This window comes from Silurus meridionalis, chromosome 13, assembly GCF_014805685.1.
Source record: "Silurus meridionalis isolate SWU-2019-XX chromosome 13, ASM1480568v1, whole genome shotgun sequence".
Lineage (NCBI taxonomy): Eukaryota > Metazoa > Chordata > Actinopteri > Siluriformes > Siluridae > Silurus > Silurus meridionalis.
In genome coordinates, this window is record NC_060896.1 from 7,776,430 (window position 1) to 7,920,608 (window position 144,179).

Sequence of the window (144,179 nt, forward strand, 5' to 3'; positions counted from 1 at the left end):
ACATTAATATATACATAAATAGCCTTTTTTTATTTACCATCTCAGTCTGTGCCAGCCGGTAGGCCACTGGTGGAATGAAAATAAGAATGCTAAATAATCAGATAAGAACTGGTCTCACTGTGGCCTATTGCCTGGTGTGTGGTTTCATTCCCAGCTTTTCCCTATGCAATCTGTGGTGAAGGATTTTCAGTCCTTCTCAAGATTCCTCCATGACGAATTCCACACAATACAGACGACCTCCCAATAGAAAACCACACCTCGCCATCCCAAAGCCCTCAGACTTCATTATAGCACTATTACCACAAAGTGTTTCAATCACTGCATGGCGCTGAGGCAGTTTGCACTGAATTATATTCGTTTGTGTAGAGCATACAAACATTAACCAGGAGTGCTTTCAACATGGAGTCGATTCTTAAATACAGGTCATCGCAGCTGTGACTTCTTGTCTTGTGTCAACTACTGCTAATAAGCTGTCGAAAAAGAAAAAATTCCGCTGTGCCTAAATTCTTGCCAATAATCCTAATTTGTGCTTTCATGAAGGCCAGGTTCGTGAGCTGCATTATGGAAAAGTGTACACCTGAGATTTAGATCTAGCCTAAATTGGGTGACAAACTCATGCCCACGGGTTTTGCTCACAGCTGGCTGACTCTGTACTGTGTGTGGCCCTACACACTGCAGCAGTCCAGAGTGTATTTGTTCTTGGCCGACTCTATACGGACACACACACAGGCTTCTGAACACTGTTGGCCCTCTGGGAAGCATATCTCTAACGGCCCCATGTTTGTGTGATTAACTTTTGATGAGGCAGGACTAAGGACATCTGTGAAAGTTTTAGTCCACTCACATACACACACACACACACACACACACACACACACACACACACACACACACGCACGCACATACTACTCTCAGCATGATTAGGACTGATTCACTTTCATAATAGTTCTTTTCAAAACAAAGTTGGGGGTGACTTTTGTCCATGTGGGCCATCCCGAAACTCATAAAATTAACTTCAGACTAAATATCAACAGATGAATCATTAGTATATGCGATGGGCCATGTATATGTACAGTGTGTAGTTATTGTAGGGAGACCATTCACCTTCGGGTCAGATGTAGAAGTTATACATACAAAGCATTTAGAAAGTATTTATGTGCTTTTAATTTCTCCTATTATTTGTACAGACTTTTAATAGACAAATTCTTTATTCATTTAGTCATGCAAAAAAATAAAAAGACTCCTCCATAATGGTTTCTACCCTGTTTATTCAACATAAACTATCCAATTTATTATCCTGGGAGTTAGTTGTTCTAAAGTAGGCATTTTATTGTGTTGAAAATCCATTGTGCACTCCAATCCAATTGGATAAAGATCATTGTAGAATGGGGATTATTATGGATGATACCATGGACACTCCAAAAATTCCAAAGATGCTAAAATCAGGTTTACTCAAGTTTCTTTATTTAATGTGATACTCAACAATTATACAAGATAAATGATTTATCACACTATATCAATGAAGGATGGGTCCCCACACAGTCCGCTTCATCTTTTTTTCCCCCTTTTTCCCACCTCAGGGGTTTTTCTTTCCACTGTTGCCTCTGGCTTGCTCATTAGAGATACATTTTAATTTCAATTTATATCATTCAGGTTTGTGTAAAGCTGCTTTTTGACAATTTCTATTGTTAAATCCACAGCATGAATTGTATTGAATGTTTATTGTCGTGAGTATATTTCATCTTTTGTATTTATTTTCTTGAGTTTGTATTGCTTTTAGTAAGTTCCCAACCCATGCCTGAGTACTTATTTCCTATTTATTATTTTCTCAAATATTATTTGCCCTAGGTTTATATAGTTTAAAATATTTTTTGTTCAGAGCAATTCTACTCCAACGTATTTGTTGTCGTGAGTAAATCTTTTTTAATATTAATTAATCATTCTGTATAAATATATAAGTATTGTCTTGAGTATTAATTGTCCTCAATATTTATTGGACTCGCTTATTGTTTGTCCTCTATATTAACTGATATTCATATTCATGCTGTCTTTCATGTCTTATGTATTTATTGACTTGAACAATATGAATGAAAAGCATGAATGTGTTTTCACACATTTTTACAAAACATACACTTTGTAGACATAATTACCTTGACGTTTTTTACTTTGATTGAAGTACTCTTGTGGTAAATTCTGTTAATTCTACATGATATGAAAAGACAGGGGTCTCTCTATGTTAAAGCCCTGATAGTGCATGTCAGAGCAAAATGTAAGCAATGAGGTTCTTGATGAGATATTTTTAGCTTTAATGGCTTGCTCAAAACATAATTTTGAATGCAGCTATATTGGGAAAAAGAAAACAGTTCAGTCTAGCGCAGTATTATTATATAAATGTAATGGGTCGGTAATACTTTTTGAGGGCTCTGTAAAACCTAGAATTAGTTAATGGAAATTAAAAATAGATTTATTCTTTTAATAACACCTGGATTTATTAATAGAAACATCCTAAGTTCATGATGAACACAAGTGTGTTATGAGAAGAGCGTTGAAATTAATATGAAATTTAAATGACTTCAGTCCTGGTATCTAAAATATGCCAATGGTTTTCTTCTCTGGAAGGCTGAATTCCCAAAGCGGACTCTCATTTTTCAAGGCAGCCACAGGAGAACCAATAAAGGAGGAAATTTGTGGGAGGGGATTTGTAGTTTTCAAGCACAAACTCATTTTGGCATATTATAGACTTGGCAGAAGTGAGAGGGAGAGAGGGGAAGAGAGAGGGAGAAGGAGGGAGAGAGAACAGGGATCTAATTGCTAATGAGGTCTGAGTGGATGGTTTTGTGGTCATGTTTCTGGTTGGGGTAAAACCTCTGCACTAGATTGATTCTCCAGATGTGTACCTGCCCTGTTTAACCAGAAGTGAACTTTAGCTGTTACACCTACAGTTTTAAAGGAAAAAACAGACCACATTTTAGAGCTAGTTCAGATTGTTTAGTATACATGCATCTATATATGTATATTTGCCTGGTCAGAAAAGATTCATTTCTGTAGATTGGAAAATCCCAATAAGGTCATCGTGTCCTTCTTGCATATTGATAAGTAATTCTTATCGCATGCCTAATGAGAATAACAAGCTCCTTCTAATCGTCTATGACGACTTTTAGTCACGAGCACAGGCTCAGCATTCAGAGTTATATCAAGAACAGGTCAATAGGTGCTCATTAATGTTTCATTACACCATATTACATTTCAGCCTTTAGTTGCACATTATTCACGCCGGTGAGCTATGGACTTTCTAAGAAAAAAAAAAAAACATTCAGCACAAATCAAGTGCTGTGTCACAGAAACACCATAAGGAACACGTTAAAGGTAGACACTTTGCATTCTTTTTTACACAGTGTTGAATCACGTCTTAAATGTACATGATGCCAAATCCATGCTTTTATGCCAAGTTATACAAGTGTTGATTAAACATTGAAGAGTTGTTCATATTTGTGCCACTCAATTAGTCTGCATGTCTCTACTCTCGACCTTGGATTCTTCTCTTATAAATAAAGTGCGGAATTTTCTCTCAGACCCTTCACTTCTATGTACACTACTTACTTGCACAAGTGCAAAGTAGTACAAACTGAAGAAGGAATACATTCAAAGTTTCAGGAAAGCAAGGGGTTCGTGTGTAAGCAGATAATAAATGGTTTAAATACAGCTGCATCTGGAACAGACTTGTTTTTATTCAGTCCATGTGGAATTTGATTTTGTTGTCATTTCTGTAGTAACAGATCATTTACATGGACCTCCGTAATATAGTGGGATAATCAAGCTAATAATGAACAAATTATATGTACCCAGTATATATATATATATATATATATATAGTATTATATGTACACAGTACAGTATGTATAGTTCTGATGTCCTTTCCCTAGAATTTGGAGTTTGGTTGTGGAACTTTGTGCTTATTCAGCCACAAGGGCATTAGTAAAGTGCTGGTGTAGGGTAAAGATGCCTGGGGTGCAGTTAGTTGAGGTCCAGGGTCTATAGCAGGTCATTTATAAATAAATATAGTTGGGACACTGTAAAAAATGTAAATAATACAATGCAAATCTCAATGCAAAATTTGCAAATCTCACAAATCCATATTCTATTCACAATAAAACAAAAAACATATAAAATGTTTAAAATGAAAAGATATTCCATATCTATATTGTGAAGTGTATGGCTGCAACAGGCTTCAAAAAAGTTGGGATAGGGCCATGTTTATCCATTGTTGCATCATATCTGCTGTCTTTATACATCTGGGAACTGAGGAGACCAGTTGCTGAAGTTTTGTGAGAGGAATGTTATTGTCATATATGTGTCTGATACAGTATTCTAACTGCTCAACAGTCTTGGGTGTCCTTTATTGTATTTTTTTGTTTCATGATGTGCCAAATTGCTTCAAATTGTGAAAGGTCTAGACTGCAGGCAGGCCAGTTCAGCACCCGGACAAAGTCATGCTATTGTAGTAGATGTGGTATGTAGTAAGCATTTATTTCTCAAATATTCAAGACCTTCACTGGAAAAAAAGTTTTTGGGATTTTTGGCACTAAGTCACCCCCGTACCGTCAGCGATGCAGCTTTTTGAACTGAGCACTGATAAGAAGCCGAATAGTCCTTCTCTTCTTTAGTCCGGAGGATGCAGTTTCCGAAAAGAAATTACATTTTTGATTTGTCTTACCGCAGAACAGTTCTACATTGTTTTTTCTGGATCATGTTCATATATGACTTCTTTAATGCATTTAAACTTTATTTGTGGTTGACTTGGCAAACTGTGTTAAAAGACAATGATTTCCATGGTGTTAATAAGCCCATGCAGTGATTTCCATTACAGAATTATGACTGTTTTAAATGCAGTGCTGCCTGAGAGCCAGAAGATCACTGGCATCCATGATTTATTTCCTTATGGATTAATAATAATGTTGTAGATAATATGGATTTCTCCATATTATCTACAAGATTTGATAATATTATTTACTGTAAATGATATATTCAACGTTTTTGCAATTTTATGTTAAGGAACATTGTTCTGATTTGTTCCACAATTTGTAGACACAGTCTTTTACAGATTGTTGAAGCTCTAAACATATTTAATTCTGAAAGTCTCTGCCACTCTAAGATACACTATTTATACCCAATCATCTTACTGAACCTTTGTCAATTAACCTAATTAATTACAAAACGTTTCTTCACCCTTATTTAATTTAAATAACACTTACATTTCCCAAACGTTTGTTGCCCCATCCAAACTTTATTGAGACGTGTTTGAGCCAATAAATTCTTTACATGTTCTATTGTGAATAAAATCTTTGTTTGTTTTTATTGCAACATTATTGCATTGTGTTTTTATTTACACTTTACATATATACATTTTATTGTTCCCTGTAATAGGTTGTTACTTAACAAAGCAAAATGTATTATTGCTATAAAAAGAAATCGATTTAGCATTTTGTCTGAGGTCATTCCGTGTTACCCCTATTGGGAGTCATTAGGATTTTCCCAACTAGTGAGTCATTTAGCATTTGTTAGCATTACTTTTCTATAACAGTGTCTTTGACCCATTCCTTTGAAATGTAACCCCAAACTTAAACATAAACAGATTAACAATGCGATTTAACACAAAAAGTTATGGTGATGATTTCTGTTTGGACATGTTTATTTAACATTTATAAAAAAGGAGTGTCTAGTTTCAACGTTTTGCTGAGATTTTTTGCATTTTGTCAGTAGCATTGAGTTTTGCTTTTTGCTCATTAATTTAATAAAAGAAAAAAAAAGAAAGTTTATTGAAGGAATGGCTGTTTATTACTGTTATTACATAATAATTGGCACTAATTTGTTTTACTTCCTTTTTTTATCATTGGTGATAAATGAGGAATAAAACTGCCTTGGATCATGTTTCTTAGTTACTAGACTTTTGGATAAAGGTATAAACATGAATGTTTTAGTTTTGGCATTTAGAAGTAAAATGATTATGTTGCCTTTAGGAAATTTAATTTTATTTTCCATTCAAACTTGACACGGTCTAATGATTAGGAGATTATGGTTCAGATTAAGTCTAAATAGATTGTTAGATAAGTGTGACTGTGGTGTCCCATGGTGATATTCAATAACCTAACCTGTGTACACATCTAAGGAAAGAGCCCTAACATCTTCAGTTCTAGTCTTTGTGTAATGAATATTTTTGTTATTATTTAAACGTTAAGATCTGCCCCAGGCGATAGATGTCAGGAGGTCATTCATCTAAAAAGAGGAAAAAACAATAAAGTGTCTTCCCTCCACAGTATGTTTATTATTGTTGTGTTGCTGGCATGTGTTGACTTGGTTACTATATGTGAGGTCACAACCTTGGTGCCACCAGCTAAGCTATCTGATTACCAAGACCCCTCCACCCCATCCCCCATTTCACTCCAGATAACCATCTCTGACCTCTGACGCTATTCCTTAAAAGCATCCTTCCCATTAACACAAAACAAATAAAATCCCTTTTTCTTCCCACAAAAGTTGCTAGCGAAATAAGGTTACACTCCTAAAAGCTGAAATAAGACCCACCCACATCCATCTGGACCACCTCTACTCAATGGTCTGGAAAGAAAGAAGCAGTCCAAGCCTGTCGTCACAGATGTTTAAAAGCAATCCCAGACTTTTTAAAAGTAATCAAGAGGCCAGAAAATGTCTTTAACCAAGAACCACGCTCCATCACAGCCAATCAGAGGGTTTTTCATCAGCTGACGGGGCTGCATGGGTTGAACACTTTTCAAGCTAACACTGTTTCTGAGAAGGGTAAAGCGAACAGGAAATGGCTGTTTCATGGTTGTGCTAACCCTAAAGACCGTGGGCCAGGCTGGGCTCTGTGGTGGGCAAACTTTTCTGGAAGCATGAGAAAGAAACCCAAATAAGAAAGAGATAAAGAGAGAGAGAGAGACAGACATCTATTTAGACTGGCACCACAGTAGCCACTATATACAATTAAATTTGAATGCATTACATATACACAACATACTTCCATGATTATATTTCGGGATTTCCAGCAAAACAAAAACTTCATATACAGCTGTCAGGATGGGTGGTTTAGTTAAAGTTTCAAAGTTGGATGTAATAATAGTATCCAAAGGGATCCAGAATAGAAAATGAGGTTACATAAGTAGCCCCTCGTTGACACTGCATTCAACAAAACCTCATAACATAATTTTTAACCTCTGACTACGAAAAAAGCAAAGAAAGCACCCACTAATTTTTTAATTAATATTTCAAAATGCGGCATGGTCTTTTCATTGCCAAGTTCAACAATTGATGTGAAATTGACATGGCTGCTCCCTGCTTAAACAGTAAAAATTCACCCTTTCAAATGAAAATGAATGATACTACTCATTTTTCAATTAGTCAAGACAAGGACATATTAGCTTGTAAAATCTATAAGACTTGTAATACAGTATACTGTTTTGATAAAGTGAATGTCCAACACTCATTGCAGTTTGCTGGCTGTTTTGTTTTACATTCAAAAAATGTATTAAAAAAATGATGTAAATAAAGAGTTTTAATTTGATCCTACTGTTCTGGTATTTTCTAAATCTAGATCTAGTTCTAAATAAGAATAAATGTAGTAACGGTGGTAAACTTACAAATGCTTTGATATTCATTATTTTAATTTGCAGCTTGTCATGCCAAATGATTCCACAGACTGAAAGGCCACCGTGGTTTGATTTCCACTGGGAGGAAATAGCAGCCTGGCCCTGACTTGAACTTTCTGTTTAGTTAATTTTTTGTTTCCCGTTTGGTAGGTTTGATATCCAGGAAACATGGAAATATGACATGAAATCAGAAGTGCATGACATTCTTGTAAAAAAAAAAAAAGAAAAATAATGAATATGGCTGTCTATATGTTCTATAATGTCTCTCTGTGTATAATGGTTTGCCCCACATCATTCCTATTATGCTTATTGTCCCACTTTATATTGTGTGTCTTTAAGAACTGCACATAAACTATTAGTAGAAAGTGCTAAGACTGTCTAAACAAAATAGTATACGGTATAAATAAATATATTAAGTGTATAATGACATTTTGAAGGCTACAGTTTGTTTGTGCTAAAATTTTGTTATAAAATACTAATACAGCATCCATGCCAAATGAAATGGATTTACTACAATGGAAAAAAAAAACTTGAGCACATCCTCACAAAACAAGATTCAGTGGACTTTCCAAAGGGTTCAAGAAACTTAACACTTTTGAAAAAAACATGTATATTTGGGCTTTATCTTTATTTTTAAATCTTTATATTAACCTGTATAGTTAATTTCCAACAGTAAATATATAGTGGGACCAGAAATAAGCATCTAAAGACTTTACAATGGTTTTCAAGCAAACCCAAGAGAATTTAAACTCCTTTTCGGTACAAATCAAACAATACAACTCATAAAAAACAGAGTTTGAAGATTTGCTATAATTGCTTTCAGGGGGAAATTGTCTGTGCTCATAACGCATCTGATAAACCCATTTTTATCTGTTGTGTCACTCAACAATATAGGTCATGCTGATTTTGTTGGAATTTTATCTTCGTGAATGTTGTATAATTCTCTTTTCAAGATGTCGGACTTGGGCTAGAGTTACCAGCCATCTCTGTATGCTTTATTGTGTAACTAGATAATGCAACCATGATAAGACAATACTATGACATCATATATTACTGGGAAATCATTGATCATAATGTAAAGCAGTCCATGATGTCTTTAGAAGATCTGGAAACGTAAAAAACGAAAGAAGGAATGAACAGAATAAAGAAAAGTTTAATAACAATAGACCTTTTTATTGTGAATATATCTGCACAAGAATTGACACATTTGAATTCAATACAAACAATTTTTTTCCTCATTTGTCTTCTTCTTTAATAACATGGTACAAATGTATACAAAAAATGTTTTCAGGCTTCAAGTTCCACAAAAAAGAATAATAAAGAGAGAGAGAAGGATTTTGAGAGCACAACCTGAAAAGAGGCGGGGCTACAAATGCACAGGCCACACCCCCATCAGCAAACAAGAGCGACTTCAAAAACACTCTAGAAAGGAAAGCGGTATCTTCTCCTGGCACATCGAGCAATCAGCACCGGCAGTACGTTCATGAACACGGACACACAGCAGCCCAACAGGACGACACAGCAGCTGAGAGCAGCATTTGGAGAACACATACGTGCACACACACACACACACACACACCCATACACACACACATACATACATACATACATACAGGCACACACATACTAGACTCTTACTGCCCCTTCTTTACATAAGGAGGCTTGAATGCTTCTGTAAATGCCTATTTTAATGATACATGCAAGTTCTCAGTGTTACACAGTACCGCTGAAGTCAGGAGAGAGAAGAGAGAGAGAGTTTAATGTGGATGTACTCTATAACAGAGGGAACATGTCCGACAGTTCATTTATCAAATCCTCTTATGTAAAGTGGAAGTTTATTACTGAAAATTAAGTGTTGAAATACGAGATATTTGAAAGTAAATCTGCACTTTTAGAACATTGAAATATGCAGAATCTCAGGAATAAAACTACTGGAAAGTTCCAATCTTATACTATGCTTCCTCATCAGCATCCTTTTAATACTTTACTGTGCAATTTTGCTTTGCAGCTACTGTAATATACGTAAACTTATAAACACTGCCAAAAGAATGCAGTTTTAATTAATAGTGTCTATATTGTGGTTCCTGGATTTTGTATCTTTTTTAAACTTTTTTTTTTCCACTGCACACGGGAAAACAACGCAAACATACACAGTCCCCATATACATGTACACTTCATTAAGATTAGTCTATATACATACAGTTGGACGTATCTCACCATCTTTATCGCAGGTCCAAGGTGACAAATCCAGAAATAAAGATCTTTCAGAGGTTCATAAAACGACTGCATTTGTAAATAACTTTATGGAATACAGTCGACACTCATGAAAATGATCCTGCTTCCACTTGGCTACAAAAAATATATAGTCCAATATGCTGTATTTCACGTGCGTTTGGCAACCGAGCTGACACATGAACTTTTCACCTGAAACACTCAGCATTGTTTGACTTGATTAGTGTGACAAAACCACAGTTTTCACCACAGCCTCAACAAACGTGTCTAATCCAAATAAACGGGGTTAAAAACAGCCATTAGAGAATCTCACTAAAGTCATGTGCTTGTATTTGTGGATACAATAGGAAAGGTTATAAAAGACTCAGCGTATGCTGATGCTGGCAGTCTTATTTCCTCTATTCAGGACTGGCAGAGCTTCAACAGTCAATCATTAAGCTTTCTTTTAAATAAGAAGTGATATTTAATGGTAGCTGTAGTATTTAGGTAAGGCCAGGGAAAGATAAGAAAACAAATACATGCCTAAAGGTTTCTTCACTGATCATTTCTTCAGGAGAAAAAAAAGAAATGTCTCTTATGGATAAGTAGTAACGAATAAAGAACGTTTGTAATTTGGCATGTGCTCCGTTTAACATAAATAAAGCATTTCATGCGGTGTCTCAGTGATAGACATCTGTGTGATATCATGGCATAGAACTCAAACTGGAAGAAATTCTAGTAGATCAAGTATCTGTATGGCGGATAATAAAAAACAGAAAGGTCAGCAGGCCAAACGCAGAATACAGTATTTGAGTTAGGGCCCGGTGGGGCGAGATCACCGACTTCTTCCATAATAAACCCCTTTCTAATGATTCTTTGAATGGCATTCAAATAATTACTTCATCCTCACCATTCGTTTGATGTGAGAGCGAATTACATAAAAACAACCCTAGACACATGACGTCGCACCTCGCAATTCTTAAATCATGTTTATGTGCTCAAATCAACACTCGGTTAATGGTGATCCAATCTTCTTCAAGCCTCAAATAAGTGCAGCAGTAACAGGCGAAAAAATGAAAAATAAATTAAACCCCCCCCAACAACAAAAAAAAAGAACTAAAAAGACTGCTACATTTGCTGGGAGACCATCTTTCCCTATTTAAGCATTAGAGTCCCAACGCTGATTCCTCATTAGCTCTGAAAAAAAGAAAAACTAAAAAGCTAAAGTGAAATGTAGCTCTTTGAAAAAAAGAAGTCTTTTATCTTTTCTTCTGAAAAAAACCGGGAGTGGACATGTGGAACACAGTCATGTCTTACACTGCACAGTGTGTGTAAGAATGTGTGTAAAAAGCTCTGTGATTTTGTATCAGGAATGTATTCTCATGAACATGACCAAGACTGAGTCAGCAGAGATTTCCGTGAGATGTGGTGGTTGTTTGTGTTTCTGGTCCATGCGTGAATGGTGGTTAGGAAGTGAAATATGTGTCGGTTAATTGCGTAATGAACAGTCTGTGATTAAGTGGTGGGCAGTCAGCGGCTGTGTGCTTGTCAAGAGCAGCAGCCGGTTCCAGTGAGAAGCCAGAGGAGCAGCAGCTGAAGAACTAGCACTGGCCAGAGAGAAGGAATCAAGCTACATCCACCGCCACAGTCAGACGCGTCTTCCTAAAGGCAATACAAAAAATGTTAGTAAGACTTTTGTAGAATTACAAATCCTTTAGGGATAAAAAATCTTTCACATTTGTCATTTCGTTTCAGTAGTAGATTTGGCTACACGTAAAAAAACATATATAGTAGACATGGTTTATCTCAAATTAGGATTACATTTTTCCGTTCTTTCCGTCCTTTTTATTATTAAGATTAACCCCATTTTTTGGAACCATAAATATTCAAAAAAGTTCCAGAACTTTACACAGCAGAAAATGTCCAATCATTAGCATGTTGTGGGATTTTCTGGGATCCCCTACGTATCGATTTGTATTAATACATTGGATTAGATTCTACTGAACAACAAATACCTTGCAGCACTGATTTTAATACTGACGTGTGAGCATGTTTGTGTGTGTTGGCATGAGGAAAGGCTCAACTTCAAAAGGGAGGAAACGCATGTTTATTTCCCCAAAACTCTCTCAGGGACAAGCCAGACACTCCCTATTGCCACAGCACAGAGAAAGTTGTGGCGCCTCAATTCTCTGTGTGTTTATACTGACAGTGCAGCTAGAGATGGCAATCTAATCATGGGCATTTACATTTTGATCTAAAATGATAAAACCTAAAATTGCTTTTTAAGTTATTTTTGGAGCTTCAGGAAGCCTTCTATCATGTCACCGTTTGATGCATGGTTTCGTAAGGACATTTCTATTAAGCTACAAAAAAAAAAAAAAAAAGAACGCAAAACTAACCATCAAACACAAAAGAGAAACATCAGTATAAGGATGGAAGAAGATGAAGCCAAGGTAGAAGAAGCACTGATGGGGCACAAAGGTTTTTCCTGAGAAGGACACACATAAAAGTGAGGGTGTGATGAAAGAGAAAGCGGAAATAAAAAGAAATGAGATGAAAGTAGAACCAAATATGAAATAGCAGAAAATAAGATATTTACTGGAATAAAATAAAAAGTATCAACCACATTAAAAAATATATATAAACGAACTTGTAACATAAGTTAAAAATGAAGGCAGGTTTAAACACATCAACCAAAATCAGACTTGAATTGCACAAATAAAATTTCTGTAAATATCTTGTAGCTCAGCATGCGAGTGTCAAACTTACATTAATGTTGTTATCAAAGCAGACATCGGGGCCTTTCCTGTAGCGTGGGTTATGGGCCAGTATACATGGGTCCGGACCAGTGGCTGATTCAAAAGCATCAGGAAAAAACACCCATCGTCTGTTACACATCTCACAGCGTAGCCCCCCAGGTAGTTTGACAGCAGTGTATTAAGTAACATTAGCATGTTGTATATAGCACAGTGTTCATCAATCCTGAGGTCTTTTCCTGCTCCAATTCATCTCCATCGAGCCGTGCTTTCATTAACAATGCATCAATTGATCAGGTGTAATTAGAAACCCTGCAGAACTGAGAGTGAGGACTGCTATACAGTAAATGTAACAGTAATTGCTAAGCTAGCATAGTCTCAAAAAGCATGAGACCCAAAACAGAATCCTTTCACAAATCCTGATATGTTTTCAAGTAAGAACAAAGTCAAGGGACTTAAATTTAAGATGTCCCCAGATAAAGCTATCATTTACTCAATATCCTTATATGATGATATAATATTTTAGATTTTCTCTGTGGGATTCTTAATTAGCATAAATGAAAGTCAGTCAGAGGTAAAGCTATAAGCTTTCTGACAGGAAAAGTCCCTTGAACAGTGAGCATTGTAAGCCAGTTATTTGCAGCTTGTCCTGTAGTGTTTTCTTTCTAACCCTAACCCTAACCAGAATATTACCTAGAAATATTCAAATATGTTTATTTGCATATTAATCTGTTTGTTCAAAGTTAGTATAGTGATACTCATAGTTTTAAGAGGGACATTTTGGCAAATCCAACTTTTCTTCCATTTATTGATTCAAATGCAGTTCTAGGCAACTCCCTTAGACGTCTAGAGCTTAATGAAGATTACTGCAGTAATCCGTCTGTCAGGATTCAGCATTCAGAGTTTAAGAGAAGGATACAAGGCTGCTCAGCCTGTCTCACTGGCTTGGTGTCACAGGAGAGGCAGGTGCTCTTGGCATCAGTAATCAGAAACACCAGGTTAGTGCTTGGCAGCTTCTCAGCTCGATACATTCTGGAAAACCATACAGATCAATGGCATGTATTGCAAACACTTTCTTTTTAGTTTGAATAATTTAGACTGAGGAGCAGTGTTCGGTTACTTTTACATATAAAGCATATAGTGCATTTGAATTAAACCCTGATTTTTCCACTTCTTGTAGATCGTTAATGCAGATGAGAACACAGCAGTTCATGCCGGAGTGTAAACCAAAACAGCTAATTTGAGACCGTAAGAGTGAGATGGGTTTTGTTCCTGATCCAACCACATTCTATTGTGGTTTGACTGCCAGAAACTTTTTTAAGATGACACATTTTGTTTTTTTTAACCTGAGCTGCTAAACTGAGCAAAAGCACAGAGCTGTAGAACCACAGAAATGCCACGTGTTCATGAAAGTCTGATGGGCAAAAAATAGAAAATCAACCCTGAATGGTATACGCAATGTGTTATGAACTAGTCATTTCTATCATTTTGAAGGGGACGGTAATTTATCGAGGGCCAGCTCTGTGTTCTCTGTGCTTGAATGATTTTTACCATTTCTGTGCACACTTGTTTTTTCCATCGCCATATTGCTGAGCATCGCATGAAAGAGTTTTACGATGATGTTTTCATTCCTACATGTCCCTCGGCCAGCGCTTTTGTTTTTTAGTCAGTTTAATGATTTGCATTGTGAAAGGAAAGCAAACCACATAGGCAACAAACCAAAAAGTATCGATTTGTTTCTGATCTGATCTGGTCTCTAATATGTGTGTTTCAGGATACAAAAAATGTTTGCAGAGTGCTAGTATTGCCGCATCATTAAAGCACATTCGGGACCATTTTTGTACCCTTAATTGTATGTTGACATTGTTAAAATAGAGAAGAATAAATGCAGTAACAGCGGAGGTTCAGATGGATCCAACATTCAGCGTGTGTAAATGTTTTTAGCTCATGCAAATCCAATTATTTAACTTTAGGGATTATTCGATATATACAACGATTTAGAGCGTGTAGCTCTTTGTTTTACAGCCATCGCTAGTCATGCAGCCTTGCTTCATTTTAACACAATAGACATGTGCTAAAGTCTTTAGTGACTGTAATCTTAGATCAGCATGTCCCGTTAGAGAGCAGGTTTGCGGCTTGTTACATGCTGTCAACGCTGAATGGGGTTTTGGGCAGGCATCAGTTTTTCTTTACAACATCCCTCTCTGCTTTCCCTCAGCTCCCCTCTTTGGAGCAGCCTGACTCATGGCTTTGTAGTGTAGTGTAGAGCAGTGGGGTGAATGTAACTCAGAGTGAGTGTGTGTATATGCGTGAAAGCGCTCCATTACATGTCACCTGCACCCTCCAGAATCACTTACTGTTTACTGCAGCTGGGCACGCTCAGTTGAGCACAACAGACCTCTGATCTCAGTAGTCATCAGGTCATACACACACTTATACACGCACACAGAACTGGAACACACTTATACAACCACCTGCAGCACAACCCCCTACACACATGCACTCAATGATCAGAGAAAAAAGAGAATGCTACATATCCTGCCACCTAAATAAGCTCACTCGCACTCTCCCACCTGGCTACTGAAGAATGCTTTATTCCTGAGCAACGCACTGGAGAGCGTGATTCATCCACACTTAGATAACCTGCACATCAAAGCCCAGACTTCAGCTTGTTTCAGTGACCATAAACTCAAAAAGTAATTTTTTTGAATGCTCTTTGATAGCTGATTCGAATTTTAGAGTTGTGTTTGGGTAAAACTTGCTAACAAAGTGCTAATAAAGCGACATTTTTCTGAATGTCTGAAAAACTTTCATTTTAGAAGCTCAATAACGCAAGAAAATAAGGTCCATGACAGAGATTAGAGGATCAAGTTGATTAGAGCCTCAACCGCTAAATAAAGCAAAATAAAAAGCTAGCTACCTAAAGTAGTTAATGTAGCTATTATGTTTAATTATGCTTTTTTATTGTTGTATTTTTTATTATTATTTTAATATTATATTACAATAAATCCCATTTGTGTCAGAAACAGAAACCGTTTACTAGCTAAATGCAAGCCAGTTTACTGGCAAGCAGCTAGCTGGATAGTTAACCATCTCGGACAAGATAAAATCATGGTGGCTTTAATATATTTTGAGGTCTACAGATTCCCATTGGATTTATTAACTACTGAGAATATTCAACCCTAATTTCAAAAAAGTTGGGACACTGTGCAAAATGTTAATAAAAATGAATGTAATAATTTGTTAATCCATATTCTATTCACAACCGCCCCATAAGCCGTAAAACAGGTCTCAAATAAGTTGGGACAGAGCGATGTTTAGCATCACATCTTCTGTAAGTAATAGATCTGAGAACTAAGGAGACCAGTTGCTGAAGTTTTGGGAGAGGAATGTTGTCTCATATGTGATTGATAAAGGATTTTATCTGCTCAACAGTTCTGGGTGTCCTTTGTTGTGTTTTTCATTTCATGGTGCACCAAATGTTATCAAATTATCTAACCATCCTGTAAAATAAGATAAGAAAATTCATGGAGGTTACAGTATGATATACTGTAATTTTGAAAAGAGTCTGTAACTATTCTTACCAGTGTTAACCAGTGTTTACCAGTGTTAAATGCAAGCTAGTTTAACAGCAGATACCTAAATGTGTAGCTAACCATCTTGTGAAATGTTATAGGTCAGGAAAATCATTGTGGTTTGGATCTTATTTGACTAGCTAGCTATTTTAGGTGGTTACATTAGTACAACTCCTTTACAGTTTAGCAGTCTTAGTCTTGGTTTACAAGCACTTAGTTATTGTGATCCCTAACCATCTTAGCAAATACATAATGTTATTGATAAACAAGCTAGTGGTTATAATGACATGTTTAAACAAGGATACACTTACGTATTAAAACACTTTTTTATTTTCACAAGCCGTGACATTTAAATAAGAAGTAACCCGTTGCACTACACATGAGCTTTTAACTACAACCTTTATATATAACAATAAAGCTGTATAGAGTTTTACTGTATGCACTATACATACAGAACCGCATCTTGTGAGAACTGCGAAGAAGATGATTCACAGTAGTTATAACTTTGAAATGCATCTCTATATTTAATTTGAAATTCAGATTTTAAAATCTGGTTTGCTCCAGATCTCTGAGTATTACATTCTCCAGGCCTGAACAGGGGGCATGAACGTGTGAGGGGGAGATTAAGTTACACTCTCTGAAAGGAGCGGCTCGCCGTCCCGAGATTTTTGCAAATGGATTTCTTTTTTATGGCTCTCGTTAAACTTTACATGTCTAAAGTAGTTAACGTGGAAGAAAAACCATCGTATGCAGAGTCGCACGTGGGGCTCGTAAAGGCCGGCGGTTGCGGCGAGCCGAAACTCCAGACACCTCTCACTTTACCCCTAGTTCCAGGGGAGAGAACGACATCGGGATTTATGGCCCGCAGGATCTCGGACACATCAAGGGGAATGTGGGATTGGGTTGAAAGCGTGAAGAGGTTTGGAGGTTTGGAAACCTGTCCTGCTCACACCATCTACTTATTACGATGAACAACGACCCCAAAAAAGAAGTTGGCCTGGCTAATGAATTCATCTTATAAGCATACACATGCCAGAAAAAAAAGCATACACAGAAAGAACAAAGACTTAAAGGAAAAGTATACATGTCCTTTAAGTCTCTGTTGCCAAGTCTGTCAAATCCTCACCTAGAACAGTTTCCACAGTCGAGAACACCTTGGAAAGACCTGTTATCGTTCTCAAAAAAATACTGAGTCTGCTCCGTTATACAGCTCTCTTTTGAGTAAGCGTCTGAAACATCCTCTTCTGAAAAGGAAAAACACACACACACACACACACACACACACACACACACACACACACACACACACGTCATTTGCTGAAACACTGCTTTTGATATGCAAATTCAGAGCGAAATAGAGTGGAGCAAAATGTCATATTGTTTAGAAAAGCTACCTGCGTGGAGAAAACTCGGAAAAGTGAGACTGAGGAGAAAGTGCTGAAGCATTGACCTGGGAAAAAAGAGAACAACCTACTGCATCCTTCACATCCCGCAATAGGATTAAACAGATTGAATAACACTGGGACAACCACTCAAATCCTCTTACCATGCAGCAGTGGAGGCCCACCAGCCCAGACTTAACATGTCAGCTACGGTAGGCTGAGAGCAACACACACACACACACACACACACACACACACACACACACACACACACACACACAAAAGACGAAACTATCATTAATATGCACAAGGGTCTGAGCCTCGACAAAAGGACCTCAATGCTTCTGTTCAAATAAATACACAAATTCAAATGTTAACTTGCAAGCACACACTCCACCACATATGCACATGCTCTCAATTGTTTATTACCAAAACACACACACACACACACACACACACACACACACACACACACACACACACTCTCCCTTACCACATAGGCAGATCGTGGCCCAGCAGCAGCTTTTGGTTCTTTCTCAGGGTCACACACTGACTGAAAGTCGTAGGTTTTATTAAACGCGTAGAGTGATGTATTCAACAGACTGGCCATCAGAATGGGGTCCACTTCACCAAAAAACTGCCCTATCTAAACCCTCCCTCCCACACACACACACACACACACACACACACACATACACACAAGTAGGTGAGTGACAGATTAAAAATAATAATAATATTATTAATAATAATAAATAAAACTAATTTTAATATTGAAAACACAAGGACCGCTTTTTAACTGCATTCCAAAAATACAATTAGAATTAAAATAAATGCTTTGATTAGCTTGTATCCTTTCATTGATTAACTTGTTTCCTTTTGCTATGTGGTAAATAAGCTCATATCTGCTGCAATGAAATCCCACTTGAAAAGGCTCATTGATAACAGGTTTTAAATTCTGTCAATAAAAATGAAGTCAAGACAAAAAACAAATCACATCATGAGAAAATGCATTTTGCAAACTTTCCTGACAACATGATAAGACCTTGATATAACAGAATACTGAAGTTACCATCAGCACATTACTGACAGTTCAAACGCGAGCAGGACAAGAAAACTAAAATATTTATGTCCATATTGCTTTGAAATGTTTGCACTGAGTATGCATGTAGATGAACATGAATTCATTATTCATTGGACATCTGGTTGAGGCTGCTGGTTGAGATTTGTTCCTTGGATTGAGATGCCACAGGAAACAACAAAAAATGTCACATGAGCAACAATTTTTTTTATTTTCACTTGGCATATGTGATCAGTCAGATTTGAAGCCCACAGGACGAACAAACACTATGTTTATTAACAAGACTGTTTGGTGCTGAGTCTTGCTTTTACAGCATACTTGTTTACTGATGGCCAGGGCCAGTATAAAGTATAAATCCGGCCTTGTTGTAGAAAATCTTCCTGATTACATTTATTATAAAAATTATAGCTGGGTAGCTATTAAAACAAAAATAAAAAATGTCCTGCCCACATCTATTACTAAGACCAATAATGAAATTGAGTAATAGAGGCAAGGTTGAGAAACTGATGTTATGTGATTGTGCAACAGGTTGAGACAAATAAATGAGCAAAAGACAATACTCATAAGTAATAAAGGTTGGTATTTAGGGGTGTAACAGTACACAAAAGTCACAGTTCAGTACGTACCTCTCATTTTTTAAGTCACAGGTTCAATTTTGTTACAGTTAGGGTCAATTCTTTAAAAAATTTCTTTATTCCATTCTTTATTCATTTACTTTCTAGAAATGTGGAATTGTCAGGTTTTCTCCTTTTAAGAGAAATTTTTGAGGTGGACATAAAACGTAAAACAAATCCATATCGTTAGACTGTTTAGCATGTGCAAAACAAAATTTTGAGTCTGGTGTTAGTAGCCACAGTGACACTGCGGTAACTCTAGTTATTTTTTGATATTCATGGGGTTGTTGTGTATGTTTTAAAGTTAATTATTAATAATAATAATAATAATAAAAAAGTGACACTGCGCTAAAAATGCAAGGCGGCAACTAAGCAAACTTGCGGCCTGCCACTTGTTCTGCATGTTCCGCATGTAAAAATCATTTAATGCAGTACAAATGCATTCAGTAACCTGTACTGAAATGGTTTGTTACTAATATGTGAACCATTACACCCCAAGTTGGTGTCAATTTGAAGGAGTTTAAAAACTGTATGTCAGAAATGCAGAGAATGTTCAGAACATGCTAAGCATTGGATTTATCATATTAGCTGATTATTCTATTGGACTTTTCATTTCCATTGCACGTGAAAAACAAGAATGGTTCCAGTTTTCTGTACTTAAAGGTTTCATTCAAAGTGCCTTTGGTACAAAAAATAACCTGTTTGCTTGTATAATACTACTACACACTATAATTTTTCCCCAATGTTAAATGCTTGGTTGCAGCAAAGCCATCCATCTAAACAAAATGAGCAGTTATACTGTACAGACTCATCATTTAATTCTTTCTAATCCTTGCAGGTGTAAATAATATCTAACCTGGAAATGATGATCACTGTATTTAATGTTAAACATTAAAATGCACCTGCATATTCCTAAGATACTGCTATAAGGAGTGGGACTCTGACCTGTGTGATGTATTCTTCCTGATTGGACATGAGCAGGAAGCCTCCATCATCCAGGATTACACAGTCCACGTGCTGATCAAAACAGAGAGAATGTGACTGATACAGCAATTTGAAAAAGATCCCGACCACATCAGACAATCCAGGAACTGTGATACAGCACACCACAAAACACGTGCAGTACCTTATCATTCCTGAGGCAGCCACAGATCTCGTCCTTACACTGCAGAGAGAAAGTCGTGAGAGGCGAAAGCTGAGAATTGACCTAAACAAGGCTTTGCATCATTTATTAGTGTGAGTCAGGCCTTCTCTGCTTCCAGACTGCAATATTAGCCTGTCTACAGTCAGTATCTAAATGCTTTCCACATGTTCAGATAAGGGGCGTTGTTTCACTTACATTTATCTTCATGGTGGCGTTCATGAAGCTGTTCATCCAGGCAGATACATTAAGTTTGACTCCCACCACTGCAAGTGAACACATTACACATCATAAATGTAGCGGCCACACTATCAATGTACTCCTCGTATGGGGATATGAGAACCGACAGCGCTGTTCTGAACGCGCTCTCTGTGTTTTCTGAGAAGAGTTTTCTGTCTCTCCTTATGTAGGCTAAAGGCTGGGAGCATTAACAGAAGGCTGTGACACAAAGCAGTGAGTTCAGAGTACCGTGAATACATAATTTGCAAACCCATGTCAGGTATCGTATTGGGAAAATCAAATTTACACTATTTCCCATATAAATGCCAAGACATGTTTGGTGCTTTAGTGCAATAATGGAAGTCTCTCATTAAATCCCACATTTATTTCCATTAATCACTTTATCTGAGTCCTATCCTTAAACACACCCTGGATGGGACAACTAACCATCGCAGTGTGGCCTTATACAAATACACATTCATAGCATAGCCAGTTCATACACTAGTTTGCTTCTGTAAAGCTGGAACAAGGTGTAATATATTTACATTTAATCGTTACAACAGTGTAGCTGCACTCTGTACCGTATAGGGGATAGTTTCATGTAGAGAGGGCAGAATTATACCCAAGAATTTCGGCTGTAATCACAAGGACAAAGAATCTGTTGTCACACAGATGAAAATGGCTTGCTTTCTGTGTCTGGTTCCTCTCCATTATTTCAGCATTTGTCACTTCTGGCTCAATTATTATGTTTTTAAACCTATATCTAAATTATTTTAAAACTGCCAGAACCTACTGTTACAAACCTTGAAATTAATAAATAAATCCACCTAAAATTTTGAAAATTATAATACAGTTTTATATATATATCAAATCAAATAAAATGAAATCAAATTTTATTTGTCACATACATGTACATACAGAGTACGACATGCAGTGAAATGCTTTTATATATATATATATATATATATATAAACTGTCTATACCTGCAATTTAAATAAAGAAAAAAGAACAGTGATGATGAATTGGGTGAGATTTTCATTACGTGTTAGCCATATTGGTCTTTAAAGCACCAGTAAAACACTAAAGGAGCAAATGTGGAGGGGAAAAAAACAACCAAATGTCTTTGCTCATTGACTACATTTGTTTAAAGTGGAAATAAGTATAAAATTGTGTACATTTGATTTATGGCTGAACTACTTCTCTAAGTCCTCATCAATTGAAAAGTGATCAGTAATTCTTTTGTGTGCTCACCAGCTGGTTTGAGTTTGACTCCATTGAAGTCCAGTTCTACAGCTTTACTGACCAGAATGCCAGATTCATAGCTGGACTCCCTGCTCTCTGTTTAATGAGGGGAGAAAGAGACAGAAACACACACACACACACACACACACACACACACACACACACACACACACGTCTGTCTTTCCATACAAGGACCATACAGCAAGTATTTTCTATATAAAATGAAATAAAATGTCTCATGGGGACTAGCTAAAAGTCCCCACAAGGTCATAACTGTCAGATTTTCATAACCTTCTAGAGACCTACCATGATATAAAACATACCCACACACCTTCTAAGGGTCAAGAGATGTACAATAAAGCTGAAGCCCCTGAACTGCAAGCCACCATTCTGATAATAGCATCAGAATTCAAAACTTGAAAGCAACGTTCACAAATAACCGGGGTCTCTGCTCTTCAAATTACTATCAAACCTCGAGAAACACAGCATGTTTCTAGGTAGGGTCTATTAAGGCATGTAGTGTTTTGTATGTGGGATTGTGGTCTGTTTGTGTCTGGGTGTGTATGTGTGGGTGTGTGTGTGCCCATGTGTATATGTGAGATTGATCCAGACCACACTTGTGTGCAGGTGGGGATTATTCATACGATGACATTCTTTAAGTAACACAGGCTTAGTGCATCTTGGAAGGAGATAAAGCGTGTGTGCATGCATGCAAGCATCAAATAGAAGAACAGCTGTGATCAGAAGCATGCCAATGAGAAGAAAAGCCTACTCATGAAGTGGTCTAATGTGGACAAACACACACACACACACACACACAATCCCACCCACCCTCAGCTCTCTCTCTCTCTCTCTCTCTCTCTCTCTCTCTCTCTCTCACATATACTCACACATGTGCTCTCTCAAACACCTGCAAGATGCCTACAATGTGTGTGTGGCCTGGTGACTGCTTACTGTTGACATAAGGGGCAGTGAAGATGTAAATGTCATTGTCTAAACTCCGTTTGTAGAAACTGGAATCAAAGGTCTCTGTATTCTCGGTCCAATCCTCTCCAGCACTGAAACAGATATTACATGCTAATGAGATGAGGGATCAAATGTAATCCCAGGTTTTCAATATATATATATATATATATATATATATATATATATATATATATATATATATATATATGTGTATATTATATATATATATATATATATATATATATATATATATATATATATATATATATATATATATATATATATATATATACTGTGTATATTATATATATAATATATATATAAATAATCACACTTGGATATATTTTAGAATAATCAATGAGCAGATTGTATAGCAGTACAGATCTAAGATGCAACATTGCTACCAACATAGCTTAAGTGGTTGCATAAGCAGAAGGTCCGCTTGTCAGTGGTCATTATCAGGAGTGGAAGAGGATCCCAGCAACAACCTGTGCAGCTCCGGTAAATTCCATGCCCAGAAGGATTAACACAGTGCTAGATGACAATAGTGCTCACACAAAATATTGACACTGGACATAGTTTTGGCATGTTCAATTAGTGTGTACTTACTTTTGTTGCCAGTTATTTTGTTTTGACAATAATGGCTGTATGTTGAGCTATTTTTTTGGGAACATTTGTAGTATTGTCCTTTGAGAACATCTTAAAATTGTGATTTATTCCTTTTATTCCTTTTCTTATTCCTTATATATATATATATATATATATATATATATATATATATATATATATATATATATATATATATATATATATATATATAATTTTATAATATTATAATTATATAATATATTATATATAATATATAATATAATATTATATATAAATTAAATAGAATTGACAATAGAAACTCATTCAGAAAGTTTCATAATGTCAAAATTAGATGTTTTCTCATAAATAACAGCGCTTTAATAATGTGTTTATTCTTATCCTTATCTTACGTGAGGCATATTAATGTATTATTACGCTATAAACACCTCTATATCAAAACAAACACATTATATATAAACATACAGTATGTGAATTGGAGTACAGTTGAAATGACTGTACATGTTGAGCTGTGATAGAAAATGATTCACCATCTTCTAACCAATGAGAATTGCAAATTTGATAGCTGTGTGAAATAAGAATAATTAAATACATAAAGTACATAAATACTTTTTACTTCATTTCGCTGTTTGTGACTATTTATGCCTGACCCTCTGAACAATTTGCACACAGACTATCCTGCTGTTTCAAACTAGAATAAAACTGCTTTATGAACTCATGAGTCTCAGTCTCACACTTTTATAGAGTACAGTTAATGACAGAAAGAAAGAGAAAGAAAGGGGGAAAGAGAGGACAAAGTGAGTCTGAGTACATAAACTACTTTCTGTGATTTAAAACAGCAGGACAGGCCCATCACAAGTCTTCAGTGTTCCCGCTGAGAATCACATGCTTCCAGAAATTCTCTCCCACATCCTGCGTCTTTTGTAAAAAGCACCTAATACCTCTCACATATGGATGAGAAATGTACGATCAGAACACAGACACATTTTCAACATACTCGACTACGATGAAATAAAATGCTGTTTCTTACCTTTTAGGGTAAACCCGTGTAATGCCCCCATCTGTAGCCACAAACCTGGCTAACACACCTTCTCTGTAACACAACAAATAATAATTATAACATGTTTAATTTAACAATTAAGTTGCAAGTCACAATTGAACCACACATGATGTCTGATGGTCTGTTTTGAGTCAGTTTAAAAGGGTTTAACAAGCACTGAGCAACTCAGTGTAAATGAACAACAAAATAAATGAAATGACAAGCAACAAGACCCAATGCTCACATTGACACATACTGCTCTATCAACTTATTTATTTCATTTTGCTTAAGAAGGATCCAGTATATTTTCACAGCCTGGAATTAACTCTGATTTTCATCATTTAATTAGGACATTAACATTTGTTAGTTGCATAAGTTTTCACCTCTTGGTCAACGCTTTTTAGAAATGTTTGGCTGAATCTTAATTTGAAAATCTTTTGAGAATTTTTCTATCAGCTTTATGTATCTGGATCCTGATATCTTTCCACATTTCTCTTGGCATTATTGCTTGATTTATGTCAGATTATATGAATAATATCAAACAGCACGCATTTTTGGGATTTTGCTCTGGGCTTTCACTGTGCCAATTTAATGCCGTTGCAGGGTTCTTGTTTTTAAACCACCCCAGTGTAGATTTTGCAGTATACTTAGGGTCACTGTCTTATTGACAGCTGAACCCCAGCTCTATTCTGCAACCCTTCCAATTTAACTGCTGAGAAACAGCAACATGCCTGTATATCCAAAACATAATGCTACTACCACCATGCTTTACAGTGTTCTCAGGTTGATCATCTGTGTTGGGTTTCTCTTAAAAAAAAAAACATTTTCAATTTTGGTGTCATCCTTATAAAGAATTTCTATGCCTCCAATTGAGATTTTATGTATTTATATTTTCCAGTAATGGCTTGATTTCCCTACATCTCCATAATACACAGCTTTTTCAAATGTCAAGGACAGGACTGTCCTGTTTACAGCATTTCCCACTAAAGTTACAGCTGGCCCCTTGGTTGCCTCTCTGACTAATGCCTTCTTTACATGGTGAACTGCATCCTGCCTTTTATCACAGTGGATTTGAAAGATGTTCAGAGTTTGAGAAGTTTGTTATAACCAAAGCCTGCTTTTTCAGAACGTTGTCCCGAACTCCTTGACAACACCTGTTTTATTAAGTGAGGTGAATGTATTGTAACCAATAACATGACTGCATCAGAACTGTTCAAGAGCTTGACAGCAACAGAGCTAAATTTCTTTTTTTTTTTATCTGAAAAAATAATTTAGCAATTTTATAAACTACTGTATTTCAATTACATTCTCACCCCATCATAACTTCAATATAATAGGCTACTTTAAGTAAAGTTTGCTATAAAATAGGACTATTCAACACACTGATTCAAATTTACTTAAGTTCCAAATGTCTTCAAATGTAAATTTATGACAGTTATACAACTCCATTTGTCTAAACTTAAAAGTCTGGAGTGAATTTAAGGTTAAAGTTCACCATAATATTTTTTTTTTATAATGACATATATTATGTAGACTTACACACTCTGTTTTTTCCAGAGATTGACCAGTTCAGCTGTGAGACCAGCGTCCAGTAACAACCTGTTCAGCAAAGTCACATTACCTGAAAAATAGAAAAGCATTATGTACCGTATGTATCATTAATGTATCTATATTAACTTCTTTCTGCTGGTCAGGGTTGCCATGAATCTGCATTGTTTTCTGGGTGCAGTGCAGGAATAGAGCATGTATGGTCAGACACACACACACACACACATATACACAGACACACTCTCCTACTTCAAGAACATTTTATGCAACCAATCCACCTACTGGCATGTTTTAGGAAATGGGGAATAAGGTGACAATATGCCTGCTGTGCCAATATTCTCTCAAAGAACATGCAATTGTATATTTTCTATTCTTAAAGAATTTGATTATGTTCTGATTTACATTTACAGAATAAAAAAGCAAAGCAGATTTTTGGGATACAGACTAATATCATGCACATGCAATGTGTGAAAAAGTAGATGATGTGTGCAGAACAAATGTTGAACACTTCGTAACTTTATGAAAGCAAATAATGAATAGTCGAACGTGGCATGGCAATGATTGGAGCCGATTTGTTCTGGACAATGATCAATAATTGTCAAAGCACTCTACTGCTATGAAAATACTCAGCATGATGTTTATATTAAAATAAAATAAAAAAAAAAAAATTATATTTTTCGAAAAAAAAAAAAAACCTTAAAAGCTTTAAAAGCTAGTGTGTGTGTGTGAGTGTGTTAGTGTATGTATGAGATAGGATGAGATAAGCAGTGAATCATTAGAATCTGAGCAAGAGGGTAACAGAGACAGTAATGATGTTCCAGAACAGACTAATCAATCACAAAGGCTACTTTAAATCAAGTGCACTCCAGAGTCACCTTCACAGTGAGTGAATAAGACACAAAATGACATCACATGAGTGGGAAAGCACCTGAGCAAGCAAGTATAAGAAAAAGGACACTCGTCTCCAACAGCATGAGATCATTCATCGATTTACTTCCTTCAGGGTTGTAAATGTATCAGAGCTTTGATAATGATTTCAGAGAGAGCTCATGTAAAGGAAGACGTGATCTAAACACCAAGGTGAGTTTTGTTACATGGTTCAATTTCATCACTGTAATCCTTCATTACTTTTATGTAAATTATTTGTGTTTACAGTATGTCCCTGGAACACTTTAATTAATTATCTGGATTTGAAAAGCAAATCTGCTGCTGAAAAGCAAATCCTCCAACATGCTACTAACACCACCATGTTTCATTGTGTTGGGTTGAAATGATACTGATCTCAGGGTGACAAAGTTCGATTCGTTTCTATCATACAAATGTTTGTCAGGTGTCAAATGTGCACTTACACATTGGATCATTGGGTGTTCTCTTGTCGATGTATTGGTTGACATCCATGAGGAATTGAATGTTGTTCGTGGAGGGTTTCAGGTCCTGGCAATATTCTCTACAGAAAGTCATTGCAAGTTTATCCAACACAAAAGCAAAAAAAGTAATGCAATTAAAAAAATAGACGCTCACTGCCTAGATTAATCAGATATACAATATATGGACAAAAGTATTGGGTCACCTGACCTTTTCTGCTATATGTGGTTCTTTTTTAAACTGTCACCACTACTATAATAAACATTTTAGTTTATTTGAAAGCCCAAATCTGTTCCAGTATGGCAATGCACCTGTGCACAAAGTGAGCTCCTTAAAGCTATGGTTTGCATGGTTTGGAGAGAAAGATCTTGAGTAGCCTGCTATAAAGCAATGATCTCAACCCTACTGAACACCTTTTGGATGTATTATCAAAATGACTGCACCCCAGGCCTCTTCACCCTACATCCGTAACTGATATTACTTACACCCTTGTGGCTAATGAACACAAATCTCTACAAGCACAATCCAAAATCTAGTTGAACATCTTCCCAGAAGAGTGGAGGAACTTATAAGAGAAAATTGGAACTAAATGTGGAATGCGATGCTGAAAAAGCACATACAATACTTATAACTAGGTGTCCGCAAACTTTTGGCAATATAGTGTATATTGTTTGGTGCGGCTATATTAAATCTGGGCTGTGTGCTTAGAGGTAAAACCTAGGATAAACCCAACATTACATAAGCTTTGGGAGGTCTAAACTTGCAGTCAAGTCTCTGTGTTTTTGTGTATGAGAGAATGAGGATGGAGCAGAGACCTACCTGGGTGCTATAAACGTGTAGCCATAATCCTCAAACTTCTCCACCTGCATAGTATCTGAGACTGCAGAAAAAAAGGGATGGCAAGTCACAACCTCAAACCTCACTGCACTAATACACATCAACCGTCACACGCAAAAGCAATATCCACAAGATACATGCAGATAAACAGTAAAAAGTAACAAACTGGAATCCATCATTACAAGCCATTCATTTTCATTCAACATTATTAGTACTATCATTCGTAGTACTATAAAGACATAGAACGCTCTCACACATGCACATTCCTTATCATGCCATAAGGTGTATGTAATGAATAAGTGAGTCATGCAAACATGTGGAAAGATAAAAAGAAAAACTGAAACCAAAGAAGAGACAGACAAGAGGTAAGCGCTATACTTGCCCTTGTGCCCTACAGTGTAAATCCCACAGGTTACCCAGGAAAGAGAAAGATAGAGTTATGAACCAACCAGTACTGTGAACACAATATTTCAACAAGTCATTGCATATAAAACGTGCAGACTTGACACAGTTCCTCTAAAGCCAAACAACTGGCTTTCAAATAGAGACAGTGTAGAGTTCCAGCTGGAGGGTGATGAGCAAGTGTGTAATTCCTTCTTTCAACACGAATAGCAACAGAGACAATATGGCATAAAGACAACAACCAGAAATCTCCAGACAGCAAGAATGAGGAAATAAAAAATACCCTCATCCTGCACCAAAAAACTTCCCCTTATCCTGCACCATATCAAGGTTACGTTGAAGATAATAGATTACTCCAGAGGGTTTGCCACATCTGTAACGTGATTACAACTGGCAACATTTTATAAGAAAAATTAATTTTATTAAAATTCGTTGACTGATTATGGCTCACCAGTTACTAGGCACTTGGTTATTGAGAGAGGAATGGGGTTGCCAAGTCCCAGAGTTTTCAGCACTGACTGCTTTTCAATTGAGTTAGATTCTACAAAAATGTTTTGCGCTACTAAAAATTGACATTGTCCCAAAGCAGCTTTGTAAAAAAGTCTGAATGCAGAGCTGTCTTTAATGAAAAACTATATGAGAAGAAAAAACAACTTCAGAGAAACCAGGCGCAAATATATAAAATTTGCCAGAAAAATAAATAGTAAAGTAAAATACTGATACCAGAAATCTACTTAAGTACAGTAACAAAATAGTTGCACTTCGTTACTGCCCATCTCTGGGATTATTGTTAAAACAGCTTTGGTAAAACATTTTCTCAAGCCTGGTTAAAACTAAAAGTTAACTGTTAGGATGCAATGGCTGATACTGTTTCTTTCTTTTCTATAGCCACACATTTAAATTATTTGATAATGGAATTTAATGCCCATTTTTTTATTATAATCCTTTATAAGATTTTTGTAAATTAATGTTTTAACGGTAGTCTGTCAGAATCTGGAAATGTTTTTCATAGAGAGTCTGCCTCTAACTCTCTTTAAAGACCATTTGTTCGTGACCATATATCCTACTCTTTCATCACTGTACTATGCTTAATGGACCCAGGATTTAAAGAGACTTATGATCAGACGAGACATAATGACAAGACGCTGCACTCACTGCTTAATATTACAGGATTTACCTGAACCCGCATGCAATTAGACATGTTAATAGGACTTTTCTCAGCAGGGATATGTACTGTATGTGTATGTCTGTTTATGAACTCCTGCAGTGTGCAGTATGATATATAGAAACTACTATAGTGGCATTAGTTTTGCTACACTGTGTTTTCACTTCTTTTTTCTTTCTGCATTTGCCTACAAATAAAGCGACTAAGCAAACTTCACAGTAATACTAGAATACTACTGGGCATTACAATAGTAAGAGGAACAAAGCGACAATGCTCATGAGGAACAATGTTTGTGTTTCCAATGATTTCTGTTCACATGCTCTTCTCATCACTCTGCACAACTCTCCGGAGCCAAACATCTCTTGGCGGGCATGCCTAGGCTTCACTTTTTAACTTTCAACTCGGCTAAACGAGCCCCCTGGAGCTCACTGAGCATTCATTCAGGCTTTTAAACCATCCAGGAGATCTGTGGAGAACCACAAACGCTGAGAGGAAACACACAGAGACATGACCCCGTTCTACACCCTCTGAGCCATCTTCACCTGGGCCTTTACAACATCATAAATATGCGCTTGACTGACTTACAGCAAAGGATAGAAGGAAAGACAGGCAGAGTGACAGAGACACAAAGAGACAGACCTCATCCATGCACATCTGCAACACACTCTCGGATCATCAATCACATACAAAAACTTGCTGCCGAATGGCATGAGAAGTTTACATTTAAATCCAACTTGTACATGTTCAAAAGGTAAAGGCTGATCTATATCAGGTTTGTGCAAGAGACAAAAAAATTATGGCTCATTGGGGAACCTTCAGTGGTTCAGTCTCTGCTTAGACAAGGAGCTCTTCATAACTTAATTTGTAATAGATAGAAAGTTCTGAGGTCTGATGTCTAACTGCCTTTTGAACATTGAAATTAGGAGTGGAAACCAAACCCCTGCTGGCAATGAGCACACTTTATGACCAGTGTTCATTGAAGAAACAAATAATCAAGAGAAATGCAAAAATGCACATTGTACATAAAGTCAAATTGCCCATTTATCTTGTCCCTAAAAGTTGCCAGACTACACCACAAACAATCACATTTGGCAATGAGCTGATTTGGGATAGTCGAAGAGATCCACATGTGAGTTGCCAAATTTTTCCCAGATCTTAAATTAAATTTCTGTGTACGGATGTCATGTTTCCAGTATGTACATGCAGTCTGTACAGCATCCTCTGCATTCCTATGCAGATCTGGTGATTTGCTATTATTAAACTTTATAAATAACCTAAGTAGCTTCTAAGAGCATGGAAAGAGCCATAACACCTTTTGCCACGTGTCTAATCTGAATTTGTCAAATCCAAAAGTTTGGTATTTCAGCACCAGGTCGGACTGAGCATTTTCTCAGTAGAGCCACAAAGTCCATGTGCTCATGTATAATGCTGCTTTTCAGCAAGTACAGGAAGTATCTGTGGTGACTCTCTTTCTGATGGAGTTCTGCTCTCAAGCAGAGCAGTCGGCAAAAACAGCTTGTACCATCAGACAGCTGTTTCCCTCAACCTGAACTGAAGACAATGTCTCTGTTTTGCAAGAGTTCTTTTAGTCTGGTGAAACTACAGCCCCCATCAACAATCCTAGCATACTTAACAGGAGCCAGTACCACACATAATAATCTGTCTAAACCTGACAGGAAAGCAAAAAGAAGTGCAGACGTGGCAGCATTTTGTTGCTTCTTTCCAAAAGAAGGCCAAAGAGATATCATTTTGACTTGGAGAGTCAATTTTTAAAAAAGTATATATGTTCCGGATGAGGGGAAACTTCTGCATTATATCAGGAATTACATTTAATAACCTCAGCATAGATAAAGGAGGGCCTTGAGTGATCTCAAATTTGATATGTAATTAAACTTTAATGTCTCTTCTACATACAAGTCTAATTCCAAAATAAATACATTATTTATACCCAAGAGGTACTACTGACTTGTTGTCAGTTAACCTAAATGTTTCTCCAACAGACTTTTGTTGGCCCTTCACAACTTTTTTCAGACATGTTGCAGCTATAAAATTCAAAATGACCTTTTTTTTTTTTCTTAAAATTGTACATTTTAAAAGAAATTTTTTGTTTTGTTTTTTGCTTTATTGTGAATAGAATACGGATTTAAGATTTGCAAATATTAGCATTTTGTTTTTATTTACATTTTAGAACAGTGTCCCAGTTTTTAGAAACTGGGGTTGTACTGTGTCAAAAAAAAAAATGTCTTCTGTACTATACCTTTTCAGTCATAAATGGAGAGTTTAATCCCGATACATTTTAATTGAAAGTATCAAGTTGTTTCTTACCCAACCTTTTTCTAAAGTATCATTTAAATGCTATTATCTTTGAATGGAACTTTAAACGTCTATGAATACCTTCAAACATCACAAACTGTACGTTTAGTGACTTATGGCATTAACAAAATACTTTGAAAGCTTTAATCATACAGAGACAACATGAAAAGGTCTGGAGTGCATTTCTAATGCAAAAAAAGAACAATCACAGCTGAGATTGCCCATTTTATTATAATGCACAGCAGAGGAGTGACAGTCAAAAAACACTCCAAATTAGTACTGATACTCACACATGGCTTGCTCTATGTCCCCTAGGTTTGCTTGGATGTAGTGCATGTTGTACTCAGGCAAAACCAAGGCCAAACTATAGAACACACACGCACACACACACACACACACACACACACACACACACACACACACACACACACACACACACAAACAAACACACGAACAAACACACAGGTACACAGAATATATCAATAAATTAAAGGGAAATTCAGATTTTTTCTAATTTTGTGTATAGTTTGCTTGTTGTAAAGTGAACAGACACTGAGTGTTTGATATCCACCATTCTACTTACAGCAAATAGAGTTTCCAAGGTTTTATAAACCTTCATGTCTTGAAATGTCACCCACAGCATGTTATTGCAAAATGGTTACAAATATATTGTGGCTGCCTTAAAGCTATTTTATGATATAACATACAGATGTGTGTCTTGGCATAGATTCCACGAATCTCTAAAACTGGAGGGAGGGATGTACACCATTCCATTCCAAAGGATATACCCTCATAGTTTCCTACTTTGTTGTTTTGGAAAAAGACTCTATGTAAAACCCTACTACAATTTGCTTCCCTGTCGGAAACAGTCGTGAGTAGGACCTCTTTTGAAAAACAAGGAACCCTTTAAAGAATTGCTGAGGAATTTGTTTTGTATCCATAGCCAATAAAATATATTTATCTGGGTTTATAATATTAGAGGATTTGCATAATATTGAATTTTGATGCGTTGCCTTATTTACTGTGGTAAAAGTAGAAAAGCGGGTTGGCTAATTAGCAGATTGATTCATATTTTTTTTATATATTTTTTTTATTTAATTATCCTATAATTTTATAGTTCAGTCCCTGATTGGAAGGAAAACCCATTTCTGGCAAAAAACTATTTATTGCTATTTTAATGTGACTAACATTTCTCACAATGTGGTAGCTTGGTGGTTAAGGCTTGGAACTTTGGCTCCTAAGGTCGTAAGTTCAAATCCCAGCCATACCAAGCTGCTACTCCTGGGCCCCTGAGCAAGGCCCTTAACCCCATAGCTGCTCAGTTGTATGAATGAGATAAATGTAAGTAACTATGGATAAGGGCATCTGCCAAATGCCATAAATGTAAAATAAATGTTGCTTTCCTAAAGTTTCCAAGATGATTGTACTTTGTCCCACAATGCAATGATTAAAAAAAAGTTGTCTGATGTTGACTCAAACACTCGTCCATTCTTTGTGTTTGCTTCTGAACAAGCAAATTACGCTGTAAAATGTTGAAAAATCTGTGGAATTGCCCTTTAAGCTAACAAATCAATGTTGATGTCAAGACAAATGGGCTTAACAAGCAAGAATGCACCAGATGTATAAGGTCTACATACCTGTAGTCTGTGCCATTGACTGGCACCCATGTGTAAGTTCTCACTCCTCGATCAATGTACCTCTGACAGCAGAAAAAAGAAAAAAAGACGGAAAAACAGAAATGAACTGCACAGAGGAAAGAAAACAAATCACGTATTTCAGGATGAATGTTTACCTACCTCATCCTGAGATTTCACCAGGGTTTCGATCTTCTTCTGCTCACCAGGGACCCTGTCGATCATCTTTGTTCGTATCTAAACGAGAATAAACAAGTAATCATTTGATTCATCATTTAATAGAAAAAGTAATTTATATCCAGACATGTCCTTTCCTATCTCTAAAAGCATTCCACATCTGAAGTGCACTTTACCAGTCCAGCATGTTCTGTAGGGTTGTCTTAGGGTTGTCTCAAGCTTAAGTAATGTATTATAAAACATGTTGAGATCCATGTTTTTCATTTCTCAATTGGGGGAAGGATGGATTTGTTCCAGAACACTTGGGCACATTAGATGTGCCCAAGCAACAAACTTTCAAAGCCCTAACAGCCTGTTGTTACACTGTACTGTGTATCTAAACACAGAAGGACACCCACCTACCACATGGCACCCACATCAAAACAGCTGAAGAGTCGAATGCAGTGGTACACTGTAAAATGTATTATAAGTATTTCATTTTAAATGCCACATCTGCCACTCTGCAAAGCTCTTGCATATAGGGTTGTGGATTATCTGTATACAGTGAATTGCTATTTTATTCATCCGGAAAATCACCAATTAATCCTAAATCTGTCACACACTCTCACTGGGAAGCTGTAAAATCACTATGGATTTTTTAAGTGTTTCTGTTTGCATGTGTGTTTCTTTACCTCGACTTTAATATCATTTTCTAACTCAGCATCCAGGAAGTCCAGAGTGACCGGCTCCTGAAATTTGGGATTCTAACAAAAAATGACAATAAGGTTACTGACACATCTACAACACTGAGCAACAAAGTAGAACCTAAAACAACTATATAATGCAATTAAAGACCATGAGCTTTTCACAGATCTTAGACAGCCATTCTGTTTCAGATTCAAGTATATGTGCAAGTTACTTTCTTGCTTAGAACTTAATCTGCAACCTTTGCGTTTTACAAAACAGGAAAATATGTATTCAGCTTTTTGTTTTATAACATTAAAAATGTCATACTTTTATGCACCATAAAACTAATAGAGGCCCAGGCACTACCTCTGGGTTTAATCCCCTGCGGAGTTGAATGTTATCTTACGCGTTTACAGAATGATAGAATGAGCTAAAAGATTCATTATTAAACAAGCTGCATTTGTGAAAAATATACATTATGCATATTCAGTCATAAATGTGTCCTCAGAGGACCAAACAATCTCTCTTCTAGTCAGTGCTAGATTAAAAGTCTCTAAATTTTCAGACATTGGACCGAATAAAGTGCATAATGTGTATTTAATTACTTGTGAAAGTCATAATGAAGTGAGAACTCGGAAACGTCTGAGAAAAAACTGTTAGATTCTTACTTCATGCAGACAATAGATCAAGCATGCAAATGGGAAAAGTTAAGGATGTGGAAGATAAAAAGAAAGGGCCATGAGAAAAAAGGAAAGAAGGAAATGTAAGAACAATTTGAAAACATTGTGTATTATGTGCATTTTAATTTTATTTTTTTTAATTTACATTTTTGTTTTGTAAACAGCTTGTGTTAACAACAAACGCATTTAAAAGCATTTCAAGATCTGCTCTCTCAGCCTTTTACTGTATACTTGTTTTTTGATGTTCTATTTTGCACAAATGTTTTTTTATTCCTAGTTAACAAAAGATTTGATCAAAATTATGACATAATATTAAAAAATAATAATATTCATTACAGTAAAAACAGTAAAAAAATGTATTCCATTTTCCAACAGTGACTTTTTATAGGATTATTATGATAGAGGTTTTCATTTCTGTACACCCTTTCATTTAGTATTTACATTGTATAATGTTATAAACAATTTTTTGATGCATATCACTATGTCACTGTCTTTATTTGGACCTCAAACTGCTGTGGCCTTAATCAAATAAAAGGCCTGTTGTCATCATTTAATATCAAACAACTTTGATTTCTTATTACACATGACAACAGCTATAAAAACATGAAATGGGAAGTAAGCTGTAGACTAATCACATCAACTCATTGGACTGTGTCTACTGTGGTTATCAAATTAAGGAACAATTAGAAAATGTAAAAGAACAAATAGAGCATGAAATAAAGCAACCTGCAAAGGGAAAACATACAAACAAAAAATGAAAAGAAACATAAGAAATTACCGTAATTTCCGGACTATTAAGGGCACCCAAATATAAGCCGCACCCACTGAATTTTACAAAGATTTTTATTTAGAACATAAATAAGCCGCACCTGTCACAGGCTTTAACGAAAGACAGTGTCTGTTACACGGGAATAGCCTGCCGCCGCATTTTTCCGGTATTACTGCATGTGTGCAAGACCAAGGAATATGTCCTTATTATTTATTGATGCTCATTTCTAAGTTTCTTTGACTAACCTGTAACGCTGTTGCCAAGAAAAATAAAAAAGCACGGGTTTTGGAAACCTGTCTGTGCTTATATGATTTCAGTTGCAACTGGAGTTAGCGAGCTATCCCCTTGACCCTGATACAACGCGTTACAATGGCTTGTATCTAAACAGTAGCCTACCAAGAAAGTCATTGTTCACTGTCTTCCTCCTTCCTTTCACAGCTATTTCTCTTGAGAGTTTATCTTTTGGCATCGTCGTGCGTTTAAAAATCACCACCGGTGGAAGTTTTTTCTCCCGATGCCGTGCAGCTCAGAACACAGGTGAGGTGCGTTTTTTTCGTTTCCGTTCGGACATTTTATTGGTCTAATGTTATGTCGCTCAGTTTTATGGCTTGAAGTTTCTGAAACCAGGAAAAACCCAGGAAAAATCCATAAATTAGCCCCTTCGTTGTTTAAGCCGCAGGGTTCAAAACGTGGGAAGAAAGTAGTGGCTTATAGTCCGAAAAATACAGTATGTATAAAAAAGAGAAACACCAAGAGAAAAGGTTTTTTTGAGAAAAAAGAAAGGGGGAATCTTAAAGGGGAATAGAGAATCAAAGTGAGTGAGTGAGCAGGCAGGGCTGACTTTGAAAGCTGAGTGAGTAATGAGAGACAGGCACAGCAAAAGGACAAATTCAAAGTGTTGAGGTCACCTAAGGACCCCCAAAAGTCACACAATGGGAGATGCCAAGTATATTACTTACAAGTGACATATCAACTTCATGTGTTGATCCTTGCTAGACCCTCAACTATACACCAATTCAATAGAGTGTAAGACTTGACCTTTTGTCTTGAAAACCTTGAACATGATTTCATGCAGAGGTGTTCATATAAAATGCCTTTGATTCGGACTATTCGAATGCAGGGTGTCCCAACAGTCTCAGAGCTACACTTCTTCAAAATGTTTTCAATATATAAGGAAAGAATGTTGTTCTTATATGAAAATACTGAATAGAAGGCTATTGTACGATTATGGTGGACTGCAGGTAACATGGGCAGCACATCACACACCACAGTATTGCTGAAAAGGGAGCCAAAATCGAAAGCAACATCTGTGTGTTTTTAAAGAAATGGCAATGGTTTAAAAAGTGTTATCAGAATCTTTTGTAACACCCTGAAGTTCAACAGCTGCTTAAACAGAATGAATGTGTTTCACGTATGACTCAGTGGCATCACGTACAAAAGGATCCATGGAGGCATTAGACTGAAATCATTAGTTTTCAGGTCTGAATAGGAAAAAGGCTCGGAGTGATCTTATCCTCAGAGCTTCACACTGAGTAGCTCCTTTAATCTGTCCAGCAAAGCCCAGATGTGAAACATTCCTGAATCAAACATGCATAATACAGATAATGCATCCAGATCTATCCATTGATAGAGCTCTATGTAAACATTCTTTCATTGTGGATGAAATTTGGTTCCAATATTACCCATGCCGAACGGCCCTGGCTAATCAGAAATGATTTACAAACAGGAAGGATTTGTTTAAAGAAGAATTCGAACAGACTCCCTTAACTTCCTCCATGTCCCACCCAAATCCCTCTACTACAAGGGAATGTCACTCCTCGAAACATCACTTTAATGGTATCATGATGGATTTATATTAGGATGGGCATTGCTCAGATGCAGTTAATATATACCATGTAGTCATGAATTACTCAGAGCTTTACAGTCTCTTTGTTGTTCTAAATCCATATTCTGTATTTCTTATTCATCTGTGCCACCATTTACAAAGATAATACAGACTAGAATCTGTAGACCAGATTCACTTTAGCATTGGGAGGGTGAATCATAAAATGGGTATAATTTCTGTTCAGTATGAAGATGGAGATGGAAAAAAGGCTGCATTAAGATGATTAGCAAAGCTAAAAGAAAAAAAAAAAGAACATGGCACAAACAGCAAGAAATGCTGAAATGTTTCATCTCCTACTTAATGAACTATGAATGGGCAGCCCTATTTCAATAACTGCAAAACAGCAAGGATTCATTTAAAAAGATTAGTTTAAAAGGAGCAAAACACAGCAGGGAGAGCGCTAAGAATATAAACAGACATTTGTGGTGTAAAACACGCCAGTGCAAAGCAAACCGTTGCCACCTCATAGATAATGTTCTTATGAGAGCCCTGTTTTTCTCTTATACCAAATCACACTGACAATGAGGGTTTTTTTATTGATAAATGAATGACTCATTGTGTTTTTTTTTTTTTTAGTTTAGAGGTATATAATTGTTGTAGGACATCCACAAAACATTAAGTTACCTCCATTATATAGATAGATCTGAAAACTGTGTTTTTGGATATGACCGTCTCTAGGCTACATATGTAACCATGGTTATTTGGGGGAACAAGACGCTTTGGGAACACTTTCGTGTTTCTGTGCACTGAATCCCATGTGTAATCCGTCCAACGGAAAAGCTTGGTGATGTCACGACCAGGAAGCTATAAAAGCACATGCCATGGAGACGGCGCTAGCTTCGAAAGTGAAAGAAACACTTGCAGGGATAAGGAAAGTGTGGCTTGAAGATGCAGCGTCTAGTTCTCTTAGGGAACCAGGGTTACATACGTAACCTAGAGACTTTCCCTTTCAGGCTAGCATCCACAATCCACCTACTGAATGTCTGCTTATAGGCAGGAAGACAATTTTTACAGCTGGCCTGATTTCTCTACACGGCAGTTCTGTGGACATATGTGTCCAGTGCTCACACCGGGCACACCCGGTTAAACTTCTCCTGGTCAGGGCCCTGAAAAGGAGAAGGATAGAATGCCTGGAACACGACCGGTCATGGGACAGCCAAAAGGCACCTTGGAGACATACCCCGGTCTGGGGTAGAGGAAGGCACTGGCCATGCCTGGGGTAAACTGCAGACAGGAGGGGCTCACGGAAAGGGTGTGAAGGTCTCCAACCCTCTTTAAAGAGGGCTAATAGAAAAACAGTCTTGACTGTCAAAAATCTTAAGGGCATTTTAGACAGGGGCTCTAAGGGAAGCTTAGACAAGGCCTCCAGGACAACGACCAGGTCCCATACAGGCACTCTGGGTCCCACATAAGGCCTCAGCCTCAGGGTACCATGGAGGAAATGTGTCACTAATGGGTTTTTCCCTAGCGACTGCTTGGCAAGCGGAGCATGATAAGCCAAAATAGCGGACATGTAAACCTTTAGGGTGGAAGGAGAGAACCCTTTAGCGAACTGTTCTTGAAGTAATTCCAGCACGGTGCCAACTGGGCAGTTAACTGGATCTAATTGGTGACCTACGCATCATGTAGTGAACAGGCGCCACTTTGTGGCATACGACCTCGGCCAAAAGACGGCCAAAAGACCAGTGGCTAAGAGCTAGGTTTAGGGTCTCGATAAAAGCATCTGCCAAATGCCATAAATGTAACATAAATGTAGTGAGTAATCCAAGACCATAATGTTGCTTGTTTCGAGGTAAATTGGTCACCTGACTGCATCACGATCTAAAAATACATTATTGTTTCTTTTATATTTCCATTTTCTTAATTCACACTACAAGGTAAAAATGTACATTTTTATATATTTATTATTTTTTTAAAGCATTTTTTTTATTTCCGTGTACAGATGTACAGAAAGCCAAATCATAGAAAAAATAATATGCATTTTTAAATTAATTTGAATTAATTAGGAAGGAGCCATAGTTCCCATTATTACCTATGACATTAACAGCTACTAATAGTCTCTCTCTCTCTCTCTCTCTCTCTCTCTCTCTCTTTCTCTCTCTCTCTTTAAAGGCTCTGGCATGGGAAAGCTGGTGTTGGATCTATGATGATAGCAAATGTTGAGTTATTTTATGGGGTTGCTAAGTAGCTCCTATTTCCATAATCTCAACCAACTGTATAAGACTGTAGAAAGGACATTACTCATAATCACACACTCCAGTGCTCATGTTAGTTCTCACTCTCAGTGTATTGTTTAAAGACTATAATCACACTCTTGGTATCACCCAAATGAGGATGGGTTCCCCTTTTGAGTCTGGTTCCTCTCAAGGTTTCTTCCTCATAACATCTAAGGATGTTTTTCCTTGCCACAGTCGCCATGACTGCTCATCAGGGATAAATACACATCATTCACCTTAACTTAACTGTTAAATTCTGTAAAGCTGCTTTGAGACAATGTTCGCTGTGAAAAGCGCTATAGAAATAAACTTGACTTGACTTGACTTGACTAGACTAGACTATATCAGGATATTAGACATGTTTAAGTATTAGTTGATGTGAACTGGAAACACAGTGGCAATCACACCTGACTAACAAATGAAACTCTAAAACTCTAAAGACTAAGACTAAAGCAATGTTTCTATTCTACAAAGAGACACAAAACAGACTATTAAGATACTGATGGGATATATAAGTAGTTTTATGCTAGTCCTGCTACTTTAGTGGGAATACTCTAATCTACACTATATATTTAAAACAAATTCTTGATCTAATGCATATTCCATATAGCAACATCATTATTGGCACTCATTGGGAGAAGGGGTTAAAAACACTGTGATAACAAATTATTCACAATTTCTAATTAAACAACTAATAGTTATTAAATTTTGGTGAAAAATATTGGCATATCTGATGGACATTTTATAAAATGTACTAAGTTTTATCATTTTTGTTCATCTACTCAATTTTTCTAAGAACATAATGCAATACAACAGAATTGTTGCCTATGCATTCCCATAATAGTCATAACAACATTAATAACAATACTAAGCTTGCCACAAAATGCAACATGTGAGTCTTATCTGTTACTGTTACTGAAACTACAACTGCAAGTCAGATAAGAGAAGTTTTATTTGACTTTTCTGACAGATAAGTCAGATAAGACCAAAATCGAGTGCTTTGACCATTCAGATCATAAACATAAACTGTTTTGTGAAGAAAGCCAGAAACGCTACTGTAAAATATGAAAGTGAATCACTTCAGTCTGTTCTGCTAGTTTTTTTTACAGGAGCTCTCAAAAAGATGAATAGATTCTTAGAATCTACTACTTAGATTCTAAGTATCGGGATGTTTTAACACAAAAATCAAGTGCATTCAATGGCATTTAGTCAATCAGTACATGCAGTAGTCGTGGGACAAAAATGTTCTGCATGGTAGAGTGAAACAGATTTCTCTAGTTTTTAACATTACCTTGTCAATTCAGCACAACTATGCGCTTGTATTTCTTTCAGGAAATGCTTTACCAATTATTATTTGTCAACATATTTAAAGACATCTTTTGCTGCTCACAAAGTGTGCCAATAATAATGGAATTGACTGTTCTATCAGGGTCTTTAGTCTACTGTTGTATCTACGGTCTATCAACTCCATGGTCTACTGTTGTCTCACCTCATGGAAAGTAATTGCATGTTTGTTATTTAATCTGATGTGACGATTGTGTATCCTCCTCTAATGCAAGGCATGAAAACGCACACACAAAACACAAAAAAGCAAGCATATAGAATGAATCTGTATATCATTTAAATAATAAAACGCATTGGGAACATCTAACAGCATGGAAACTATAATCCCCATTTTACTATGTAGACATTAAAAAAGTAGACAGCTTTGAAGAGATGCCCATGTGCAGTGAACTTAAATAGCACCAAGGGAGTGTAAGCCATTTCCATTTCATCGATATATAAAATCAAAAGTATCCTGTAAAAAAAAAACAAAAAAAAAACACCATTCTCCAAACTTTTTCTGAATGCTGCCTTTCTTGAAATCTTAGACAAAATCCATCCCCTGTGTTCCTTACTCCTGGATACGCACACAGCATTTTGAACCCATTCCAGTATATCTAGCACCTTTGGTTGTTTTATGCGTTTGCGTGAGCATATCCGCACTGCACAAGGTCAAGTATAGAGTCCGTGCTTCAGAGATTCAATCCGTGCCTATATGTCTTACTCAATCAGCGTGCAGACGCCGAGGCAGTATCGGGTCACGGCAAATCATTCGAGATCAAGCCTTCAGAACTGATCAGAGATGGCTCCTGGGAAAAAAATGTAAACACTTTTAAACTCGTGGCCTGTAGTCCACACAAGACTCCATGGGGAGTAATTCATGTGGTGGAAAAAAAAAACTGGCCACTTGAACAGCCTTTGTTTTTTTATAAAAGAAAAAATACATTTAAAAATAAATAATAGAAAAATAATTATTGATAAGGACTTGTGCATTGATATTCAAGATTATTTTCAAAAGGTATACAGTGCAGATGAATGAAGAGAGTCAGAGAAAGGAGCTTTCAATGTCATGGCTATTTCTCTTTAATCTAAATGCCGGAGGGTAAAAATTCTGAAGGACATGAAAGTCTGTCATAACACTCAATTATATTATCTCAGTCTACGCGACTCGGTTTAGTTTATTTGATTTGACTCGGTGGTGGGTAAAAGTTAATCCTCTCCATATATATGACCTGGAGCATTGTTATTCTACTATGCATTTAACAGCAAACATCACACTTGCCTTTGCATGCTGAATTATTTCAGCACTCCTGGACCATCTGCCATGCTTTCTCTGGTGCACATGGCTTCTAGAACCGAGGAATTCTCGCATGTTTAAAATACTCTCACAGCCATAACTCACACTCTTATGTCCGACCATGACGGCGAGTTCACCTGAGCTATTCTTAGACCCCCCCGTGTGTCGGCTGTTCCTGCCTTCAATTGTGCTGTTTGATAACTGGGAGGAAGTTATCAGCATTGAAGTGATAAATACTCCTTTTACAACATGCACGCTGAAAAATAAAACGGGCTACACTAGCTTATCCTCAACATCGTTCTTTCTTGTCTTCATCACATATGCTTCGTTTAATGTTCCATAACACCTCGCATGTGCAGCGTAATACTTCACAGCTCTGGACCAATATGGACATGGCTGGGAGCGATTGAGAAACATATATGCAAGTTCACTGCCAGTTTACAGCGTACTACTTCAGGCAAATTGTAAAGGTTACGCACAAAAAAAAGCACCCATCACACAAACCATGTGCTTAGGCGCACTGATGGAGGTCTAGCCAAGCACTGATTATATATTTATGCACTGAGAAGAAATGGTAATACATTCCAAAACCATGGCTGGGGTCTGAGATCAATAAGGTAATAAAGACTGGTTATTATATGTGCTGAAACCTTTTCCAATGTAAAAGTCAATGTAAAGAAATCAAATCATCTGAAATAGGAAGATTAAGAGGGAAAAAAAAGAATCATGTCTGGGCTTTTGTGCCCTGTTGAGACAAGATTTCTACGAGGATATCTGAGCCTATCCATAAAGCTTGTTTTACATACTAAAAGACGATCTGAAATATAGTGGGAAAGGGAAAAGTGGAAGAAATAGATACAAAGCGTATATAAAAATGATATATGAGTGATAAAGAATCAAATATATCAATCAAAAAACGTTTCGTCGTAAATGATGTATAATGCAATGACGTGTACCTTAGGCTGGAGGTTCGGATGGAGCAGCACATAGCCGTTGGGATCGATTGCAAAATAATATCCATTAGGGCCGATCTGAGACAGACAGACAGAACGAGACAGAAAAAATAAATAGTGAAACGCACGTCCACTCAAGTGACAACCTGTATAATGATAGACAAACCATTGTAACCCGAATCGCCAGAGTCAGAGGGATTGTTTTAGAGTATTGTTTTAATCCCACTGAGCATCGGAACTGTCCAAGATCTCAATTCAACACAGGCCGAATCTGTCAATCATGGGCAAGTTATGTGTGCTAATCATCAGTGTCTGTTCATCTGGAAATGCTCCTCAGAGCTTAATGGAAAATCACAGCCATTTACAAATCAAGTCTTAAGTACAAGCAGATGCTTATGTAATGCATAATGTAAGCATAAAAATGCTTATGTCCTCTTAAGGGTGTGTCTGCTGAGAAAAGTCAGAAGGAGGAAGGTTAGATAAGATCAGACCATAGAACAATAGACCAATAGACTATACTTATTTGTTCAGTAATACATAGATTTATTAAAAAGGATAAGCATGACTATCCACTAGAATTTATAACAGGAGTTTACTTTTTATTTTAGACAGACTATCTGCATTTTCTGTCTGTCTGTCTATCTATACTATACTATATGTACAAATGTATTGGGACACCTGACTTTCACAGCTATATGTGGTTCATCCCTAAACTGCTACTACAATGTTGTAGCAGTTTAGGGAACAGTATAGGATGTCTTTTTTGGTGCATTATATTTTCCTGTGGTTGAATGAGAGCACAAATCTCAACAAGCACACTCCAAAATCTAGTGAAACTTTTCCTGGAAGAGCGAAATTTATTATAAAAATAGGGACTAAATAGGGACTAAATGTTGAATGGGATGTTTGCACATGCAGATCCTAAGGTAGGGTGTCCACAAACGTGTCCAAAATCTCATAGCTATTCAAATGCATCTATAAGTCGTTTAAATGTTTAAAACGTACAGTATACAGTACGTGCTAAATCTTCCTGTTTATTCCTATTTGCTCATGTCTTTAATGAGTACCAATACTATATTCATCACCTTACATACCTTTAAAAGGTTCCCACAATTCCCTCATGACCAAGCAGCTAATCAAGTTGATTCATAGACACAGTTTTGCACTCAAATCTGATTGTAATTGTTTTCTAATGCTGCTGTTTTTGTAAAAATCTGCACCATCAGTCAGATATTGGTGCATACAATGCTATCTGACTAAATGGCTGGTGTGATGACAAGTGAGGATACAGACAGAGCTCCTACACTCACATGTAGAAGCTCTAAGACTGAAAATTAACTGCCAGAAATATCACTTGATGCCTGCACAGACTGTGCAATTCATAGGCAATGAGTTTGACTTGTGCTCCATGTGAGGCTGTTAACGAAGACTAAGCTGTCTTGTAAATGCAGTCAGGAAATTAAGATTGGACACACACTGCCTACACATGACTTACTGTGACTGAAAGGTATTTTGACAGCAAAAACACTGGTGGTAAAACTCGAAATGGTGCACCTCAGACTTACTACTTAGACTTAAGCTCATAAGTTTATGAAGCGGACAGAAACTGGGATCATGGGCCAAAATCTACAACAGTATGCTAGTCTTGGCACTTCTGTCATGTTATAGATGAGACTGCAGTGAAAATTCAGTAGGCAAACAGTGGCCAATTCTGTGATTCTACCTGCTGTTGACATTGCTGACGGGTACTTCATGTCCCCTAGCCATCAGACTGGACCTACTGTCCCAGGCCTTAAAAATTACGGGTGTGGCCCTTGATATGTGGGAATACTTCATGTGTTCTGAGGGAAAAGTGCCTGAAAACTCCAAAGAATGCTCAATTTCAAAGGAAACCGCCCTGTCGACCCTCATGGGGGTTGCTGTAATGATCCTAAGACATGAACATTTGGGAGTTGATATCATTTGTCTAATTTGCAAATTTAAAAAAATGGAAAAAAGGATGTGTTAAATGGCAAAAGTTACTCGAGATATAAGAAATCCATCAGGTTCTTTTATGAATTTGGATTTTTGCGGGTTTAAAGCTTTTTTTAAAAGGGTTTTTTATTATTATTATTATTCATCTTATCCGGGTAAGCATCCGTGTTGTAGACGTCTAGTGGAACTCACATGGCATTCTAAAAGTAGCCTTATAATGTGATTGTTCTGAGAGCTCAGATAGGGTGTAGAGATCGGGTGTGTAATGTTCTGTATGTATGCATGTATGTGCGTGCGTGTGTGCGTTCTGTACGCTCACCGTGAAGCGTGGTGTCAGCCTTTTGATATCGTCCAGAGACACATCCACACCCATGACTCCTAGAATAAGCTGGTTCTCATGCTACATAAAAACAGTGAAGGAGATCATTTTCATGCAGAGTTGCACATGCAAATAGCAAATGAGTTAAGGAAGAGGGTGTTAAAGATCTTACGACCTTATTAACACGATCAGCTAAATGTCACTAACGCTTTAGTGATAAATGTTTAACATTCAAAGTAACATCCTGATGGGAAAAGAGAGCGCAGCTCATGCATAAGAAAAGAAGGGTAATGCTTTATACCATTATCACGCTTGTGAGCACGTTTTGCACAATTCCACTGAGAGAAAGAACACTAGGCTGCTAAGCCGAGGAGTTTACAGCCAGTTTATTTTGACCTATAATTGTTCATTAGGACACAATATTTACTTTCTGCTACCGGGAATATCAGTCTATTTCCCGAAAGGCTACTGTCCTGGTGGTTACTATGCAGGAGATAAAGGCTTCTGCGTCATAACGAATAGATTATTTGTTACTAAAAGTAACAAAAATATCACGTATTTCCAGAGAAAAAGCCTATTAATAGCTTTTTGGGTCAAGCGTAGTGTTCTGGTCTCTGGTCATTGAAAATATCTCAGAAGCTGCACTGTTTAGAGTTTGTAGGTCAGTTTCGAGATCAGTGAGTTCACCGAGACCTGGATGCGTGAGCCGTTTTCTTTGGATTTCGTTTTGTTGAAGACGGGTAGAGTGCCTGTGATGACCAGACCCAGCTCCTGAAGAGGTCAAAAACAACAGGTGCTGTAATATAGCTATTAAACCTTATCACTCATTCTGTTGTCACACATAAAAGTAAAAAACCCACTATACTACAGAAATACTATAAACAGAAACATCAATCATAATCTGAAAAACAATTCAAATACCAAAGCATCCAGGTACACGTTGGTCCATTGCACCTGTTTAGCATCAGCCAGGACCATGGGTCTGCCCAGGACGTCCAAATACTCCTGTACAGTATGTAACATCATATGGTCAAGTCAAACATGTGCCCATTTTCAATTGGTGAATCCAAAAATATCATTAAGAAGAATCATGATGCTTTTGTACAAAACCTGTGTGTTTATGCGAATCGCTCCAATAGAAGGGATTTCATAGAAGTAGCCTAAAATCAATCAGAGATGGGTTATTTTATTTGTTTTTGTTTTGTTTATTCTGTACAAGCAATGTGCAGCATTTTTCTACCAGTAGAGGGCAGCAGTAGGTACAGGTTCCAGTCAAAATAGGCAAAAAAACATTTAGTATTTTGGAGTTACATAAATTCATTGTATTCAATTAAGTCATTCATTCATTAATTGCCTAATTAATTCTAAAATCAAAACCCCCCTTTTTTACACTACCCTTTTTTTTTAAAAATATGTGTAAACATTCTTTTCTTTCAACTTGTTTGGAAGTTAGAGCTCAGGGTCAGCCATGATGTGGCATCGCTGGAAAAGAAAGAGATAAGGGCTTTGCTCAAGGGCCCAAAAGTGGCAGCTTGGCAGTGCTAAAGTAACCCAAAGCCCTTACCTATATATAGGTACAACTGCTATAGATAGATAGATAGATAGATAGATAGATAGATAGATAGATAGATAGATAGATAGATAGATAGATAGATAGATAGATAGATAGATAGATAGATAGATAGATAGATAGATAGATAGATAGATCTTATTCTATATATTCTTTTTTTTTTTACTTTAAATACACAAATTTCAGTAATTAATTATGGCACTTTAAAATGCCATATTCAAGCACACCAATACTCTGTATAATTACAGAGCCTAAAACAAGCTGTGACCCAGCAAACATGCAGTTTGGTGTTTGTATACATGCATTTATTTATCTTCTTTTTTATCTTTTGGTTTTGGGTAATATTTGTATTTGGCACAGTTTTTGCACTGTTGATTAACATCACTTTACATCACAACATTTTAGTGAACAATGCCATCTTTCGTATAGTGGCAGAGCCTGTAATTTGCCTGACAGCGGGTCCTGGAGACCTTCAATATCTCATTTATTTGTTGCACATACTATATGTATGAAACTTTTAATACATTGTGTAAGCATAACTCAACAGCACACATCTAATGAAACACTTCTATTTTTATATCTATTTTTTTCTCCCATATAAGACTTCTACATACATAAAATGCAAATTACATTAGCATTTTTGTTTTGCAATTGGGCCAAAAATCATTTCCATAAATCAAGTGCAAATTGTAATTTATTGAAAAAAAAAAACTAAAACAAACAAAAAAAACCCACAAAGCAACAGAATACTGGAACCAAATATTTGAAGAGGGGGAAGAGAAAGATAATACAAATAATCAATTTAAAATAAAGTACTCTAGTCAAACTCATCATTCTGCTAACTTGTACCTTTGTTGTCACAAGCCATCCACTGTATAGGTCCTGTGTCGTAATTGTGTTGGCCAACAGAGAAGGTGAAGATGCGGACCTGAGAGATAAAAAAAAAATGAATGTCGGAAGAAAGAAAAAAAAGAAGTAATAGAGTTTGTTGAATATGAAAACACACTTTAAGCTATTTTTGATATTAGACCAAGCAAAGATTGATTTAAACATATATTTATTCTTTACACCTCCTTATTTTTGTTGTACTGTTTGAAGATCTCTTGAGCTCTCTCCTCTCCACCATCAGTAAACAGCATGATGATTTTGTTGCAGTTCGCTCTCGACACGTTCCTCTAAAAGTCATTTTAAACAGCTGCAGTTACAAAACAGCACCAGCAGAGAGCAGTACACAATAATAACACAACAGCACTGCACCACAACAGGTTCCTTATTGAATTAAGAATCGTTATAGGCAACGCAATGGTGTCTTTAGGAAAACATTTGTTTCATCACTGAATTAATGCCTTGCTGAATGTGTAGCATTTAAAGAGGAAGAGATGAAAGATAATTGTGACTTGAAAGAAAGATCCGATAAGCACTCACATCTGAGAGCTGTTTGAAGGCAAACTCAAAGCCTTTGGTGTAGTTGGTTATGCCCTTAGCTGTAATGTTCTGCACTGCATCTTTCAAGATCTTCTTATTGCGGACGTTGGCCTGGACCAGATGGTCGAAACATGCTGTGTTGTTCACTTTTGTGTTAAACTGGTAAAAGAGTTACACGTATATCCACACACACACACACACACACACACACACACACACACACACACACACACAAAATGCTGCTTTAATAACATTTAAAACATACTAACCTTTCCCATTAAAACCCAAATCAATAAAAACCTGATTTTGGAGTGTGTGGAGGATTAAAGTGTTGCAATCCATCAGTTTGATATGAAGTTATAAATGAGCTGTATTTGGTTTGACAAGCTGGAATGACTTGAAAGTTTCATCTCTGTTTGTCCCTGAAAATGGATTTCTGTAGTGTGTCATTTGATGTTGTTGACCTTTGTAATCCTATTACTGTGAGACAGAGAGATGTGGAGGAAATGCGGGAGAGAAAGAAACAAAAAAAGGCTGTGGTTGTCTAAAAATGGCGAGGACACAAGTAAAGGAAAACATACGGGAAGAGAAATCAAGGTCAACAACCCGATTACGACGATTGAACATACACGGCACATGCTATCGGACAAATCGCATATCAAAGCGCATCTATGGTTAAACGAAGCAGACAAACCTTCCATTCTGTTTCATTAATATTGAAAAATGATGTCTTTACAGTGGATTTTTTCTTTAATGTGTAATTAATTGTTCAGCTACAGTGATGATTCACAAAAAATAGTGTCTCTAGCCTGAATAAGTAAGTGATGTTCAGTATCATCGCCATGCAGGCCCATGACTCACTACTCCCAAAAGACCATTTTTCCAAATAGAGCTCGAGATGACGCTGAAGCATACCCCCCATGCAGTTCACAAACCATATGAGATTTTGCAAGAACATTCTTTACAGAGTTACAACACAGAAATAACTTCTAATTGCAGCCAAACATCGCTTTCAAAAACAAAGCAAATCTGAAAAGGATGAAGAGACCCTTTATCCTTGTTATTTATTTATTTCATTTCAAATTCAGCTTATGTGTTGTCTGGTTCTTCCAGTCTATTGTTTCAGAAGACCTTTCTCATAATTCACAAAGACACTTAAATATTCACAAAATGCTCAACCAGAACTCTTTTGCAGCAATGCATTGTGTGACAGAACTTTAATAACCCTGAATATTTGCCTCGATGCTTGACAATTACCTCAATTCAAAAAGAACTGCACAGAGACTCATCCTTCTTTATCCATTAACTGAAATGGTATCAACTATTCCTCCCTGTCTCTCATCATTCTACACTCACTCTAAATGTCAGATTTACATAAACATGTACATCACTTATAAGATAATAAACAAATAACAGTGTCAAATTGGACGATTAGAAAAGATTTAGAGCAACTCATACCGCACAGACGATACCAATATAGAGACACATGAGTGCAATCACAATCAATAAAATAATCCATATGTGTGGTGAATAAATAATTATAACGGTCATTTCAGCATGCACGCTTACACCTTTGTGTGTAAAATCTATTTTAGAGAAACCTAATTAAGAACAGAAAACAACCGACATAGCACTTGGCTAGATATAAAGCCCAAGCAGAGACAGATTTAAAAAGTTAATGAACAACTGCTTATTGATTTTTTTAGGTTTTGGTGCTGTTCAATAGTACAAATATAGGTGAAAATATATTAAATTTAAGACCGACCTTCTACAGTGTCACCCCAAAGTTACTGTTCTACAACTGTATGTTAAATTTATTATACTGAAGTCACAATGTGCATGAGTGTATGAGCATTGACAAAACATGTAAAAAAAAAATTGTTTTTAATATACAGTACTACTGCTGATACAACCACTACTATTACTACTACTGCTAATATTGCTACTACTATTACTACTGCTGCTATAACCATTACTAGTACTATTACTACTTCTATGACTGCTATTACTACTACTACTATCATTGCTGCTGCTACAACCACTGCTTTTACTATCCTGACTACTACAACTGTGGCTGACCTTGCTGTTACTACTACTACTGCTGCTGCTACTACTGCTACCACCACCACTACCACCACTACCACTGCCACCACTACCACCACCACCACTGCTGCCACCACCACCACCACTACCACTGCTACCACCACTGCTGCTACCACTGCTACCACTGCTACTACTACAACTGCTACTACTTATGCTGCTGCTGCTACTGCTACTACTGCTACCACCACCACCACTGCTACCACCACTACCACCACTACCACTGCTGCTGCCACTGCTGCTGCCACCACCACTGCTGCACCACTGCTGCTGCTGCCACCACTACCACCACCACTGCTGCTGCTGCTGCTGCACCACCACCACCACCACTACTACCACCACTGCTGCTACCACCACTACCACCACTGCTGCTACCACCACTGCTACTGCTGCTACTACTACAACTGCTACTACTTATGCTGCTGCTGCTACCACTGCTGCTACTACTACAACTGCTACTACTGCTACCACCACCACCACTGCACCACCACCACTGCCACCACTACCACTGCTGCTACTGCTACTGCTGCTACCACCACTGCTGCTGCTGCACCACTGCTGCTGCTGCTGCACTGCTGCTGCTGCTACCACCACTACCACTGCTGCTGCTACTACTGCTGCTACTGCTACTACTGCTGCTACTACTGCTGCTACTAGTATAACTACTACTACTACTGCTGCTACTGCTACTACTACAACTGCTACTACTTATGCTGCTGCTGCTGTAACTGCTACTTTGCCTTCTATAACTAGTTCTACGTATATCTGCTACTACCATTACTACTATTATACAGCCCCTACTACACCAACTACAACAGGTGCAGCTGCTACTTCTCCTACCTTTACTGCTACTCAGAGGTGGCAAAAGTACACACATCCATTACTTAAGTAGAAGTACAGATACTCATGTTTTAAAATACTCGGGTAAAAGTTAAAGTACTGATTATACCTTTTTACTTAAGTGAAAGTAAAGAAGTCTTGGCTCTGACATGTACTTAAGTAAAAAGTAGTTATTACTTCTACCCGTTTTAGCTGTTAACTTGACCTCACATCATATTAATATTTGATAGATAGATAGATAGATAGATAGATAGATAGATAGATAGATAGATAGATAGATAGATAGATAGATAGATAGATAGATAGATAGATAGATAGATAGATAGATAGAACTTTATTGTCATTGCATTGTACAGGTACACAGCAACGAAATGCAGTTTGGCATCTACCAGAAGTGAGAAAATGTATCAATCGTGCAAATAGTGCAGATAAATATGGAGCATATGTACAGCATGTGATATTTATGTAAGCATATGTACAGTGATTAAATATAAAGGCTATAACAGTGCAGAGACGTGTGGACATCATTAAGAGCCTTGCTATGTTTCCACACGGGCAGTTAATGAGGTGATACCGGAGAAAGTGCACCTCTTCAAGTTAAGTCAAGAAGCTTTTATATATATATATATATATATATATATATATATATATATATAAAATAGACATACATTTTACAGATTTGAATGATGTATTGTTTTTAATCTGTACAATCAATAAAGACAGTAATTTAAGTTTGTGTCGCCATTATGAGGGAAAAACCCACAAAACGCCACCTAGAGGGTTAATTGTGTAAAACATGGCGGATTTGGTGTTTGATTTGAGACTTGGCGCAGAAATAAAACAAAAGTTTACTGATTAAAAATATGTTTATCTGGAGTTTATTTATTTATTGTATATCTAAGTAAAAAAGGGACGTCGTGAATAAGTGTATGTTTTGCTGGAGGTTTTAATTTCGCCTCTTTTATATTTAGTTATTTATTTATGTATTTAAATTTTTTTAATAAAAATGGTTAAAATAGAAATGCTCGCTGAATTGATAGCAATAATTTGAATTTTGACAGCCAAATATATATATATATATATATATATATATATATATATATATATATATATATATATATATATATATATATATACAAAACTAATTAAAAATGTTGTTACCTAATGAATGTATCCAGGCTGAAGATCCACATATAGAACACAAGCAGAGAAATGCTGATGATGATCATGAATGTGTCTGCTCTCAGTCATGTTTACATCACTGACTCCCTCTGTCTCATCCACGTTAACCCCAGACTTCTAACTGCCTCTGCCTGCTGATTCTTATCTTCGTAAAGAGTGAGAGTCAGGACACACAGTAACAGGAAATCGGTTGTTCGGCTGAAATCGGCACGCAGTGAAAAGAAACAAATATATATTTCACCAAATCAATGGATTAAAAGTAACGAGCCTGTTTTAAAAATGTAAGAAGTAAATAGTACAGATATTTGTGTAAAAATGTAATGAGTAAAAGTAAAAAGTTGTCTAAAAAATAAATAGTGGAGTAAAGTACTGATACCAGAAAAATCTACTTAAGTACAGTAACAAAGTATTGTACTCTGTTACTTCCCACCTCTGCTGCTACTAATGCATCTTCTATTTACTATTACTAAACTAAAACTACTAATACGAATACAACTAGTGCTGCTACTACTACATCTAAAAGTGCTACTACAACTCACAAGTCTATTTCTAGTGAAAAGTTCTTGCCAAGAAACACAAGACCATTAAGAGTCTATAAATGGATGTAGGATATACGAACATGGATGTAGAAAATCCATGTCTCTATGGCTTATGGTCTACAAAAAAATTGTAAAGCAAAAAAATTAGAATAAGAACAAAGTAATAAAATAGCAATTACCAAATGGGTTCCAGCACCTTCAGTACTTGCACTTAAAGTTAATTTGCATGCAAATTTTAATTTTTAAACTCACTCACACATTACACAATGACAGGAAGTGAAAATTCAGTTAAGATGCAAAGTTGATACTCTGTTGTCTAATGATGTGAAACAGGAAAAGGCCAAAGACTAATCTCTGAAGAACACCATGGGAAAAGGGAAAGGAAGGAGTAGGGAAGGCTAGACTGTTTACTTTTTCAGGGAGATAAATTGTATCTTGGGAAAGTCAAAAGTAAACCAGAGAAATGGTTCTGATTTTAATCATAAGACAGTCTGTGCCGTACTGACTGTGATTGCAAAATACGTTGCAGTTATATTCTATGAATTGACATTCAATTGTTTTTTTTGTAAATGACCAAGAATCAATCAAGCATAATTATATACACCTAGACACTATACATGTATAAATATAAATATGATCCTATGGTGCAGAGCACAAGCTCAGATGATACTGCGTGTGGGTTAACAGGTCACACGAGCAAGCAAATGAAGTGTTCGCTTCTAATATAGTTGACTAGGTGCTGCATTGGTGCTCAGACACACGCTTGACAGTGCTGACAGCAGGCCAAATTCAGGACAGATGTGGGCTTCTGTGGCCATGCCAAGCTATAAAGAAGCGCACACTGACGATCCCTGTTCTAGCTAAATAGCAGCTGCGTTTCTGATTGGTTAAATTACTCTATATGCTTCTTGTTGTTCAGTTGCATTTTGAAGCTTGATAAGGTGACAGTCAATAATGCAGTCTATCATTTCAAACGAACAGCAGCCCTTATCGTTTAAAAATAATACAATCAAATCGTAATTCCAATATAAAACCTGGTAAAACTTTTTATCCTGAATGTACAAGGAGCCTACTGAGCATGTGTGCTCTCTCATATAGATTATTTGTCATGGTTGAGTCTAATCAGTTGTGGTCCTGAGTGATGGATGGATAATGGAGGGAGGCCTTAAGGCCACTGAGGCTTCCAGACTGACACGGTGTCACCAAGCTAATGTGATGTGAGTGATGAAATCCTCTGCAACACCACATAAATCCTGTGTCATATATCATAGTTTAAGCCCTGAACCAAACATCTGAACCCAACACCCCACACCAGATCCTATATCCTTCACTTTAGACCTGCAGCCTGCACCAAAGCTGTACAATCTTTACTGTAACTACTGCACACCATGACAGAAAACTGCTATAGACATCTATTAATTATCTTATAGTATAAAGAAAAAAGCAAGCATTCACTTAGTTGAATGTCTACTGTCTCACACACACACACACACACACACACACACACACACACACACACACACACACACAAACACACACACCACCTGTTCTAGAATTTGTCTCATCAATACTAAACAAGCATGATCAACATAACTTGTCAGAGGTAACACACACACACACACAGACACACACAGACACACAGACACACACACACACACACACACACACACACACACACACACACACACACACGCATCTTAAAGCAAGCTGATAAATCTCAGACAGCAGACACTCTGTCGATGCGCTGAAGCAGTAGAGCAAAAAGCAATGTTTCTAAATTCCCAAGGGGAAAAACGTTATATATAAATAATCTTGTTGTAAAGTATATGAATTGAACATGACACGTGAAGCTACACATGTCAAAACATCAGCCTGTCTAGTAAGAGTGTAAAATTCAAAATAAGCATGTCAGGTCTGTCAGCTAATGACTCTCTAAAAACTCTGGAAGAGCGTAAGAATGCGAGAATGTGACGGACAGTGATTGGGCCTCCAGTCAGTAAGTCAAAAGAGAAGAAAGTGTAGCTCTGATTAATCCAGCCAAACTTTTCTCTGGTGCAGCCTGCCAAGTTTTGTAGGCTTTCGTTCAGTGAAGTGATAGATGGGCATTTCCTTAGCTCACTCTCCGCCTGATCTCTCAGCATTCGCTTTAAACCGCCCACCTTCCAATTCAGCACATCCACCCACTGAAGCAGCCTTTTCATTAGGAGCTTGTTTTCAAGTGGCACACTGAAGCCAAATCCATATTTCATTATTTCACCTTCATCATTCACCTTGTCCTTCTCGCAGACTCAAACACACCACACACACACACACCTACGAATGCGGAACCAATTTTTTCTAAAACACGGTGTAGTAGTAGTAGTGTGTATAGTACTCTAACATACTTAGCTTGGATTAATCTGTATTTGTGTGGGGGAAAAAATCTTTTTATTCTGTCATATTATTCTGTCTTTATCATGGAACTGTCAGATTTAACCATATACACACTTGAACACACACTTACGTTCACGACATTGACATAGTCATCATCCGAAAGAGTCTCCAGCATTTCACTGACGGACGTTCGGATGAGTTTAAGAGTTAATCCAGACACACTCCCGCTCCTGAAAGACACCGATAGAGACATGACACCTGACTAAGCGCATACACACACTTCAGCACCTGAGCCCCATTCAGCCACCTACAGCCTCTGTAGAGGCAGACAAACAGGAATGAAAAAAGAGCAGATGCTCACTCAAGTCATAGTAAGAACCATAAAAATAGACTAATATGAAACCCACTCACGCGTCCACCAGAATGAGCATGTCCTTCGGTGAGGCAGCACCCTGAACATACCTGAATAAAACAACAGGAAGAACACTTCACTACTGACACCGTGGATTTGAGTTTTAACTCTTATCCATAGACACTCTTATACACATCACATGGATTTTTCTCTTAAATTCACAGTGTAGCTCTAACATAATTTTTTCAAGAGCTACTACAATATATAAAATAAGGAGCAACACCTGCGCAATCAGGTTCGAAATTCAACAGGTAGAAAATGCATTTTAAAGATAAATTGTCTAATTCAGGGAAAAAATTGCTTATGTTACTGTTTTTACGTTTATATCACAGACTGATTTACATGTTGTATGTACTGTGTTCCTAAGGATTTCCATTATGTGTACATTGCGTTTACTTTAGCTAATTAGTGAAATCTAAAAACCAGTGTTGTACAGTTTATCAATTTGTCCTGTGCTTTGTTTGTATTTTTCTAAATTATATCCTTTGGTAAATTATCACTTATCACCATTAGCCTTTTCAATACAGGCTATAGCATAAGTGATGTTGCAGAAGCCTGTACAATGTATATAATAAAGGCCGAATCGGATTTTACTGATACTAGCTAGGTTGGATCGTACTTTTCGATAAACAATTAAAAAAAGTTTTAAAAATGGATACTGGGGGGAAAAAAAACATAAGACTTGATGTAAAATAATACTGAAGTTTATTACAAAAATCTAAAATTAAATAACAGTACTGAATCATGATAATGTGCTTAATGAAATAAAAATGTATAAATAAATATAATTATATAATTGATAAATTCTAATCATTTTTAATATTTATTATAATAAAAATAATATAGCACTCTCCAAGCAGCACGTGCACTGTTCTCACGTGTAAAAACAAATGGCACGTGAGGTAAGTGATTCGCCTCTAGAGGCTGCTTTCGTTATTACAGTGGACTGGAACCTGGAAAAACTATTGGTATGGATTTTTTGCATAGTTCCAGCAATCAAATATCAGTGCAGATTAATCAGTAAAACCGATTAATTGGTCAACCTCTAGCATATAACTAATCTAAATGTTTTTTTTGTATTTTTATAGTTATTAAAACCATTCAGAAGCATTTTCCATGGTTTGTGCATTACATTCTTTCGGCTTCTCCTATTAGGGGTCGCCACAGCGGATCATCCGTATTTGTGATCCGCATGTTCGATTTGGCACATGTTTTTATGCTGGATGCCCTTCCTAACACAACCCTCCCCATTTATCCGGGCTTGGGACCGGCACTAAGAGTGCACTGGCTTGTGCAACCCTAATGGCTGATTTTGTTTAAACAGGGCCTATTTATCTATCTGTCTCATCACAGGTTTGCCATTAAGAAATATTCATAGGTCTGTCAAAGGCACAATGGCAATATTTTAACGTGAACACTGTGTGGGCAAACACAACTGTGAAGGTGTAAAAAGGTACCAGGGTCTGCGACGGACGTCATATAGGTCAATTTTGCTGGGTGTTTTCCTGGCGTCCTTCCACGGAGAGGCTAAATACAAAAAAAAACAATAATTATAAAAATAGATTATTTAATTATTTATTTATACCTGTTAAGGTGATATGCTAATCACCTTAACAGGTATAAAATAATCCTCTGTGACAATTTGAACCCACCGACAGAGTTGCTCCTATCACCAGGGTTTTGCATGTTAACATATTTCCTGCATAATACGCCACATTAATATGTACGAGGTGTAAAAAATGAAGCTGCGAATAATTAAATACGAGGACTAATAGTACCATTTAGACATGGATATGAATCGTTGTTCAAACAGCATGCATTAAAATGCAAAACGCATTTTTCCTACAAGGATGCATACGATTTTACAGCAGAAATTCTACCAGAATTTATTTATTTTATATATTTTTATATATTTATATCTTTTTTAAACCATGGAATAAAAGTAAGCAGATGGAGCTGAGTAATTACTGCCAGGCTAGTGGGTGTAAATTTCAGCACACTGGTCTAAATAAAAGAGCTGCATGTTTGTGTGTCTGTGTGTGTGAATGTGGGTGTTTTGTAGAATTGCTGTCACTGAATATGTGCTGGTGAGTGAGTTGTGTGTTTATGATTTACAAAGGTGATTGAGAGGATCTGACCTGTTAATTGCTTGTGATTTTTTTGTCAAATAAAATACAGTAGGCTATATTAGGAGTGTGTGTGTGTGTGTGTGTGTGTGTGTGTGTGTGTGTGTGTGTGTGTGTGTGTGCGTCATAGTAATGCCCTGTCAGTGTAATGGGGGTGTGATTAATGAGTTCACTCTAACCCGCCAAACACACACACACAAAATGAGCATAGCAGCCACAGAATTTTCCCATTCCTCAAAAAATAAAATTTACATTTATAATAATTTAGACAAAGGTTTAAAATAGGAGTGTGCAATTTATATGCAGATTGTAAACTAAAGAGCCACTAATTGGAAACCTGAAAATAATTGAAACAAGATGAGAGTTTATTTGTTGTCTACTCCATCATCATTAGAAATGCTGGGGTCTTTAGTGGGCCCTCAGTTGAGCTGATAGCGTATAATTTAATAATAACATGTCAGTGTCTTTTTAGATCGGAACATTACATCATATATAGAAGTAAATATGTCTAACAGTCAGATGTTCGAGTCAATGTAAATCTTTCTTTCGGCTTCTCCCATTAGGGGTCGCCAAAGCGGATCATCCGCATGTTTGATTTGGCACATGTTTTACGCTGGATGCCCTTCCTAACGCAACCCTCCCCATTTATCCGGGCTTGGGACTGGCACTAAGGCTTGTGCAACCCTAATGGCTGGGGTTGGTTCCCTGACTGGGGATCGAACCCGGGCCGCAGCAGTGAGAGCGCCGCATCCTAACCACTAGACCACCAGGGAACCAGATGTATGAGTCAAAGTAATATTGAATTATTGAAGGAATTGGCCCTCATGATAGCTGCTAGTCACGGGGAGGGAGGGTAAATACTGCCCTAGTACACTTTTCTATACAGTGTTTCTGCAGGTTTCACAAAGTCAAATTTGGACTTTTTAAGACCTTTTTAAGACCATTTAGAATGAAATTTAGGACCTATATCACAACATCAAAAACACACATGAATACGTTCTTAGCAACTGGCTTTAACCTAAAATATTTTTTTCAAGCCAAGTACCGCAAGTATTGTACTTCCCCATAGCTGAAAAATAAAATCCGTTTTACGTCTGTGGTAAAATCTGAAAGAGGTTTGCTACAGTAACAGAAAGCTGATTGGCTATTGCATAGTCGTCTTATTTGTCATTTTGATACAGTGAATGATATTTAGACTAGCGAAAGAAAGAACTAACAAACGAAAACATTCTAAAGTACTGCCGGAGCATTTCAATGAAAATGAAGTAAGACCTGTTTAAAATGATTGAAGACCTTAAAAAGTTAATTTAACACTTTTTAAGGTCTAAAATTTTTGAAGACTGGTCAAAACCCTGCTATAGAGATACACTATATTACCAAATGTATTGGGTCACCCGAAAACAAGTTTGTTATTTGATTTTTGAGCATTGCATTCCACATTAATCCCAATTTACTCTTATAATTCCCTCCACTCTTCTGGGAAGCTTTTCGAATAGATTTTGGAGTGTGCTTATGGATATTTGTGTTCATCAGCCACAAGGGTATTACTGTTGTAGGTGAGGTGAGGGAGGTCTGGGGTGCAGTCAGCGTTCCAAACCATCCCAAAGGTGTTCAGTAGGGATGAGATCAGAGCTCTGTAGCAGGCCACTCAAGATCTTACTCTTCAAAGCATGTGAACCAGATCTTCAAAAAGCTCACTTTGTGCACAGGGGCATTGTCATGCTGGAACAGGTTTGGATTTCCAAGTTCAAATGAATGTATGTAAATTAATGTAATTTTTTTTTTATAGTGCATCTAAAGACGTCCTGTACAATTTAGTTCCTTCAGCTTTGTGGTAACAGTTTGGAAAAAACACATATAGCAGGAAAGGTCAGGTGACCCAATACTTTTGGCAATATAGTGTATCTACATATAATTTGTCAGAGTAAATATTAGGATTGAGCAGTGTGATATAGCAAGCAGTTTTGTGAATGGATTTACATTTAAGCAATAGACATGCTGTTGCATTATGTCATAAAAAGGTGTAAACATATAGTTTTGTCAGCTGCCATTTTGCAAAATATTTACTTTGATTGGGCAACGTGCTTAGGTTATATTTAGTTTAATTTACGTTTCTCCTAAGAAGATTATTCATTTGTTTGTCTTTTTATTCTGGGGTGGTGGTGGGGTTTAACATGAGGTGGTATCAAAAGTTTCAAACTAGCTCTGTTTATAAAAAAAAAAAACTTTATTTATCTATGATTACACACTATCACCTTCAAAATAGTCTCCTTGCAGAGAAATTGTCAGGCAAACACTTTGTTCTTTATCCAATTTTTTAAGGTTTTTAAAGTTTTGATTTATATTTTTTAATGGCATAAGAGCAAATAAATCGGATTGTTTTGATTTGTTGTTATTTTGACGTTTAATTAAAAGCACAATCTTTATTTATTTGTTCATGTTTTTTTCGCAGAATGTTCATATTTCTAACTTGTATAATTTTGACAGGAGATATTTATATGGAGAGCAAAATTTCGTTTAGATGATCATCATGCTCAAGTTTGTTGAAGGTCTTCCTGATCTCTTGTCCAGTAATGTCCTACCGCTCTTTCTATACATAGTGTTAGCTACGATTACGATCATAACTTGCAACATTGGCGGAATATAGAAGACAATCTGAGAACCTGGAGATAGGTATTTTTATGCAAAGTTTCACTAAACATAAACTTTTTTGAAAACATTGAGTTGCTAGATTGCTGTCAGCACCTATTTTCATAATTGAGGTCTATAATTCTTTCTGTGTAAATTAGATGCTGTCATCATTAACAAATAAATACAAACAAGCCACACACACATAGAAATGCGTACCAGGGTAGTAGCGAGCCAGTCCTGTAGCGCTGCCAAACACTTGCCAGAGTAACGTCGGGTCTTCCTCCCTGTTTTTCTTAAACACCTCCTCCAGTGCTTCGGTCCAGTTCAGTTCATTTAAAACAATTGTAGCTAGAAACAAAAACACAATTCAGAAATATAGAAGTAAAAACTACATTATTTTGTGAATATTGTCCTGTGTAATGAAAGAAAAAAAAAACATTTACTGTTACAAAGTGTTGATACTACAGTCTGCTTTCAAAATTGCTTAATATACATCATGGACAAAAGTTTGTGGACACCTGACTATAAGATTCGTATGTGCTTTTTGAACTCCCTATCTCACATTTAGTCGCTTTTGCTGTTATAATAAACTCCACTGTTCTGGAAAGGTGTTCCACTAGATTTTAGATGTTTGTGCATTCAGCCACAAGGGTGTTGGTAAAGTCAGGTACTGCTGTAGCAAGAAGCCTAGGGTGCAGTCAGCATTCCAATGCATCCCAAAGGTGTTAATAGAGTTCTATATAGGCCACTCAAGATCAACCCATGTAAACAAATCTACATGGAGCCTGCATTGTAAACAGTAGCACTGTCATGCTGAAAACGGTTTGGTTCTCCTTGTTCAAGTGAGGGGGAAATTTAATGCAACTGCATTTAAGGACATCATATACAATTGTCTGCCTCCAACCTGAAACATATATGGCTAGAAAAGTTAGGGGTCCTAATAATTTTGTCCATGTAGTGTATATTTCCACACTATATTCATTTATACACACATTTAAATTGTTTACCTTGGAATATGAATTTACTGTTGTTACAATTACAAAATAACAATAATATAAACATCAATTATCATTGTCTAAGATAATATTCTGGAAAATAGAACACTTTTCTCTTTCTGATTTGTATATCACATTATATTACATTACATTACATAACAATAATCATATGCATTCGATCAGATTATTTAAAATATTTGGTTTTGTCAAACAAAACAAATCACAGGATTGGAAGTATTTTCTTTGTTTTAAGTGCTAGATGTATTGATTTAGGTTTAATACAATACAGTCCTCAGTGACCAGAATGATCAATCAATCAATCAATCAATCAATCAATCAATCAATCAGTCAATCTTTATTTATATAGCACCTAACATCTACCAGGTAGAATCTAGGTGCTGAACAAAGTGCAATGAATGATGGATTTTCAAGGCATCTAGCTATGTTTTGATGCTGCTGTAATCCTCTTTGAGATCAGAAAAGGCAAAATATTTTTAGATAGACTTTTATTTTTGGGATTAGATTGTGAACAAAATGTCATAAATTTGTCTGTTGAATGAAAAAAATACTGTAAGTACATCCCGAAATTACCACTAGCCAGGTCATGAAAGGAAAGTTTTAGCTGAATAATTGCTATTTTTGAACTTTTACAGTATAAGCTATTATGAAATTTCACCTATTATCCAATTAAATTAAATATAATAAATAAATAAATAAATAAATAGAGGTGCAAATGCTTCCACTTTTTCTCTTTTGATTGATTTATTATTCGTAAGACTTCTTCTTTCAGCTTCTCCCATTAGGGGTCACCACAGCGGATCATCCGTCTCCATAGACATGTCCTCTACATCTGCCTTTTTCAACCCAACTACCTGCATGTCTTCCCTCACCACATCCATAAACCTCCTCCTTGGCCTTTCTCTTTTCCTCCTTCCTGGTGGCTCCATCCTCAGCATTCTCCTACCGATATACCCCATGTCCCTCCTCTGCACATGTCCAAACCATCTCAACCAAAACGTCCTACATGCGTTGTCCCTCTAATAAACTCGTTTCTAACCTATTTATTATTAGTAATATAATCCATCTTCATGGATGAGTGCTCATCAACTAAAACTCAACCCTAGCAAAACAGAACTGCTGGTCATCCCAGGTGATTAATCTCCAGGTCAAGATCTCAGAATCTGGACAAGGGCGTCTTCTAAATGCTACAAATGTAAATGTAAATGTGTGTACTAATTTACAACGTTTTTACATTTATTTATTTAGACTCAAATGGTCCCCAAGCTTACCTCACAAAGGCTGTTATTCTCAGAATGAGTCAATGAATGAGTGTGTGTCAGCACACGTGTGTGAGTGTGAACAGGATAATTCCGCATTATCCGCACAGGGCTCTACTGCTCGGGTGGTGCAAACTCGCTGATCGACTTTATTGAATCACAAGCGCGGGAACCATGGAAACCTATAATCATCTTATCAAATCAAATCAAATCTCTCTGAAAAGGCCACGCAACCTGACAGGCCTGCTGAAAGTGCTGCTAAAGAATAGTCTCATTGGAGAGGAAAAACGGCCTATGTGTCAACATTAAATCTAATGAACCATGCAAAATTCAGTGTTGCAGCCGCAATAACAGTTTATTTTCACAGACTGGCCGAGGATGTGAAAGATATGGGGGGGATGCAATGATGTATGCATCTCTCTGGCTTTTAAGCACCAGGGAAACTTGATCATGTAGCAAATACATTGGATAAATCAGCTTAAAAACTGGGATGTAAGATATACACGGGGTGTACTAGAAATGATAAGTGTGTTTAACTTTCATGTGCACAAACACAGCAATCATCAACATCAACTTCAACGCACAGAGAATCTCAATGAGCTTGAACTGAATTTGCCAGAAATAAAATTCCAATGTGAGTCAAAAGGAACGTTTTTTCATTGTTTTTCATTGCCAATCACAACACACTTTATACCCATTAAATACCATTTCCCTTTCTGCCCTCTTGCCCTCCTGGGGAAAAAACATTTCCTGTTGCTGTTTCATTCAGTGTTGTCTCTCTTAATGACAGGGAGATTTTGTTGCTTCCTTAGACGGTGGCAGTGCGAGCCCACACACTCCTCTCTCCTAAACGACGTGCCACTTTATCCGAGAAAATCCAATTTTCTTCCCTGCGGGAGTCATGGGCCTAAGTTATTTCACTCTGTGTGTGTGTGTGTGTGTGTGTGTGAGTGTGTGTGTGCATGTGTATGTATGTACATGGCTTTGAATGTTTTTAGATTTGAATCACTATCCTGTCAGGCTCTGATTGACATCTGGTAACATCCTTTAAAGTCCATGTAGACAATAAATCCACACATACCACATACCACACACCCACACCCACACCCACACCCACAGTATAATCTCTTTCCTCATTTTTATGCATTTGCAAGCAGCATGCTGCTCTTTCTCTATTTCACTCTCTCTCACACACACACACACACACACACACACACACACACACACACCGCTTTAGACAATTAACTTCACCCTCGTACTCGAATGTTCGCGACCTTTTCTCATTTCCCCACTGAAAAAGCAAGACGTGTCTCAGAATCATTCTCCACACGCCTGTTCCTAACCTGGAGGTCAGAACGTTGCCAACACTGGCACAATTGCACCTCACACTCCTACGCCACTGCTTCCTCACATTGCAGAGGAATGCACATTCTTCTGCATTCCTAATATAACCTGTTAAATCTATTTTGTTTGCGGTCCCGGCAATGTTAGTGCTTGTGCATGTATCTATAGTGGACTAATTGGAGAAGTGGAATCGCATATGTTCTGGGACAATTGAGGGCCACGTGTAAGGGCAAATTAGAGGGCCAAGTATCAAAGGTGTAAAGAATGCTTCTTGTTCATGTTCTTGTTCTTCTTCTGGATATTGCATCTTAAGCAGCCAACAGACCTGCCATGAAGCTGTTATTCTTTGCACATTGATTAAGGAGGCTCTAACAAACGTTCCGACTAAAGTTCTAAAACCACCATCTTGTCAAATCTGTGCCTAAATTGGAGGTATTTTTATGGTCATAAATTTTGAACTATGTCTCTAGAATGTAAAAGGCAGACAGCCCCTGGGTATATTAACATCCAAGGCATTTGTACCCTTATCCAGAGCAACTTCCAATTATCTTATTTACTGTATATAACTGATCAAATGTTCATGTATCTTAACCACCAAGCTACCAGTTTCCCAGAAAAGGGTTGCATCACGCACCAAGATCAAGCCCAGGAACCTTCTGTTTACTGTGCAAACAGTGCCACAATCTCTGCTTGCTGCTTAAATTGTTATTATTATTATTCTCTTTTGTGCATTTGAAATGTCTCTTCAGTTTCTTTATTTTCTTAAGCATTAGTGTTATGTTCTACAACTGCTTTAAACCTCTGCTATATGATCACATGAACACCACAATGATATAGATGAGTTAAATAGGTTTTGCAAGTGATATAGGTCTGACAGAACCGCAGTTGTAAACCACAATCTGCATAATGGTCTTCATTTATTTACTTGCTTTTATTATTTTCCTACTGAAAGGTTATTTCTGTAGTTGCATTGCTATAGCATACATACAGTAGAAGCAAAAATACAGTACAGGATTCCAGAATTAAGATGCAGACTCATTCTTACGTGGTTTATTACAGATCATAGATGAAGACCAGTGTGATTATAAAAAGTGTTTGGCTTGGAATGAATGCACTAAAACGGGTTTTTATATTTCATCCTATTTTTAGTAAATATGATGAAAAAAAAAGAATGCAATAAAAAAACAAGAAGGCTGAAGTGTGCCTTCTGGCATGTGTTAATTTCTGATGCGTTAATAATGTTTGCCAGTACTGATGATCATTTGCACTGTTACTGTTGCCTGCTGTGATGTCGGCAACCGGCTGCTCTCCTGGTCACACAGTGGAGCCAGAGGCAGTAGGTCAGGAGAGTGTGTACACTCTATTTGGACTTTTCCATTAGTCACCAATAACTCAAGCGAACAGCTTTGTACATCTAACATGCCATGTGCAAGCCTAACGTTAAAACAAAAACCAAACAGACGAACAAGGACAAACAACATCACAAGATAAATGACTTAGTAATGAGATGAAAAACAAAAGTGCATGACTCACAAGACTGAAACACACCGAATAAGGTATTAAAAATGACGGCTGCCTCTACATCACACCGCCCACGGCATAGATTCTTTCCCTATAATAAATCCTAAAGTATTTTATTACTCTTAGACCAGGGAGCCCCAACCCCTGACTTCATTAGTAAAAGTACAAAATTTTAAGTGTTTGTTTTATTTATAATTTACTGACTTTTGCAAACTGCAGGTTTTTTTTTTTTTTTTTTTAATGACCACTTCCACCAAGGCCAATTTCCTTCACTTGTTTCAGTTGCAGTTTTCTTTATATACATTAATAAATTAAGCTCCCATTGATTCTGCATTATGATGAGTTAAGTTACATGTTCATTATATATGTAATAATCAAAATAATAATCTATAATACCCCCCCACTTGAATGTCTACTGTCTCACACACACACACACACACACACACACACACACACACACACACACACACACACAAACACACACACAAACACACAGGCTACCCTCCCAGCCTGGGTCTGTGAAAAATCTGTCTTGCAGAAAACTGGTCTTGGAACTGCTGTCTTACACCACAGCAACCTTAGTTACATTTTTACAGTCATTCACTAATGTATGCTATTAAAATGTTAGTAATGTTACTACAAATAATAATTTCCCCACTAATTTATTTTCACTCTCTTTCCTAAATTTATAAATTTAAGAAAAAACTGATCTCCATGTTATGATGAAACCAGGAAGTTCAAACTCCTCTGTCCTGAACATCCCATTGTGTAAAACATATTGTTATAAAACACTGACACTGGAGACTCCTTCTGTAAATATAAAATAAACATATCCCTACAGAAAGCATCATTAGATCAACTATTCAATGTCTCTTAATTTTTAATTAATCAACCTGTTTATTCTCAAGTTTTTAAACTTGCTATTTATTCTGCAGCAGAACTGCTGTCAAACATGCTGTTTACATAAATTATAGTTTAACAGCCCTGCCAAGTGATTATCTGAATTGTTGTCTCCCATGAGTGTGTGTGTGTGTGTAAATGAGAGGCTGTGAGTGTATTTGTACCTACACTGCAAGGTCAGTAAGGAAGAGCAGTCTTACGAGGCAGGGCCAGACGCTATCCCAGCAGGCAAAGCAAGCTGAAATAGTGCCTATATAGCCTGGCCAACCCAATATCTTCCAATCAAACTAATCACAATCCCAATGCACTCAGACACACACCGCACCACATTCAAAACCCAAATACACACAGCGACATACAGAGACAGATGCATGGCAGACAAATTGAACTTTGGACATCGGACCTCTTTGAGTGTTTAAAGGCTCTGGCATGGAGGAGCTGGTGTTGGATCTGTGATGATTGCAAATGTTGAGCTATTTTATGAGTTGCTCAGTTGCTCCTGGTTCCATAATCTCAAATTACTTTATAAGAGAGGAAAGGACATTACTCATAATCTTACACTCCAGTGCTCATATTAGTTCTCATTCTCCAGTGTTCTGTATTTTTTCAAGACAATAATCACACTCTTGATATCAAACAAATGAGGATGGGTCTCCTTTTTGAGTCTGGTTCCTCTCAAGGTTTCTTCCTTATAACACCTAAGAGAGTTTTTCCTTGCCACCGTCTGCTCATCAGGGATAAATACACATCTTTCTTCTTAACTGTTAAATTCTGTAAAGCTGCTTTGAGACAATATCTGTTGTAAAAAGCGCTATAGAAATAAACTTGACTTGACTTGACCTGAAATAAATTATGGCAAGAAGTGAAAACTGCTAAAATACATCCCAGTGTAGAGATGGTCTGCTGATCTTTTCTCTGGTTATGTGCTAAAGACACACTGTTGTGTAATTTTGCATTCGGGTTACATCAAACCTGGAAATTTGGTGCTTGGTATGACATCATTTCTGACCAATTTAGCTACAAAGTGGGAAACAACCATGTATGCCCCCTTGTTCGTTTTTAATGGTTCGTTGTTTGTCTTTCATTTCTTACTAGGATTGACTAAATATGAATCGTTAGGCATTAAGGGAGGTGGTAGCTCATTGGTTACGAGTCAGGGTCGCTGATCAGAAAGTCAGGGGGTCAAGCCTTGGTATCGCAAACCTGCCACTCTTGTGGCCCTTAAGCAAGGCCCTTAATAATACAGCTACAGGGGTGCTGTAGCATGGCTGACCCTGTGGAATATGTGAAGAAAGAATTTCACTGTGATGTAATTATAAAGTTCCTGTCCTTTCCAATGTAATGCATTTAACACGTTAATATGTGTGTACAATAAATATTACATTGTACATTTTATATATAAACAATCCGTTTTAAATTTTACATTGTATACAAAATTTACATTGTACATTTTACAATTTATATACATATATATTAGGGCTGTATTATATTATATTATATTATATTATATTATATTATATTATATTATATTATTATATTACATTAATCGCAAATTATTCGCACATTTTTATCTGTTTTAAATGTACCTCAAATTAATACTTGTCAAGTTTTTAATACTCTAATCAACATGGGCGATGACAAATATTGATGCTTTATGCAAATGTATGTTTATTATTAGTGAAACCAAACTCAACATGGAGCATGTAAACAAAATATTCTTGTAAATGTTTTAAAGTAATTATGGTGTTTTAAATTACGTTAATCATCAAGACACGGTTTTAAATAGATGCCAGAAGACTGAATTTCTTCGGATCCATACTTGCATTTAGCATAAAGACAATAAAGTTGAATCTAATCTAATCTAATCTAATCTAATCTAAAGTCATTTGACATAATTGCAAAACTCAAAGGAAATTGATCACAGGGGGCATTTTCTTTCTTTTTTCAGTTCGGAGGTCAGGAATTACAGTCTGCAGTCAAATGCCAAACCTGTCATTTAGCCATGGGGCTGGCAGTAGAAGTGCTTTTTTTTTTTACGATGCATTCAGTACAAGATGTCAAACAAAAAGCAGTTGACCTAATTACAGAGCTCCAATCTTATAAACTTCAAAATATACCATTAGGGAAAATTAAATGACCATGCCAACTCATTCAGGAAATATAAAACAGGAGGTGATGTTATAATGTTAAGCAATCATGTTACGGTGAGTAGCTTCCACACCTGATACAGACCACAGTACGGTTCAGTGGAGGCAAACCCCAGACCACTGAACTCCAGAATTGAAAACATCTTTCACACTTCACCACCCCTGTGAATTTCTTGGGGAAAAAGGGCATGAGTCCAGAAGAATATATCCAGAAGAAGTATAAACACAATCTCAGTAAAATGTAAACATGAGAATGTTACACAGGTTCATTTAAAATAATTGAAAGCTTAATTCAATAAGAAAATATGACATGATGAAAGACTTTTGTGCAGTTTCTCATGTTTTTTTTTTTTGTCTACACTTTTTATTAGTTCTCAATGGACCAAGAGTAATCATGCATTCAATTTTCTATCTATTTGAAATTATACTTGAATACAAAAAAAAAAAATGTTTTTCCCCAGATGACGCAGAAAGATTATTTTGTAGAAAATAACACCATAACTGGTGTTGCATTTTCATTTCCTGTCTTCAATCCAAACCTCTGCCATTGCGAGTGTCTTCCAAGCTGACAGCTGTTAAAATGGAATTTTCCAAGCAGTTTATATATTATAGACCTTTTTGTGTCAGTGTTTATACAAGCACAGTTTTTGCAGATGATTTCAGATTTGCAGATGCAAATACTCACAGCCGTCATATATGTCTGTAGGGATGTGCACAGCCGTGTGGTTGTAGGAGATGAGACGGTTTTTAAAGGCTGGATCTTCTTTAAATTCCGGTCGAATCCGGTTTTTCCTTCCTTCTGTTTCGTTGGTTTCCAGCTGAAAGATGAATCGTTAAGTAAAAAAAAAGGGATCAAAATTGTGTCTAAATTCACAAACTGATATCAGCCCCAATAAATCATCCCATCATGACATCTTGATGAAGTACAAACAAGCAAACAAAAAAATCCTTATTTGACACTAACAAGCTGGTCCATGCCAGGGAATTCACTGGACACTCATTAACTACTCAGAATAGCACTCACACCTTCTAACTAGACACTCCAGCTGCGCATCATTCCAGCTCTTCATTGTGCGTCTAATTCTGCGTCAGCTCTCCCCATGTAGCTGCTCCGTCTCTATGCTAATTGGCAGGTGTGATAAATGGCATCTCAGAGACTGTATTGTCTAGGCTGAGGGTCAGAGTTGAAGATTTTTGCTTCGTGCTTTTTAGTCGAATGATTTGTGAATCAATACATAGTCAGACTGGGGGAAAAAATTACAGGGAGCTAAACTAACGAGCAACACGTACCAATGATAAAAAAGAGAATCACACACACACACTACTACTAAACGAGAATCATGTAGTATGCAGTGTGCTGAAATACAACCTGTTACTTACATTGTCCTTGGCATTATAATAGACTATGTCGTTCTCCTGCATGGGAAAGAAACACAACAAAGGTTTTAGGTATAGCTTTTACTAGATTTAAACACACACACACACACACACACACACACACACACACACACACACACACAAAGGCTGTGCTCACAAGGAGGTTTATATATATTTTTATATATATTCATTTAAAATTAATATTGGATGGGTAATGATCAACATGAAGGTTTGTATATTTTTATATAAAATCCAGAAGCCAGTCGACAGTATGACAGTGTCGACACTGACAGTATTGTCAGCCAGTTTTTTATCATGCTGTTAAAAAAAAAAAAAACTAATAAAACAGATTTTTATATTTGTCAGGGCACATTCCATTCTGTTAATCTCACTTCATAAACTCTAGCATCTGTCGATTCAATTGTAATAATTAAAATCAGTTTGTACATCGACAAGTGTATTGGTGGAAAGATAATCAAATAAATTAGATGTATTTGAAAGCAGTGCATTATATAAATATCCAGACCTCCACATTTGAGACCGATTTGGATCAATGCAGTGTCTGACATGCAATATACATTTCATTATTGCATAAAGGTTAGTTAAAGAAAACAAAACATTAAAAAAAGCATACATTTGTCGGTCATCCCCTGAGTGTGAAGATCCAACTTTGGCCGCAATTACCGCTGCAAGTCTTTTAGAATATAGCTCTATCTGTTTTGCATGTATGGATCCTAATTTGGATCCTGGCCACTTTTCTTGGCAAACCTACCATGCACTCTGTCAGACTAGATGGCCAAGAATACTAATGCAAATCCTTTCGGTCAATACTCATTCAAGCCACTGTACGCTACTCATTACTGGTTTGCAGCTGTATATATATTGAGATCACTCCATCTTCAAAACATCAATATACATTTTTAACATCAATATACAATTATCCATCAATATATTTTTACTTTGCTGGCATGAAATTAGATCATTGTCTTGGGGGTTAAACACTTTAAATGATGCACAAAGACATCTTCTGTTTTCTATTGGCTTTGTGTAACACCAATACAACTGGAAGAAAATGACTCAAAGTATTTTTTATGTATTCTGTAGGTTATACATGGGATTAAACTGAGAAAGTTGCATGTTTGAAAGATAGTTATAATTCAAATATGCTTTAATCTCAAACTCATTCTATAATGTATCCTGACTGCCTGCATACAGGCTGTATGCCAAGGTAAAAACTATATAAATGAAATATGTGGACACCTGACCAAGAGATTTGTATGTGCTTTTTGAACATCCCATTCCACATTTAGTTCGCATTTGCTGTTACAAGAACCTTCACTCTTCTGGAAATGTGTTCCCCTAGATTTTAGTTGTGGAGATTTGTACTCATTCTGCCACAAAGGCATTAGTATAGTCATGATGTAGAGTGAGGAGGCCTGGTGTACAGTCATTGTTCCGATATATCATAAGGAATTTCAGTAGTGTTGAGGTCAGAGCTCTATAGCAGGCCACTCACAATATTTTACTGCAACCCATATCTTTAATCATATCTTCATGGAACTGGCTTTGTGCACAGAGGTATTGGAATAGGTTTGGCTCTCCTAGTTCAAGTAAAGTGGAAATTAAATGCAAAGTCAACCTGTACAACTGTGTGCCTCCAGTTTTTCAGGGAAGAACCACATATGAAAAGTCAGGAGAAGTCAAGAACCATATATGGAAAAAGTAGAGGAAAAGTCAAGAGTCAGGAATCATATTGTATATGTCGAAAATGCAAGTGTTTCAATACTATTGTTTGTCTGTATAGTGTAAGTTTAAGGTCATAAGTTTGCATTATTAAAAATAATTTTAAAAAAAAATACATAAAAGGGTTGATTAAAAAAAAGTATTTTGCTCTAAATAGGTCATTTATAAAGCAGATGTTTACATACAACCCACAAGACACAATAATAACTGAATATACACACATGCAAAGAAAACATATGATATCTAACAAAAATATATGATTTAAAATGTAAAACATTTATTTGTAATACTGTGTGTTTTTACCTGGATGATCAATTATGTGTTTATGTTATGCAGTTCTTTTTTCATGAGTCACTTATTTTTCCAGAGCAGAAAATCTGGCATTTCTTCTTCGGAAAACATCTCCAGGAACTGCAAACTATGTGTTCGCACATTATTATTCAGGCTTTTTTGCATTATCCTGCAATTTTAAAAGTGGCTATCTGATTTTAATATCGATCTTTTTACTCTTATGACAGCTGAGGGACCCGACTATTACGGAATAGTTGTAAGAAGGCGATATTATAAAGTAAGAGCAAAGGGATGTAAAATTTAATTTGAACAGGATGATCAGTGTTAACTGTTATTATTTATTGAAAATGAAATGTTATTAATTTATTATGGACCTTCAGTAGCTACACGGGATATCATGTATCTCAGAAAACAAAAAAAGTACAACATGAAACATGTAGTTCCACAATTCATGCATGAAACATGAATTGAACACATAATAGTCTTTCAGAGCCTAATGTCCTTGTTATATTCATGTCAAAAAAGACTTTAAAGTTAGTTACAACCGAGCCTGAGGCTATTCAAGACCTCGATAGCAGTGTTAGGACTTGCTGCCAGCAACAAAAAAAAAAGAGCTAGTTTTACATCTCATGGTGTTGCACTGATACTCGGCCACGATCGCCAGGGAGAAGAGCAACATAAAGGCTAAATTAAAGCATCAATTTTACATGCACACAGACAGGCACTAATGCATTGAGATGAAGAAAAAGTAATCTCAGACATTGGAGAGAACAATATAAAAGATACCTTGTCACATATCAGTGGTCCAGAGAGAAAGGAAGGAGCATCTGCAATTTAGATGATGAAGAATACAACATCCAGTCACTGGCAAAAAAAGTCAGTGGCTGAGTCTTTCAGTCTGTATTGAGTAGTTTGTGGAATTAAATTAGTCTTGTACCTTATTTTGTGTTTGCTGCAAATGGCAATAAGGCTTGCGTTTGCTATTAAGGAAAAAGTGATGCAGAAGCCCAAATTCATTTTATTCATCCTGTTTATTTAATTCCGTATGAAAGATCAGCACAGAGAGACATATCAATCCAAAAATTGTATACATTTGTTGACTTTTATTGCAAAACAGAATGCAATCTCTCTGATTGAAATGCTGAACTTTAGCTTCACAAAAGCAGAGTCTAGATGAGAGTGTTGCTGAGAGAGATGAGAAAACATGGGTGAGACAATCTAGAAAAGAATAATACATCAAAAGTTTGTGAAACATGTTTTGATTCCCAAGCACCTGGTCTTATTTGTGATGGCGGCGACCTAAAGGTTTTGTTCGTGTCTGACTTCGTTACATTTTGGTGCAATCTGTTTGAGTACAAAGAGCTGAAAAAGCTTGAGATGCTCCTGATTAAATTATGTCCAGACACCTGCTGCTGTGAAAGACGGTTTCAGTAAAATAAATGCAATTAAAACACAAAACATGAAACAGACTAAGCTTGCAGCATTGATATTTGTCTCTCATGTCATTTATCAATAGACAACATTTACATTTTTTATTTGTTTTATTTACATTAGTACCGTATTTTTCGGACTACAAGCCGCTACTTTTTTCCCACGTTTTAAGCACAATAGACAAATATATAAACAATTGCAATATGGTGTGCAACATGTAAGGGGTAATCCAGATAACAAATGGTGTAATGCACACGAAGCTGTTGATTATCCCACTTATACCAGTACAGCATTTGGACAAAAGTATTGGAAAACCCAACTTTTCCAGCCATATGTGATTTTTCCCAAACATCTACCACAAAGTTGAAGGCACACAATTGTATAGGTTGTTTCTGAATGTGAAAGCAGTAAATTTTCCCTTCAACTATGAGACCCTGTGCACAAAGCGAGCTCCATAAAGATATGATTTACATGGTTTAAAGTGAAAGATCTTGAGAAGCTTGCTTTAGAGCTCTGACTTCAACCCTACCTCAATTGGAACTTTGCTAACACCCTTGCTGCTGAATGTGCACAAATCTACTCCAAAATCTCGTGGAACATCTTCCTAGAAGAGTTGAGGTTAATATAACAAAGGAAATGGAATGCACATACCAATGTGGTCAAGTGTCCACAAACCTTTATCAATAGTGTACATGAATTTGTATTGCGTTTCTACTAATAATTAAGCTACTAGTGTTAACTCCTTGTACTATTTTCTTCTCATTCAAAAAAATAAATTCTCCAGTTCATCAAATTGATCTTGTACATCAACCCATTTATAAAAATTGACATATCCACTATACAAGTAAAATGACGTGCAATAATCATTCACCTAGCACAGTAAGGTAATCAGGAACTGTTTACAATCACTGATTAATTCTGTATCTAATTGTAACTGTATATTTTTATAGTTACAATTTTTTATGAGGCAGGCGTTCAAATAGAACAGAAAGTACTGTAATCTGACTGAAAATATTCAAAGTATTCAGCATTTAGATAAAAAAGTAATGTGTACAATTCTGAACCTACAAACAAGTGCTGGGAGTTTATGTTTTTTACAAGTTTGGTTTTAGTAGTACTGCAAGTTTTTCAGTAGTTTGGTATTAGTAGAAGTAGCAGTAGTAGTAGTATTTTACAATGGAAAATTGGTCTGAAATCTGAAACAGTTCATGTGCAGAGATGTTTTTTTCAACTGGGTGGGTATAATATTAAGCCTGACATCAAGCATTTTAAAGTTCAAAGCAAATGTGAAATAATACCAAAGCATGCATATGTGCATTTATTACTGTGAACAAGAAGGCCACAGTTCTGAAATGAGCAATGAAATGGATTTCATTGGCGCCTTATTATTAATAATGCAACATGATATCCAGATCAATTACTTACGTCAAACTCTTCCGTCCACTGATGCTCCATCTGGAAGTTTTCTGCAGCAGTTGCCAAAGCCTGAAAAAAGATAAACCATACACTACATCAGTGGGTTTAATTAAGGACATGATTTGAATGTTAAAAGAGCTAAACATTTGCCACTTTCACAAATTAGCATAGGGGTGTTTCCCAAAAATCATTACTGAATGTTGAGTGAATCAACAAAGGATGTGTGCCCCATGCATGCCAGTCTTATTAACAAAGACTGGTCACACATTTGAAGTCATTTTGCGTTGACTCTGCACCAAACACATCAACAGTCTGGAAATTAATGTGCAAATGTGCAGAAACATTTTCAAAACATAAATGACACTTTGCGGTGATGAATGCACAACACAAATTGCATTTGCTTTAGAAAGACACAATAAAGAGGATATTACAGGAGTTACAGCTGCTCAAACACATTTTATAAAAAAAAGGAGTCTGTTTATCAGATTATATGCCATTTTGATTCACTAGCCAAGTTCAGTCGACACATGGTTATTTGTAATTTGCTGCTCGTGCAAACTCAATATTCAAAAAAAAAACCTGACAATGATATGATCCCTTGGATGTTACTTATTGTGATCATATTTGAGTAATTTAGGAGTTATTTGGGAGTTATTTAGGAGTTATTAGTCATTCTGAGCCTGCCATCTTTTTTCATGCCTGATGTCGCACTTACAATTAGTTGTCACTAGGAGGCGATCCATAGTATCCTCCACTAAAGTGGCTAGCATGCAAACTTGGCATTAGAATCCATGCTTGGAAAATTTTTTTACTAAAAAAAAAAATAATAAATAAAAAAATTTAATAATAATAATAATAATGATAATGATAATATTAATAATAATCATAATAATAATTATAATAAAGCATGAAAGGGTTAATACCACAATATTTGCTTGACGCAGATTTTGTGTAGTTGGCAGTTACTAAGCTACAGGCATAATAAAAATTTAATTTTAATGTCAGATCCTTTGCAAGCACAATGTGTGAGCCATATTTTGTACTGTGGATCATCACATATTTCAGTAGGCCATTCATAATTAGGTTTTTCTTTTTGGCTGATGATAGTGTATGCACATAATAACTGTGATTGTCTTTACTGTTGAAACATTGTCACATTTGCGATAAAAATGCATAAATATACATTATAGCAGCCCTAACCTTGAATCTCACTAATTGTGTAGTAATGAGGCTTAAGCAGTAATAACTTACATTTACACTTGCATCTTATATTTCTCATGTGGATCTACACAGGTACCTTTTTTATATATGAAACTACTAATTAATTGCTGACAACATTTAATTCCCAATAATAAAGCATTGGAAGCTTTGATACCTAAACCTACAGATCACAGACATACTGTATTGTGTTGTTCTTACTTATGGCATTTGGCATTACACACTGATCAGGCATAACATTATGACCACCTGCCTAGTTTTGATTAGTCTACGCAGCCCCGTACACAACAAACTGCAGCCCACTGGGTTTACTGATACCTTTCTATCCAGACCAGCATTATCGTCTTTAGCAGTTTGCGCTACATGAGCTTGTCTGCTGGATCAGACTACATGGACCCCCACCTGCATCAGTGTGCCTTGGTCGCCCATGACCCTGTCACCAGTTCACCACTGTTCCTTCCTTGGACCACTTTTGATAGATACTGACCACTGCAGACCAGAAACATTCCACAAGAGCTGCAGTTCATACTGTTCATACTGTTCATACTGTAATTATTTTAGTAATCGAGTATTCTACCATCAATAATTTGAGTAATTGGATAAGAAGTGAATTTTTCTTTATTAAAAAGAAATATTTGAAATATACAAGAGGGATTAAGACAGGTATCTTAAAATGAAGAAGTAATTTGTTTTCTTTTTAGAAAAATAAAATTTTATTTCTCTAAAATTGCATAATATATGTGAAAACTAAACCAATTTAGTGCATTTAATTGGCTATTACATAAAATGCAAATGTATTTATATATATAAATATATATATATATATATATATATATATATATATATATATATATATATATATATATATATATATATATATATATATTTTTTTCATTAAAATTGATTTTATATTTTATATATATATATATATATATATATATATATATATCTATTTTAATTACTTTCTGTACAAAAAAACTTTCTGTCATTTTCTTTGGCCTAAATTTTCTCCTCGCTGTTTTCTCCCCATTCCTCCACTTTTTCATTCTGCAGCGTCTTCTGTGTCTAAAGTGCTCCAGAGCTTAGCAACAAGTCAAGTAATTTGAATACAAAAAAGTATTGAGGCAAATTATTTACTGGAGTTATTCAAGGAATCATTTCAGCCCTAGTTATAATGTTATTTCTGATCAGTGTACATATAGAGACAACAACAACAACAACAACAAACAATACAGTTGCTCCTTTATAATGTTGAAAGTATTGTGCTTTCATGTAACAATATGCTCATTCCACCTGTTTACCAACATTCTGAGTAATTAACATGTAGGAATTTGTAGTTAAATACTGTATTATTGATGAACTAGTCATGTGTTCATTCAAAGTTGCCTATAACTAAAATGTAGATAATCTAAAAATGTTCTTTTCTTGCCAATGTTCAGAAACGCTAAGTGTTTTTAGCTATTAACATTAAGTCTAAGCAGTCCCTTGGGACTTCTAAGCACATAATCATATATGAATGGGAGGATGGTGGGAGTCATGAATCTCCCATGGTGCTTAATTTCTACCATTTATCTATGGGCTGTCATTTACTTCTCTCAATCATTGTTCATAGCAGGTTTGACAAAAGATGTTCATGTTTAAACTTTTTGCCATTCCTAAAAAGCATGTAATAGATGGCAAGCTACCAGGAGGGCAAAAAACGAATTTTAAATTGCATTAAGGGACATAGCTCGAGTCAGCGTTGCCGGATATCTTGGCGATGTGTAGGGTAGTGTAAAGAGACAATTACGTCGTTCTATTTCACAATCTTGAACACCTGAAAAGGTCAGTGGTTTGACAAGATTGCACATTTCTGCCGGAAAGAGCAGGAGAGCTCAGTTCAGAAAAACAGGTTATATTAAAACGTTCAGTTCTTAGTCCTTTCACACATACAGTAGATCCACTCTGTTACTGTAAATACCACAACCCTGGATAAGATTTTAATAAGAGCTGTGAATGGAACACATAGCAAGTTGATTGAGTAAGAGTATATTTAAAATTCATTATTGAACAAAATTTTTTATTTTTTTTTATGTTAATTGAACTACCGTATTTTTCGGACTATAAGCCGCCACTTTTTTCCCACGTTTTGAACCCCGCGGCTTAAACAACGAAGCAGCTAATTTATGAATTTTTCCTGGGTTTTTCCTGGTTTCACAAACTTCAAGCCAAAAAACTGAACCCCATAACATTAGACCAATGAAATTTCCGAACGTAAAAACGCACCTCACCTGTGTTCTGAGCTGCACAGCTTCGGGAGAAAAAACGTTTTTCTTAAACGCACGACGATGCCAAAAGATAAACTCCCCAGAGAAATAGTTGTGAAAGGAAGGAGGAAGACAGTGAACAATGACTTTCTTGGTAGGCTACTGTTTAGATACAAGCCGTTGTAGTGCGTTGAGTCTGGGTGAAGGGAGAGCTCGCTAACTCCAGTTGCAACAGAAATCATATAAGCACAGACAGGTTTCCAAAACTTGTGCTTTTTTATTTTTCTTGGCAACAGCATTAAGGGTTAGTCAAAGAAACTTAGAAATCAGCATCAGAAAATAATAAGGACATATTCCTCGGTCTCCACACATGCAGTAATAGCGGGAAAATGCAGTGGCATGCTATTCCCAAAATACCGCTATGCTCCTAAAGGAAGCGCAGCATTTTTCACCATTACACCGTGTGTAACATGTCTTTCGTTAAAGCCTGTGTAAAGTACATTAGTGTAGACACCTGCGGCTTATAGACAGGTGCAGATTATTTATGTTAAAAATACAAATATTTGTAAAATTCGGCTTATATATAGGTGCGCTTTATAGTCCGGAAATTACGGTATATATTATAAAATACAATATTAAATACACTAGGACACCTGACCATGACACCCACGTGTGCTTTCCGAGCATCCAATCCCCCTTTGCTATTATAATCAAATCCCTATTAATTTATGAAGATTTTTGGGTGTGGCTGTGGGAATTTGTGCTCATTCAGCCACAAGAGCATTAGCGAGATCAGGCATTGGTGTAGGGTTAGGATGTCTGGATACACTCAGTGTTCAGGTTTTTCTTTAGAGGTGTTCAGTAGGGTTGAGGTCAGGATTTTGTATAGGTCACTTGAGTTCTTTCACGCCAGCCTTGGCAAATTGTCTTACACTAACATTTACATTGACGGTTTATAGCAGACACTCTTATCCAGAGCGACGTACAAAAGTGCTGTAAAGTCACTATCAATGAATACATTAACAATGGTTCACTAGGTTGCAGATACCATCAGCATAAAACTCTTTTGGGAGGAATTATATATACTTTTTTCAGTACATGAATACATAAGTCAAAACGGGAAAAAATATTCAGTTATGCGTGTTTTAGTGTTTCAGGAAAATGTAGGTCTTCAACCGTTGTATGAAACCAGTGAGTCAGTTGTTAAGACTACTAGGGGAATTTGATTTTCTCCCTGTTTTCTCTCTCTCTCTCTCTCTCTCTCTCTCTCTCTCTCTCTCTCTATCTCTGAGTTAAACATGCTCCTGAGGTACCAGTGACCAGTGTTCCTGCCCTGTTCTTTTTTGTTCTTTAAATCTGCCCGATTCATCCTGACTCTGGATGGAGTTGTCGTCAATTAGAGACCACTCTGTGCACCTGGGGATGGTTCCAGATCATAAGCCTAAAGATCCAAAAAGTTACTGAGCAATTCAAGAACTTTGAAGATGGATTTGGACTGTAATTACTATCAACAGTCTACTACAGTGGCCCAGGACCACAGGTTACATGAACAGTTTTGCATTTAAGCACCAATTACTAAACAGTCAGATGAGGATGGTTTCCCTTTTGAGTCTGGTTCATCTCAAGGTTTCATTCTCATGACATCTCATGGAGTATTTCCACTGACTCACTCATTAGAAATAAACTTACAATTTTAAGGAACAAACGTTTAGGCACTAAACTTATACATTTTGTTATACAAATTTATAGCCTCATAGCCTCACCACTGAGACAATACCTTCTGTTAAAAGCCATATACAAATAAAACTAAATTGAATTGAATGGAATTTTACCACCTCAGTGCCAGAGCTAAAACGAGTTCTGATAGAGGTTTGGACTTTTTAGCTTCATGAACGGGAATTTGAAATGCTACACTTTGTGGCAAAAGTTTGAAAAAATATTACATATAGGTGTGATGGTTAGGCCATTATGCCACATAGTGTATAAAGGCATTAAAAGGAGGAACTTTCCAAATTTGCAAAAACTTGTAGATGAATTTGAAATCATTCAAAATAATATTTAAATCTACAGCTAGTTTTAAAGTCTTTAGATTACGTGCAAGAAAGACACAGTTACAAAAATACCAGCTTCAGTCTCGAGCCAGTAGCCAGTAGCAACATGTCCACCAGAGAGTTCCACAATTGATTTTTTTTTTCATTTATTCATAATAATTGTTATTAATTAAAACATTGTGTAAACACAATTCTCAAGGTCAGCAGTCTTTTCTATTTCATTTACACAGATATTTTTTTACACTAGACAGACGCACATACACGTATACACATACACACACACACACACACACACACACACACACACACACACACACACACACACACAAACCTGCACACAGACTCTGGTGCTGAGGTTCTGGGCTGATATTCAACAGTCTCCTCACCTCCTCTGCAAAGTCTGGGAGACTATAATTACACAATATCATACTCTCTCTCTCTCTCTCTCTCTCTCTCTCTCTCTTTAACACACACACACACACACACGATTGCAAATGCATACACAGTTATTACACTTCCTAATAAACACAGCCCCATACACACACGTCTACATGGCTTAATACATACTCCCTCTCTCTCTCTCTCTCTCTCTCTCTCTCTCTCTCTCTTTCTCTTGCACAAAGACACACACACACACCCCTGTTTATTTGTTATTATAAGCATACTGCACATAATATATGAGTTAATCATTGCATATTAATACACATGAACAAATGCATAGATACACTTCTGAACCCACATAAAAAAAAATGCTTTACACACACACACACACACACGCACACACACACGCACACACACACACACACACACACACACACACACACACACACACACCCACCAGATTAACTATACTAGAAAGACAGATGTCGATCCATGACACTTTACCATGACACCATTTCTATAAATCTTCACTGAGCATGCTGGGAGAATATTGGTGAACAGATCTATACATTACTGGCCATTAGTGAGCTGTTGCCATAACAACCCTAAAACCGCTGCTGATTAAAGTGAGTGGAGTAACGACCCATGTGGATTAGGATGGAAACCTCAGCTGAAATATGTCACTTACTTAAACCCACAGAAGGAAATGTTAGCTGTAAAGCTGTAAAGAACACAGTGTAACGTCTGGTTAAAGTGCACATTTTTATATGAAAAGTGCACAAACCTGTAGTAAAACAAAACATAATGCGCAGGGATTTTTGCCACAACGGATCTTGCAATTAGCATTCTCATAATTCTGTGTAAACTGTATTATATGTAACTAAACAATACAATGAGGCATGGGGTGGCTTTTCTTTACATTTTTTATCATTCAAACCTGCACAACAAATAAAATGATTTAACACATCTTAAAAAAACCTGATTTAAAGCTAAAATCATTTAGTGATCTCATATGGTACATGTGCAGGACCCGGAGATGTGCAGCCAAGATCGTAGCCGACCCCTTTCATCATGAAAATAAACTCTTTCAGTTCATCAGGACCAGAACCTCACGCCACAGCAGTTTCATCCCCACTGCAGTCAGCCTGAATGACTGACAGCCAGTAGACCCAGAATAAAACCTCACTTTCACGTTCATATTCTAAATTGCACTACTTTTCATGTAAACTCATACTTATGTATACAATATTTATTTTATTCTAGATTGTGTACATACTTTAAGTCTGTATATACTGTATGTTTGGACAGTCACTTTCACTTTTACATTCCAAATTGCACTATTTCTCATGCCAAGCCACTTTTTGTATACATTATTTATTAAATTTATTACAGTTTGTTTAAAAACTGTGTACACATTTCATATCTGTGTATATGTCTGCACCTGGCACCAAGACAAATTCCTAGTAATGTAAAGTGCTCTTTGTACCTGGCAATAAAACTTATTCTGATATCAACATCGGATTGAGAATTTAATCACTAAAAAAATTAGTACATCTTTATACAAAGTAGTCTAATTCCTGTCCATAAAACTATTCAAGGTTCCCAAACTCCTGGCCTACCAGCATGACCATTTTCCCCTGGCAAATTCATCACACTGATTACAGTAAGTGCAGTGAAGTAATTCAATAAGCAAAGTGGAGTTTCATTAACACCTTTACTCCAGTCTAATCCTCCAGTCTGGAGAGAAAGCAGATTATTAATAGCGCAGACTGAGCTACACAAAGGCTTCATTTTACACGAGCGTCGCATTAAGCCACACGTCTATTGCTCCACCAAATAGCATACTTGCTGCGAATATGAATGATGAAGAAATGGATTGCAGGTGATCGAAATGCAAATCTGTTATTTTTCATTCACTGTGAATGCAGCTTTAACAGATCTATATTTGGATTAATTACCTTTCTCTCTCTGTCTCTCTCTCTCTCTTTTGTTCTCTCACAGAAGAAAAGAAGCTCAACCTTAGTAAATGTTAATTCCACATTCACACCAGGTATTATTTGTTTAAAGCAGAAGAATTTAGACTAGAAACTTAGCACAAAGTCTTATATATTAAAATTCACCCTGGATCCACTGATAAAAACTGTGTGTGTGTGTGTGTGTGTGTGTGTGTGTGTGTGTGTGTGTGTGTGTGTGTGTGTGTGTGGGGAGAGTCTGAGAGTATAGTAGGCATGAAGGAAGAGACCAGCTCAGTGGTGCTGCTGGAATATCACCCACATCAATCCTTAATTATTCTAGCCATGGGCACTCGACAGCAGAATAAATGATGTTCTTAGGTCTAAGCTCACACAGACACATTCATCTTATTATAACACACATTAAAGCGCTCATATGTTTGCAGCACGCTCGGCTACCTGCTAGACGTGCTGAAACTGCTGACAGTCTAATTCATTAAGTCCAAATTATAACAAGATACTAAATGAACAATAACAAACATCATCTTCTCCTGTCGTTTCCTACAGATAGCAAACGGCCTAATATTCAGCCTTGTCATCATTACGTGGATGTGAGAGTATGACCTTAAAGTGCAGTCGGTCCATTATTTTAAGACGGAAGCCCAAGCAGACAGCGATGTGACACATACTATAAACTAAATAAAACCCAAAGTGTATTGTGTTCTAATGGGGAGCTTTGGTTGAGCATCGTCATTGAGTTACAAAAGTCAGTCATAAATCCTGTTTGCTTCTGCATTTTGGTGCAGCACACCAGTTCATAAATGATTCAGATGAGTGTGTCTGTTCACAGATGGAGATATCCCCTGGACACGTACAGAGCCATGCGCAGAGATAAGTCGCAGTCTGTACCGAGTTCTAGAGCTGGTGACAAAAATCCAAAAGTTACATCAATATTTTCTCTTAGAAAGGTGTCCGTATTGAAAAGATTTATCTTTGATAGCGATTAAGTCAATAATTACTTGAGAGCAGTTCAAACCTTTGAGATTGGAACATATTTGATGAGACAGAATGTCAGAGATGAAGTAGGGTCTAAACCATCACCTTTAAGCATAATTTGTTTATTAAAGAACTAACTAAAACTAATTTAAAATGTGGTATATAAATAATAATAATGGTACTATATATATATATATAAGAAATGATTTGATGCATGAATAGTGCTAGCTGTTTGGTAAATCGGATCTGGTACATACTTTTACTTTGGATTTATAGCAGTCATGTAGCCATAATATAAGTTTTTTGTTTGTTTGTTAGTCTATTTTTGTTAATTCGTTGTACTCTGTCTTAAAGAATATGTAGCCATTGTTTAAATGATTGGTTAACCAAGCACTCATCTATGCTTATAGCTTTCTTCAAGTGCAATTCATAATTTTATAAATATAATATTATTTCAATGTCTGGAACTAATTAAAATATCTATGTATTTAAAGGTTTACTTTAAATTATTTTCATAGATTTGTATCTGTGTGTGTGTGTGTGTGTGTGTGTGTGTGTGTGTGTGTGTGTGTGTCTATTTGTGTGTGTGTGTTTTACACCTTTTATGAATAATGAATTTGATCATTATTAAACATTGCTTTTGCACCAAATTGTCAGCAGTGGTCCTGGACTAAATATTGCACCTTGCTGAAAAAGAACACACATAATTGATGCTGAAGGCTTTGTGAAGTCTGAATAGAGCAGTGGGCAATTTGTTATGAAATGAGTATAACCTAATACAGTATATGGCTCAAGTTCTTGTAAATTTCCATTCATTACCTTTCTGAAATGTATTTTACTTTTGTGTTAGATCATAAATTTAACAGCAAAATAATTATGAAATAATTTTAAATTCAATAATAATAAAATGATCAGTGGAGCATTGCAAATGAAACCACAGGAGATATCTTAAACAAGGCTAATTACAGAACTCATTATCATTAAGACAATGTGCATTACAGTTTGTATTATTTGTGTACATGTAATAATAATAATAATAACATTCAAAACTGCCTCAATATTCATAAAAGAAAATAACAATAAAGCCAAAGTAAGCAGCAGAATATGAATTGTCAGCTAAGAATCATAAGCTAATGTAAACAACAAACACTCTGCAATTGCAAACGGTGCATACGAATAACCTCGTGACCCGAGGTGTGTGGTAATTATGGAAATGAAAGTGAGGAGGAGGGTTGTGCCATTAATATTGCTTTGTTGTCCCAATGGATTTCAGACGGAAAGCAGGTTTACTTTCAAGAATGGATTTCATTAAGGTTTTCTTTTTTTCTCTCTGAGGAGGTTAGAGGAGTGATCCAATTACCTCCAAGGTATTGCATCTGGCTCTATTATTTACCAGGCATGATCATTTAAGGCAGGAGCCAACACTAGGCAGGCACTGATTAAGCAAAAAAAGATGCCATAATGATCCCCCCACAACTGCTGCTGCAATTAACATGACTGAGAAGATCTGCTATAAACACAAGCAGTGCACAGTTAATATCAGCACAATTTATGTAGCCCCAATGTAATGGGCAATATCAGTTACTTTCATATTGACCTTATAAATTCTATAGTCCTGCCAATATATTATATTATTATTGCTTCAATCATCCTGTAATTGTATTATTGGCATACAGACGTTGCCATGGACTCATTTCTGTACATCATGTTAATGATTGGTGAGTATACTACAGCATTACTGTTTGTGTGTGCACACAATTCAAAACTAAATCAAACAAATCATCTCCATAGGAGTCAGCATATAGCCTTCAAACTGCAATTTATTTTAGGAGCATAGATCTCTGAGTTTTTCAAAGCCAAAACCATGTTAAAAGCATACTTGTTCAATTTTATAGGCTACGTATAATTCTAGATTTGTCTATCTTCCTAAATCCTAATCTCCTAATCTGTAGTGCATTGTTAATATCTTTATTCAATAAATTTAACTCAATCTTAGGTGTTTAGAGAATGAAACTGTTATTATTAGGAATATAATTTTTTTATGCATAAAACACACCAAGGATTCATTCAACTGAATGCTGCGTTGTGGTTCCTGAGAATAAACACTTAACATATTGACAGCTGCATATGCTTAAATATTACTGCTATTAAACACAATGCTTATGAGCATATCTCTCTATATGTTTTTTTGCATCAACCTTCCACTTTAATTTCACTCCTTAATCAAATGTAAATGTACAAGGGCTCACAAATACAAGTTTCTACCCTGTGATGCCAAGCATGCTACAGATTGAGGGTTTCAGTAATGGCTTATCTGAGATTTTCCTGCACAACATTTATTAGAATTTTACACAGTGTGATAAAAAAAACCAAAAACATCTAGTGAATGGCATTTCCAGAAACTACATTCTTTTAACTCTATAATAATGCTATGCTTGATATAATTCCATTGCTTGATCCTGTCACACTTCTACTGGTTGACTGCTCTCGCCCTTTAGATCTGTCTGATTCATCCTAAGCTTTGAGTTTCTTCACTTATGACTCACCTACTGCTACTGTGAATCATCCCACATGGATACCTGAAATATTTGCATTTACCACAAAAGCGTTTATACCTCAATTTCACGCTAGCATTATTAGAAAATCTCCTCTGGATACTGTAGGCTTATAGCTACAAACCACTCCTTTATTCCAAAAGTGTTCTTCACAAAATGCTAAAACGAAACATCCTTTAAACACACATAATCATTTTTACTATATTAATGTAGAAGTGTAATCATTCATATTCCCTTAATCTGGTTTTATCCAGTAAAGTCTGGTTCCTCTCAAGATTTTGTCTTGAGGTCATCAATGTGAGATTTTTCTTCCCACTGCCTTTTCTCATTATGGTTTGAAATGTATATGTACATTTGTGTGTTTGCGTTAAGGTTAACTTGTAGAAAGTTGACCAATTTGCTATACAAATTAAGTTTCTTTCTACAGTATCCAAACACACAAAACAGTAAATTCTAATCTTTGCATTTTATTTGGATAATTAGGAAGTTTTTTATTCCTAAAAGGCAGAGAAAAGAAGGGTAAAGCCAGAGGAAGTGAGTGGTGAGGATTGTACGCCTGTGCATAATTTCCATTAATGAGTGTTCTCTGTTACAATGAACAGCAAAGAGTATAAGAAAATGAGAGAAAAAGCAGAGAGAGAGAGAGAGAGAGAGAGAGAGAGAGAGAGAGAGACATGGGGCATTGTGAATGTGTAAATTTATGCTTTAAGGTTATCATGAAAATTATAAAATGGCTAAATAAAGCCGATTTTTTTACTTTTAAGGGTCCCTTCTGAGAGACAACCCAAAGACCTATACATTCTGTTTAAACCCTGTCCACTATACCTAGCTATATGCTTTGTTGAATATAGTTTTTCTCTTCACTAGACCTGTTACTGTTGTCACTTCTACTTTAAAACCCAAATATTCAAGTCAATATTTTGTAAGACTAATTTCATTTTTAGTTACATGCTACATGCTTACATCCTTGAATTTTACAAAATCTAGCTAACTGTAATGGCTGTGTTCTCGCCAGAGAGATTTCACTACTACCATTTTTTTTTTTTTGTAATTACTTTATACATATATAATTAGTGGTTAAATATGATAGAATTAAATTAAAAGTTAAATTTTTATGGTAATTAGAACATAATTGAAACTAGGAATTATATTTGTGGTAACTGTAAAATAACTTGGTTTTGGTGAAGGGAATCTTGTATTATTACCTCATACCTCATGTGCATAGATGGAAAGCTATGAGCTGAGCAGTAAAAGAAGGTTAATCAACCCTTTTTTATTATGAATGTTAGAAGAAAATGTATACATCCCTGTACTGCACATATACTGCTCTTTGAAACATCGCTGCGATGTGGAAATGGCATTTTCGAATTCTTCCACTTTGGAGAGTTTTATCAAAAAGCTTGTTTGTGTTGACTAAAAACGCTGCCTCGGTGTGGACAGAAGGCCAAAACGGAGAGAAAAATATGCGTTTTTAAATGAAAACCTATTGTTGTGCACATGGCCTGAGCTACTACTGCCCATGGTAAAGGTTTTTGGGTAAAACATGCTTGGTAAAGTTGCTTCTTAGTGTTGTCTATTTGAAATTTATAAATGTATTTCTATTACTTGAAAGATTTAGAAGATTTCTTTATTACCATTTTCATGTTGAACTGTCGGTATTCCTTATTATAGCCAAATCAATCACAGTGCATTTGAAAGCCATTTGCATATAAGGAGCTGAGTTTAAGTTGTTGGTGGCAATCTGTAATGCCTATTATGACTTTACAGGGTTGCATGCTGGAAAGTACACTGTGACAATAATTGCTGTGCTTTGACCCTCCTAAGAGGTTAACTGTGTTATATGTTCCAGCTCAGTGCCTAAAAGAGAACCTGACTTGGATTGCTGACTTCAAAGCATTGATCCCTAACAGTTAATGTGTGTGGTCTCTGCTATATTAGGAAATCGAATTTTATAACTGACTCCTTTTTCTGCATGTCTTTTTCTTATTTAGTAACATTTTGTAGCATTCATCAATCATACTTAGCTTTATACAAAACAATTATTCTGAGAATTTTTCTAAAATAATTTTTTTCTGTATATACACTATTAACTAATCATTTTCTAATACTGAGCATATCATTGGCTGTTTATCCCACATCACATCGAAGTTGAATTCTCACTTCTGATTATTCAAAAAGGTGTTAATTAATTTTCTAGAACAGCAGCTCTGACAGTTGTGCCAGCTAAAAAAAACAAATCACAAGTCTAAATGAATGTGCCTGTTCTATAATTCACACTGACTTGCAGGGTTGAATGCTTTGCAGAATTACATTTTTTAAAATATGTATATAGTTTTATATATATACACCGTAATTTCCGGACTATAAAGCGCACCCATATATAAGGCGCACCCACTGAATTTTACAAAGATTTTTATTTTGAACATAAATAAACCACACCTGTCTATAAGCCGCAGGTGTCCACATTGAAACTAATGAACTTTACACAGGCTTTAACGAAAGACAGTGTCTGTAACACAGTGTAACAGGTGAAATATGTTGTGGCTCCTTTAAGAGCAGAGAGTCATTTTGGGAATATCCTGTTGCCAAATTTTTCCGGTATTACTGCATGTGTGCAAGGCCGAGGAATATGTCCTTATTATTTTCTGATGCTCATTTCTGAGTTTTTTCTCCCGATGCCGTGCAGCTCAGAACACAGGTGAGGTGCGTTTTTTCATTTCCGTTCGGAAATTTCATTGGTCTAATGTTATGTCACCCAGTTTTTTGGCTTGAAGTTTGTAAAACCGGGAAAAACCCAGAAAAAATCCATAAATTAGCCGCTTCGTTGTTTAAGCCGCGGGGTTCAAAACGTGGGGAAAAAGTAGCGGCTTATAGTCCAAAAATTACGGTAGTTTTATACTGTATGTATATAGTAAAGTTTTTTAAAACATAAAGTTGTTTTGTAAAGCTTTTTGTCAAAAAGTCTTCTTGAAAAAGTTTTGCCTTATTCAATAAAGAGTAAACAGCAGCAGGCAAGGGAATGTATGTTTATAGTTGCTGTAGTAGACATACAGTATATGTAGCTATTAAGCAAGGAATCATTGAAATTGAGTATTATTTCTTAAACGCTTAATGCAGAACAATGACAGAGATTTAGTGTGAGTGGATTACATGATCATAAATAAAAAAAACCTGCCAGACATGAGTGTGCAGTGTAACGGCTGTCCATTCCCTCTAATCAGAAAGCCTGAGGCCACATTCCCATTTATTGACTGCCATTCACTAATGAGGCCACAGAAACATGGAGACAGATACTTCCCTCATGCCCCACTGGCGAGGTCAAACATCTGCTAGACTAGAAATCAATTCACAGTACCTAGCATCCTGTGACAAATTGTTCCAATTTGCCTCTACGGATTCTCAGCTGGAGAGATTAACCTGAGTAATATAACAATCCAGTAACAAATATCATTATAGTCTGATTTATCAACCATGCATGTCTGAGTGATATCCAAATTAGAAAGGATTAGAAAGATGATCAGAATGATGAGATGGATCTGTTGTGTGAGAACTGGGGTTAAATGCCTAGAGAATCAGCTGTTGGATGAGTAATGCAGCTCTAAATGTCCAAATAGTAGAAACGCATTTTAGGAAATCATACAATTATTTGAATATTGAATGCTACCACGTGTAATGACCTGAGACCCAGTGATGCTGGAATAGATTCAATGCGACTCTGATCAGGATAAAGATCTTACCAAAAAAAAATGAATAAATGTAGTGCAATACAATGCACAAGCAGCTTTGGATAACATTCAAACCAAATCAACTGCTAATCGCTTGGGATTTTTACACACACAACTCTTTAGTTTTTGGAGAATGGTACAATCAGGAAAACCCCTCGTTTTGGAAAAGCCTTGAAAGAGGTCTTCAGAGAATGGTTAGACTGGTTTGAGCTGCTTAAACGCTACAATAACTCAGATTATATTATACAAAACTGTAATGAGCAGAAGAGCATCTCTGTATGCACAAAGTCTCGACCCTTAAGGCTGATGGGAACAGTACTGAGGCACACAGATGGTATGGTCAGAATTTGGCACCAACAGAATGAATTGATGGACCCAACCTGCCCTGTGTCCACAGTCCAGGCTGATTCAGGTGGTGTAATGGTGTTTTCTTGGATCACTTTGGACTTGTTAATACCAATCAATCTCTGGTTGAACACCGCAACCTATTTACGTATTGTTGCTGGCCATGGCTACAATTTGCTCATCTTTTGTCAGCATGAAAATGCACCATGTTACAAAGTAAAATCTATCGCAGATGTGTCAATGGTTTCAGTGTTTTTCCATGCTCTTTTGGACAGGATCCAGTAGAATGCAATTCGAACACTTTTGGTATTTGGTCAGTGGGAGATTCACAGCATGAAATTGTACTTGAAAAATCTGCAGTTTCCATGCCTTGAGAAAAGAGTTGAGACTGTTTTGAGAGCATGTTGAGGTTGTAACCACATAAAATAATTGCAAAGTTAATAAACATACCTACATTATATATATTTTTTTTACAATGTTTTGAAGGTTTATGAATATGCAAAACAGGATATGAAATGGTATAGAAACCTTGCATAGTTGCAAGGCAGACAGGAATGATCTTGACAGAGCATTACTCAAGGGAAGTTCTAAGAGTAGTTGTGACATCTGTGGAGGTGGTCAGTAAGTGAGGATGTTTCCAATAAAGCAGACAAGGAATGCAAAGCCCCTAATTTGGTGAATGATCCAATAGGCTGAATGGCAGTGAATTAGGGCTAGTGGATTTATGCTGCTCTGACTGGACTAACAGTGCTCCAGAGACACATTTGTTTGGTCCAATGGCCTTTCATAAAGGCCAAAACACACTGGCAGCGACATAAAGGCGCCTCGACTGGGTACTTACGACTACTGTGACGTGACTGTACGCTGATTCATTTAATGCCTGCAAATCCCTACAGATGGATTAACAAATTAAACAGCAACATGTGCAGTAGTGTCCGCTTGACTGCACACACATACGAACAGTTTAGAATTAGACCAACATCAGTGCATCAAATTAATATTGATATGCACTGTCATTGTATGTTCGGGACAAGAAATCATTGGCTGTGCGACCATCACCAAAATTATGTTACAGATTTAAGTGGTAAGATGGATGTGTATATTAGGTCTTAGTTCATGTAAATAAAAAAAAGAAATTTTATTTTCAACATTAGTGGTGGACCCATGAATCCTATGCAGGAACACAGCCTAGAGGAATAGTGTAACCAATCTAGCAGATAAGACGTTGGAGGAATCCAAGGACCCCATAGAAACGTGTACCTTGATCTATAGGACAGTAATGCTACCAGCTGAACTGTCATGTTTCTTTCATTTCATAATAAACTTTTATGATTATGAGAGCTCATATTTTATGTACCAACTAAAATATTTTCTTAACAATTTCAGTTCATTCCAGCATCTTCAAAGTTCCTGGAAATCCAACACAACTAAACCAAATGGTTTTCTGTATCCTATCTAGTGCACCACATGCTCGAAAAAGCAACAGCTAAACAGTGTACTAGCTGTCTGCTGTAAATGAAATGCAAACAGTATATTAAACAGGGGATCCTAGAGGTGACATTGCCAAAGGGAGGGATATGCAACAACGGATGCACATCAATCACGATAAAAGCTGTTTCATAAGATGAACTGGAATTTGGTTCAATTATCTGTCTAATCAAAGTGGGTTATCTATCAACTGCTAGCACTGGTAGAGATGCACAATATTAAAATTGCTGTACAAGTTCAACCAATAAATACTGCATTAATTCTTTGTGTCCACAAACCCTTTTTACTGAGGCAATGAATTCCTTGATTCCTCATTTAAGAGATATCTTTAACCATTCATATGTTTATTTATTCAGAGAGGATTCAAATTTACCCATTAGTAGACCCAACCCATGAGCCACTACTGCTATTCATATATCATTCTACAAATTGAAAAAAATATCAATGTCACCCAAGAGTATAGCATGTATTGTTGTAGTGCCTTACAGCTCCCAGGTCCTCAGTTTGGCCCTGAGCTCAGGTTAGTAACTGGGTGGAGATTCACATTTTCTCTGTATGTGTCTTTGGGGGTTTCCTTTGTCTTTTTTCCGCCCATCTCCCAAAAACAAGCCATTAGGATAACACAAAGTCTATAGGTGTGAATGTGTGATGTGCTGTGATAGACTGATATACCATCCAGGTTGCATGCTCGCTTTGCCCCAGTCCCCAGGATAGACTCCAGTCTAGGATTAAGTCTGGGATTGCTAGAAAATGCACAAATATATCACAATGGGAAAATTTTTCATAAAAAAATTAAATAAATCTAAATTCCTTTTTGTGGTGTTTCAGGATAACCAGTTACAAGGGTAAAGAGTACAAAAGGAAACAGCATGGGGGAGAATAACAGAATAATGAGAATATCATGCAGCTGTCACATGGGTCCCACTGGTCTAATTAACGGTCCTCTGTGCACAGCTTGGTTTGATGTAAGGGAGTTAAGCCGTAGCACAGAAAACAGCCTGAGATAATATTAACACGTGTCTATCCTTCTGTCACAACTCATTTCAAGAGCGCCAGTAGAGGACTGTCATTAATCCTATATTTCTACATGAGTTTTCAACCATCAAATCATTAGTGCATCTGGAGAACATGTATTGCAATGCGGCTATGCTTCAGTCTACAAATGAGGTCCGTAATTGTGTGTACATTTGGATTCTTGGAACAAAGAAGCAGCACTCAATTATAAAATCTTTTTTTACAGTACATCCGTCATCAGTAAAGAGATTCAGACAGCTCTAACCTTCGCAAGACTTACTCAAATGCAAACAAAACAGCTGCTCATTTTGGAAATACGTTGCATTGCATTACATTGCTTTTCACTTGCTTGTGGCTGCTGATGAATATGTGTGTTGTGTGTGGATGCTCTCGTTTGCGTTGCTGTTTGATGTGTGGGATATTCACAGGATGGACGAGCAGCAGCATCTGCCACAGACACACCGACTCTCTAATCAATACGCTCATGTCTCACACGCCTGACAACATGAATACACTTGTGCGCGCACACACACACACTAACACACACGTGCCCAAATTAAGCTACTCAGCTTACTCTGACCACTTAAAATAGAGATAATAATACAAAACAAATAGCAGAGGGGTTTGATGAGATAGCAGCAAATGGCTTGAAGCGGAAATTTCTGACAAATGAGTTTACACAATTTCTGGCCGGATTCCTGTCTCACGGGAAATCTTCAGATGGACAAGATTATCGCCCACTTGTTTTTGGATTACATGGCTACTTCTACTTAAACCAAGGATTTTTTTTTTTATCACATCCAACAGTATCAGACTCATCCTATCCACAATTGGAGGCAAATTTCCAAGAAGTTCATTCTGAGTTGAGTGAAGTGACAGAGAAAATAATCTTGTTGTGTGAGACAATAATCGTCCAATTTTCTCTCAAGATTTATTAAAAGTCTTTTCCTGTCGCTATACAGAAATGTTTTTTAGAATGAGTCTTGGAATGTAAGGTGGCTGTTGACAGCTGATAACCAAATTATGACTGTGAAAAACTGCTCTGAGAATGCCCACCATTCGCCAAGTGCTTCTGTATTCATAATATGTGTTGGAGTAATTTAATTCTTTCTTTCTTTCTTTCTTTCTTTCTTTCTTTCTTTCTTTCTTTCTTTCTTTCTTTCTTAATCATGTGATACTGGTATACTTTTTAATTACACATCTGTCTGCGTGTGATGGACGTGTCTTGCCTAATCATCTAGTGTGCATGCCTCTACAAAAACCAAAAATAAATAAATAAACAAGAAATACATAAATTCTGGCAAAAAATGAAGAAATAAAGACGGTCATTTTGAAAATTACAGCTAATGAACTTTTCCCATGTCTGCTACCAAAGCAGTTCAGTGCCACTATTCAGTTTCACACCTTCAATTCAAACCTTCCTTCTAACCACTTTCAATGGATATTCACGTGCACAAACACACACCCCCACACACACACTTCTTCATTGGTATTTCGATCTGTCATCATGAAACAAAATGTGCCAGAATGATTGCATGCAAGCAGTTACACACCTGATTCCAGATCAAGAAGCACATAGCAGTGCCTAAGACAGATTTTAAGTAATGAGATCTCCAACTTTTTGGGTGGATCAAAAGACTGCACCCTCAAAGGCAGTTTTGTATCCTCATAAGCTATATCTGAGTACACAGCTAAACAGGCAGTATTGCTTTTTGGGTCTGGCTGACTGTTCACTGTATTAGAGATGCTTCAGTGCCAATACTGGTCTAATATCTTGCTTATTTACTTGTACTTCTTGTATCAAAGTGCAATTATTCTTCCTTAAATAAGCCTAGTGTAGATGGTCTCTAATGAACAATGACAAATGGCAGCAAACCAGATGTACTGTATTACGCAATAAATCGCAAAAAGAGAAAAGCAGACCGCACACTGGTTAAGGTATCATGGAACTACAGCATTTTCTTACTCTTTAATAGAGTGCAAAAATGGAGCTCACATCTTGCACAAATATGTGCAAGATGCTGGAAACTGCATGCATTTGTGTGAGAGCAGTAGAGCATTCAAGCGAGCATGTGAAGGAACTCACTTCTGATAGAACATTACTTTTTTACACAGAGACATACTGTACACCCAAACACAAACACTGAGCAAAACCAAGCATTTTTACACCCACTTCCCAGCATTTTTTAATGGCCACTCTCTCTGATCCTGCTCTGCACAAACAAGTCATCCACTCTCTTGCTCTCTATTAAATATACTGTTTAAATGTCATTGTACAATATGTTGGATTAAAAAAAACTCTTTTTAGAGCAGCCCCTAATTATCCTCTCCAGAAAAAAAAAGCATTGCATCCTTTTACAATGTGATATAATAACATTCCGTGCATGAAAGTACAGGGACGTAAGTGTGTTAAGACATTTAAGTGTGGATGAGAAACTTTTGGGAAACGATTGAAATAGAAAAATTGGACATGAAGCATTTTTAGATGAATAAGCCACTTAAAAATGTATCCGGATTAGTGTATATCTGGCCTTAGTGTAAAGTGAAACAACATTTCCTGCCTCCAATTCCAATATACACTTACACACTTTACTCTTCCATCAAGCACCTGACAGACTCATGGTGGCCAATTGGTTGCCTAGAGGTTTTACAGGGAATTCTGTTTACTGGTGCACTCCCTGGTTCAATCCTGTGCTCAGGTTATTGTCCGGCCATAATTACCTGCTTTCTCCATGTCTGTTGGGGTTTCTTCCTGGTTCCTCAGTTTCCTCCCACCACCCAATTAGTAAATTGGTGACCCTAGTGTTTCGTAGTCCTGTATAATCCATCATGACCATGATCAGGATAGAGACAAAGCAACAAAGGATACAATGATTCGGGATGTTTTGAATGTTTCTTCTGGGGGTTTAGCTGAAATGGTTTGTTTTTTAATTTGCTGACATCTGCTTTACATTTCCTTCATTCTCATTGTGATAGAAAGAGATGTGGATCCATGAAAAGTAATTATTTATAAATGTATATAACAATTAAAGAAGCAGCAACAATATCCCAACATATTTGTTCTCTAAAGGTCCTACACAGACACTTTTTCCTCTCTTACACACACACACACACACACACACACACACACACACACACACACACACACACACACACACTAATGACTGTTCCTAAATTATTAATTAGCTAATTGTCTCAAAAAAGGTACAAAACAACATCAATAATTCAGTATTTAATTAGACTACAAACATCATTGTTACAAATGCACAAGCTAGCCACACTGAAGAGAGACAATCTCAATCTTACTCTTGCTCTAAAATATTTGTATTCTGCACTATTTAAATTAAAGATGCTACGTACTGTATATCCGATGAGGCCGATATCCAATTATATATATCCATTATACCCAACAACACACTACTGCACTCAAGCGATAATTACAGATATTTACAGCCCACTGAATGTTCAGTCCATTAAAGTTTAAAACTCTATAATACACAAATAATTTACGTTGCTTTCTGTAGACCGAAAACTGAGGCTGAATGTCAGAGCGAAGCTGCAAGACAAACAGGATTTATTGGAGGAAAGTGTCTCTCTCTCTCATTCACATAGCCAAATATAACACAGTCATCTCTCCTGTACAAAGAGATAAAGTTAATACCAATTCTCAAACACACAGTTCACATTTATTATTAATATTAACACGGCATAAATAATTTATTAGATTTGTGTGTGTGTGTGTGTGTGTGTGTGTGTGTGTGTGTGTGTGTGTGTGTGTGTGATGATAGGAAACAAAACACTATTTTTTTTTGCCAGAGCAATTCCACACTAACCAATATACAGTACAAGCTCAAAAATGAGTGCTGATAATTACCACATGAAGAGCTAGGAGTTTAATGAGCATCGTTTTGGTAAACTGGGGATTTGAATGTCTTTCAAAAGTGTACAACAGTGGAATAGTAATCATTTATATTCCCAGTGTCACATGACCCAGAAGAGGATGGGATCGTGTTTTAAATTTGGTTCTTAATGTCACCTCAGGAATATTTTCTTGCCTCTGTGAGGTTTTGTCTGCTCATTAGGGATGTACCTTTGGATTTCTACGAAGCTACTTTCAGACACTTTTGTCTCATCAAATTCCTACAGATATACAATAGAGTTTGATTCGAACTACAGTATAAACATGATCTGAGTCTTTCCTATAAAAAGGAAGAAATATGCCAAAAATGCAGGCAAGTAAATAATGCCAATTATAAATAGTCAGTAGTAGATAGTAATAAATAAATAGTGGTAAATATTCGGTGTGTGTTTGAGCTCGTTTAATGTTTTACTATAATATACTGTAGTATATCTTTTTTCTCACAACAGGTATTAGTGATAGAGGCTTATATCTGCCTTGTTTAAAAAGATAGGAAGTTTGAAAAGGAAAAGACTGAGCTGTACTGATTAGAATTAGACACCCAAAATCTACAAAATATCACTGACTGAAGCGTTTGTCAAGTATGGAAAAGCATTTTAAAGCAAAAGTATACTTAAGGCAAATGGTAATTATAAAGGATTGTGAAAGCCGTTAAAAGTAAAACTATATATATATATATATATATATATATATATATATATATATATATATATATATATAGAATTAATGTCTTAGTCTGACTGGGTTTTAATAAGATTGAAAATAGAGTGTGAAAAACACATCAAAGAGTCAGAGTCAGGTCATAAAAGTAGATGAGAACAGTTCCCAGTGCAATGAATGGTTTGACCTAATAGTTTGTGAAGTCAGGTAGTACATCAAACCTGATTAAACATTTAATTAAACTGTGTCAGGACAATTTAATAGAGCTGACAATCAAAGAAACGTTGCAAAATGCACAGAAAATGCAGAAATAAATGTGCTCAGTATGTTGCAACATACAGGTTAACAATCAGATTTCTGAATTTGGAACAATTCTACTCTTACAACTGTCAGTATGGAAGGTGAGATTCATCTAGCAACTACATTTGACAGTGAACGAGGCAGGTCTTCTTGAGCTGACGTGGTCACCCATGTGGCCCACACATTGCAATTACACTTGACTGTTATTTATTTATTAAATATGACTTTTTATTAATAAATATTAAGTTCATGTCTTACTGTAACGAATAGAAAGAAGCATTATAAAAGCATTTGCATATTAGTATTGGTTTTAAGTTTAATAGTTTCAGACTGGAACTAATATGACAAATCTGCAAATAATAAACAGGCCTTGTCCTGTCCAAAGCGAAGTATTTACCAGTATTTATATCATCAGCAAAAATTGGCAAAACTAGGCGATTTAACAAATAGCTCAGAGCTTGTGCAAATTTTTCTTTGAGTTCAAAATTCAAGTTAATTTCCAAAAGTAAAGCTGCTTATTACTTCTCAAATGTACGTGTACATTGCCGCATATCCCAGCGATGTTATGAAGCTGTAGACAGAGTGCAGGGTCATCTATGATATAGAGCCCCTGCAGCACAGAGGGTTAAGGGTCTTGCTCGAAGTTAAAAAAATGGCAGCTTGGCAATACTGGGGCTTGAGCCCCCAACCATATGATCAGTAACCCTTAAACAGGTTTGTGCACTTGTCATTTAAGTATAATATATGACCAAAAGAATAGGTTCCCTGGTGGTCTAGTGGTTAGGATGCAGCGCTCTCACCGCTGCGGCCCGGGTTTGATCCCCGGTCAGGGAACCAACCCCAGCCATTAGGATTGCACAAGCCTTAGTGCCGGTCCCAAGCCCGGATACATTGGGAGGGTTGCGTTAGGAAGGGCATCCAGCGTAAAACATGTGTCAAATCAAACATGTGGATGATCCGCTGTGGTGACCCCTAACGGGAGAAGCCGAAAGAAAGTATATGACCAAAAGAATATAAAAATCCGAAATTAATACCTATATTTTGCCACAAAGTTGCACAAAATGCCACACCCATTTACAAAAATCTCAGGACAATGCTTTTAATGCATAAAGTAAAGTCCATGAAAACATGGTGTGCCAAGACTGGAGCAGAAAACTTGAGTGTCCTAAACTGAATCCTGACCTCAATGCCACTGAACACCTTTGGGATGATCTGAAATACTAACTGCACCACAGACCTCCTCACCTAACATCAGGGCCTGATCTCACTGATGCTCTTGTGGCTAAATGGCCCCCACAGCCACACTCTAAAACCAATTAGAAAGCCTTTCCAGAAGAGTGTTGGATCTCATAACAGCAGAAGGGTTTAAAATCTGGAAAAGGATGCTTAAGAAGCACATACTGTATTGGCGTTACCCAGAGAGTGTGTATGACTGAATAACTGCAATAGACAATATTAGATATACAAATTAGAAACTACATTTATTAATATTATTCAGTCATAGTTTTAAAACAATTATATTTTGAAATACTGGAACATACATGATACTTTGCAGAAACCTTAAAAAATACTGTTAGATGGATTTTTATAAGTGTAGTAAATAAAAGTAGTATTTGTAACAATCAAATAGCATCCAGGCTGCAATAAAAATTGCCATATAAAATGAACATCTAGCTCTATCAGATTTTTTCCATCTCTATGTAAAACCCTCTTAAATTCCATATTTATTTAAACACACACAAAACTAACCAAATATGTTAATTTGCTTATTTAAAAGACAATCCTCTGTAGACCCTGTTAGTAAAAGAGTTTGCACTTCTTTTCGCAAGTGTTAGCAGCTCTGTGCGTGTTGTTTCATTTTCAAAGCTTTAGTGAATCAGTGCCAATATACAATGTTATATTTAGTTTTGCTAACAACATAAATGTGTCGATTCATTTTACTTACAGTATTTATTTAAAAATAGATTTTAATAATCACCAATGAAACCAACCAATTCCAACTACAACTGAAGACAAATGATAATACTCAGACTATTATACTTCTGCAACATCATGTTTTATGGTATTCATTTTGGTCTAATCATTTCTCCCAGCTCTATTCTTAGCCAGTTCATAAATACTCAGCTCCACATGGCATAACTACAGGTTAAAAGCCAGAATACGCCTCATTTGACACATCTGTTTGTACTCCAGGCGAAGCAATGTTTTCAGCTCAGCAGGCTCTGGGAACTAGATGCTATACTCTGCAATTATGTTCCCATTTTTGACATAATCTTAAACAAGTTGATTCATTCAGGTGCCATGGACTGGCTCGTTAAGTGGCAGATCAGCACGGTTGCCAGCAAGCCCTCAGGCACTGTAAACAGCCAACACAACAAATGCATCTGCTACCGCGGTAGAGCCAGAGTCAAGCACCCTCGGCTGCCTGAAGATAATGATGTTAAACCTCCCTGGCTGGAATTGAGAGCTGGGAGGAACAAATGACCAGCAGTGAGAGATGATGTCAGATGCAATGTGCCTGGTTTGTGCTCCAACCCTACTCTCTCTCTCTCTCTCTCTCTCTCTCTCTCTCTCTCTCTCTCACACACAAACACTCTAATTCCCCACAATGATTCTGATCAATTCTGATGAACCCATTATCGTCCAAACCCAGCATTAAACTTCCTTCCTTATTGTGCACTCAAGAGCCTTAATTAAGTTTGCTCAAAGATCTTCCAAATGTCAAATAAACCTTTGCAATTTGTAACTATTCTCCTTGCTGAGGTGACAATACTGTGTGTCACACACACAATGCATACAATATATGAAATTCTGCTAATAAGATTGAAACATGCTTCTTTTAATTTTACAATTGACAACCGGTTGAAATGAGATCACAAGATTCCAAAATATTAAAATGGTTTCTTTTTCCCTTTTTTTTTTATACTCAGGGGTCAGAAACTGCCCAGTCTCCAATTACTACCCAGTTTGCCCAGGGTAAACAATGTATAGGTGAACACAGTAAAGCAAGGAACCAATAATGAAACAATGATGGAGCTATGACAAAGAACACCTGGCCCTGTTGCCATGAGAACTCATGCAGGAAGCTTAAAAGGTAACATTTACACAATAAATGCTATTCATATGTAATTACTCATTTATTTTACTTTTAAAATGTAGAAAAACCCACATGGAGATAAAACTGCATTAAGCAACAGCAAAGAATCTGAACACCATCCAAAACTGTTAACAGTCACCATACACAATTTCTTAATTAAACCAGGAGAGTTGTACCATGGGAAATTAGGAAGCGCTTGATGCTGAAGGGGATGTTGGATTTATAGGCTGATGTGATTGATGACAAGTAAAACTTGATACAATAAAGCTAAACTTATTAAGTCATTGATTGATGGAACAAAACCCACAGATACATCATAGTTCCAGAGAAAGAAAAATCCCAAGCAGATAATAATTCCCTCCTCAGGAAATTAAATGAACAATTGCATTTAGGGAGTGTTTTATCCTATGGGTTCTGCCTTCTTCACCTTCTCAATGGCATTTATAGAAATACTACATTATGATTTGTAGCTACACTATATATACAAAAATATTAGAACACCTGACTTTTATAGCAATATGAGGTTCTTCCCTAAACTGTTACCCCAAAAATCGAAACACACAACTGTAGGATGTCCTTAGATACAGTAGCATTAAATTTCCCTTCACTTCGACTAGGAGACACAAAACCTGTTCCAGCATGATGAATGCCCCTGTGCACAAAACAAGCTCTATGAAGATATGGCTAGCAAAGGTTACAGTATAAGATCTTGAGTGGCCTGCTATAGAGCTCTGACCTCAACTCTACTGAACACCTTTGGGATGAATTGGAAAGCTGACTGCACCCCAGGCCTCATAACCGCGCCTACATCAGTATCTGACTTTACTAACATCCTTGTGGATGAATAAGCACAAATCTCCACAAGCACACTCCACAAATTTGTGGGAAATCTTCTCAGAAGAGTGGAGACTATCAAATGTGGACTAAATGTGGAATGTGGTGTTCAGGAACAGATACAAGTTTTGTAGTCAGGTATCACAAAAACAACAACAACTCATGCGGGAAGTTTGAAAGATTTGCACAATAAATGCTATTTATATGTCAATACTCATTAATTTTATATACGGCTTTTTAAATTGTAGAAAATAAAAACACATAGAAAAAAGACTGAGGATAAAACTACAGTTTTCCCACTACTGCAATTTTTTTTAATTAAATAATGACAACATAGCTTGTTGAGAAACTGGAATGTACAAAATGTACTTTAAATGCTTTTAATTCACCAAGCAGCGATTCCAAAAAATAAATCTGCCAATAAATGAAACGCCAGTGTAAAATCCATGTAACACTAATTTAATGCACACACTCACACAGCAGTGACCTATAAAAAAGTTCTTCCATGGGTAAAATTAAAGAGCACACACTTGAATCCAACCCAAATGTCTTTGTTAGCTGCATGTGGGCGCTTACATGGAATCCTATTCTGTTGGATGAAACACAAACAACAGTGTCAAAATGACATATGCTTAGGGAAAAACATTATAAAATAATCACGAGCTGTCCAGCTGGCTTTATACAAAATAGAGTATTGAAAACAGAAATAACCCTTGTTGTTAATCTGCTGCAAGGTTTTGCCCTTAGCTAAAGATCTCTGATGGCCTGCTGAAATGGAATAGTCCATAATAACTACTTTACTGTATTCAGGTTTCTGTTATTACCTATGATTATTGCATAATGACCAGATACACTGTGTTTTATAAGTCTTATACCACAGCTATTTTACCCTAAATTAATCTTTTTTGTTTAGCGTTTAATGCTGTGGAACATTTTTGAAACAAGTTATCACTTACTGTCGTAACAATCCCCTTTAATCTCTTGACAGAAATAAAACCAATATACACAAATAAAATTGCAACTTGGCATGAGAAAAACTGGAAAGTGCAAACGAACAAAAGGTCTGGATGAATATTTACCAACCCATGATTATGAGCAAGCCATAGGTAGGGGTGTGACTCAGACTGATAGAAGAGTTGCAGGAATGGGAGAAGAGCTGTTTACATACAATACATTTGCAGCATTTATTTGCTGCTCTGAATACAGACTGACTCAGGAATCCAGAGCCACGGATATGATTTGAGACAGTGAACCCTATCAAAGAGAGGGCAATGCCATAGAGTAGAGGACACACGCACACACACACACACACCAAAGGATTCCTGGAACATCGCACAAAATGAAACGAGACCCTTTCATACCCTATATAAAAAGCAAGCAGCACTGAATCAGAGCATCACTCTCATCAGCCATATCAAAGGAATCAAACCACAAAGACTGACAAAGAGGATCTCTCTCTCTCTCTCTCTCTCTCTCTCTCTCTCTCTCAATAAAATTGCTAAATAATGAGATTATTGTCAATGGAATGCTTTTAGTCAAAATAAGGTGGAAAAATTATTAAGAAAATATACGTCCATTAAACTGCATCATAAAATCTTGTAAAATCATAAAAAATCTTTTTTCATTAATCTACACTGCAACTCAAACAATACTTCTAACATATCTAACAAAATCATTAACAATTCCTTCAACTATACCCTCAACATTACGACAAGTTATACTCACTCCGCAAGAGTTGAAACCCTCAGCACCTCTGTACACACTTGCTGAGGACACTTTGTTCACAAAAAAAGCCCAAGAGCATGCTTCTTTTTCCACATATCTCGATGCTGTAGGAAGAGCGTGGGAACAAAATGGCATGTACATAGTCTCCTCACTTGTACCCAACAAAGTTTTTTGGCTATATAGCAAACTAAACACACCCACCTAAACAGCATATATTTTGTCATAATGCAGAACAAAACAGGTACAGGAAATAGATTCCACCCGTATATACCAAAAATATTTACCACCCGGTTACATATTTATGCTTAACAATAAATAGTTTACTAATTAATCAATCAGAAATTAAATTTTCATTACCGTTAAGCTAGAATTTAACATGATGTCTAGCCAATTTATGGCAATCTATACTAAATATTTGTATCAACAGTAGTCTATACCAGCATTAGCAATCTAAATAACTAGGTTAAATATAGCCAGTTATGGTTAGCAGTTATCATCAGCATGCTTTTTGATTTCAATAACTTTTCTTTTACATTTATATTTATGCCTTTTGGCAGATGCTTTTATCCAGTGCAGCACAAATACTTTAAAGTCTCTATCAATAAATGCATCCTGACACTGATAGATTAGGTCACGGACTAACAATATCATCAGTATGTACAAATAAGTCTGCTGGGAAATAAATGTAGATAAAATCAGCGAGAGTTCATGTCATCCAGAGAGGCACAGGAGACATCTCATTTCATATGAGTTTTTGCTTACTCTAGCATCCTGAAGCATTTTTCTGAGGAAGAGCCAGATGGGCACATCCTCAAGTTTCAAAGTACAGTCTGGTGGCTTAGACATCTTCAAATGCATAGCTAGAGAACTATAAAGATAAAACATATTGTATAGAATGAAAAGGTCAGTGAAGCAGATACATTCTCATAAATTCTACAAGGGTCAACTTCACTAGATTGCAAACTGAAATGTCAATAAAAATATTTGGGAGCTCATTCAAAAGTTACAGCAGAGGTACAGTCTCCAACCACTGGCTTAGGACCCAGAATCAGGCCATGGAATAGTTTCTACCAGGTCGCAATAAAGTTCGGGGGAAAATGTCTCTAGATATGACAATGTATTATTTATTGTGCATTTTGCTTTTTATTAACCACTTTCAAAATGTACATACAGGAATCAAAATTTGTTCCTTCCTTCCTTCCAAACAGATTTGAAACACACACACACACACACACACACACACACACACACACACACACACACACACACTCACACACACCAGCCAGCCTGTGCGAGACTATTTTCAAAAATGAAAATGGTCTATGAGGAAAGTATATTTATGTGAACATAAATATAAAATATATTTTATTAAAAGATAGTTACAAATCTATGTATAAGCATTCAATTTCAGTAGCACGGATATGAAGAAAATAGTATAACTATTCACTTCAGCAAATGAATGAAAAAATAAATATATACTAGAGTTATGGTTATGCTTAACTTTCATATAGATACTGTGTCACTATAAAGTACAGTACATTATGCTAAACTATTACACACTATATAATATACAATACTACACAATGCACTACTTTGGCAAATCAGCTACCAAGCTGCTTCCCCATAAGTGTTCCCAAAAAAAAAACTAGCAACATGTTTCTCTAATCTGAGGACATTATTTTTTATTTAATGTGTATTTGTAATTACAGAGCTCAGTCAATAAAGCAGACCTGAAGATAATTGTATCAAAATAATAAGCCACTACAACCCAACAGAACAGGATGATCATCCCCAGCACTGCTATAATATACAGATATGTTCCTTTAAAGGGAAGGAGAAGTTGAAGAAATGATGCAGCTTTTACCACGTCATCCTCTGCACAAATGAGAAGCCAAAAATAGCTAGCAAGAAAGTTAAAAGCCTGCGAAATATATAAACAGCTCTGGCGTTTAGAAGAAAACCAGGAGACAGAGAGAGAGAGAGAGAGAGAGAGAGAGAGAGAGAGAGAGAGAGAGAAAGCATGGCAGCAGGTAGTGAGCCCAAGAGAACCCAGACTGCAGCAGCTGTTGAGTGTCATCATAAGAGAAACAGACAACAGGCACAAAATGTGAGGATGTCACTTGCAGAGGCAGCTTGAACTAAGGGTCAGTGCTGGTACAAGAGGAAAAAACAAAAGATAGAGATAACTGAGGAATGATGGCAAGAGATGAGAGCAAGGAAGGCAACGAAGCAAAGTGTCACAAAGCACCAGTGGTGGATTGTCAGGGCTATTTTCAATAATCTATATAAACACTATCAAATATTTCAATATAGAATGTGTATGTAATTATTCCCGATAGCCCATTCATTTCATTTCATAGCGTTTCTCTTGGGTCTACATCTAGGAGCGTAGCAGAGTGGCTGAAATCTGTTTCTATCCAATCAGATTTCAGCCGTCACTTCACGTGTTGCAGTAAGGCCAGCAGTGTGAACTCTATGTTCTCTAAAGCTGTTGCTTTAACCAATCAGACTGTGACTCGGTCACTCGAAGGCCATCTAGCAGGCTGAACTTGTCTGACATGAATGGATGGTCAAAGTGTGTATTAGTCACAGTTATCACAATGCAAATGCTGCAAAAGGCACAAGCTCAGATATATTCCTGTGGATTTAATAGCTGTGTTTTTCATTCCACAATAGCAGACAGAAAAAAGTAAATTGATTTGGTCGCAGATACACTTACTAAGACATTTACAAGACGGAATTTTCAGGAAAAGCTGGACATCATGAAGAAAAGTCTACCAAAACAGTTTAAAAAGTTGTTAAGAATTTTCATGAATCATTTATACTTTTGCTTTTTTTCCTGTAGAATGTGCCCAAAAATAATTTGCCTTCATTTCAAATAGCCAGGAAAACCATAATGCATTTCTATTTGATGAGGTTATTATTGATGCTTTTGCTAGAGAATATGTATGTCGACAGTGCAGCTGGGGATGCAGTGAAAGGAGAATTGTGTTCATTGTGTGTCTTGCTTTACTATCGATAGGAGAATGCTGAGGATGAAGCCGCCAGGAAGGAGGAAAAGGGAAAGGTCAAAGAGGAGGTTTATGGATGTGGTAAGGGGAAGACATGCAGGTAGTTGGTTTGAAAGAGGCAGTTGAAGAGGACAAAATAGTATGGAGACGGATGATCTGCTGTGGCAACTTTTAATGGGAGCAGCCAAAAGAAGAAGGAGAAGAAGAAGAGTGTTTGTTTCTTTACTAATGCTATTAATTCTCACTGCGTGAGATACTTGTCCGTGAAGCAGCACTTTTGTAATAGCTAACAATTTGTAATAGCAAACCATATTTAATTACATTTTAAAGTGAAAGACAAGTTATTATAGTTATGCTTTATGTTATAGCAGCTGTAAAAAAAAGTCATTCCTTTACTAGCCTTTATACTTTATTTTTATTTCTCTCATGAAGCTAATAGGATAAAAAAAAAGATGACGTTCCTGTGGTGAAAATCCTACTGACCATTAAAACAGTATACATTATATCAATCAAAACTCTTCCTGGACTACTAAACATTTGTAAAACATTGTTTATTATTAGTCGTAGATTATATGGTGTGATTCTATACCATTCCCTGCAAAAGAGCTGTTAGTGTAAATAATAATATAAATGTATATTTTAAATTTAAAACCAGCACTAGCCAAGCTGTTATTATAGCAATTTAGCAAATGCCTCTAAAACAATCAGATTACAGAATTCTACAGTGCTGTGGTATAAATAGAAAAGCAAGCAAGGGAATACATAACAAAGTGATAAACAGCTAGACGTTTCAAAGGCAAATACAAGAACCAGACCTTGAATTATTGAGGCAGTTAGCAAAGGTGAAGGCAGTCCCATCGAGACATGTAGCACAGTTGTAATCCGTGTGAAATGAAGTGCACAGAATGCTGTTACAACCACCTGAGAGGTAAAACGCATTATTTGCAGGTCTTATACAAGCAAAGGCATGAAATCTCAGGCGTGAAACATGATGATTGTTAATCAGGGATTTAACCTGAAAATTTGTACAGTATTTTGTGTGTGAAATGCTTTAGAGGCAATTGATATTGCAAAAGCAGCCCACTGGTGAAGTGTGGAGGTTTGTCGCTTCACAGCTCCAGGGTTCCTGGTTTAGAGTGACTGTCTATTCAGAGTTTCAAATCTTTCCTCACAAGATTTTCTTTTGTTTGTCTGGTTTCCACCCACCTACAGAGAATAATGAGTGAATTAGCTATGCTCAATTTCCACTTTGTGTCTTTCCATCTGATAGACTTGTGTTTACCCCGGGTCGATTAATGCCATAGACTACTAATCTGCCACAGCAACTAGTATACACTGTAGTTTATCTGGTTACAGTTCTTCTGTAGATAAATGGATGACCACATCAATCATAATGACAATATTTTAGGATTTATGCAACATTCACGATGAAATAAAAGCAGGTTGAGAAGAGCCTGGAGAGGTGGAGGTATGTGCTGGAGAGAAGGGAAATGAAAGTCAGTAGGAGTAAACAGAGTACATGTGTGTGAATGAGAGGGAGGGCAGTGGAGTGGTGCGGTTGCAGGGAGAAGAGGTGGAGAAGGTGGAGGAGTTCAGGTACCGGGGGTCAACAGTGCAAAGTAATGGAGAGTATGTTAGACAAGTGAGGAAAAGAGTGCAGGCAGGGTGGGGCGGGTGTGGAAGAGTGATAGCAGGAATGATTTGTGATAGAAGGAAATCTGCGAGAGTAAAAGGGAAAGTTTATAGGACTGTGGTGAGACCTGTGATGATGTATGGTTTAGAGACAGTGGCATTGAGTAAAAGACAGGAGGTGGAGCTGGAGGTAGCAGAGTTGAAGATGTTGAGGTTTTCGTTGGGAGTGACGACGATGGACAAGATTAGAAATAAGTTTATTAGAGGGACAGGGCTTGTAGGACGTTTTGAAGACAAGGTGAGGGAGGCGAGATTGAGATGGTTTGGACGTGTGGAGAGGAGGGACATGAGGTATATCAGTAGGAGAATGCTGAAGATGAAGCTGCCAGGAAGGAGGAAACAGTATTTACTCAGAATGAATAAAGAAACCTTGTAAATGCATCATGTTCCAGCACCAACTTCATTTGTCCCATGAAATTTATATAATTTCAGATTTGATCTGTAGTTAATGTCAACCGTCTGCTACATTGACTCAGGACTACAGTTTGCTACTGATCACCATCACTGCACACCTCAACATCATTTATCTGTAATAAATGGACATTCAATGCAACCCAGATTAGGATGGGTTCCCTATTAAGTCTGGTTCCTCTTAAGGTTTTTTCCTTAAATAAATTGAATTGAATGTAATGATTGTTTACTTGCATTAAATTACAAACCCCTCCCTTTTGTTCAAAGAGATCAGATGCATTGCCTGATTCTCAACCATTTAAAACTGTTCACTCAGAGTAATGTTCTCATAATTGGTTGCTTCCCTCGTGCCAAAGAAAACTTGAAATACCTTAGATTAGTGTCGTACAGTCAAATGATCCTTACCTGCCTTTTATCATATCAGGAGCTGATAAATAATAGTGTATACTCACATTCAACTCTCGACCCTGCTTTGACTTCTTTTAAAGACCCACCAATGCATGCCAACTCCCAGTTCTATGCCAAACAGTTCTAATGAATGCATACACACACGTACACACTTTCTGTGCCAACATTCCAGGTCAGTAGGCTGACATCAGGGGAGCCCCAAGCACATCTGTACTGGGCACAGATATCCACAGGCTCAAAGACAGAAAACAATTCATCTTTCGATTTTGCAAAGGCAATGCCATCTGTCTCTCTATCTCTATCTCTCTCTCTCTCTCTCTCACACACACACACACACACACACACACACACACACACACACACACACACACCTGTGCTCCCAGCAATAACTGGATTGTGAGAAAAGCCTGCATTGCACTGTCCTTATAAAGCATTCAAGAAAAAGCAAAAAAAACCTGTATAAATTATGTTCCTCTCTTCCGAAAATGGGTATGCAACCGAACATAATCACACAATTATTTTCCTCTGTTTAGTGTGTGATTTAGTGCCGTTGCACATTTACATATTGTCGCACATTTAGAATCTCTGCAGCATGGGCTTTTCCCAGCCAGCAAGGGTGTGTACTGTACCTCAAGGGCTTTCGCTCGCTTCTTTAAAAAGTCCTCTATATTCCGTGCTGCATTATCCACCAGCCTTCCTGCATAGTTTGTTTCCACAGTGTAGTATTTCTGATTTTTCATAAAGATCTGCAATGACAATAGAAACACAAGAACACATTTTAATCGCAAAATTACACACTTTCAAAACACTTGAATGGTGCCCTGTGGAAGCCCACTGACATTCAATCGTTTCATGATGTTCCCTCAGACTGGGAGATTTTATCTTTTATCTTTGCAAGTGGGATGGATTATGTGGTAGCACTAAGATCACTTGAGAAGGAGCAGGACCCAAGCATTCTTCGAATGTTCTTAATGCTACAATGCACTAGGGGAAGTGCAGGAATTTTTGACAACTGCAAGAGTGACCTACATACATATAACACATTGTGTGTATCAGGATGTATAGAGAAAATTAACTTTTTGAAGAGGCTCAATCTAATTTGTTATGCCAAGTGAATGTTTGAACAGCATGCACGTGTGTTTATGTGTAGAAGCAGTTGTAATAGTAGTAATAGTAGCAGGTAAAGAACAATTCCTAACCTCCACTAGGCTTTTTCCTGCGCTAGCCGTGTCAGCAAGGGTCACCAGCTCCTGCTGCATCTGATCCACCCACTCTTTTATGCTGCAAAAAAGAGACATAATCTCAATGTACAAAATGCACAAAACACACCATACATAACCAGAGAGGGAACACACAGGCATCACTCAAATAAGAACAGGGCCATATGATTTCCCAACTGAATCAGCTGTCATGATGTTGTGCTGGGATCCAAACATGTGTTTGCGTAATTATTAAAATGAATGAAACATTTAGAAATACACCAATTTCATTTAGCAAAAAATCTCAAAGGAGGTTCACAGTAAATACTCAGAACAAAATAACGACTCTAAAAACAAAAGGGCACATCTGCATAATGCAACCTCTGGTGATGTCTACGGTGGCTCATGAAAGTATTCAACTCCCCCTTTTCTGTTTTGTTGCATTACAAACTGGAATTAAAATGGATTTCTTCAGAGGTTTGTACCATCTGATTTACACAAAAATGCACCACCTCTCTAAAGAAGTCAATACTTTGTAGAGTCTCCTTTTGCTGCAATTACAGCTGGCAGTCCCTTGGGGTGTGTCTATCAGCTTAGCAGATCTAGTCATTTAGATTTTTTTGCCCATTCTTCACAAAACTGCTCCAGCTCCTTCAATTTGAATGGGTCAAACTGGTGTACAGCCTGGGCTTTCAAAACTTTTAAATTGGGAAGTGGTAGCTCAGTGGTTGAGGCATTTGACTTTAGATTGGAAAAGTCTGAATCCAAATCAAAACACTACCAAACTGCCACTGCTGGGCCCTTAAGCAAGGCCTCTAACCCTCACCTGCTCGGTTCTATAACTGTAATTAAAATTTAATTGATAATTATATGTCGCGCTGGATAAGGGCATCTGCCAAATAGCATAGATGTTTATTTTTTTTTCACTATTCCAGTGCAGCTTTTGCAGTGTATGCTAAGTGTCATTATCCTTTTAAAAGTTGAACCTCTGTGCCAGTCACAAATATCTGGCAGACTGAAATACAGTAATTCCCCGCTTTATCCCGGTTTGAATCTCGCGCCCCCGGTTTTTACCACCGGTTTGCATTTGCCACATAACTAATTTGTTTTATGTTGAAATAATGAAATTTATTACTAAAAATATAATTATTAATTATAAAATGAAGTCAAATGTTAATACAGTACAGTGCTGTATACATAAAATAGCATTTTTGGGGTGGCGTGCGTTTATCGCAGTTTTTCTTTTATCGCGGGCGGTTTTGGAATGTAACCACCACGATAAACCGGGCATTACTGTACTTACTTCAGTCTTGGCCAGTTTTGCAGAGTCTGCCAATAAAAGCATCCAACAACATGCGGCTTCCACCACCATGCTTCACTGTGGGAATGGAGTTCTCATGGTGATGGGAAGTTTTGTGTTTAGTGCCACAAAAAGTTTCTTTATTGTCAACTTGAACAGAGAAACTTTTTCTTTGTGTTTGGGGAGTGACATGCTATTTGGTGAACTTTGATGCTTTTCTCTTTTTTCTTTAAGCAGTGGCTTTTTCTGGCAACTACTCCAAACAATCCAGCTGTGTGGAGTGTATGGCTTAACGTAGTCCAATTGACAGATACTCATGTCTTTGTTATGAATCTTTGCAGTCCCTTTTGAATTTAAGTTATAATTTTTTGTAAAATCTCCTCGTCCTGTCTGTGTGTTTTGATGAAAGGCTTTCTCTTGTTCCATATTGTTCAATATTGTTGTTCCAAAACTGAGCATTTGACATAAAAAAATAACCTTTTTATTTATGCATTCTATATTTTTTTGTCATCTATTGGCTCTTTGCCAGAATTCAGCCAAAGAAACATTTGGTCAGTTTTCCCAGAACACAGAAATATGCACACCCTTAGAAAGATAAGTAAAAATAGCCTATTCCCAGGGATCTCCATTTTGAATGGAAAATGCTGAACTCAGATCAGAATGTGAGTCTCAGACTTTTATTGCTTGATTGCTAGTCTTTATATTGCACTCTATATCACACACACACACACACACACACACACACACACCCCATGCTTTTTGCTTGATGCATTGGTACTGATGGCCTGAAAGGCTGTTCTTTACTTCAAAGTGCCAGAGAGGCAAAAGTTCAGCAGACCCATTCAAACACATCTGATTGGCTCTGGCACTGTCTGCGGAGGTCAAGACCTCCGTCTGCACAGCAGAATAGGAAACACGCACATGAATTGTGCTCAAAATATCAATATGGCAATGTCTCTAAATTAAATTCTGGATGCCAGCATAGATTACTGAATCCATTTAATTTCAACTGAGCACATTTATTGGTTTTGGCTGCCATCATCCTGTTGTTTTTCTCTCCCCCCCCACCCCTTTCTATTGTTCTCAGTATATTGCAAATACACTAAAATTATGTGAATTTTTTTTATTATGAGGAAAGCTGTATAGACCACATATGACTTCTCTATAATAAAAGTTTAATTTACTTATGCAAATACAGACTCAATGAAGGTGTACTTGACCTTAAACACACAGTATCTAGCAAGGCAATAAAATATGAAAACGTAAAATATAAAATGCACAATGTGTCATTATGTTGTGATTTTTATATATATACATACATATATACACACATAATCAATATTGCCAAAAGTTTGCGGACACCTAGTCATAAGTATGGTATGTGCTTTTTTGGGGATCACATTTTACATTTAATACCAATTTGCTCATATAAGTCCCTGGACTGTTCTGGGTAGATGTTCCACTAGATTTTGGAGTGTGCAAGGGTAAGTAAAGTCAGGTACTGATGTAGGTGCGGTAAGGAGGCCTGGGGTGCAGGCAGCATTCACATTAATCACAAAGGTGTTTGATAAGGTTTCGCTCAGAGCTCTATAACAGGAGATCTTCCACTCCAACAGGTGCAAAGCATATCTTCATCTAGGTTGCTTTGTGCACGGGGGTATTGTCATGCTGAAACAGGTTTAGGTCTCCTAGTTCAAGTGAAAGGATAATTTCATGCTACTGCATCCAAGGACATCCTATGCAATTGAGTTCCTTTAGCTTAGCTGATAACAATTTGGGAAAGAACCAGGTCAGGTGTCCCAATACTTTTGCCCATATAGTGAATATATATACTTTACAGTCTACTGGGAACAATGGGCTGGGTGAAAGCCTGTCCTTGTCTCTAGAGCTTCTTTTTACTATAATTTGCTTTTTGTTTGTCATAATTTCAAGAAAGAGAAAAAAAACATTAGTGATGACTGACTGTGTATAACTGTAATAACATAAGCAGCAACTACTAACTCTTCTCTTGGATCTTCTAAAACATTAAGTTGTCTGCATGTTTTGGTGAAAGAGGTAGTGCCCTAGGGCCTGATCCTGAGATTTGTTTGTCCATTTTTCTCTGACTGTCTAAAGAAAATGCCTGTGAAAAAAGAGGAATAAACCACTTCATCTCCAGCTCAGGCTGCTGGCTAACACCACCAATATCTGGATTATTTTCCTACAAATGCACAGCAGTAATGTTTTATTCCTTAAAAAATTAATAATGAAATCCTTGATAAGCTGTAATCATGTTGAATGTTGAAACAATGTTAAAATTGTCACATTGCCAACTAATGTACTACACTATGCCACTTTTATAGCTAATATTTCACAGTGAATTAATAAGCAGCAGTAGTAATATATATTAACAATTATGAAAAATTATAAGAATTTTGTCACCACTGGGTGCTTTGGGTAAAGTAAAGATGTTCAATTATTGCATATTTAAAAACAAATAGAAAGAATAAATTAATTCCCCTCAAAATGTGTGTCTATGTCAATGATTACATTTTAAATGATCATAATATTAAAATCAAATCACTTATAACAGTTGTCCAATACATAACAGGAATTATTTTAGCACAATATTAGAGCTTTTAGAACATCAGATTACTTTTACAGTGCAATGCCTGCATGGAATCATTACTATCTAACAAAAAAGTACATACAGTTACAGTGATTATAAACCCAGGCTTTATAGAAAGTGCATCTGGGTCAGTTCTGTGTCACTAATCGAACTACCGGCACTGTTTTGGAAGGTGGTGGAAACCAGAGAACTCAGAGGAATCCCACATTAAACAAGTATAAACTAATTCCACATTGCGAATCAACCGAATCAAACTTAGAACCCTGAAACACACCACGGCACCACAACTGAAAACAGATTAAGTTTAATGAAAGCATTTAGATTTTCTTAGACAAAGCCTTCATTCATGATCCTCAGAAAACACAGTCATAAATGTATAGATTTCTTTTTTCAAAGGACAAATTTGCATTATAGTACCTTTATGTCAGTGAAATAATCAATAACACCCAGGCCAAAATTCTAATAAAAAACTAATAAGTTGTGTGGCATTCTTTCAAATCTAGGAGTAAAATCTTTCATTAAAAACCGAAGCCTTTCACCGCAAGATAATGGGGCGCCTTCAGTGCCTCACGGAATAACAAACAGGAGTGTGACAAATGGTAAAGTTCAAAAGGAAATGTGTGAATGTGTCTCAGGTGGAGTGCACTCATCTGCCCCATCATCTGCTTAGCTCAGGTCCTCATGAAGCTCCAAAACACCACACGGGCATAACAAACAAAGTTGGAGAACGCTGTTGTGATGAGTTCTTGCCAGGCTGTAATGTGGGAGAGTTATACTTAGCACCAAGCATCTGTAGCACATGACAAAATACTCCTGATTATGTTCCATGGATATTTGTTAAGCAAAAAAAAAGGTTCTTGTTATATTGCTAACATTACTGTATATTGTAGCATTGCAAGTGCTACATATTTCTTGGAGGCTCATGGTATTTTCATAGACTTGTTTGCTGGATAGTTTCATCTCCTTCTACACCATCTTGATCCGATTAGTATCAATTACTCGCTGGAATACAGTGCCTTGTTTTGTTTTTTTTCTAGACTATTTTTGGAGCCATCAACGATCCACTTCCCTTCTCAGTCCTCTTTATTAGCAAGGAGGAGCGTTTCCTGTTGTTCTGACTAAAATCCTTTTGTTCCTACATGAAGAAAATGAAAACAGAATAGACATTCTTTTACAATTCTCCTTCACAGACACACTTACTGTCAACCCCACAGCCAAAACACTCAAACCTTTATTGCTGTTTGTGTTTTATCTTGAACCCATCTTGTAATATAGTGCTTCATCACAAAAAAAAGCTGCAGGCATTGTGAGGAAAGGCTTTTTTTTATGTACAAACACATTGACTGTAATGCATCTAATCCAGTGGACATAAGGTTTCACTCACACACAAACGACAAGGTCCGTTCAGCATTGTGTCCTTCTCTGAGCTCCACTATAATAAACTATTTAATCCCTTAACTACCTGAGGATTACAGCTCAGATAAGGATAAGAGAAGGCAAGTTACTCTAGGTGGGTTTTAAGAATAACCCTGCAATCAGGAAAACACTGCTGCTAATGCAACAAAAGAATATTTTTGAATTTTATTAGGACAGTTTGAATTCCCCCTGTAAACAAGTTCATGTGTATATATTCCAGGGAGTTTCCCAATAAATCTGTGAACAAATGTAACTTAAAAATCACTTTACATTAGTATAAATGAAAGAAGACACCTCAGGCTTTAGCAAATAGTAGACACACACACACACACACATACACACACACAAACGTCTAATGTCTCCAGGGAAGAAGAATGACAGAACCCACCTACGTCTGTCTAAAGATATCAACTAAATCCATCAATCAGATAAGCTCGCTACTCTGTTTCAAGCTTATGCATAGTGGTATGGGAAAAACCCATCTGTTATTGCTGCTGCTGAATTCTGGATAAATGATTAATCATGTTTTGACAAAACTGAGTTTTGCTTCCAATAATACACTTCGACAACTGTTTCTAAAAATAAATATTTTTAATAAAATAACGTGGGAATAATTTTATTTTAGATTTCCTTACTTTGCTTTGGCTGTCAGAATACAAAAAAAAAAGGTTTGTATGTTTAAAATGACCTTATAAATAAGACATGATAACAATTTTTTGCATTAAAAAATACAATTCCATATACAGTACATAGATTAATTTATTTAGACACCTAACCTTTCCAACCATATGTAATTATTCCCCAAACTGTTACCACAAAGTTGGAGATACACAATTATATTGGATGTGGTAGAATGAAATATTTCCTTTACTTGAACCAGGAGAGCCAAACCTGTTCCAGCATGACAATTTTCCTGTGCACTGTTACATGAAGATATGGTTTACATGGGTCAGAATGGAAGATCTTGAGTGGCCTGCTATACAGCTCTAAGTCCTATACTATTTAACTAAACACCTTTCGATAAATTGGAATGCTGACTGCACACAAGGCCTCCTCACCCTACATTAATACCCCACTTTACTAATACACTTGTGGCTGAATTATATATATATATATATATATATATATATATATATATATATATATATATATATATATATATATATATAATGTAAAAATGCTGACAGTATCTGCAGCATTTCCAGGCATGCATCATGAAATTAATTATCACAATATCAATATATTATATAGCCATAGCAATCACCCCTTCTTCCAATAATGTAATTGCAATAGTGGAAGTGGGACTGAGTAATAAAGCTATCTGATATTGATTAAATATTTATTATATATAGTGAAACATGTCAAACTCATACTATATAAATTGCTTTCTCAGGCAGATATCTTTAGCTCTTACATTCACACATACTCCCCTTCGGTCAGCCTGGACACAAACATCTGTGCCTGTTTTTGTGCGTGTGTGTGTGTGTGTGTGTGTGTGTGTGTGTGTGTGTGTGTGTGTGTGTGTGTGTGTGCGTTTGTTTTGTACTTAACCAGCTGGGCTGGAAGATGGTGGGACTGAATTCCCTGGCAGTTTATCAGGGGAATAATTACCTGCTCCAGCCTGGGGATCCCTGAGGACTTCCTCTCTCATCTCACCTCAATAATAGATCATTACAGAGCAGAAGTCAGAACTAACATCACTACCTGCAACAAGCAAGACTAACATCATTCAGTTGTGACCTGGGAAACACGCTGAGCTACAGCAAGCCAAAGGCATATAAAAGACCATGTTTATTAATGACCCTTAGTCTCGGTCGTCTCTGGAGGGCTCACAAAAGCAGATTCAATGCAACAATGCACCTTTTATATTTCCTTTCCTTCCCTCTCCTTTCCTATACATTGTGTTCTCTCCTATGTTTCAACCTAAGCCAGTTAATTAAAGACCCCATAACAGTGACAAAATACAGACTGCTATTGATCTTAGCCATCAGTGACCCTATCACTTGTATTATTCACATTCATCAACTCATTTGCACCTTCTCTCTCTCTCTCTCTCTCTCTCTCTCTCTCTCACTCAGGTAGACATTCAGTCTGCTGACCAGTTTTCCATAAGTAAGAAAAAAATCATGTTATTTGTAGCATATCTTTATCTATATAATCTAATTTCATGTGAAGTTCAATCCACAAATCAAATCAAGGATCTTCATTTTGGTACAAACTGAGTTATTATTGGGTAAAGATAGACAATCGGGGAAAAAGAAAACCTCACTGTGCTATACTGGAGGAAGGAAAGATTGATATGGCTATAAAAAATTAATAGACAGTGTAAAGAATTTAGGTAGGACATCAGATCAATATATTCAACATATTTTCAGATATTGTTTTGCTGTTTGCCTATATATATATACACACTGATACATATTTCATAGTGTAGAAACATGCAACAGCATTTACAAAGAGCAACTTACATTTATCTCATTCTGAGCAGATTAAGGGCCTTGCTCGGGGGCCCAGGAGTGGCAGCATGATGTGGCTTTGATTTAAACTCACAACTTTCAGATACAAAGTCCAATGCCTTAACCTCTAAGCTACCACCATGGTCCATCACCAAGTATTGTGGTTTTAATATACCACAACTGATTGTCTTATACCCGAGTGTGATTTTCACAGTGCTGCAATATTATCGTTTGTTTATTTTTCTGTAGGCAAAAATAACAACAACAGACTGCAAACTTGTTGCTGCTTCGGTATTATCAACTATATGTATAAAGATTTGCATTATATAATTTAAAATTAAATAATAATAATAATTTCAGGTGTCGCCACACTAAAGGTTAATAAAAGGTTAATCACATGCACTTTTCTGGATAAAGGAAGCCTGCACTTTGTTTTTTAAGACACTGTTGTAGCAATTCAGCATTTTTATTTTCTTTCTGTACATATGTATCTACACAAAAGCGATATGAAGATGTAATACCTGATAATCATGATAAATAGTTACAAATTCAGTTATTGTAAATAGGTTGTTCTCTTATATATCCCTTATGATGTTTACATGTTTATTGCTTGCATGTATGTCAGTATGCATACTGTGCACAATCTGATGTACTAGTTTTGTCCACTCCTAATTGGACATTATCTTCCTTATCTAATTGCAATGTATCATATGCACATGCTCATGCACATACAGCATGCTCAAAGGTATTGTTAGTCCATGGGCAGGGGGACTAGCATGAGGATTTGTTGTTCTGTTAAAGCTGCAAGTGTGATTAATATTGTGATAGGAATTTACCACCTCAGGTAACAGGAGAGTTTGATACCTAAAGGGGTCATATCACTACTTCTAAAATGATTATATATGATCTGTTTATAATAATGAAACACTTTGATCTGTTGGTAAAGGTGCTGTGAAGGAGGATGGTGGTGATGATGATGATAATGTAGATGATTAATATTAAACATGTATACGGATTCATCACAAGACTTCAGCATGCAAATCAACAGTTTGAGCACTTTTGTAAACGCACCGCACCATGTCCCGTTACTCACATGAGCGACGTGGGGAACTGCGAGGCGCGCGAGCCGTGCAAAGCCGAGCACGCGAGCACAATGAGGAGCAGTGTGAGGGGCGATCCCGGGCTCATCCCGCGCGCCATGTCGCTCCACTCCTCCAGCGCCGCGCTTCTCTCTTCGCAGATAAAACTGATCAAACTCCTCCCTGCTAGTTGATCGGATAAACCTGCATCGGTTTAGAATCGGGATCGGGTCCAGGTCTACGCGCTCATGTTAAACGGCCCGCCGGTTACCGGGAGTGCGCGCGCAAACCTGTCTCTCCGTCACGGCTTGCCGTCACGCGCAACGGCCGGGCGGGCACGCGTGTGATCCCTCTGAAGAGCTGAGAAAAGTCTTACGGCTGGAGTGTGGAGGGAAAAGTGATGGATAGGATGGGAAGAGAGAGAGAGAGAGAGAGAGAATTGTGTGCGTGTGTGCGTGTGTGTGTTACTCTTATCAGAGCCTCATCTCTATTCTAGTGGTAGAGCCTCCAATCTATTGGCTAGCATCTCTCTCTCTCTCTCTCTCTCTCTCTCTCTCTCTCTCTCTCTCAATTCAAGATTCAGAGGTTTATTTATTGGCACCACAAATATGGACATTCGTAATGCCAAAAGCATAATAAACTATAATAATAATATACTATAATATAACCATAATAACAATATAGAGTTAAACTATAGAATCTGTTTCTATTGCTCGCTCTCTCTCTCTCTCTCTCTCTCTCTCTCTCTGTCTCTCTCTCTCTCTCTCTGTCTCTGTCTCTCTCTCTCTCTCTCTGTCTGTATGTATTTATGTGTCTGTCTGTGTCTCTTTTTGTCTATCTGTCTCTCTTTCTTTCTTTCTTTCTCGCCCTCCCTATCTGTCTGTCTCTCTCTCTCTCTCTCTCTCTCTCTCTCTCTCACACACACACACACACACACACACACAATCATAAACAGAATCTTTCTCTCACTCCCCTTTCTGTCTGATTCTCTCTCTCTCTCTCTCTCTCTCTCTCTCTCTCTCTCTCTCCCTCTCTGTTTGTCTCTTCCTATTCCCTTCCCTTACTTTCGCCACACACACACACACACACACACACACACACACACAAAATCAGAAACAGAACCCCCAAACCCCCTCCCCTTTCTCTTTCTCTACCAGAGTAGTGACATCAAATTACCACACACCCGAAAACAATAGAGTGTTTGCTCCAACCTTTATTGTGTGTCAGTGCTGAAGGTTCTAAATACCAAGTGTAACATCACATACTGCCACTGGCTCACTGCTGAGACTTTGATCAAGGTTCTTAACTATAAAGTGTTTAACTCCATGTTGGGATTGCATCCAGCTATAAGTTACTTTGCATTGAATAATAAAAAAGAAGAAACATCTGCCAAATAAACAAATGTGCCTGTAAAACTGAACAGAACAAGAACACCTGCTCAGTACATTTGAAGGAAACAGACTGTAAAGTGGTAGCTGGATAATCAAAACAGACAAAGTCTGCCCTAAATTAGCATGCATCAAAAATCATTTCCCAGCTGTGCATTTATTTTTTGTATTTTTTTTATTTCCTACCACTAAGCAATTGAATTCTTAAGTCTGATTTGTCAAAAAGTGGTATGTAATTTTCTAAAGCAGAAGATGTGTAGCTTTAATATAGATTATTTAATATAAATTATTATACTACTGTGATCATTCTAATTTATTATCTTTAAAAAAAATATACACATATTCACATATAAAGTCAGAAGTCCCTCACATTTCAGCAACCATTTATACAGTATAGTATACAGTATCTTCTCAAGGGACAACACTATAGAAATGAATCTTGGATATTTTTTTTTGACTTTTTAGAGTAGTCAGTGTGCAGCTTGTATTACAGTACAGATTTACTGTCTTAACAGCAATTATTGTCTAAATAACTAGAACAAAAGTGAGTACACCCTAAGTGAACATGTAAAAAAGTCCAAAGTGTCAATATTTTGTGTGAGCATTATTGTTATCTAGCACTGCCTTAATCCTCTTGGGCATGGAATTCACCAGAGCTGCACAGGTTGTTGGGATTCTCTTCCACTTCTCCATAATGATGTCACGGAGCTGCTGGATGTAAGACACATGGCGCTCGAGGATGCCTCACAGGTATTCAATAGAGTTTAGGTCTGGAGACATACTTGGCCACTCCATCACTTCAGATTCCGCAGCAAGGCAGTTGTCATCTTGGCGGTGTGTTTGGGGTGGTTACTATGTTGAAAAACTGCCGTTTGGCCCAGTTTCTGAAGGGAGGGCATCATGTTCTGCTTCTGAATGTCACAGTACATGTTGGAATCCATGTATCCTTTAATGAACCCCAAATCCCCAGTATCAGCAGCATGCATGTCGCTCCAGTCCATGATGCTACCACCACCATGCTTGGCTGTAGGCAAGACACAATTTTTAAAATTCTTCTCACCAGGGCGTTGCCACAGATGCTGGACACCATCTAAACCAAACAAATTTATCTTAGTCTTAGCCATAAAACATAGCTCTTGTACAAAAAAACATGTATGCTCTTAGCCTGTTTGACTTGAGCCAGCTTCAGAAGAGGCTTACTTCAGAAGAGGCTTACTTTTGGGACGATTGGCAATGCAATCCGACTTGTTGCAGTGTGTGGAGTATGGTCTGAGCACTGACAAGTGGACCTTCCACTTCTGCAACCAATGCTGGCAGCACTCATGCGTCGTTTTTTTAAGCCAGCTTCTGCACCTGATGCACAGCACAAGGACTTGACATCTTTGATGGACCCTTGCAAGGCCTGTTCCAAATGGAACCCTTCTTGGAAAACCTCTGTATGACCCTGGCCACTTTACTGTAACTCAGTTTCAGGGTGTTATCGAACTTCTTATAGCCTACTCCATCTTTCTAGAGAGCAACAATTCTAATTCTTAAATCCTCAGAGTCTTTGCCATGAGGTGCCATGTTGAACACCCAGCGGTCAGTATGAGAGAATTGAACTCAAAGCACCAAATTTGAACTGCTCTAATACAAGATACACACATTTGTATGGTCCTGTCAAGCTGATAAAAACATGAACATGATGAATAGGACATGTGGCTTTGCATCATCACATGACATACATGATGTTATCATTCAGAATGTACTCATTTTTGTTGCCAGTTATTTAGACAATAATGGCTGTATGCTGAGTTATTTCCAGAGGACAGAAAATATGTACTGCTATACAAGCTGCACACTGACTACTTAAAAATAAGTTTAATTTCCCTAGTATTGTCTCTTAAGAAGATATAATAAAAGGGAAGCTGAGGGGTGTACTCACTTTGGTGATATAGGCATGAAAAATAGTTACTAGTAAGCTGCTGTAGGATAACATACATAGAAAACCTTTGGAATGCTGTTAGAACACTCTTGGCATTAGAACAGTAATTCTGCTTTGTTTCTGTTCATGTCACTCTATTCTGTTGTTTTTCACTTTCCCATAACCGCATACCCTAATGGTTTATTCCTTATTTAGTTTTGATTATTTTGATTTATTCGTCCCTGCACTTCCAGAACAGGCTCTGGATCCACTGTAGCCCTAACCAGGAAACTGTTATTACTAAAGAGCAATTTGTGTATGGAAAGTCAAAAATGCAAATTATCCAATTAGTCTTTAATAAATGCAGATTAGGAGCAGAAAATGAATGAATGAAGAAAATGAATGAACGTGGAATATGAGTAGTAACAGCAAAGTGATTCAAATATATATGCACAGCAGTCTAAAGCAAAGGTATCTTATACAGGCTTGAACAGTTTGACACAGCTCTAGGCAGTGAAATAATACTGAATCCTTTTCCCCTCGACCTGTCCCTCCCCTGCAGGTAGCTTTGGTTTTGTTAGCAGTTTTAGTCTTCATGAGAATCAACCGGCTCAGGCACCCTGCCTGACTAGAGAGAAACAGTGAGGGTGGATTTTGCAAGGCTGCAAATCCTACTATAGGATTTGAAGGACTGTACTGGAGATAGCCAATTCCTCCTCCAGAATACAGTTTGCACAGGAATGCTTGTTTGGCCTTGATGTAATATACCTGTCATATTTTGAGTCAACCCAGCTTGTTATTTTGCATGAATTTGAGGATAGGAGCATATATTAGAGGACTTGCTCATGTTGGGGAAGGCACGACACTGGCATGGCAATTTTTTATAAAGGAATAGACAACAAGGGTGTGTTACAGTGATTTTATCATGATTGAGGGTTGTTTTAGAGATAAAGGGGAGTAAATAAAAAAAAAATCATTCTTATACAAGTTGTATTTGCATAGCCAAGTACATAGATATCCTCAATAAAAACCTCTTCCTGTGTGTTTAGGACCTCAGTCTGGGGTGAAGGTTGACCTATCTACATAACAACAATCGTCAGCACACAGCCGAGACAACGCAAGAGTGTCTGTGTTTGAGTGGCCAGGTTAGAGCTCTGACTTGAAAGCTGTTGAACATCTCTGGAGAGACCTGAAAGTGACCAGAATTTCCCAGAAAATGACAGAAAATTTCCCTGTCCAGGTATGCAAAACTTATTGAGTCATACTCAAAAAGACTCAAAGCTGTAATTGCTGCCAAAGTTGCTTCAACTAAGTACTAAGTAAGGGGGTCTAAATACTTATGTACATGCGATGTTTCTTTTTTTTTTATTAAAAAAAAAAAAAACATTTATAGAATTCTGTTTTTAATTTGTCATTATGGGGTACTGAATGTATATAATAAGAAAAATACATTTAAACAATTAAAGCATTAGAATGCAACATAACAAAACTGACAAAATTGAAGGGGCTCTGAATACTACCACTGCCTTAATACTCCTGGGCATGGAATTCACCAGAGCTGCACAGGTTGTTGCTGTGATGCTCTTTCACTCCTCCATAATGACATAATGGAGCTGCTGGATGTTAGGCACATTGCGCTTCTAAATCTTCTGCTTGAAGATGCCTCACATGTGCTCAATAGGGTTCAGGTCTGGAGACATACTTGGACATTCCTTTACCTTCACCTTCAGATTCCTCGGCAAGGCAGTTGTCATCTTACAGGTGTATTTGGGGTCATTATTATGTTGGAAAACTTTCGTTTGGCCAAGTTTCTGAAGGGAGGGCATCATGTTCTGCCTTTTTGTCACAGTACATGTCGAAATCCATGTTTCCCTCAATGAACAGCAGCTCCCCAGTACCAGCAGCACTCATGCAGCTCTAGACCATGATGCTACCAGACAGCTTCAAAAGATGCTTCATTCTGGAATGATGGCCATGCAAACCGACTTGTTGCAGTGTGCCTTCGGAAACTGGGCCAAACGGCAGTTTTCCAACATAATAAGAACTCCAAACACACCCCCAAGATGACACCTGCCTTGCTAAGGATGAAGGTGATGGAGTGGCCAAGTATGTCTCCAGACCTAAACCCTATTGATCACCTGTGGGGGATCCTCAAGCGGAAGGTGAAGAAGTGCCATGTGTCTTACATCGAGCAGCTCCATTATGTTATTATGGAGGAGTGGAAGAAGATCCCAGCAACAACCTGTGCAGCTCTGGTGAATTCTAAACCCAGGAGGATTAAGGCAGTGCAAGATAACGATGGTGCTCACAGAAAATATTGACACATTGGACACAGTTTTGACATGTTCACTTAGGGTGTACTTACTTTTGTTGGCAGTTATATATATATGCTTTCTCAGTAGGACAGAGGAGTTACAGGTTTCTCATATAAACCTTAGAGTATAGAGAAAGACAAATTACATGCTATGTCTTTTGAGAGATAGAGAGAGAGAGAGAGAGAGAGAGAGGGAGAAAACCAGATGTCGGTAAAAGACTTATACACTATAATGTATGTAATACATCTTGCAGACCTTCCACTATATTGAATCTAACAATAACCATTAAAATAAATAAGTGACATGCCACTTATTAATAAATTAAGCATTACAATCGTTAGCAAAAATGCTTTGGTGTAAGAACACACTATAGACTGTGCTGTTATACAAAAATAATATATTTGGAGGTGAAAATAGGACTCTGTTTGCATCTGGTCATATCAAACCCCCCTCTGGCATGGATTTTTCTCACTGTTGTGTGTTATTACTTTTGTGATGCACATCCTCAGGTGGCCCTTTTTTTTCTGATCCAGCAATAAAAATTACAACACGGGTAAACTCAGTGTTCAATAAATATTTAAATTGATTTGAATTCACCTTCTGCCACACAATGTAGCATGTTATTAGTAAGGGTTGGTTTATAATCAACATAATAAACAGAGATTAAGATATTGTATGGCTGGAGCAATGGCCTTAGTTTAATAGTTAGTGGGGTTTTGATCTCAATGCACAATAACGTGATTTTGTTGATCTACACCCACGTGTATTAAGGATTAAAAAATGTATTCAAACACAAATAAACCCAATAGATTTTTAAGGCATTTAGAATCATGCTGCATTTTCTTGGTTTTATTGGCATCAAATTGGCTCCTATATACTCTTTGAAAAATCTGACCAGATTAGTGCAGAAGTGCAGAATATTTTCACAGTTGCAGGTGGGGGGTCTTTTTTTTACATATTTATGTGGTGTGACCATTACAGACAAGTTCTGAAATTTATGGCACCCAGAGCATATGGGTATATGAATAACTCTCCATGTGTGGTCATTGAAGAGCTGCGATCTCTCACTTCCCTTTGGAATGTGGGTTTTATATTAAATCAGTCAGTAATCTGATGCTCCTAGTGAACTCTGCAATTTCCCCTTCAGAGCATCGGTGTGGTACAGTTTAACGTCTTTAATGAACAGCCCCCAGTTTTGCCCACTCCTATAAAAATGCATTTGAAAGTTCTTTGTGTCGTGTTTGCTCTTGGAAATAGACACTTTCCTTGCGAAGAGATAAAAGTTAATCAGAGAGTAGGCGTGGAGGCAGGTCGGGGCAGAGGGAACAAGCTGCCAAGGGATTTCGGCTTTCATCCGTTACCTAGCAACCGTTCTCTGGCTCGACGATGGCTGTGGTAAAGAGGCTGTGCAGGAGAGAGAGAGACAGAGAGAGAGATAAAGAGAAAGAGCAAGTGAGAATGGAGGATAGAAGTGTTAAAGAAAAGAGCAAGGCCATAACAAGGGGATGAATGAATGAACGAATGAATGAAGTGTTTTCGCTGCTCTATAGAAAGATCTGAATTGGACTAATGGCAAACACATGGAGATCTCGTATTTTTTCTCTCCCATTGTTCCATCTTTGTGCCCTTCAATTAGCACTGTCCCATCGACCAGCTTTTAAAAAGAGCCAAGGATTTCTGAAACACGAAAGAGGATCGGCTGTTTTACTGAGAAGGAGACACCGCACGACCCAGCAGTGGTTTAAGTGAAAACAACAATATTGGTGTGTGATAAAAGCTCAAGGCCAGCACACAGCTAAATAAAAAGAACTTCAGACAAAAAAGGCACTGCATCATCAAAACAAGCCAACTCATTAAAACTCCCCATAGATGCTCAGTGAAGACTGTTGTGGTGAACTCTCTCTTTTTTTCAAACAAAGTGAACTCAAGCTCCAGGCACTGATTAAAGCTCAGCGAAGACCAAAGTTCATGTGCACTCGAAAACAACAAGAAAATGGATGTAATGCATGTCCCCACTTTTGAGTCTTCGTGTTCTGAAGGACTTGGGCTCGGATCCTGGGTAAACAGCAGTCTAAAATATCTGCCGTGCATTAGAAGTTCGTTGGGGGAGTGGCAGAAAAGTAGAGACGTAGCAACAAGTTTGTAAAGCATTGCATGATTGCATCATTTAAATTAGATTTTAAATCTGTAGGTAGATTTCATACAAATCTATCATTCACTTAGGAAAATTGTCTGATAGAGGAGTGGCCATAAGACTGAAAATGAAGTGCATATTCTACTATTACTTATATTTATAATATATAATCACATAGTAATAAAAAAAACAAATTAATAAATAAATAATATTTTGTAGTTACATTAGTAGTAGTAGTAGTAATAGTAATAATCTTACGTTGTTATTATCACATTTTTTGGTAGAAAGAAACTGATATATAAAAAATATATCATGTATTAAAAATCACTTGAACAAAATACAACTATATTGTGTTCTGTAGCCCTCACCTAGAAGACCATTAAATATGCAAGCATACACACGCACGCACACACACACACACACACACACACACACACACTACACCATTCCCAAGGGCACTACTACCCTTCTACACTGCATCTCCATGGCAACATACCCTGCCAGCATTACCCAGGAAGAGAGTGTGTCAGTGGTATCAGTTTTATCTCACACTATCTTACAATCAATGCATTAGTTACATATTGCTGCTTTGGGGCATCTTAGTGCTTAGTGCCATAGTGCTTAGTGTTTAGTAGTGCTTAGTGCTGTAGTGTATAGTAGTGTTTAATGCAGATGGTGTTAATCAGATTTTGTGAATATGATGTGTATGACGTGATGTTTACATTTCCTGAAATCTGTTTGAATGTTGAGTTGTTGAATTGAAATGCCTAACATCTGTTTTCTTTCCAAGATACACATTTTTTCTATATTAGATCCTGATAAAAGTTACTGAAAGGATGTAATATATTTGTAAGGTTGTAAAATATGGTTTTATTTATACAAGCTTGAGCTTTTATAAACATTTGTTATATCCAGGAAGTAACGTTCACTAGATGATTGTTGATCGACTTGGTGCTTCACTTTTCATGGGAAATAAAACCCTATGTTACAAAAAAACAAGTGTCCCAAGCAATAGTTGATAATGGCTCCATGGCTCCATCTGCTGGATATATACGCTAAATACAACTTTGCATAAAGTACAACACACTAGGGACCAGATATTAATTTAGATTTTAATTTTTGAATTTAGTAAATTAATGAAGTTAACAAGTAAAAGCACATAACAAGATAAATTGGCACACTAATCTGTATGCACCATGAAAAAAGTGTTCAAAGGTTAAGTCTTTAACATTTAAGCCAATTTATTAGACAATTTAATTAATGTTCAAGACAAAACATACAATAAAAAAAAAACATAAAAAATAAAAAGGTATATAAAATGAAAATATTATATAATGCAGAGAAATAGAACAAATTTGAAAAAAAATTTGCCTAGTATAGTATAGTATAATATAGTATAGTATAGTATAGTATAGCATATAGTATAGGATATCATAATATAGTAAAGTTTAGTATAGCATATAGTATAGTATAGTATAGCATATAGTATAGTAAAGTATAGTATAGCATATAGTATAGTATAGTATAGCATAGCATATAGTATAGTAAAGTTTAGTATAGCATATAGTATAGCATATAGTATAGTATAGTATAGCATATAGTATAGCATATAGTATAGTATAGCATATTGTATAGTAAAGTATAGTAAAGTATAGTATAGCATATATTATAGTATAGCATATAATATTGTAAAGTATAGTATAGCATATAGTATAGTATATCATATAGTATAGTAAAGTATAGTAAAGTATAGTATAGCATAGCATATAGTATTGTAAAGTATAGTATAGCATATAGTATAGCATATAGTATAGTATAGTATAGCATATAGTGTAGTAAAGTATAGTAAAGTATAGTATAGAATATAGTATAGTATAGCATATAGTATAGTAAAGTATAGTATAGCATTTAGTGTAGCATATAGTATAGTATAGCATATAGTATAGCATATAGTACAGTATAGTATAGTATAGTATAGCATATAGTATAGTAAAGTATAGTAAAGTATAGTATAGCATATAGTATAGTAAAGTATAGTATAGAATATAGTATAGTATAGAATATAGTTTAGTATAGCATATAGTATAGTAAAGTATAGTATAGCATATATTATAGTATAGTATAGCATAGCATAGCATAGCATAATATAGTATTATAACATCTTTTACCTATAATTTGCCAATGTATAATACGTCATTATTTGTTTGTTCATTACAAACAAATAATCAGCTTATATTAGGATGCCTTTTAACATAAAACACAGGGCAATGGCCATATGGCTAAACCAAGTCTCTCCCTCCCACATCTCCATCACTAAAATACTTTTTTTTTCAAACAAGCAAATAACCTTTACATGTATTCAAAGTAGTGTCCTATCCAATTCTATTTCACATCCTTAACACAATATTCTTCTTAACAAAGAGGCACGACTACAATTCCACTGAATCATTATTAATGCGTACCCAAGCTTAAACAAACAACTGCATTTCTTATGTCCAACAGTAGATGGTGCATTCTTGCACTCAGTTGCGAGACAATAATACTTAATGCACCCAAACCAAGACAGCTTCCTGCGATGAATAGGGCCTCCAAGACCACCAAGAAGCACAGTGTTAAAATGTAAGTGCATAAAAACCACCCATTACATTTAGAAAAAGGTTTATGTTTATGCAGTTCCAGGGTCTTTCCTTGCAAAATAATGAGAAAAGAAATTGCAGTTATTAGGTAAATAGCATAACAGATAAAAGATCATGAAAAAGGACCATTAGGAATTAATATCTATCTGAAGTGGAAGAATATGCAACATAAAAAAACAGATCAGAAGAAACAAACCAACAATAGCAGCAAGTAAATAATTAAATAAATAAATATAAATAAATAAATAAATAATAAATAATTAACCAGGGTTAGTCCATATATTTGTATTTTGTATCTTTTATATCATTAAAACTAATTATACCTAATTTGCTTGTATCTAAAGTAAGTAGTGTTGTGGTAATGAGTGTTATCAGCTACGATGACAGTAAAACCTATTGGTTTTTGTTTTTTTGTTTTTGTTTTTTCAGAGCTATAGCAATTCAGATGATCACTGCTAATGATGCAATTATTTTCTTTTTGATAAACAATTAATTTTTTTTCTTCTTTTAAAGAAGCAGGAGTTAATTAGCTACAGCTAATTAATTGGAAAACTTGCAATAATTCATGGGGAGCTGAAACCAAAATCTATCCCTAATTACAAAACTGCTTGAATGGATTTATAGCAAAATAATATATATAGCAATTTTGTATCTATTTAATTAAGATGCCAATGTAGACTGAGTAACGCAAATGAATGGATCCAGTGTGAAAAGATACACGTTGGAACGATTGAAAGTAGATTCAGAGGCAAATGGAACACAACTTTCATATCTGGAAGAAGCAAAATGTCTTTTGAATCCATGTCCTTATAAGACTTTCATCTTCCGTTAACCAAGGCGAGAGTTTACTCCTCTGAATACACCAGCCCCTGTACTTTATAAATCCTTTAAGAAATCTGTTCATATTCTGCTTTAACTTGGCTCATTGATGTCTCATTAACAGAACAAATAAGATATTAATATATGCCACAGTTTACCACTATGTAACATCATTCTGTCTATATGCATCTGGGAACTGACGAGACCAGTCGCTGAAGTTTCGGGAAAAGAATGTTGTCCCATATGTGTCTTCTAGCTGCTTAACAGTTCTGGGTGTCCCTTGTTGTATTTTTTGTTTCATGATGCATCAATTGTGTTCGAATGGTGTAAGGTCTAGAAGCAGAAGAGCCAGATAAGCACCCGGACTCTTCTAATACAAAGTTTTATACCGATTGGCCAGGCAGAGGGACCGAGCTGGGAAGGATGTGCTGCAAGTTAGAGCAATAAAGGATGGAGAGGGAAATGTGTTGACTAGTGAGGAGAGTGTGTTGAGAAGGTGGAGGGAGTATTTTGAGCAGCTGATGAATGAGGAAAATCACAGCGAGAGAAGGTTGGATGATGTGGAGTTGGTGAAGCAGGATGTAGATAGGATTAGTAAGGAGGAAGTGAGAGCAGCGATTAAGAGGATGAAGAATGGAAAGTCGGTTGGACCAGATGACATACCGGTAGAAGCGTGGAGATGTTTAGGAGAGATGGCAGTGGAGTTTTTAACCAGATTGTTTAACAGGATTCTGGAAGGGGAGAGGATGCCTGAGGAATGGAGAAGGAGTGTGCTGGTACCGATCTTTAAGCATAAGGAAGATGTGCAGACCTGCAGTAACTACAGGGGAATTAAGTTGATCAGTCACACCATGAAGTTATGGGAAAGAGTAGTGGAAGCCAGGCTGAGAGAAGAGGTGACCATCTGTGAGCAACAGTATGGTTTCATGCCGAGGAAGAGCACCACAGATGCCTTATTTGCTTTGAGGATGTTGATGGAGAAGTATAGAGAAGGACAGAAGGAATTGCATTGTGTATTTGTGGATTTAGAGAAAGCGTACTACAGAGTGCCAAGAGAGGAGTTGTGGTATTGTATGAGGAAGTCAGGTGTGTCAGAGAAGTATGTGAGGGTGGTGCAGGACATGTATGAGGACAGTGTGACGGCAGTGAAGTGTGCAGTAGGTACGACAGACTGGTTCAGGGTGAAGGTTGGACTGCATCAAGGATCGGCCCTGAGCCCTTTCCTGTTTGCAGTGGTGATGGACAGGTTGACGGACGAGGTCAGACAGGAGTCTCCTGGACTATGATGTTTGCAGATGATATTGTGATTTGTGGTGAGAGTAGAGAGCAGGTTGAGAAGAGCCTGGAGAGGTGGAGATATGCGGGAAGGGAATGAAAGTCAGTAGGAGTAAGACAGAGTACATGTGTGTGAATGAGAGGGAGGGCAGTGGAGTGATGCGGTTGCAGGAAAAGAGGTGAAGAAGGTGGAGGAGTTCAGGTACCTGGGGTCAACAGTGCAAAGTAATGGAGAGTGTGTTAGAAGTAAAGAAAAGAGTGCAGGCAGGGTGGAGTGGGTGGAGAAGAGTGACAGGAGTGATTTGTGATAGTAGGGTATCTGCAAGAATGAAAGGGAAAGTTTATAGGACTGTGGTGAGACCTGCGATGTTGTATGGATTAGAGACAGTGGCATTGAGTAAAAGGCAGGAGGCAGAGGTAGCAGAACTGAAGATGTTAAGGTTTTCGTTGGGAGTGACGAGGATGGACAAGATTAGAAATGAGTTTATTAGAGGACAGCGCATGTAGGATGTTTTGGTGACAAGGTGAGGAGGCGAGATTGAGATGGTTTGGACATGTGCAGAGAAGGGACATGAATTATATTGGTAGAAGAATGCTGAAGATGGAGCCACCAGGTAGGAGGAAACGAGGAAGGCCAAGGAGGAGGTTCATGGATGTGGTGAGGGAAGACATGCAGGTAGTTGGTGTGAAAGAGGCAGATGTAGAGGACAGGGTGGTATGGAGACAGATGATCCGCTGTGGCGACCCCTAATGGGAGCAGCCGAAAGAAGAAGAAGAAGAAGAAGAAGAAGAAGAAGAAGAAGACTCTTCTAATACAAAGTCATTCTATTCTAATAGATGCAGTATGTAGTTAGCATTGTCTTTCTTAAATATGCAAGGCCTTAAAGCCTTTAAAAAGACGTTTTCTAGATGGAAGCATTTGTTGCTCTAAAAGCTTTATATACCGTTTAGCATTGATGAAGCCTTTCCAAATGTGCAAGCTGCCCATTCCACAGGTACTAATGCACCGCCATACTGTCAGAGATGCAGTTATTTGAACTGAACCATGATAACAAGCCACATGGTCCCTCTCCTCTTTAGTCTGAAGGCTGTGGTGTACATTTATTTGGAAAATAAATGTACATTTCGAATTTGTCTGACACAGAACAGTTCTCGATATTATGTATTGTAAAAAAAAATTTGTGTTGAGGAATATTATTATGAAAATGTTCGAAAATTTGTAAAAAACAGTCTTTCACAGATTGGTAAAGCTATGCCCATCTTTCCTTCTGAGAGACTCTGCCTTTCTATGCCACACTTTCTAAGACACACTATACCCAGTCATCTCACTGACCTGTTGTCAATTAACCTAATTAGTTGCAAAATCTTTCTCCAACCTTTTAATTTGACCATTTGACCATTTATTTTTTTGAGACAAGTTGCTTCCATTAATTTCAAAATTGCCTTATTTTTTCTTTAAAAAAATTACATTTGATATACTCTATTGTGAATAAAATATGTGTTTATGAGATTTGGAAATAATTGCATTTTGGTTTTATTTATATTTTACATAGTGTCCCAACTTTTTTTAAAATTGGGGTTGTACTATTATTTTTTGACACAATATAAAAGCAAATTCCTGCACACAAAAAATCTTCTCCCTCTGGGCCCTTTATGTGAGACATTAAATAAATAAATAAAAAGATGCATTTTAACATTTACAATAGAATCTCAACTATTTATTAGACTTAGGGAACATTTTATACATGTGTTTTTTTCTTTACTTTTTTCTACAGCACAATTTGCATAATTTCATGACATCCTATGGACAACCATAAAACCATGACAATAAATTTCTCATTTTTACAAGTGAAAAAAACAAGACTCATTTTACAAGCATTTTACAGTCAGCATACATTTTTTTTTCTTCAGATAAAGGTACTCATTTCCTTTTTTTTTTTAAACAGAATCTGTAGGCAAAAATATCAACAGACATCTAGCAGAACATGCAACATCCATGTAAAACCATAGAAATTCATTGACAATTTTGTGTACTTTTTTCTTCACCTCATTAATCTTCATTGTGTGAGATTTCACAGATTTTATTTTAAGAGATTTTGATGTGGGTTGATTCACATCATCCAGATTATCACATGGATCACTTGCACACATATTTCGACAAACACATATGTACAGACTGGACTTTGACCTTGAGTTCACACACACATGCTCAGTGTCAAACCAAATAAATATTCAAACCTTTTCCTATAGAAAATATCTTGTGTATTTACATAATCAAAAATAATCGAATCACATTCACGCCAGTTTACCGCAACTGAATACATCAGACTCATCATGTTAGTTCCCAGGAATACAGCATAACAAACCAGGTGGACATTTCACTAACACAACAGAGAGAAGACAACAGCCATATGTCATTCGGTATTTAAAGAGGACACAGTTTTTGATCAAAATCCAGATACACAGCACGATTCGAGGCAGAATGTGATAGACATAAAAACGATGATGTTTATTTGATTCCATGAGATTTTGATTGGCCATTAAAAATGGGCTCTCCTAGTTTGTAGAGCACCAACAAGGCTGTTTTTTTTATTATTACTATTATTTTATATTTTACATTAAAGTGGTCTTTTTTCTCCACCAACAACATTTTATAGGTCACTGTAGTCCATGTAGCAACATCTTCCACATAGTCATAATGGAAGGTCCAACCAAACATTGGAACAGGAAATTAACTAAAGTGCATATTCTCAAAATGTAACTGTGTCAAAACTGTTTATACATATATTTTTTTATATATTTTCAGAAGTAAAATGAAAAGTAAAATCATGGTAAAAAGAATTTTATATTTATATATATATATATATATATATATATATTTTCAAACTCTGAAGAAATGCATCCAGGCATAATTCATGTTGCATAGAAATACCTAAACTGAAGTAGTGGATTTGGTTAGGACGTTAGGTTGGCACATAGTTCGTTTCACCGTGACAGCAACCCAGAACATTTTCTTCACTCTGTACAATATCTTTACAAAATGTACTGAAAATGATAATTAAAGACTTCAGTAAAATATCCGTTTTTTTCCCCATGTGCAAAACAATCCACTGATAATGACATGGAAACACTGATCACTACTATTTTTTTTTTTGTAGCTTCATTCCTTCATTTTATTTTTTTAACCTAAACGGATGTTTACTGTCTGGTGTTTAAGCACAATTGCTTGTACTACTTGTACACTATGGTGCAGGCAGTGAAAGTGTGATTCTTTGCTACTAAGAACTGAGATGAGCAGCAACAATTATTTATTCCAAAAGCCATTGCAAAAAAATGCAACAGCTTTAAACTGCGCCACAGTGACACTTATTTATAGACACCTTGCACCATTTGAAATAAACACCAAGTGTTCAGATTTTAGCTGAGCCAATATAGAAATCTGCATATATATATATATATATATATATATATATATATATATATATATATATATATATATATGCATAATTTTTTCTTTTTTTATTATAATTTTTTTTCTTCATTGCATATTTTTCGAATACAGAACTTTATTACAAAACAGGAATCACTGTTGACATCACAACGGTTACGTGATCTTTTCTTTGCAATGCTTTCAAATAAATACAAATACATACAATTAGTCTTCATGTATGATTTAATGTAATCGTTACTATGACTTTTAAGACCGATTACAGCTAATTAGATCATGGTTCAACGGAATATTAACTTAAACAAGCAGTGGTTCCTTTACCACCAAGAAATGACGTCCAAATGAGACATACCCTTCAGCACTTTTTTTTGTCCACAGAAAAAAATTAAACACTGCATAAAAAATAAAAACAGAGACTGAGCATCACTGAGCATGTGTGCTTAATGGAGTTTTGCTGAAGGTTCATACTGTATTTATCGCATAAAAAAAAAATTATATTATTTTCTTAGTATGTACATAACATAAGTTGATATGATCGGTTTAATCATAGAAACTATACAGTGGACTGCAAAGGAACAAGGTGGTTATATTTTCTGACAAGATCGGAAATTTTGCTACCGATTCTTCAATATTTATATATATTTTTTGCTTAATTTGATTTCATCCACTTACAGTACATGGAAACACTGTACATTAATTGCAAAAGCTAAGAAAGCTTTTTAAGTTACTCGACTCAGGTTTTGAATTTCAACAAAGTTTACTATGAACTTGTCAATAAGGTTTGATCATGACAGAGTTATTTGCTGAACTGTCATTATCTTCCTTTTATTTATTTATCTTGAATATAATCAGGGCTGCGTATGGGGAGAACTGGCAACTAATTTGTGCCAGCTCACCGCTCGCTTCCTCATGTCCACTTTGTCCAACCAGATGTAAGCTTCACCAATTAGTGTCTTCTTCACAAACTTCCCTCCATTAGACACCAGGAACAGCTATTTATAGGGACGAAACGGCACAAAACATTTTGCAATATTAGTATGCCGGCTTATAAGTCAAATTGCAAATCTGTATGCTAATTACTGTCAATAGCTATTGCCTGGCTGAATCTCAAAGAATAAACCAACTGACTCTTGGAATTTGATCTCAAACAAATATCAAAATTCAGTTTTCTAATGTAGACATGAATGCGCACATATAGTCATTTAGTACATTAGGGTATATGGCCAAAAGTATGTGGATACCTGACCTTCACACCCATATTGTGGTCTTCTCCATAGAGGTCGATGCACAAAATTGCACACTACGAATTGTAACACACCAACAGATGGCAGCACAAGGCTGCATGCACAGTCACAGTAAGCACCGAGTTTTATAAGTCAGTGTCAGTCTGTGTACATCAGGAGCAACAGGTACTATTCTGACCACATGCATTACCACCTCTGCTATTCTGACCACATGTGCACTCTGTCACTGTGTTCTCCTCACACGTGAGTTTCTCGCTTAAAATACCATGATCTCACTTCCGCAATTACCCGACTTTCCAGATGACTCCTGCATCTCCTTCCCGAAGATGAAGAGTCAGCTTAAAGGTCGACCGTTTTGACACCATTGCGGAGATCCAGTGTGAAAAGCAGAAGGTGCTTCACATGCTTCAAAAAGAAAACTTCCAGGACACATTTCAGAAGTGGCAGGAATGTTGGGCGCACTGTATTGCTGTGCAAGGGGGCTATATTGAAGGTGATAGTGTGTAAACATAGATAATAAAGTACTTTCCTAAAAAAAGTCTTAAATCTTCTTGATACCACCTTATAGCATCTCATCTTTTTTTGATAACAGCTCATTACACTTTCACTTCAGTGGAACTAAAAGACTCGTAACCTGTTCTAGCATGACAATGGCCCACTGCAGGAAGCTAAATTCATTAACACATTGTTTGCCAAGTTTAGTTTGGGGTAAATGAGTGTCCTGAACAGAGCCCTGATTTGAACCCCACTGAAGACCTTTGTGATTCATTTCAACATTCCCTGCTCTCACTTATGCTTTAGTTGCTCACTGGACAAATTCTCACAGCCAATCATTAAAATCTAGTATAAAGTCTTTCCAGAAGAGTAGAGATTATTATAACAGCAAAGGATAAAGTAACTCTATTATGAAATGTTTAACACATATGGGTGACATTGAGCAGGAATCCACATACTTTTGGCCACATGATGGATATTTAAAAATTCTTTATAAGCACTTGCTATATGTGCTATATGCTATATGTGATTATCTGGTGATTATTTCATAAATTTAGGTCATTGATTGGGTCATAATTTTTAAACAGTTCCCCATTATTTGATATACTGGGAAAAAAAACAGAAGCAGGCTCTCAAAACATGTTACTGTATTAATTCACTTATGCAGTCACTGTTTCTGAAGTGGCAGAAAACTTTCTCACCTGAATAGAGTGACCAGCCGGGTTAAGACTAAAGCGGAAAGTCTCGTTAAAAGATGGTTCTCTGTCATGACGGCACACTCTCGTCTTTTTCTTGATGATCCGCTTCTGTGTAGCCACGTTTACCACGTAGAGCTTCACGTACAAGTCTTAAACAAACAAACTAACAAAATTGTAGCATATATCTTACACAAAATCACTTCAATCACTTTCTTCCAAAGTATTCCTTCATCTATCCACATTTTATATATATATATATATATATATATATATATATATATATATATATACACACACATAAGTCAAGTCAATCAATCAATCAATCAATATATCCATACATCAATCCATCTTTACATCAGATAATCATCAGTTATTCAGTCAGTCCATCCATTCATCTGTTCACCTGTCTAAATTTCCTAGAAACTGCTTTATCCCGTTCATAGTGTGTAATTAATCTGGAGCCCATTCTGGGACCCTGGATGGGACACTACTCCATTGAGTGCACATATTTACCATGATCACATCAATTGGCAATTTCAAATAGCCAATTCACCAACTGTTGGGTTCTTGATAGGTACAGCAAAAACCAAAAGAATTCTACATGGACACAGGGAGAACATGTGAAAATCCAGACAGACCTGAGCACAGGGTCAAACCACAGACTCTAGAGCTGTGAGATAACAATTCTACCCACTGTGTGTCAGAAAGAGATACAGATTTATTTTGTTGCTATATAAAGAACAACAATACACCTACAGTGCTATCTAATAGTTGTGATTTTTTTTGTTGAAATCCACTGTTCATGCTGGGTACTGTGCCTGCTTCAATGTGTCTTATGGATGTCGTGGCATTTTGGAGATGTTGGAATTAATGAACACTTCATTACCAGGCAGGTGATCTGGAGATTTGAACTTGTAAGTAATGTTTCTGCACTGCAGAATCTCAAGAACCAGCTGTTCTCCTTCAGTCTTCATTTCTTTCTTCAGCGCCACCTTGATCTCTCCAATCATATGGTTCTTACCTACATTCAAAAGAAATAAATATATAAAAGAGACAGTTTTAGCAACACAAACTGCATTCACACTATTAAACACAATGTAATTATTTAAATAAATTTTTATTATTAAAAATGAATAGGTTTTTATTAACCACCGTGAATTTGACAGATCTAAGAAATGTAACTAAAGATTCAGTGACCTCTAGTGGAGTATTTACCTTAAAACACCAATTCTGTATGCATCAAAATATTATGTAATCCTTAAACCTCATCTTTACAAGCACAACATCAATTAAATGTTTGATTTGATGTAGCCTTGAAGGAACAGACTATTTCAAATGAAAAGGTTTATCTTAGACCATGATCAAAAACATTATTAACCGCTTTCCCTTATGCATGCAGGAGACTCCTTTCAATGGTTTTAAAGCAAGGCTGCAAACTACATCCTGTCAGACTGGAGACTGTCTCCTTTTTTCTCTCGTGAGATGCACTCACACACACACACACCATTCTCTAATGAATAATTCAAAAGAGTATAGCGTGACACAGTAGAAAGGCTAAGTCAGACTACCGTATCTGTTATCCCAACAGTATTCCAACCTTATAAACAGCTTTTACACGTACTAATGTAACCTTGAATGCACACCAATGTTATTAATAACCCTCGAAATCCTTTGCTCAAAAACCTTCTTTTTATAAAATGATCAAACTGATTACAGATGAGATTCTAACCTTCTTTTTTCTTTTAAAAAGAAGTCAGTTATTTCACCTCTGAGTGAGAAATCTCACAAAACCAACAAAAAACTAAGTTGATATGGTTTATTGGACACAGTCATTTACCCAGCATTTGGTGTCTAAGACAAAGCTAGAACTCACTATTAATTTATTATAATTTTACTATCAATGCCATTAGACATTGTTATTTTCAGGAAATAGCTCACATTGCAAATTTTACATCATTTTCACACACACAAAAAATTAAAAAATATAATGTGCTTACATTCAGATTCATGCAGATTCTTCAGAGAGTCCGAGCCCCTCAAATCCAATCCATTAGGAATAGTCTTCCTGATAGACATATCAATAGATACAATATTAATAATTGATAAAGATGCGAATCTATTAATATAATTAGCTGGACAGGCTGTGGGCGTGTCAAGATGTCTCTTCAGACAAAGACATAACCTGAAGGTGTGTCCGCGTCGTGTCTTTTTATAGCCTCGCAGGTGCGAGCATTCAGAATCAGAATCAGAAATAGCTTTATTACCAAGTATATTTACACACACAAGGAATTTGACTTGGTGTCAGGAGCTTCCAGTGCAGGAGAAGTACAGACATCATATAACAGATTAGTAAACCAGACAGTTAAATAATACAATATATAGAGAGTAAAAATATTGTTTAAATGAATGTACAGTGTTATTTACAAGTGTGCAGTTTACAAATGGACCATTGGATTCTATGTATAAATGTGTCAGTTATGATGGACAATGTGTAGTTATGAATATTTTAATTGTTCATGCCGAGTATAGCCTGCGGCAAAAAACTGTTGTTGTGTCTGGCTGTGCTGGTGGACGGTGCAATGTAGCGCCAACCAGAAGGCAACAGTTCGAACAGAGAGTTCAAATGACGTCACCTATTAAGGTTATTAAAGCCAAATTCTTGGTGTGTTTGACACACATGCTTCACAACCGGTCGAACAAAGAATGTTATGAAAATCTTTGAAATCTTTTTTGGGGAACAGGGTTACACTTAAGTAAAACTTTCTTTCAGTTTCTCCCATTAGGGGGCGCCACAGCGGACCATCCGCATGTTTGATTTGGCACATGTTTTTATGCTGGATGCCCTTCCTAACGCAACCCTCCCCATTTATCCGGGCTTGGGACCAGCACTAAGGCTTGTGCAACCCTAATGGCTTGGTTCCCTGACCGGGGATCGAACCCGGGCTGCAGCGGTGAGAGCGCCACATCCTAACCACTAGACCACCAGGGAACCAGGGTTACACTCAAGTAACCTGAGATATTTAATTTTATAGTGTCGTCCATTGAGAAGATATACTACAATGGTTGCTGAAATGTGTAGGGTGTACTCACGATTGTGACATACTGTATATTCAGTATCTTACAAAATGTGAGTACACCCCTCACATAAATAAATAAAATAAATAAAATGAGAATCTGTGGATATAGTCACTAGCTATGTTGCTTGCCATGCATTATGGCATTGTTTTATTTAGCATATTTTAGCTTAGTTATGTAGCTTTGTGGTTTCTGGGCAAACAATACATGGGAAACTAGAGTTTGACTTATTCAATGGGGAAACTAATGACTATATAATCTGTCCAACTGTATAAATGCACATATTACATAGTAATGCAAAATGAACAGAACAAAAGGTTATAACAGTGTACTTACAGCTGAGGCACCTGGAAGATAGCACTGTCTACTGTATTAGTGCCTGTACCGTCCTCACTGTCCAGGGTGTACCCATCTCCATCATTCAGGATATTTCCTACTCTGTCTGCAAATCACAGTGAGAGGAAATAAAGGAAAGAGTGAGTGAGGCGGAAAAAGAAATACATTTTAATGCGCAAGGCTCAGAGTGAGTAATGAATACATTCATTCCAAAACGAATGCTATGGCACAAAGGATATGAGATTGATTTAAAATGCAAAACAGGGTTATGAATCAAAATACAACTTTCTGTTTAAAGGTTATTTTAGATATCAAGACCAATGCCTTTTGGGGTTTTAAAAACAGGTAATTGATTTGCAGTTTTATGAAATGTTTTTTATTTTTATCTGACTATAAGGTTTGTAAAATTATTCAGCTTAGTTTTATTGTTTCTTCTTGAGATTGTGTGGCCTATGTAGCAGCGCCACACCTCATCATTAGTGCCTCTTTCTTGATGCCCAGCTGACACATGAACACTCATTAGCTTATGGACTGTTTTGTGTTTACTTTCATATAAAACCAGCTTATAACTTTTGCACAACACATTATGATAAAGATATGGATCAGCCTAGGTAAAGTTGTGACTGGCATAATATATTTAGGAAAGCAGGAACTGGCATACTCTATTACAGTTTTTATTTTTTATTTATTTTTTTTAAACATGCTGAAAATGTATTATATAGCAAAAGGGGACATTTCAAAACTTACTACTTTAATATAAAGCAAGCAAAGGTATGTAAGATTGAAGGGGATGTAAACATACATTTATTTTCTCTAAAACTGAATATTTAAGCAGTTAATGTTTATCAAGAATGAAAAAAGGTTTCATAGTTGACTCTCTGGCACATTTTTTGATTAGGGAAAATTGGAAGATTTGACAGATTTTCTATAAAAAAAAATGTAAACAAACCTACTTGGTTAAAAATTGAATACAAAATAGAAAATCAGACATTATAGCTAGAACAAATAAGTTCAATCTTTTTTTAATGTTTTTAAAATAGTTTTTTAAAAAGCATCCGCATAATGTATTTTGTAATATTTTATGTTTAGTGACTGACATTATTTAGAATTATATTCCTTTACATACTATATTTTAAAGAAGTTTAATTATTATTATTATTATTATTATTATTATTTTAATTATTATTACTTTTAGATTACCTACTGACAGTACTTACTGCAGAAGTATTTACACCCCTTGAACTTACACACCTGGTAGTGTTAAAAGTGTTGATCAATGCCTTACGTTTCTTTAGACATAATTGAATTTAATGATGCTCTGAGAGATGTTTAAAATTTGGTGTTTTCACTGTATGTATGTATGTATGTATGTATGTAAACGTATAACCAAATTGTGAATGTAAATGCATTCATAGTCCCAGATTTTGATACAGAACATAATGCACCTAAACAAACATCACCATAGACAGAGCATCGTTCAGAAAAAAATGCACGACAAGCTGGGAAAGAAGTATTTATATTTACATTTATGGCATTTAGTGTCTGCCTCCAGTGAATAGGTGTTCATATTAAGTTCATCTGACACACAGGTGTATTCCATTAAATGTGACTTTTTATTGCAACTGCCCACAAATTACATTTACATTTTTTTGCAAATAATTTCACAAACAATATATGTCTGATTTTAATATTAAGTACTATAGTGCAGAGATTCATGGCATATAATCCTATAATTCCAATTATGTAAGTTTACACAATTACACAATGTGGAAAACTTCAAGGGGGTAAAAACTTATGCAAGGCAGACCTTTTTTCGAAACCCATTAGGGATGTTTAATAATGGTATTTAATAATGGTATACAGAAATATCCCTACTGTAGGATGAATAAAAGGGTATATCTTATTTATATGGGTAGGGGTTAAAAATTACAAGAAATGTCAAAAATAAAATGGAAAATGATTAAACATATATGTAGAGACATGAGAGACAAGTTAAAAGAGCATGAGGAAAGACAAAGAGATAAGCCGTGCACTCATGTGTAATGGGAAAGGTTACTTGGCTGCAGGCGGGCTTGTTGCACTGCGGCCTCAGCAGCAGCGATGGCGTTCCCAGCATCCTCGAGGTGTGCCTGAGTAACACTGCTCTTGCTCTGACTGCGAGAGGGGCCATGCGAACGCAGATGACTCTCAGATGAGGATTTCGAGCTGCCTGGGCTACTATGGGATTTTTCAATAGTAGGGACCTGAGTATCTAAAGACATAAATAATTTATCTTATGAATATGCTGCTTCTAATTCACCATAGAGAAGTGGTTCACTCAAAAGAAATGTATTCTAGATTGACTACCTTTAGCTGGGTCGGGGAATATTCCATGACTTCTGCTCTTGATGACAGAGGTTTTGGGCGACTGTTCGTTGCTCGGTTGCCCTTCCGTGCCCCCGGGACCACCTGATCCTCCAGGGCCTCTCTGACCTCCATGGCTTCCTTGGCCTCCTTGGCCACCTGATCCCCCACCGCCTCCATTTGGTGGATGTCCTTTACCATGGTGGATGCTTTCACTTTGTTCCTTCAGGGGGTGCCAGCGAGGCATGTTGTCCAATTGAGCAGTGTTAGACAGATCTATAAGCACCTGCAACACATAAAGCAGTGATATACAGTGCAACATTGTCTGCTA

General features: G+C 36.7%; 2 protein-coding genes across 14 annotated transcripts in view; both read right to left on the bottom strand.

Annotated features, from left to right (window-relative positions):
- Nucleotides 1-8,813: 8,813 nt before the first annotated feature.
- LOC124395491 (voltage-dependent calcium channel subunit alpha-2/delta-1) lies at nt 8,814-120,467 on the bottom strand. Of its 8 annotated transcripts, none has more exons than XM_046864015.1 (41): nt 119,754-120,467; nt 110,881-110,962; nt 110,311-110,427; nt 75,663-75,722; nt 70,776-70,811; nt 70,081-70,213; nt 61,428-61,559; nt 57,912-57,981; nt 56,454-56,504; nt 56,173-56,272; nt 49,009-49,167; nt 48,654-48,758; nt 48,433-48,511; nt 47,124-47,173; nt 46,935-47,018; nt 46,707-46,784; nt 46,014-46,094; nt 43,724-43,798; nt 41,637-41,696; nt 34,603-34,659; nt 33,917-33,991; nt 33,758-33,819; nt 32,411-32,484; nt 28,623-28,631; nt 28,223-28,283; nt 27,388-27,485; nt 26,030-26,111; nt 24,482-24,544; nt 22,834-22,937; nt 21,889-21,975; nt 20,617-20,684; nt 20,404-20,442; nt 20,223-20,294; nt 18,079-18,231; nt 17,750-17,802; nt 17,598-17,653; nt 17,330-17,447; nt 13,548-13,660; nt 12,642-12,724; nt 12,272-12,360; nt 8,814-11,534 (listed from the first exon to the last, which is right to left on the bottom strand). In XM_046864015.1, the coding sequence occupies exons 1-40, from the start codon at nt 119,858-119,860 to the stop codon at nt 12,274-12,276; spliced, it is 3,273 nt and encodes a 1,090-aa protein (XP_046719971.1). In that variant the 5' UTR covers nt 119,861-120,467; the 3' UTR covers nt 8,814-11,534; nt 12,272-12,273. The 8 variants fall into 8 exon arrangements, with proteins under 8 accessions (XP_046719971.1, XP_046719968.1, XP_046719972.1 ...); XM_046864012.1 differs by having other exon boundaries at nt 34,603-34,674; XM_046864016.1 differs by lacking the exon at nt 41,637-41,696 and having other exon boundaries at nt 34,603-34,674; nt 119,754-120,465.
- Nucleotides 120,468-133,905: 13,438 nt separating this feature from the next.
- Nucleotides 133,906-144,179, bottom strand: part of pclob (piccolo presynaptic cytomatrix protein b) — a 79,353-nt gene continuing 69,079 nt past the window's right edge. For all 6 annotated transcript variants that reach the window (XM_046864260.1, XM_046864261.1, XM_046864263.1 and 3 more), the window contains 7 exons: nt 143,852-144,134; nt 143,562-143,756; nt 141,506-141,611; nt 140,092-140,159; nt 138,981-139,115; nt 138,098-138,243; nt 133,906-136,649 (listed from right to left, as the gene is read on the bottom strand). In XM_046864260.1, coding sequence (XP_046720216.1) covers nt 136,506-136,649; nt 138,098-138,243; nt 138,981-139,115; nt 140,092-140,159; nt 141,506-141,611; nt 143,562-143,756; nt 143,852-144,134 — 1,077 coding nt within the window. In that variant the 3' untranslated portion in view covers nt 133,906-136,505. The remainder of the gene's footprint in view (nt 136,650-138,097; nt 138,244-138,980; nt 139,116-140,091; nt 140,160-141,505; nt 141,612-143,561; nt 143,757-143,851; nt 144,135-144,179) is intronic.

Bases quoted from the DNA above. Each gene is read 5' to 3' on its own strand.
- LOC124395491 (XM_046864009.1), bottom strand. From the start codon at position 119,860: ATGGCGCGCGGGATGAGCCCGGGATCGCCCCTCACACTGCTCCTCATT. The intron at 41,697-43,723 runs GTACACGTCATT...GCCTTGCATTAG, and splicing joins ATCCGAACCTCCAGCCTAAG to AGGAGGATACACAATCGTCA. The intron at 17,448-17,597 runs GTAGCTTTTCTA...TTTCCTTTTCAG, and splicing joins TCCGAGTTTTCTCCACGCAG to AAGAGGATGTTTCAGACGCT.